Below are 144,179 nucleotides of genomic sequence, written 5' to 3' on the forward strand. Positions count from 1 at the left end.
CCCTGTACGGCCTCCCATTGCTGCTGTCTCCATCGCCACACTCTGCCATGTGCCACTTTCAGGTCTCCTCACACTGCTGGTGTGTTCAATTTTTTGACATAGGGTGCTGGCAGATTACGGGCCTCCCATTGCTGCTGCCAGGCACGTAATCTGCCATGGGCCCCCGTACCGACTCTTCATGCTGTGACGTTGCAACAAGGTGGAATTCAACCCTACATATGTTAGACCGCCTTTACGAACAGCGAAAGGCCATCACCGATTTCCTGATGTTAAAAGCGGATAAAGGTACTCCCTGTGTAACTTCGATGTCAGCCATTGGCAGCTCATGCGTGACACCTGCCGCTTGCTCAGGCCCTTTGAGGAGGCCACGCTATTCGTGAGTCGGCAGGACTATGGGATGAACGACGTCATTCCTCTGTTGCACGTCCTTGAACAAATGCTGTTAACAATGGCTGGTCAGGGTGCGGTAGACGTGGCGCACAGATCTCAACGCCACATGACCCCTGTGGGGGCAGGACAGGAAGAAGAGGAGGAGGTAGAGGAGGACATTGGTGCTCAGGAATTATTGAGTGAAATGGGTGGTTTTTCCACTCAGCGGACAGGAGTGGAGGAGCAGGAGCATCTGGTAGAGGAGGAGGAGGAGGAGACAGAGGACCCAGACGCACCGTGGCAGTATGCTGTGGAGATGGAGGTAGGGAGTCCCTCGCATTCCTTGGCACAAATGGCCCATAGCATGCTCGCTTGCTTGCGTAGCGACAGCCGAATAATAACCATCAGACAGAGGGATGACTTTTGGCTGTCCACCTTGTTGGACCCTCGCTACCGTTCAAAAATGGTGGCCTTTTTCACACCTGCTGAGAGGGAGGCCAAAATAAAGTACTATAAAAACCACCTATGTAGTCAGCTGGTCTCTGCCTTTCTGCGCCAACGTCCATCCTCAGACACTGTGGGCCCTGTGCGCTCGCGTTCCGCTGCCATGGCAGCAGGGGAGGGGTGGGGTGGTAGGAGCAGTGGCAGCTCCACCAGCAGCGGCTGCCTCAGTCTGCAGTCGATGATGAGTAGCTTTCTTCACCAGCGCAGTGAGGAAACTACTAACCAGCCGCAGCAGCAGCAGCATCAGGTGGACCTGGAGCAGGACCTCAAACAACAGGCTTAGGCCTACTTGGACAGCACCCTGCCAACCGAGGTAGACAATCCCCTTGACTACTGGGCAACGAAACTTGACCTTTGACCCCAACTAGCTGAATTTGCCCTTGAAAGGCTGTCATGCCCGGCCAGTAGCGTGGCATCGGAGCGCGTGTTTAGTGCGGCAGGAGGTATTGCAACTCCGCGGAGGACACGACTGTCCACCCAAAGTGTGGAGAGACTCACGTTTGTGAAAATGAATCAGGCGTGGATTAGTCTGGATTTCAAACCACTAGTTCCTGACACAACTGACTAAATCCGCCATGAATCATGCCCCAAACATGTGCCACTTTCAGGTCTCCTCACACACTGCTTGTGTTTTCAATTTTTTGACATAGGGTGCTGGCAGATTACGGGCCTCCCATAGCTGCTGCCAGGCCCCTAATCTGCCATGGGCCCCTATATACCGCCTCCTCATGCTGCTGCCAGGTCCAGAGTGTCTCATGCCATGTGCCACTTTCAGGTCTCCTCACACACTGCTGGTGTGTTCAATTTTTTGTCATAGGGTGCTGGCAGATTACGGGCCTCCTATAGCTGCTGCCAGGCCCCTAATCTGCCATGGGCCTCTATATACCGCCTCCTCATGCTGCTGCCAGGTCCACAGTCTCTCATGGGTCCCTGTACGGCCTCCCATTGCTGCTGTCTCCATCGCCACACTCTGCCATGTGCCACTTTCAGGTCTCCTCACACACTGCTGGTGTGTTCCATTTTTTGTCATAGGGTGCTGGCAGATTACGGGCCTCCCATTGCTGCTGCCAGGCCTGTAATCTGCCATGGGCCCCCGTACCGCCTGGTCACGCTGCTGCTGGGTCCACAGTGTGACATGGGTCCTTGTACCGCCTCCCATTGCTCCCACTGCATGTGCCACTTTCAGGTCTCCTCACACTCCTGCTGGTTTCCATTTTGTCATAGGTTGCTGTATGGCCTCCCATTGCTGCTGCCTCCACCGCCACACTGTGGCTCCAAACACTGGTTTTGGCCCCGTGACTGCCCAAATGAGTGAAGTGTGCGGTGATTCTAAGATCGACGGCACTCATCTGCATGTCATACTGAGTGACAGTATTATTTCTCTTCCCCAGCAGACTCCAAGGGCATTTAAATTAAAGGTACAGTGTTCTGCACTAATATTAAGTCTCTCTGAAGCCTAGAAACACGCTTTTTTAAGTTAAATTCACAGCGAATTTATTCGACTCGAATCGAATATTGTCCACGAATTCGCCGAATCAGTCGAATCGAATTTTTCATTTCTTCGCTCATCTCTAGTCCTGAGCTTGCCTCCCTTCAAGGTCCTCTGCCTGTAGGTGAGCCAGATTCCATCTGGTCCAACCCACACGCTCCTGCTCCCCAGCCTCTCACTTCCTCTCCATCTTCCACCAGAACCCCCTGCTGAGCAGACTTGATCACTCTTAAGGGCTGTCCTGGTCCCTTTCCAAGCCTCCTGTTGGGGATTGGCCTGGATCATTTGAGCGTGCAGACTAGTCACTCCTTACCTCTTCCCACTACTTCTAGAAATTTCCCCAAAATTCTAGTGCAAGGGGAAGTTTCAGAGAGCCAGTCTGCAGAGCCTCTCAGTGCTGACCCAAATTTGACCCCTCTTACTGTTGCACCAGACTACTACTCAGCCTCTGACTAACAATTGAAATTTGAGCTGTGGAGGACCTTTCAGAGATGATATAAAAGGTATTTTAAGTTATACTAATGATGCAATTACAATATTGGGTCATTAAATGCTAATGTTATACAAAGTTATTGTAAATGCCTGGATTTCTGGAGTGTCATGTTTTACAATGGGGAGAGGCTGTAAGCACCTGTGGTAGTGAGTCCTTGTAGATAGTCAGCTTGGGATTCCCCAGGGCGCGGAGTATAAGCCCCAATCTTCTTCTTCACCAGAGCCCCTGATGGTGCGGATGGACTTGCAGCAAGCTGGGACCAGGTCGCGGCTCCCGGGTATGCCCAGCTGAGGATGTGGAGACCACTCACGGAAGCAGAGTACCAAGGGAGGAGACAAACAGAATCCAATAGACTAGCCAAGGTCAGGACGGGCGGAAAACAAGCACAGTCAGAGAATGAAGCCAGGTTCAGTACATGAGTAGTCAAATGCAGGACACAGGCGCTCAGACAACTAAAAAGTTGCTTAGGCAAAGTGGCTTAGACTTAGCATGTCTTATATAGCATGTCTTATATAGGCAGGCAAACAAGGAGGTGGGCCAGGAAGTGATGGAAGGGAAAGAAATAAAACCCAGAGAACAGCAGACAACGCCCATAGGTGAGCACAGACAAACACACATGTGAAAGGGATCAGGAACAGCACTGCAGCAAGGAGGTAAGAATACATAAACAAGAAACTGAAGGCTAACTTGTGACAGAGGCAGTAAATCTCTGTTCTACAGTGAGGTGTTTAGGAATCTGGGTCATGGTCAAGCTGATATAGTGTTTCAAAATAACAGAAATTAATGTCTCCTCTAATTAATGATGTGTTAATTGTGAAAAGTATTAAATAGATGATAAAAAGTGATAAAAGTGTAAAATTTTTATGTTTGGGAGGTCTTACATGGCAGCTGTCAAAGGACTGAAGCTTAAAAGCCACCCTGGCCACCTTATGACCAAGAAGTCAAGTTCATAGAACTTGTGTCCTTGACTTTGACCATCCATAAAAACTGATTACAACTATCATCACCTAGCTTTACTGATAACCTTTGATGCTCTTTTACTTTTTAAGTGATCCAATACAATATCAGAACTATTAGAAACTTGTAACTGCGCAAATGTGGCCATAGCCATATTTAGGGAATGGTGTCACCACTTTCCCCACCCTTTCCTATACATAAAGTAGCTGATAACAGCTTGGGGAGCAATCGGTCGTGTCGGTCGTGTGCTGTGGGTCATTGTGGGTTTTTTTGCTGGTGAATGGCAGCAGGCATCTTAAGTAATGATGGATTTACAAGTAAGGACATTTCTTGGGATTTTTATTTTTTAAATACATTTACTTGTCAAATGTTTGGGTGTCTTTATTTCTAGATTACTTCTTTTTTGTGAATGAGTAGGGTACTATGTAACCCATACCCATTTAATATGGGGGGCTGATATCTGGTGGCCCTCTTATTATTAATGGGGGCTTCCAGATTTTGATAATCCCCCATCCACAGACCCCCAAGACCACAAGGCAAGGGTTGTGAGGAAGAAACCTTTGCCCTCATTAATATGGGGACCAGATGCTTTGTATGGGAGAACCTGGCAAGGGGAACCTTCCATGTTGAGGTCAAATGACCTGGTATGGTTCAGGAGGGGGATGCACACTTTTGTACTTCTTTTCCTGGCCAAACTGCATGTTTGTAATGGTCTGGCATTGATTTTTTAGGGGGACCTCATGCTTTTTTTTTTCTGCCATAAAAGCCATACAAGACTTGAAGGGTCTGGCATGGATTTTTTAGGGGTAACTCATTTTTATTATTATTGTACAAGATTTATATTCACCAGCCACTTTATTAGGCATACCTGTTCAATTGCTTGGTAAAATAAATTGCTAATCAGCCAATCATATGGCAGCAACTCAATGCATTTAGGCATCTAGACGTGGTGAAGAAAACTTGCTGAAGTTCAAACCAAGCAGCAGAATGGGGAAAAAAGGAGATTTGAGTGACTTTGAACTTGGCACTGTTGTTGGTGCCAGACGGGCTGGTCTGAGTATTTACTGGGATTTGCATGCATGACCTTCTCTAGGGTTTACAGAGAATGGTTTGAAAAACAGAAAATATCCAGGGAGCAGCAGCTGTGTGGAGGAAAATGCCTTGTTGATGTCAGAGGAGAATGGACATCAGCTGCAACATTCGGATAGAAGGGTCAGAAATTGGTGTAAACAACATGAAAGCACGAATCCATCCTGTCTTGTATCAACATTCCAGGATGGTGGTGGCGGTGTAATGGTGTGGGGGATATTTTCTTCTTCCTAGCAAGGTGTACCTAATAAAGTGGACGGAGAGTGTATTTTAAGGCATGTGAGTATTGCCATATAAACCATGAAAATGGCACACATAAAAAGCATACACTATATTGCCAAAAGTATTGGGCCACCTGCCTTTACACGCATATTAACTTTAATGGCATCCCAGTCTTAGTCCATAAGGTTCAATACTGAGTTGTCCCATCTTTTGCAGCTATAACAGCTTCAACTCTTCTGGGAAGGCCGTCCACAAGGTTTAGGAGGGTGTCTATGGGAAGGTTTGACCATTCTTCCAGAAGCGCATTTGTGAGGCCAGGCACTGATGTCGGACGAGAAGGCCTGGTTTACAATCTCCGCTCTAGTTCATCCCAAAGGTGTTCTATTGGGTTTTAGTCAGGACTCTGTGCAGGTCAGTCAAGTTCCTCCACCCCAAACTCACTCCTCCATGTCTTTATGGACCTTGCTTTGTGCACTAGTGCGCAGTCATGTTGGAACAGAAAGGGGACATCCCCAAACTGTTCGCACAAAGTTAGGAGCATGAAATTGTCCAAAATGTCTTGGTGTGCTGAAACCTTAAGAGTTCCCTTTACTGGAACTAGGGGGCCAAGCCCAACCCCTAAAAAACAACCCCACATCATAATCCCCCCTCCACCAATGTACAATGCAGTCAGGCAAGTTCCGTTCTCCTGGCAACCGCCAAACCTAGACACGTCCATCCGATTTCCAGACAGAGAATGGTGATTGGTCCCTCCAGAGAACACATCTCCCCTGCTCTAAAGTCCAGTGGTGGTGTGTTTTACACCACTGCATCCAACGCTTTGCATTGCACTAGGTGATATAAGGCTTGGATGCAGCTGCTCGGCCATGGAAACCCATTCCATGGAGCTCTCTACGCACTGTTGTGCTAATCTGAAGGCCACATGAAGTTTGGAGGTCTTTAGCTATTGACTCTGCAGACAGTTGGCGACTTCTGCGCACTGTGCGCTTCAGCATGCGCTGACCCCGCCCTGTCATGTGACGTGGCCTACCACTTGGTGGCTGAGTTGCTGTTGTTCCCAGTTGCTTCCACTTTGTTATAATCCCACTAACAGTTGAGCGTGGAATATTTAGTAGCCAGGAAATGTCACGGATGGACTTATTGCAGAGGTGACAACCTATCACAGGACCACGCTTGGAGTTAGTGAGCTCCTGAGAGCGCCCCATCCTTTCATAAATATTTGTAGAAGCAGTCTGCATACCTAGGGGCTTGATTTTATACTGAATGCAAATAAAACAGAGGGAATTACATAAATACATTTATTGATAAAAGTAGCAGATGGTGATATACTCACAAACGACAATGGTTAAAAAGCTCATCCTAAAGCACAGAAATGTCCAGTCCGCCTGTTATGGTAATCCTCACAGGAACACTGGACCTCCAATAGGCTGGGGTGAATGTCACAATAGGATAATCCAGTGGCAATAAAGATAAAGTTGGTGAATGCAAGGAAAACTCAAGTGTGCAATGCGATGATATAAAATAAATGCTGCATCAGCGATAATAAAGTGACATATAACAAATATCACAAATATATATATATATCTATAGAGAGAGAGAAAGAAACTTGGCCAGAAAAAATAGAACAAAAAGCATCAAGTGTGCAGTGGATGAATAAATCAATAACCATATAAAAGTGGCATCAAAACATGTCAACAAAGATAAACGTTGCCAAATATCAAATGTGCAGTGAATTAATAAATCAATAACAATATAAAAGTGGCATCAAAAATGTGGCAACAAAGATGAAACGTGGCCAAATAGTGAAACAACATAAATGTGAATTGAGTAAATTATCACAAAGGACAATGCAACCAATGACAAAAAAAAAGAAAAAAGAAAGAAAAGTAAATAAAATAGTTTCTTTTTTCCTTTAAATGATTAGATTATGTAGGAATAACAATAACATTTTCTCAGAATATCTCCCTAATTGTGCCTCTGAAGATTTCATAATGTTAAACCAAGTATAAAAGCTCTCTGGAGGATTCATGTGTTTGTTATATAAACCAACTGTTCTAGCTGTACGTTTTAATACATTATTTTATAGAATTTGTGATAGTGTGAGCCATGGAGCAGAAAACAGCGGTAACATGTTATACTTTTTCTTTCCTCTTAGTATATTTTTATGTTTATAATTTTAGTATATTATTTGCTTTCTCTAATTGTTGTATTTGTGGAACAGTGACTATTTCATTGTTGATTAATATGATTCTGTAGCTTTTGATTTGGACACAGAATTTCATATTTTTGCTTCAAGTTACCTTTTGCAAATTCACTTTCCATAGTTCTCAATGGTGAAAAATGGAGATATCTAGGTAAGTCCATTCTTGATAAATGAGAAAAATAAAAGGGCTAAATTCTACCCTAGATCATGCGTACCTAATCAGGGTTTAAAAAAAGTTATTACAATCAAGTTGGGTATATGAAAATTAGTTAAGATACAATGTCAGCTCAGGTAAATTGGCAGTTTTTATGTTTAGGTCAACACTGCTATGATGGAATATTTTCTATATTGTTCTCTAAGCTCTTGATTTCAATTATTAATTTATTCCTTTTAATATCAGATGTCTTTGTTAGCTGAAACAAAATTACTAAAGGAGTAAAGCACGTTTGCTTCCAAAGTTGAAGTTTTAGTAAACCCCCGGATCCTGCAATCACTATATCCGGTCTCCCCGGACCCTGCATTCACTATATATGTTCTCCCCGGACCCTGCATTCACTATATCCGCTCTCCACGGACCCTGCATTCACTATATCCGCTCTCCCCGGACCCAGCATTCACTATATCCGCTCTCCACGGACCCTGCATTCACTATATCCGCTCTCCACGGACCCTGCATTCACTATATCCGCTCTCCACGGACCCTGCATTCACTATATCCGCTCTCCCCGGACCCTGCATTCACTATATCCGCTCTCCCCGGACCCTGCATTCACTATATCCGCTCTCCCCGGACCCTGCATTCACTATATCCGGTCTCCCCGGACCCTGCATTCACTATATCCGCTCTCCCCGGACCCTGCATTCACTATATCCGGTCTCCCCGGACCCTGCATTCACTATATCCGCTCTCCCCGGACCCTGCATTCACTATATCTGGTCTCCCCGGACCCTGCATTCACTATATCTGGTCTCCCCGGACCCCGCATTCACTATATCAGGTCTCCCCGGACCCTGCATTCACTATATCAGGTCTCCCCGGACCCTGCATTCACTATATCCGCTGTCCCCGGACCCTGTATTCACTATATCCGGTCTCCCCGGACCCTGCATTCACTATATCCGGTCTCCCCGGACCCTGCATTCACTATATCCGCTCTCCCCGGACCCTGCATTCACTATATCCGCTCTCCCCGGACCCTGCATTCACTATATCCGGTCTCCCAGGACCCTGCATTCACTATATTTGGTCTCCTCGGACCCTGCATTCACTATATCCACCCTCCCCGGACCCTGCATTCACTATATTTGGTCTCCCCGGACCCTGCATTCACTATATCCGCTCTCCCCGAACCCTGCATTCACTATATCTGGTCTCCCTGGACCCCGCATTCACTATATTTGGTCTCCCCGGACCCTGCATTCACTATATCCACCCTCCCCGGACCCTACATTCACTATATCCGGTCTCACCGGACCCTGCATTCACTATATCTGGTCTCCCCGGACCCTGCATTCACTATAATTGGTCTCCCCGGACCCTGCATTCACTATATCCGCTCTCCCCGGACCTCGCATTCACTATATCCGCTCTCCCGGACCCTGCATTCACTATATCTGGTCTTCACAGACCCTGCATTCAATATATCCACTCTCCTCGGACCCTGCATTCACTATATCTGGTCTCCCCGGACCCTGCATTCACTATATCTGATCTCCACAGACCCTGCATTCAATATATCCACTCTCCTCGGACCCTGCATTCACTATATCTGGTCTCCCTGGACCCTGCATTCACTATATCCGCTCTCCCCGGACCCTGCATTCACTATATCCGCTCTCCCCGGACCCCGCATTCACTATATCTGGTCTCCCTGGACCCTGCATTCACTATATCCACTCTCCCCGGACCCTGCATTCACTATATCCGCTCTCCCCGGACCCTGCATTCACTATATCAGGTCTCCCCGGACCCTGCATTCACTATATCAGGTCTCCCCGGACCCTGCATTCACTATATCCGCTCTCCCCGGACCCTGCATTCACTATATCCGCTCTCCCGGACCCTGCATTCACTATATCTGGTCTCTACAGACCCTGCATTCACTATATCTGGTTTCCCGGACCCTGCATTCACTATATCCGCTCTCCCCGGACCCCGCATTCACTATATCCGCTCTCCCCGGACCCTGCATTCACTATATCTGGTCTCCCTGGACCCCGCATTCACTATATCCGGTCTTCCCGGACCCTGCATTCACTATATCTGGTATCCCCGGACCCCGCATTCACTTTATCTGGTCTTCCCGGACCCTGCATTCACTATATCCGCTCTCCCCGGACCCCGCATTCACTATATCCGCTCTCCCCAGACCCTGCTTTCACTATATCCGCTCTCCCCGGACCCTGCATTCACTATATCCGGTCTCCCCAGACCCTGCATTCACTATATCCGCTCTCCCAGGACCCTGCATTCACTATATTTGGTCTCCTCGGACCCTGCATTCACTATATCCACCCTCCCTGGACCCTGCATTCACTATATTTGGTCTCCCCGGACCCTGCATTCACTATATCCGCTCTCCCCAGACCCTGCTTTCACTATATCTGGTCTCCCTGGACCCCGCATTCACTATATTTGGTCTCCCCGGACCCTGCATTCACTATATCCACCCTCCCCGGACCCTGCATTCACTATATCCGCTCTCCCCGGATCCTGCAATCACTATATCCGGTCTCCCCGAACCCTGCATTCACTATATCTGGTCTCCCCGGACCCTGCATTCACTATATCTGGTCTCCCCGGACCCTGCATTCACTATATCCGCTCTCCCCGGACCCCGCATTCACTATATCCGCTCTCCCGGACCCTGCATTCACTATATCTGGTCTCCACAGACCCTGCATTCAATATATCCACTCTCCTCGGACCCTGCATTCACTATATCTGGTCTCCCTGGACCCTGCATTCACTATATCCGCTCTCCCCGGACCCCGCATTCACTATATTCGCTCTCCCCGGACCCTGCATTCACTATATCTGGTCTCCCCGGACCCTGCTTTCACTATATCCGCTCTCCCCGGACCCTGCATTCACTATATCCGGTCTTCCCGGACCCTGCATTCAATATATCTGATATCCCCGGACCCCGCATTCACTATATCCGGTCTTCCCGGACCCTGCATTCAATATATCTGATATCCCCGGACCCCGCATTCACTTTATCTGGTCTTCCCGGACCCTGCATTCACTATATCCGCTCTCCCCGGACCCCGCATTCACTATATCTGGTCTCCACGGACCCCGCATTCACTATATCTGGTCTTCCCGGACCCTGCATTCAATATATCTGATATCCCCGGACCCCGCATTCACTTTATCTGGTCTCCCCGGACCCTGTATTCACTATATCCGGTCTCTCCGGACCCCGCATTCACTATATCTGGTCTCCCCGCACCCTGAATTCACTATATCCACTCTCCCTGGACCCTGCATTCACTATATCTGGTCTCCCCGGACCCCACATTCACTATATCTGCTCTCCCCGGACCCTGCATTCACTATATCTGGTCTCCCCGGACCCCGAATTCACTATATCCGCTCTCCCCGGATCCTGCATTCAGTATATCCACTCTCCCCGGATCCTGCATTCAGTATATCCGCTCTCCCTGGACCCTGCATTCACTATATCTGGTCTCCCCGGACCCTGCATTCACTATATCTGGTCTCCCCGGACCCTGCATTCACTATATCTGGTCTCCCACAGTACACAGAACATGGAAATGCAATTATTTTAGTAAATATACTCTGATAAATATTTTTCTCATCAGCAGTAAATAGCAGTTTTGTGACTTCTATCAGTGTCCAGCTGAACACTGGTTACGGCTTGTAGGAGGAGTTTTTCATTCTGCTCTAGGAGGATGCAGGACCCCTGATCTCTTTTTGGACAGTGCTGATTGGCCCTGTTCTAATCACATGCGCTCTCCCAAGAAAAAAAAAACCTCTCTAGCAATACACACCAAACTGAGCATGTGCAGTGTGACTCCTAGAGCTCTGTACTATCAGCAGAAGGATTGGGGACAGTAGAGGAAGGGGAGGATCAGAGAAGATGGGATCAAATGGCCTTTTACACAATGCAGAGGAATAACCCCTTAGGTTCCACAGTGAGTATAACAAGCATGCTTTACTGCATATACAGACTGATCAGTGTCCAGCTGAGCACTGGTTACAGCTTGTAGGAGGAGTTTTCATTCTGCTCTAGGAGGATACAGGACCCCTGATCTCTGTCTGGACAGTGATGATTGGCCCTGTGCTGATCACATGCGCTCTCCCAAGAAAAACTAAACTCTCTAGCAATACTCACCAAACTGAGCATGTGCAGCTTGCCCGAGAGCCTATGTTCTATCAGATGATATTTAGGAGACACTGGGAAAAGGGGAGGATCAGAGAAGTCAGGATCAAACAGCCTTTTTACACAATGCGGAGGATTAACCCCTTAGGTTCCACAGTGAGTATAACAAGCATGCTTTACTGCATCTACAGACCGATTGTACTGTTGTGGGTTTAGGAACACTTTCATTTTACTTATCGTAGTGAATGAGGTGAAGCAACGTGAAGGTGCAGTGAACACCCAATCCTGCGCAAGTAAAATGCATAAAACATCCTTTTTGCTTGAACATGTTTGGATGATCTAAGTGAACACATTATAACCGCATTCACTAAGGTAACAAATGTTCCCTTTGCAGAGTGAAAACTTGCATATGATTGTGTATTCTTTTATACTTGAATTTTCACTTTGTTTTTGTCCTCATTCCCTAAGATAAGTGAAAAGTTAGTATGAAAGCAGACATGCTCTATTCTCTTAACCCCCCTGGCGGTATTCCTGAGTGTAGCTCGGGGTAAAGTTTCAGTACCAAAAGCGGTAACCCCCCCGAGCTACACTCAGGCTTACCATGCGGCGTTGCTCAGGGAGTCCCTGCAGCACTTACCTTGTCCTTCGCTCCTGTGATGCGTCCCCTGCAGCGTCCCCGGCCATCTCCTCTGGCCAATGCCGGCATCCGGCTTCCGTGTTCCGGTCCCTGTGATGTCGGGACGGAACTGGCGGCAAATTTGAAAATTAAAAAAAAATTAAATTTTTTTTAAACGATAATTTCATAGCAAAACATTCCTGTATCAAACCATTTCACATACATTTTGTCCCGAGTGCTTTGTCTGGCGCCCTGCCTGCATTTTTACTGTTCTTTCTGCCTGGAAACTGAGAAACGTCCATGGCGTCCAAAAAGCGTCCCTTTAGGTCAGACGCGGTTTTAGACCGGCTAGAGAACAGCGATAGTAAATCAGAACCACTTGCAGAATTGAGTGATAATGATTCGTGGGGGAAATTCCTCATCAGACACTGAAAACGATTCTGCGACTGAGCTCAGCGATGTGTGAACTTGGCGCTCTATTTCACATTTCAGTGTTTTTGGTTTGATTATATTATTGAATTAAATTTATTATTATTATATTATTATTTTTTAGGATTATTTATTATATTATAATTTATGATTTCGTGTTTCAAATTTTATCCTATCCGGGATGTTTACTAGACTCTTGTTCGGACAGATTTCAGGGAGTTATTCCTAAATTACAGTTCTACAATAAAAAAAATACATATTTCCATGCAAAAAAATGTACCGCTTTTGGTACAAAATTCCTGACATAATCAGACTGCCAGGGAGGTTAATAAATCAAGGTCATAGTTTACTTAACCGCTTTAGCTCCGCCCTATAGCAGAAGTACTGCTACAGGGTGGCAGGGATGCGCAAAATCACATATATATACATAGAGCCATTCGCGGCCGCAACTGTCAATCACCAGATCCTGGCCAGAGTATACTTGCCGGCACCCGGTGATCAACGAGCATCTCCGACAGGGGAGAGACCTGTATGTACACAATACAGATCTCTCCCCTGTCAGCTCCTGCACACTGCTTTGTATGGCTCTTCCGCCTAAAAATCTGTACTTGAGCCACCTCCATCAGATCATCCCCTGCAGCTATCACCTCTTGTATCACACCCACCCCCCACATTGCTCCATGAATTGCTCCATAGAAATTCTGAAGAAGAAGAAAATTATTAACAAGGCTGCTGTATAATATATATATACACTAATTTGCCACTTTATCAGGTACACCTGTTCAATTGCTTGGTAACACACATTGCTAATCAGCCAATCACACGGCAGCAACTCAATGCATTTAGGCATCTAGATGCGGTGAAGATGACTTGCTGAATTTGGTGGTTGGTTGTTGGTGCCGGACAGGTTGGTCTGAGTATTTCAGCAATACTCAGACCAGTATATACTGGTCTGAGTATTGCTGATGTAAGCATTTATGATCAATGTTTCCAACACCTTGTTGAATCTGTGCTATGAAGAATTAATACAATTCTGAAGTCAAAAAAGGGGGTCCAACCCGGAACAAGCAAGGTGAACCTAATAAAGGAGCCAGTGAGTGTATGTATAATGTGATATGGGTGTTGGTTAGCTCAATGTGGGAAGGGTTTTTATGTGAGTTCACATCAGTCTGAACTTTAGGTTTAAGGGCCGGTAGACCATTTATTTTTTTAAAAGGAAAGAAATTCTTCAGCCTCACACTGCAAAACAAGTAGCAGATACAAAAATTCCAAGTCTCCTGGCTGTCCTGTCAGCTGTACCACTGCTCCTTACAATGGTCTTCCAAAGGTTCTACAGACTAACTTAGCCTTTACTCACAGCCCCCTTCCAGGGGCGGACTGACCATTTGGAAACTTGGGCACTGCCCGAGGGCCCGGGGTCCGTAGGGCGCCCCATGAGATGCCCCTGGTACCTTTTTCATGGGCTTTTTTGAGTTTGGACAAGGACACAGGGGCCCCATGATTCCCTATTGCCCGGGGGTCCCATGAGTTGTCAGTCCGCCCCTGCCCCCTTCTGTACTGGCCCACTCCTGGCCTCTGGAAAGGGCCTCCCAGCACCCCAGGCTTTCCCTCTTGAGGCTTACAGATCCCCCCTCCCGGACTCTCTAGTTGCCTCAGCTCTCTTGGTCCTCTGCTGACCCACATAGCTGTACCAACTCTCCTGGTCATGCAGGTAAGGCAACCTCTAACGTGGAGTCTTGTTTCCCAGTAGGACACCACTTCTTGCTGGTGCACACCACTATTCTCACACACTGGCCGTGTTTCTGAACGGCAGAACCTGCAGTAACTCTGATAATGCTGCACATAGGCATCAGGTGTCTCACAAAGTCCGGGCACAGGATTGAGGGTTCCTTCCCACCCAAGATACTTCGGAAACTCCAGGCCCGGGTCCAGGATTATCAAACCTGGAAAAAATGAACCTTTGAGAATCCTGTGTTGTCTCTATGCCAGTTTACTAAATTCATACCATGGTAGGGCCTTGCACTCTCACTCTCACTCTCAATATATATATATATATATATATATATATATATATATATATATATATATATTTTATACTGTATATTGATAGAGAAAAAGAAAGAGACAGGGAAAACAATGTTTTATACCACATACAGGGTAATGCATACCATGTAGAACCTAATAAAATTTTAAAACGTCTTATTCACACTCATATCAAACTACAGAACATGTTAAACCAATTTAAGGTGAGTCAATATTAATTTATCAATATTAAGAAATACAAAAATTGTGCAGTAAACGTACCCTTGATGAGCTCGTGCATTACAGTGTCAATTATTCGCACAATTTATTTTTTTTAATTTTTAATTTTTTTCACATTTTTTTAAATATTTTATTTGAGTCTTAATTATTCAATGCAACTAAAATAATAGTAGGGAGTTCGGTTGACATGCAGCCCATATGAGGCATCCTCTTCTATACATGTATTTTCAAGTCTTTATATGACCCACAGATGCAATGGACCGTTTCATAATTGCTGCCTCAATCTGACAGATGCCCACAGCCACATCCTTTGTTTCCTCACTTTTTTCCAGATTTAAGGTTTGGGCGCACTCACAAAATACATCTTCTAAAGAACAAAATTTGTACAGCACAAATGAACCACTTGAGCTCCGGAAGATGTTACCCCATTCATGACCAGGCCATTTTTTGCAGTTTGGCACTGCGCTACTTTAATTGGCAATTGAGCGGGCATGCAATGTTGTATGCAAATTTAAATAGTTTTTTGTACAAATATATATTTCTTTTGGTGGTATTTTTTCACCACTGTTTTTTTTATATTTTTTGTGATATAAGCAAAAAAAGCCCCCAAATTCTGAAAAAAAACCCCCAATATTTTCTACTTTCTGTTATAAAACATGTTATTTAGTCAATTATTTGCACAAATATATGTCTTATTTATTCACATATGTCTTAATGACTCTCATTTCTTCACACATTTTGGCCAAAATGTATTCTGTCTTTGGCAAAAAAAAATCCCAAAAAGTGTATATTGATTGGTTTACGTGAAAGTTTCAGCATCTACAAACTATAGTATAGATACTGGAATTTTTATTTATTTATTTTTTAATACTAGTAATGGCAGCAATCAGGGGCGGACTGACCATTTGGGAACTCCGGCAGTGCCCGAGGGCCTGGGGTCAGTAGGGGGCCCCATGAGATGCCCCTGGTACCTTTTTCATAGGCTTTTTTGAGTTTGGGCTAGGACACAGGGGCCCCATGATCCCCTATTGCCCGGGGGCCCTATGAGTTGTCAGTCCGCCCCTGGCAGCGATCAGCGACCTCTGGTGAGACTACGATAGTGTGTTGGGCAATCTGGCGCTAACTAATGCTGAGGAGAACTGACTGCCACTGACATGCCCAGTGCCATTAATACAATGATCAGGGGGTAAAAATATATGCTGTCACTGTACTAGTGACACTGGCCTGGAAGGGGTTAACATATAGGGCTATCAAGGGGTTAAATATGTGCCTAACAATGTTTAGTATGTTTACTGTGTGGTGTATTAGTAAGCAAAGTGCCGGTTTTTATTCCCTTCTTTGCAGGGAGAAAAAAAAAGGCAGCTCCATGCTGTGCAAAGAGAGTGCCCTGTGTTGTTTACCAACACAGAGCTCTCTTCTGTCATTCACTGAGCCGATCAGCAGGTCCCAGCCATAAATCATTGGCTGATCGACTTGTGCTGCAACAAATGACAGCCCAGTCTTTTGGGTTAGTGCACGCATGTGCAAGTGGACCCTGGAAGAAAGCTGCAGCGTACAGACACCTGATTGTGCCTTTACAAGCCTGTATTGTGTCAGATCAGCAAGAGTCCACTCAGTATATCTCTCAAAGTCCTACTTCTACTGCCTGAAAATAATTTTAGGAGATTAACTTTAGTGCACATAAACAGAGAAGGACGTTTGAGAAAAAAATTCTACGCAAATACTCATAGAGTGCAATAGTAACCCGATGATTGTAATTGTTGTCTACATTTACCTTTTACTGATCCAATAAACACCAAGAATACTTGTTTCTACTTTCAGTACATCTTTGCTGTAGAGTATAAAAGCAACCAGACCTTCATTACTGAAGTCATCATCTTGGGATTCCAAATCTCTAAAGAAACCGACATTTTTATCTTCATTCTTCTCCTTATGATTTACATTTTGACACTTTTTGGAAACCTTCTGATCATCACACTGGTGGTCTACAGCAAGACCCTCCAAACCCCCATGTACTTCTTCCTTGCCCAACTCTCCTTGTGTGATATCATGTTAGCCACAGACATTGCCCCGAACTTGCTTTATGTTTTACTTTCCAAAGGTGCAACAATGTCCTTCACAAACTGTATTTTCCAATATTATATTTTTGCAATGATGGAAAGTTTGGAGTGTCTTCTTCTGACCGTCATGGCTTACGACCGATATTTGGCCATCTGTAACCCTTTGCATTATTCTTCTATAATGAATGAGGCGTTTTGCATAAAGCTGACCATCATTTCTTGGTTGTTGAGCATTTGTTCCAAGATGATTAGCACAATTACTATAGCCAGTCTTGACTTTTGTGGGCCGAATGTAATCGACCATTTCTTCTGTGATTTCTCACCACTGTTAAAACTTTCCTGCTCAGATACATTCTTTGTTTACTTAGATATACTACTCAATAGCGTACCTTTCATTTTCATACCTTTCTTAGCCGTTATGATATCCTATGGTTATATTATTTTTAACATCTTAAAAATATCATCCAACACTGGAAAACGGAAGGCGTTCTCCACCTGCAGCGCTCACTTGATGGTGGTTTCTATATTTTATATAGCTCTAATTGTTATCTATGACCTTCCAACAAGCGGACAGTCATGGACTATAAACAAATTAGTATCTCTGTCCTTTACAGCGGGGACACCATTGATTAATCCAATTATATACAGCTTGAGAAACAGGGACATAAAAATTGCCTTTGCTAAGTTCATACATTTTTTTTATTAATGTATAGGAAAGATGCACCATTGACTCCACCCTGTGATTTTGATTTCCAATTTTCAAAATAACATGACAAATTTTGGGTCTTTTTCACTAAAGCTTTTGGAAATACGCCAGCACATTGGTAGCATGGCCGACCTCATCGCAGGCTATCCCCTCTTCAGTCTATCATGAATGCTGCTGCCAGACTCATCCACCTTACTAACCGCTCTGTATCTGCCACCCCTCTCTGCCGATCCCTCCACTGGTCTTCACTCAGTGTCCTCCACCCCTCTCTGCCGATCCCTCCACTGGTCTTCACTCAGTGTCCTCCACCCCTCTCTGCCAATCCCTCCACTGGCCTCCATTTAGTGTCCTCCTCCCCCCTCTGCCAATCCCTCCACTGGTCTTCACTCAGTGTCCTCCACCCCTCTCTGCCAATCCCTCCACTGGGCTCCACTCAGTGTCCTCCACCCCTCTCTGCCAATCCCTCCACTGGTCTCCACTCAGTGTCCTCCACCCCTCTCTGCCAATCCCTCCACTGGCCTCCATTTAGTGTCCTCCTCCCCCCTCTGCTAATCCCTCCACTGGCCTCCACTCAGTGTCCTCCATCCCTCTCTGCCAATCCCTCCACTGGTCTCCACTCAGTGTTCTCCACCCCTCTCTGCCAATCCCTCCACTGGTCTCCACTCAGTGTCCTCCACCCCTCTCTGCCAATCCCTCCACTGGCCTCCACTCATTGTCCTCCACCCCTCTCTGACAATCCTTCCACTGGCCTCCACTCAGTGTCCTCCAACCCTCTCTGCCAATCCCTCCACTGGCCTCCACTCAGTGTCCTCCACCTCTCTCTGCCAATCCCTCCACTGGCCTCCACTCAGTGTCCTCCACCCCTCTCTGCCAATCCCTCCACTGGCCTCCACTCAGTGTCCTCCACCCCTCTCTGCCAATCCCTCCACTGGCCTCCATTTAGTGTCCTCCTCCCCCCTCTGCCAATCCCTCCACTGGTCTTCACTCAGTGTCCTCCACCCCTCTCTGCCAATCCCTCCACTGGGCTCCACTCAGTGTCCTCCACCCCTCTCTGCCAATCCCTCCACTGGTCTCCACTCAGTGTCCTCCACCCCTCTCTGCCAATCCCTCCACTGGCCTCCATTTAGTGTCCTCCTCCCCCCTCTGCTAATCCCTCCACTGGCCTCCACTCAGTGTCCTCCATCCCTCTCTGCCAATCCCTCCACTGGTCTCCACTCAGTGTTCTCCACCCCTCTCTGCCAATCCCTCCACTGGTCTCCACTCAGTGTCCTCCACCCCTCTCTGCCAATCCCTCCACTGGCCTCCACTCAGTGTCCTCCACCCCTCTCTGACAATCCTTCCACTGGCCTCCACTCAGTGTCCTCCAACCCTCTCTGCCAATCCCTCCACTGGCCTCCACTCAGTGTCCTCCACCTCTCTCTGCCAATCCCTCCACTGGCCTCCACTCAGTGTCCTCCACCCCTCTCTGCCAATCCCTCCACTGGCCTCCACTCAGTGTCCTCCACCCCTCTCTGCCAATCACTCCACTGGCCTCCACTTAGTGTCCTCCATCCCTCTCTGCCAATCCCTCCACTGGTCTCCACTCATTGTCCTCCACCCCTCTCTGCCGATCCCTCCACTGGTCTTCACTCAGTGTCCTCCACCCCTCTCTGCCGATCCCTCCACTGGTCTTCACTCAGTGTCCTCCACCCCTCTCTGCCAATCCCTCCACTGGCCTCCATTTAGTGTCCTCCTCCCCCCTCTGCCAATCCCTCCACTGGCCTCCACTCAGTGTCCTCCACCCCTCTCTGCCAATCCCTCCACTGGCCTCCACTCAGTGTCCTCCACCCCTCTCTGCCAATCACTCCACTGGCCTCCACTTAGTGTCCTCCATCCCTCTCTGCCAATCCCTCCACTGGTCTCCACTCATTGTCCTCCACCCCTCTCTGCCAATCCCTCCACTGGTCTCCACTCAGTGTCCTCCACTACTCTCTGCCAATCCCTCCACTGGCCTCCACTCTGTGTCCTCCACCCCTCTCTGCCAATCCCTCCACTGGCTTCCAATTGCCCAATGGATAAAATTCAAAACACTAACAATAACGTATAAAGCCATTTATAACTGTTCCCCAAATTACATCACTGATCTTATCTCTAAATATCACCCAAACCGTACTCTCCGCTCCTCACAAGACCTCCTACTCTCTAGCTCCCTTGTCTCCTCCTTCCATGCTCATCTCCAGGACTTCTCCAGAGTTTCCCCCATCCTCTGGAACTCTCTACCCCAATTTATCAGACTATCGCCTACTCTGCTCACTTTTAGGTGATCTCCGAAAACCGATCTCTTCAGGGAAGCCTATCCTGCGCTCAGCTAAAAATGGAATCCTCTACTCTTTCAACCAGTCCATCCCCCACAGTTACTACCTTTTGTATCACTAGCCCCTCCCTCCTAGATTGTAAGCTCCAAGGATCAGGGCCCTCCTATCCCTCTTGTATTGAACTGTATTGTTACTGTATTGTCTCCTGTTATATTGTAAAGCGCTGAGAAAACTGTTGGCACTATATAAATCCTGTATAATAATATATATATGCTGTATAATAATAATATATAAATCCTGTATAATAATACTAATAATAATATAACCAGTCGTATCCTAGCAGTACTTAGTAGGTGCCTAAAATATGCATAGGTATGCCTGTACAGAATAAAGAATTCACGTTGCAAAGAGTGATGGCTAAAATAAGATTCATCCCGAGTTATGTTAATTCATTAAAATATTTATTCAACTCAAACTTTGTGGCAAATTGCATTGAAATCAACAGGGAGGAATTTTAATGGTCAGTTTTGGACTTTTAGAGGACTGTCAGGCAAGCTTCATCCCTCAGATTACATGGGAGACCACTCACAGGCATAGAGACGTTTGCCAAAAGAAAAAAAATATTATTTATTTCAGGTACTTATATAGCGCCATCAATTTAGACAGCGCTTTACATATATATTGTACATTCACATCAGTCCCTAACCCTCAAGGGGCGTACAATCTAAGGTCCCTAACTCACATTCATACATACACATACTAGGGCCAATTTAGACAGGAGTCAATTCACCTACCAGCATGACTTTGGAGTGTGGGAGGAAACCGGAGTACCTGGAGGAAACCCATGCAGGCACAGGGAGAACATGCAAACTCCAGGCAGGGGGTGCCATGGCTGGGATTTGAATCAATGACACCAGTACTGCCAGGTGGAAATTCTAACCATTTAGCCACTGTTTAAAGCGGTATTATACCCCAAACCAAAAATGTCATCATTAGATGTGGTGGCTGCATTTTCTTTCTTTTTTTCATTCTGTTTTCAGCTGGAGATCTGGCCAGTAACACCTCCTGTACTACCCCAGGTTCACACTTAAGCATTTTCTGCAGCATTTTGCATTTGTCAGAAACACAGTACCAGTCTATTTAACATGATTTCCTATGGGATATGTTCACATCTTAGAGTTTTCACGCATTGTATTTTTTGGAAAGGGTCAGGGACTTTTTTGAATGCAAAAAGTTGCATTTTTGGTTCTAAATACTTCAATGGAAATGCTGCAGAAAAGTATGTAGTGCATTTTTGATGCGTTTTGCATTTCAAATCTGCGTAGCAACAAGAAATATTTTTTAAAATGCATAAAAAACACGGCAAAATAGCGTAAAAAAAATGCAGGTGCAAGAACGCAAAGCGCAACTCAAAACACATTGCAGAAACAGCTCAAACGTAACCTGCATAGGTGTGAACCTAGCCTTAGAGTTCCCCCACTCTGGAGGAAGGAGAACAGGGGGCACATTTGGACAGCAGCATTGTCAGTCTGGGAGGAGGGGAGTGTTAGATTTAATAGTAAAATTAGATACACAACACAAGATAGATTTAGATACAAGAAAATGAAGCCAAACTCCAGATAGTACAATATAAACAGTTACAGCACACAGTTTTTTTCTCCTTTAGGGATAAAGGTTTTGCATAAAATTAAAAAAAGATGTACATAAATAAAAGCTGATCATTGTAAGCACCCCTGTCAGTGATAAATGTTTTTTCTTATCCTTGTAACTGCAAGAGAGCTTGTGTTTTTGAAAAACAGACTTATGGGCCAAAACAACAGACTTAGAGAAAAACAATTCCAAGAGAAAGTACAACATTGTGGGTACGGTGTTGGCCAGCACTTCAGAGGAAAAGGACTTTGAGGTACTTATTTCAGATGATTGCAAAATGAGCAAATAGTGTGGCCAGGCAGTGGGGGAAGCAAATAGAATTCTAGGATGCATCATGACAGGGGTCACCAGCAGAAGGAAGGACGTCCTGATTCCTCTATATAGATCTCTAGATATCATTAGAAGGATCACCGGCAGGAGGAAGGAGGTCCTGATTCCTCTATATACTGTAGATCTTTATATCACTAGAGGGGTCAGCGGCAGGAGGAAGGAGGTCCTGATTCCTCTGTGTAGATTTTTATATCACTAGAGGGATCACCAGAAGGAGGAAGGAGGTCCTGATTCCTCTATATAGATCTTTATATCACTAGAGGAGCCACCAGCAGGAGGAAGGAGGTCCTGATTCCTCTATATAGATCTCTAGATATCATTAAAAGGATCACCAGCAGGAGGAAGGAGGTCCTGATTCCTCTATATATATTTTTATATCACTAGAGGGGTCACCGGCAGGAGGAAGGAGGTGCCGATTCCTCTATATAGATTTTTATATCACTAGAGGGGTCACCAGAAGGAGGAAGGAGGTCCTGATTCCTCTATATAGATCTTTATATCAATAGAGGGGTCACCAGAAGGAGGAAGGAGGTCCTGATTCCTCTATATAGATCTTTATATCACTAGAGGGATCACCAGAAGGAGGACGGAGGTGCCGATTCCTCTATATAGATTTTTATATCACTAGAGAGGTCACCAGAAGGAGGAAGGAGGTCCTGATTCCTCTATATAGATCTTTTTATCACTAGAGGAGCCACCAGCAGGAGGAAGGAGGTCCTGATTCCTCTATATAGATTTTTATATCACTAGAGGGGTCACCGGCAGGAGGAAGGAGGTCCAGATTCCTCTATATAGATTTTTATATCACTAGAGAGGTCACCAGAAGGAGGTCCTGATTCCTCTATATAGTAGATCTTTATATCACTAGAGGGATCACCGGCAGGAGGAAGGAGGTCCTGATTCCTCTATATAGATCTATATATAACTAGAGTTGTCACCGGCAGGAGGGAGGAGGTCCTGATTCCTCTATATAGATCTTTATATCACTAGAGGGGTCACCGGCAGGAGGGAGGAGGTCCTGATTCCTCTATATAGATCTTTATATCACTAGAGGGGTCACCAGAAGGAGGAAGGAGGTCCTGAATCTTCTATATAGATCTTTATATCACTAGAGGGGTCACCGGTAGGAGGAAGGAGGTCCTGATTCCTCTATATAGATCTTTATATCACTAGAGGGGTCACCAGCAGGAGGAAGGAGATTATGATTCCTCTATATACTGTAGATCTTTACATTACTAAAGGGGTCACCAGCAGGAGGAAGGAGGTCCTGATTCCTTTATATAGATCTTTATATCACTAGAGGGATAACCAGAAGAAGGAAGGAGGTCCTGATTCCTCTATATAGACCTTTATATCACTAGAGGGGTCACCGACAGGAGGAAGGAGGTCCTGATTCCTCTATATAGATCTTTATATCACTAGAGGGGTCACCGGCAGGAGGAAGGAGGTCCTGATTCCTCTATATAGATCTTTATATCACTAGAGGGGTCACCGACAGGAGGAAGGAGGTCCTGATTCCTCTATATAGATCTTTATATCACTAGAGGGGTCACCGGTAGGAGGAAGGAGGTCCTGATTCCTCTATATAGATATTTATATCACTAGAGGGGTCACCGGTAGGAGGAAGGAGGTCCTGATTCCTCTATATAGATCTTTATATCACTAGAGGGGTCACCAGCAGGAGGAAGGAGGTCCCGATTCCACTATATAGATATTATATTACTAGAGGAGACACCAGCAGGAGGAAGGAGGTCCTAATTCCTCTATATAGATCTTTATATTACTAGAGGGGTCACCGGCAGGTGGAAGTAGGTCCTGATTCCTCTATATAGATCTTTATATCACTAGAGGGGTCACCGGTAGGAGGAAGGAGGTCCTGATTCCTCTATATAGATCTTTATATCACTAGAGGGGTCACCGGCAGGAGGAAGGAGGTCCTGATTCCTCTATATAGATCTTTATATCACTAGAGGGGTCACCGGTAGGAGGAAGGAGGTCCTGATTCCTCTATATAGATCTTTATATCACTAGAGGGGTCACCGGCAGGAGGAAGGAGGTCCTGATTCCTCTATATAGATCTTTATATCACTAGAGGGGTCACCAGCAGGAGGAAGGAGGTCCTGATTCCTCTATATAGATCTTTATGTCACTAGAGGGGTCACCAGCAGGAGGAAGGAGGTCCTGATTCCTCTATATAGATCTTTATGTCACTAGAGGGGTCACCAGCAGGAGGAAGGAGATTATGATTCCTCTATATACTGTAGATCTTTACATTACTAAAGGGGTCACCAGCAGGAGGAAGGAGGTCCTGATTCCTTTATATAGATCTTTATATCACTAGAGGGATAACCAGAAGGAGGAAGGAGGTCCCGATTCCTCTATATAGACCTTTATATCACTAGAGGGGTCACCGACAGGAGGAAGGAGGTCCTGATTCCTCTATATAGATCTTTATATTACTAGAGGGGTCACCGGCAGGTGGAAGGAGGTCCTGATTCCTCTATATAGATCTTTATATCACTAGAGGGGTCACCGGTAGGAGGAAGGAGGTCCTGATTCCTCTATATAGATCTTTATATCACTAGAGGGGTCACCGGCAGGAGGAAGGAGGTCCTGATTCCTCTATATAGATCTTTATATCACTAGAGGGGTCACCGACAGGAGGAAGGAGGTCCTGATTCCTCTATATAGATCTTTATATCACTAGAGGGGTCACCAGTAGGAGGAAGGAGGTCCTGATTCCTCTATATAGATCTTTATATCACTAGAGGGGTCACCGGTAGGAGGAAGGAGGTCCTGATTCCTCTATATAGATCTTTATATCACTAGAGGGTCACCAGCAGGAGGAAGGAGGTCCTGATTCCTCTATATAGATCTTTATATCACTAGAGGGGTCACCGGCAGGAGGAAGGAGGTCCTGATTCCTCTATATAGATATTATATTACTAGAGGAGACACCAGCAGGAGGAAGGAGGTCCTGATTCCTCTATATAGATCTTTATATCACTAGAGGGGTCACCGGCAGGAGGAAGGAGGTCCTGATTCCTCTATATAGATCTTTATATCACTAGAGGGGTCACCAGCAGGAGGAAGGAGGTCCTGATTCCTCTATATAGATCTTTATATCACTAGAGGAGCCACCAGCAGGAGGAAGGAAGTCCTGATTCCTCTATATAGATCTCTAGATATCATTAGAAGGATCACCAGCAGGAGGAAGGAGGTCCTGATTCCTCTATATATATTTTTATATCACTAGAGGGGTCACCGGCAGGAGGAAGGAGGTGCCGATTCCTCTATATAGATTTTTATATCACTAGAGGGGTCACCAGAAGGAGGAAGGAGGTCCTGATTCCTCTATATACTGTAGATCTTTATATCAATAGAGGGGTCACCAGAAGGAGGAAGGAGGTCCTGATTCCTCTATATAGATCTATATATCACTAGTGGGGTCACCAGAAGGAGGAAGGACGTCCTGATTCCTCTATATAGATCTCTAGATATCATTAGAAGGATCACCAGCAGGAGGAAGGAGGTGCCGATTCCTCTATATAGATTTTTATATCACTAGAGGGGTCACCAGAAGGAGGAAGGAGGTCCTGATTCCTCTATATAGATCTTTATATCACTAGAGGGGTCACCAGAAGGAGGAAGGAGGTCCTGATTCCTCTATATAGATCTTTATATCACTAGAGGGATAACCAGAAGGAGGAAGGAGGTCCCGATTCCTCTATATAGACCTTTATATCACTAGAGGGGTCACCGACAGGAGGAAGGAGGTCCTGATTCCTCTATATAGATCTTTATATCACTAGAGGGGTCACCGGTAGGAGGAAGGAGGTCCTGATTCCTCTATATAGATCTTTATATCACTAGAGGGGTCACCGGCAGGAGGAAGGAGGTCCTGATTCCTCTATATAGATCTTTATATCACTAGAGGGGTCACCGACAGGAGGAAGGAGGTCCTGATTCCTCTATATAGATCTTTATATCACTAGAGGGGTCACCGGTAGGAGGAAGGAGGTCCTGATTCCTCTATATAGATCTTTATATCACTAGAGGGGTCACCGGCAGGAGGAAGGAGGTCCTGATTCCTCTATATAGATCTTTATATCACTAGAGGGGTCACCGGCAGGAGGAAGGAGGTCCTGATTCCTCTATATAGATCTTTATATCACTAGAGGGGTCACCGGTAGGAGGAAGGAGGTCCTGATTCCTCTATATAGATCTTTATATCACTAGAGGGGTCACCAGCAGGAGGAAGGAGGTCCTGATTCCTCTATATAGATCTTTATGTCACTAGAGGGGTCACCAGCAGGAGGAAGGAGGTCCTGATTCCTCTATATAGATCTTTATATCACTAGAGGGGTCACCAGCAGGAGGAAGGAGATTATGATTCCTCTATATACTGTAGATCTTTACATTACTAAAGGGGTCACCAGCAGGAGGAAGGAGGTCCTGATTCCTTTATATAGATCTTTATATCACTAGAGGGATAACCAGAAGGAGGAAGGAGGTCCCGATTCCTCTATATAGACCTTTATATCACTAGAGGGGTCACCGACAGGAGGAAGGAGGTCCTGATTCCTCTATATAGATCTTTATATTACTAGAGGGGTCACCGGCTGGTGGAAGGAGGTCCTGATTCCTCTATATAGATCTTTATATCACTAGAGGGGTCACCGGTAGGAGGAAGGAGGTCCTGATTCCTCTATATAGATCTTTATATCACTAGAGGGGTCACCGGCAGGAGGAAGGAGGTCCTGATTCCTCTATATAGATCTTTATATCACTAGAGGGGTCACCGACAGGAGGAAGGAGGTCCTGATTCCTCTATATAGATCTTTATATCACTAGAGGGGTCACCGGTAGGAGGAAGGAGGTCCTGATTCCTCTATATAGATCTTTATATCACTAGAGGGGTCACCGGTAGGAGGAAGGAGGTCCTGATTCCTCTATATAGATCTTTATATCACTAGAGGGGTCACCAGCAGGAGGAAGGAGGTCCTGATTCCTCTATATAGATCTTTATATCACTAGAGGTGTCACCGGCAGGAGGAAGGAGGTCCTGATTCCTCTATATAGATATTATATTACTAGAGGAGACACCAGCAGGAGGAAGGAGGTCCTGATTCCTCTATATAGATCTTTATATCACTAGAGGGGTCACCAGCAGGAGGAAGGAGGTCCTGATTCCTCTGTATAGATCTTTATATCACTAGAGGGGTCACCAGCAGGAGGAAGGAGGTCCTGATTCCTCTATATAGATCTTTATATCACTAGAGGGGTCACCGGCAGGAGGAAGGAGGTCCTGATTCCTCTATATAGATATTATATTACTAGAGGAGACACCAGCAGGAGGAAGGAGGTCCCAATTCCCCTATATAGATCTTTTTTTTCAAAACTGTCTTTTTTTTTTTTGTTTGTTTACAACGCAAAAAGTAAAAACCACAGAGGTGATCAAATACCACCAAAAGAAAGCTATATTTGTGGGAAAAAAGTGACATCCATTTAATTTTTGAGCAGTGTTGCATGACCTCACTGTTGTCAATTTAAATAATGCAATGCCGTATCACAAAAATTGGCCTGGTCAGGAAGGGGGGTAAATCTTACGGAGGGCAAGTGGTTATAGACTTTTGTGGTGGTGTTTTAACACTTGTAAAATGCTTATAAAATGCATCAACACTGTGCATAGGGCATTTGGGGAGCGTTTTTGATGCTTGTAAAACACCCATACTAAAGCTCATTAATGCCTGGCTAATGCCCATACTAACACTATAGGAGAGTTTGTTAAGTGATAGAAATGTAGTCAGGTGTGAAGATGCCTTAATTGAAGAAGCTGATTGGCTACCATGCACGTCTGCACAAGATTTTGCCCTCTCCAGTTTTAGTAATTCAACCCCATTTTGTCTGGATTTGGACTTTCATTGTCACTATCAATCCCAATGTACCCCGTTGTTTTTGAAAAAATGGGGAAAGAATGAAGCCTGTTAAATTTTTATTGTCATTTGTGTACCTTCTATACATTTTTGAAGTGAGAACAGGTAAAAACATCTGACAATGTTTACATTTTTTTTTCTATCCAAGTGACCATAATTTTCCTCATTCCTGTATGTCACAGGTACAGGATGGGAGATAAAATCTAAAAAAAAAACCAACAAAAATCAGAAATTGTAATTGTCCTGCATAAAATAAAGTTTAGCTGCAGTTAGGCTATTGAGATATTGTTTTGAAAAGAGGGTAGAAAGCTATTGAAATGTTTGGTGAATTAACCAATTATTATTTTTACCACCATTTGTTGTAATAAGCGAGCATTCAAATTCGTGTTCTTGAAATGTTGTTTTTGTCATAATAAATAGATGCCTCCAGGATCTCCTCTCATCTCTCCTTTCCCAAGCTCAGGTTATTCAAGAAAGCAATACATGGCCGGCACTTAACTGATACCTGGAGAGACTTCATGTACTTTGCTCTCAGTTCTCATACCTGCACATGTATAGAGCAGATTATTATTTAGAAAGATAACTTTTCTATCTGTGTATCCCCAGCAATATATTATTTTACTTTCTCTGACAGCAGAAAGGGCCGTGAGGTGGAAACTAAATATGTGACCAAACCAAGGCTCCATTTACAAATCACAGATACAGCAAGACTTATACCTCTTTTTTAGTATGGAATAATAGAAAGGCAGGAGCGCCTGATATCCAAAAGAATGCACTTTTGATGGTAGGTTAACCACATGCTGCCCAGCCACTGTAGAAATACGGTGGCAGGTCGGCACGGCTGGGCAAAAGCACGTTTTAAAACATGTGTTTGCAAAACAGGTAGGGGGCACGCGCGAGGCGCGCCTCCGCCCTACCTGTCCCGCCAATCACGGCCGCGGTTGTCAGTCACCAGGTCACAGCTGGTCGTTACCGGCTGTGTCCCGGCGATTAGCAGCAATCACTGACAGAGAGCAGGGCTGCAGTAGCTCTGCTTTCTGTCAGTTCCCTTACAGCTCCTAACACGCTGATCCAGGGAGAAGAGTTTATCTCTCCCGATCAGCGTGTTCCCGTGCAGTACACACCCCGCCCCCTACTAAAACAATCCCCTAACTCAGTTAACCCTCTCAGTAAATAAAAAAGTTAACCCCTTCCTCCCCAGTGCCATTAGTACAGTGTCAGTGTTTTTGTTTTGCACTGATCACTGTATTGGTGTCACTGGGGATGTCACTGACCCCAAGTCAGTTCCTCCCCAGTGTCAGAATGTCCGCCGCAGTCCCGCAGTCCCATATAAGTCACTGATCGGGGCCATTATTAGTATAAAAAAATTAAAAATCCCAGTATCTTTCCCGCCATTTGTAAACGCTATAACTTTCACGTAAACCAATTAATTTACACGTATTGGGTTTTTTTTTTTTAGCAAAGACATGTCGCAGAATACATTTTGGCCTAAATTTATGACGAAATTAGATTTTTTATTTTTTTTTACTGGACATGTTTTATAGCAAAAAGTCCAAAATATTGTTTTTTCTTTCTCAAAATTGTCAGCCTTTTTTTTTTATAGAGCAAAAAATGAAAAATGCACAGGCGATCAAATACCACTGAAAGAAAGCTCAATTTGTGGGGAAAAAAGGACATAAATTTCATTTATGTACCGTATTGCATGACCGCGCAATTGTCCGTTAAACTAGCGCAGCGCTGTATAGCAAAAAAGTGGCGTAAATTGCAGTATTTATACCATAGTTTGTAGACGCTATAACTTCCACACAAAGCTATCAATATACACTTATTGGGATTTTTTTTACCAAAAACATGGAGCAGAATACATTTTGGCCTGAATATTTAACCAACTTTGAGTTTACTATATATTTTTTATAGCTGAAAATAAAAAATATCATTTTTCTTCAAAATTTTTGGTCTTTTTTTGTTTATAATGTGAAAAATAAAAAGTGCACAGGTGATCAAATACCACCGAAAGAAAGCTCTATTTGTGTGAAAAAAAGGACGTACATTTCGTTTGGGTGCAGCATTGCATGACCGCGCAATTATCAGTTGAATTAGTGCAGCGCCGAGTAGCAAAAAAAGGCCTGGTCATTAAGGGGGGTAAATCCTCAGGAGGGAAAGTGGTTAAGCGGCATTTATTGAGAGTAATGACAAGTTATTCCCCATTACTCCTTCTTTTCTACTATTCCAAGTATAGGTGTGGAAATGACCTCAAGGACGTACCAGAAAGGCAGCAGCCCAAACCCTAAGAGGGATAACCGCCAATATCCACCATTGGGTACATCTTCCTGGAGGGACATCTCCCTACCCATCCACTCACCTACGGCCAGTGACTGATCCAGTCAGTCCATCAGTCTTTTTTTACTATGGACACCCAGTAAAGAATTATCCTCACTAAATGTCTGGAAATCACACAAATGTTTCATGACATGAACTTTCATACAGCCAAAAAAAGAAGAAAAAAAATAAAGCACAGACAGATATATTCATGATTGAAACTCGAAAACTAGGAAGGGGTTACAGAAAGGCTATGAGGACCAAAAGCAATTGAGAACATAAGAAATGGATGTAACATCCTCAATGACAAAGGCCAAGCCAAAATTCATCAAGGGCCTGAGAGCATTTTATAGATTAAGGCAGCGTTTTTCAACCACTGTGCCGCGGCACACTAGTGTGCCGTGAGATATTGTCTGGTGTGCCGTGGGAAAAATTGCAATTTCATCATTAACATAGACCTTTTAATCCGGCCCGCGGAGCGTGATACTGTCAGGATGATCTGTCCCCCTCGACGTATCTGCGCATGTGCCGGAGATCGCCGATCGGCTGCTAATGCCTGAAACAGGCACATGCGCAGATACGTCGAGGGGGACAGATCCTCATAGGAGACAGATTTTCATGCTACACCGGAACACGGCGAGAGGAACGCGCGGAGCAAAGGTAAGTGAATTGACACAGGGGGGGCTTGGGGACTTAATATGGGGGATGAATTAATATGGGGGATGAATTACTATGGGGGATGAATTACTATGGGGGATGAATTACTATATGGGGGATGAATTACTATGGGGGATGAATTACTATGGGGGATGAATTACTATAGGGGGGATGAATTACTATGGGGGATGAATTACTATATGGGGGATGAATTACTATGGGGGATGAATTACTATATGGGGGATTAATTACTATAGGGGGGATGAATTACTATGGGGGATGAATTACTATATGGGGGATGAATTACTATATGGGGGATGAATTACTATAGGGGGGATGAATTACTATATGGGGGGTGAATTACTATGGGGGATTAATTACTATATGGGGGATGAATTACTATGGGAGATGAATTACTATGGGGGATGAATTACTATATGGGGGATTAATTACTATGGGGGATGAATTACTATGGGGGGATGAATTACTATATGGGGGATTAATTACTATGGGGGATGAATTACTATGGGGGATGAATTACTATATGGGGGATGAATTACTATGGGGGATGAATTACTATGGGGGATGAATTACTATGGGGGATGAATTACTATATGGGGGATGAATTACTATGGGGGATGAATTACTATATGGGGAATGAATTACTATGGGGGATGAACTACTATGGGGGATGAATTACTATATGGGGGATTAATTACTATGGGGGATGAATTACTATGGGGGATGAATTACTATATGGGGGATGAATTACTATGGGGGATGAATTACTATATGGGGGATGAATTACTATATGGGGGATGAATTACTATGCTTACTATGGGGGAATATTACTATACTTACTATGGATGACACATACACATCATTCATCTACTCTTGGTCCGGCCCCCGGGTCCAATTATAAAATACTTTATTATTTCATAATAAAGTAATTATAAAATAATTTCTTTGTGTTTGATTCCTATTCAAGAGAATTACTTTATATATAGTCAATATAGGCACAGAGGTAAATTTTTTTAACATTTTCTAATGGTGGTGTGCCTCGTGATTTTTTTCATGAAAAAAGTGTGCCTTTGCACAAAAAAGGTTGAAAAACACTGGTTTAAGGGACACACCAAGTAAAATTTTGGCAAGAACTCTGAAAGGTATCAGAGCCGGGAACATTAATTGTCAAGTAACGGTGATGAAGGAGAGATTGTATGTAGTTCTCCAGATATAAAATTAGTTTTTAACCCTTTGAGGACCAAGGGACATATTTGTCCCATGTTTTTAATTGCCTGTATCATCTGATTAAGAACTTAAAATACTTTTTTTTTTTGGCTTGAGTCAAAATATTAGTTCTTATCAACAAATGGATCTAGCTTTTTGCCAATTATTTCATGAAATGGCTTAGTTACAGCAACTGAAGTGTACGAACTTTAAAAACAAAAAATGTATTCTTTTGGCGTTCTGTAATCTTATGGTCCTCAAAGGGTTAAATCATACTACTCTTCTGTGTATAATCTCTCACCCAAATTAAAAGATTTCAACTTTGCATTTACAAAAAAAAAACATTAGCAATACTTAATTGCATCAGGCTTGCTAAAAACATTAAAAGGGACATATACATGCCTTGTAATCTCCTATAATGGTAGAGAAGTGCCGGAATGCAGTCAATAACATGAATCCATCTAGAATCACAGGACCAGATGCCTATACCCTAAAGTACTCTACTATAAAATATGCCTCTGGATCCTTTAATTGTACCTTGGGCAAAACAACCCTTCCAGTGAATACCCTTAAAGTGCAAAGAATTGTGAAACCTAGGGATGAGCATATTGTTTCTGACAGAACTTTGGCTGTTTGGGCATTTATATGAATGCCGAAACATTTACCTGTTCAGCTCTCTGTTCAGAGGGAACCAGGCATCACATACAGAAGTGGTATTTTTACCACTTCTGTGAATAACAGCTTACTTGCAGGGCCGGGGTAGGGGTGGTCAGGAGGGGGCAGTGGTCTTGGGAGCAGCAGAGCAAGATGGGAAGAGAATTAACGTAGCGCAGTACACCCATTCTGCAACATGCATTAGTAGTGGGAGAGTGGAAGAACCTTGCCCTGGGCCCTCGATGGACCTGTCACTGTACCAGGGGCGGACTGACCATTTGGAAACTCGGGCACTGCCCAAGGGCCCGGGGTCAGTAGGGGGCCCCATGAGATGCCCCTGGTATCTTTTTCATAGGCTTTTTTGAGTTTGGGCAAGGACACAGGGGCCCCATGATCCCCTATTGCCCGGGGACCCCATGAGTTGTCAGTCCGCCCCTGCACTGTACTGCTTCCTGCTGTCACTTATTTCAAAGTAAGCAGCAGGTGCTTGCACCCACCACATCCCTAGGAACCACTGCTATGCCCCAGCCATGATAGCAAAGGGGCATGGATGTCAATGACATCACTGCCCAAATATGACCAATCATGCTCGTATTTAGCCAATAATGTCACCAATATTCCCATCTCTTTCCTTATATAGCTGGATAACAGGTCACGGGGCTATCATTCAGCTTTGAGTAGCACTGGGATCAGTCACGTGCTTAGGGTCTTAATTTTGTTTTTTCAATGTGTCATCCGGAGGCGGGTACTTTGATTGACAATTAATTTACAATGATGAATATATTTAGTTGATTTTCATTTTTTTTAAATAAAGATCCTATCAAATGTTTGGATGTCTTAATTTGTAGGTTACATCTTTTTTATTTTAATGAGTAGGGGTACTGTATACTCCATGCGCATTCACATGTGTGGGGGGTATTTAGGTTCACCCTTATTATGAAAAGGGTTTTGAGATTCCAATAAGCTCTCTGCCCGCAGATCCCCACAACCAATGGGCCAGGGTTGTGGAAACCCATCTATTTCCTGGCTGGGAATTACCAGTCATGTTAACAAAGGATCCAAGAAAAGTATTAAAAAATGGCATGAGCCTTCCCTCTATAATTCATGCAAGCCTTTCAGATCCGCTATGAATATTAAAACTTACAGTATGTTGGGACTGAACACTGAGCTCATCCCTATTGATAGGCTGAAGGCAGGGAAAGTTTGATGGGGAGCAGAGATTTTAAAAATACTTAAAGTGAAACATTGAAAATGCAAAATTCATGCTCTTTGCCTCCTATTTTCTGTCATTTTCCAATGCTCTATCAATCAAGGATACTTGTGGCTATTGTCTCTCTGAAATAGTGCATTCTAACTGTGCCTTCTTAATTAACCCCTTCACGCTGACGCCTCTCGGCCCTTTAAGAGTTCCAGAAGCCGGGAGGTGGGGCGGGGTTTAGGGTCATGTGACCGCCGTGATGCGCCGTCACGGAGGTCACATGATCGGGAAAGGTCCTGATCGAAAGAGGGGATCGGGACCTTTCCGTAAGTACCAGGCATGTGTACTGGGAGCGCGCAGGGTGCGCGCTCTCGGCACATATGTCCATTTTTAATAGAACGCAAATGTGCGGCCGTTCGGCGTCTAGGCTCAGACGCCGGGAGACCGCACATTTGCATTCAGCCGGCGTGAAGAGGTTAAAACCTGCCTGGTCTTTCTGTGCAATAGTCAAAGTGCTGGCATACTGTCAGGAATCTGGGTATGACCAGAAATGTGTGGACTGACACAGGGAAACGCAGACTTCAGGTACAATATAATTATTATTAGCCACCCAGATATATAACGTACAGTGAACAAACCAACCTTCCACTAATCTTAGTACGTGCAGGAACACAGGCGTAGTCAGGGCTGGAGAGGTGGAATGGTCAGGCCGGCCGTAGGGTTCTGTAATGACCGTCTGGTGGTACCTCTAGTGGTCCTCAGGACAGGATTCCCCAGGGCGCTGCATCTAAGTCCCAGTCTGCTTATTCACCAGGGCCCCTGATGGTGGGGATGGACTTGGAGCAGACAGGAACCAGGTCGCGGCCCCTGAGTACACCTGCTCATGGTAGAGGGATCCGCCAGAGGTATGTGCAGGTAGAAAGCCTGATGTGAAGAAGCAGAAGGTGTGAGCAGGGACGGCTGGATCCGTGCAGGATGGATGGATGGCAGAGTAGTTAGCGTGGTCAGACGGGCCAGGTCAGCAACGTGCGGGCAGCGAGGTACCGAAGGAGCAGGCAGAGAATGGTCAGGATCACAAGTTGGGTTCAGTAACTCACGGGCAGTGCAGTACAAAGGATCAGGCAGAGAATGGTCAGGATCACAAGCCGGGTTAAATAGGAGACGGTCAGCAGAGGTCAGGATCAGGCAGGGTCGGCAACAAATCAGACAGGCAGAGGAACAGGAACACAGGATACAAGATACAGGGGCTCATGGGAAAACATACACCAAGGCCCTGATCACAGGCGTGGTCATTCCTTAAATACACCTCCTGCAATCAGCCCCAGGTGTTGGCTGACTGCAGGAGTGAGCTTCTGGCTGCTGAGAGCACCCGCTGGTCAGCCCTGGTACTGCAGCCCACACGGCAGGTGAGTCCCACCACCAGTGCTGAGTCCATTCCTGACACATACTGTGCGTGGAGTTGGTGATATTTTTTTTTTTGACACTTTTGGTGAAGTAATGCACTCTATTGTTGAGTATTTGTTTTTTTTGTTTTTTTTATTAAATCTGTCTGGTGTCTCTCCTGCTCAAAATGTGGCCAAGTTACATTTTTTAATTACTGTGAATAGAGTCAGTACAATATTTATCTATCTTTATTATGTAAAAAATATACACTCTAAAGATTATTTTTTTAATATTTAACGTTCATTACTTCTTTGTTTCAACAGTGAAAAATAAACACCCTCTTTTGTTATTATCCTCAACAGTTGCTTGGGGAAGTTATTTTATCACATGAGGTTTCTCAGAAGTTTATTACAGTTCTGCCATACAGTGGGTACCATAGTCTTCCCATTTGAAGAAATATACATTTTACATAAAACTACTGTAAATGGAGATGATGGTTGAGCCAGTGATGTATGCAAGGAATTGTGGAAATACTATGTTGTTTTGAAATCTAGAAAAATAAACTTTAAGTGTATTGTGTTCCTCCAAAGCAGCGGTCTCCAAACTTTCCAAACAAAGGGCCAGTTTACTGTTCTTCAGACTTTAGTTGGGATGGACTGTGCCCATTGGGAGTAGAAATTGTCCAAGCATCTTTAATAATAGGGGAAGGAATAGTGCCCCATTGTTGGTTCCAGGTGGAGAAATAATGCCTCACTGTTGGTGTCAGTGGGAGGAATAGTTCTCCATTGTTGGTGTACTTTTGAGGAATAGTGTCCATCACTGGCGTCAATGGGAAAAATAGTGACCTGTGTTGACCAAATCTATAGACTATAAAATATAATATTTCTCTAATATGATTTGGTACATTAAGAGTTCTTACCCGGAAGTGAAAGGTTCAACACAACAACCAACATTTATTGGTGAATAGTGTGAATGTCTAAACTAACACATACAATCTATCTAGTTACATAAAAGAAACATTATTAAGAAAACTCTAACCTATTACAAAATACAAACAGTTTAATCAGAGTCTAGCATCCAGTCAATGAAACTCCTGAGATATTGATCTGGTCAGGTAAGTAGCAGAGGGGGTTGTTCATCAGTTTAAGCTGCTTTGGTGTTAATGAAATTAACAACAAGTGCAGTAGATGGACAACGATGAGACAACCCCCAAAACAGGGATGGTTTTACAGGCGGAGGCCACTGACATTTTTTCCCTAATCATCTTTTCTGACTGTTTTTCACTAGTTTTGCATTTGGCTAGGGTCAGTGTCACTACTGGTAGTATGAGGCCATGCCTGGACCCTACAGAGGTTATACAGGCAGTCCAACTCCTCCAGGATGGCACATCAATACATGCCATTGCCAGAAGGTTTGCTGTGTCTCCCAGCACAGTCTCAAGAGCATGGAGGAGATTCCAGGAGACAGGCAGTTACTCTAGGAGAGAAAGACAGGACCATAGAAGGTCCTTAACCCATCAGCAGGACCGGTATCTGCTCCTTTGTGCAAGGAGAAACAGGATGAACACTGCCAGAGCCCTACAAAATGACCTCCAGCAGGCCACTGGTGGGAATGCCTCTGACCAAACAATCAGAAACAGACTTCATGAGGGTGGCCCGAGGGTCCGATGTCCTCTAGTGGGCCCTGTGCTCACTGCCCGGCACCATAGAGTTTGATTGGCATTTGCCTTTGAACACCAGAATTGGCAGGTCCGCTACTTGCGCCCTTTGTTTTTCACAGATGAGAGCAGGTTCACCCTGAGCACATGTGACAGACATGAAAGGGTCTGGAGAAGTTGTGGAGAACGTTCTGCTGCCTGTAACATGGTTCAGCATGACCAATTTGGTGGTGGGTCAGTGATGGTCTGAAGAGGCATATCCATGGAGGGACACACAGACCTCTACAGGCTAGACAATGGCACCCTGACTGCCATTAGGTATCAGGATGAAATCCTTGGACCCATTGTCAAACCTTACGCTGGTGCAGTGGGTCCTGGGTTCCTGCGCGGCCTAATGCTCGCCGGACCTAAATCCAATAGAACACCTCTGGGATGTCATGTTTCGGTCCATCCAATGGTGCAAATTTGAACCTCAGACTGTCCCGAAGCTCAGTGATGCCCTGGTCCAGATCTGGGAGGAGATACCCCAGGACACCATCTGGCGTCTCATTAGGAGCATGCCCCGATGTTGTCAGGCATGCATACAAGCACGTGGGGGCCATTCAGACTATTGATTACCATTTTGAGTTGCTGCAATGAATGTTCAGCAAAATGGAATAGCCTACTGCATCATTTTTTCACTTTGATTTTTGGGGTGTCTTTGAATTCAGTCCTCTGTAGGTCGATCATTTCCATTCCCATCAAACGATGGAGCGTCCTTATATTTCTAACACATCACCCCGTCCATGTCAGTTTAGATGTCCAGCAGGAGACTTTTTGCCATTGTGATCTGATGTGTTTTCAAAGTGTACCTGTAATTTTCTTGAGCCGTATATATATATATATATGTGTGTGAGTGTGTATGTGTATCTATCTATCTATCTATCTATCTATCTATCTATCTATCTATCTATCTATCTATTTATCTATCTATCTATCATCTATTATCTATCTATCTATCTATCTATCTATCTATCTATCTATCTATCTAGATATATATATATATATATATATATATATATATATATATATGTCTATAGAGATAGATAGATAGATAGATAGATAGATAGATAGATAATAGATAGATAGATAGATAGATAGATAGATAGATAGATAGATAATAGATGATAGATGATAGATAGATAGATAGATGATAGATAGATAGATAGATAGATAGATAGATAGATAGATAGATAGATAGATAGAGAGATAGATAGAGAGATAGATAGATAATAGATGGATAGATAATAGATGATAGATAGATAGATAGATAGATAGATAGATAGATAGATAGATAGATAGATAATAGATAGATAGATAGATAGATAGATAGATAGATAGATAGATAGATAATAGATAGATAATAGATAGATAATAGATAGATAGATAGATAGATAGATAGATAGATAGATAGATAGATAGATAGATAGATAGACATATATATTTATATATATATACAGTATATATATATATATATATATATATTTTTTTTTTCTCCTTCTTTCTTTCTTTCTTTTCCTCCTTTTAATGGATAAACTAGATGGACGTGGATGGATGGATGGATAGATAGATAGATAGATAGATAGATGATAGATGATAGATAGATAGATAGATAGATAGATAGATAGATAGATAGATAATAGATAGATAGATAGATAGATAGATAGATAATAGATAGATAGATAGATGATAGATAGATAGATAATAGATAGATAGATAGATAGATAGATAGATAGATAGATAGATAGATAGATAGATAGATAATAGATAGATAGATAATAGATAGAGAGATGATAGATAGATAGATAGATAGATAGATAGATAGATAGATAGATAGATAGATAGATAGACATATATATTTATATATATATACAGTATATATATATATTTATTTATTTATGTTTTTCTCCTTCTTTCTTTCTTTCTTTTCCTCCTTTTAATGGATGAACTAGATGGATGTGCTTTTTTTTCAACAAGACTAACTTTGTAACTGTCTTACGTCTCTGTCACTCTGAAATATATGTGATGGGTGGACAGTCTGTAAATCATTTGTTTAGTTTTGGAATAATATGATTCTACAGCACAACAAAAAATAACCGATTGTTTCTGAATATCTCCTTAATTGGGCCTCTGAAGATTTTATGGTAATGATTAAATTATCTGCAGATTTCAGGAGGATTCCTTTGTTCTATAAATAAACTGATTGTTCTAGCAGTACATGGCATTGTAATATAAATATATATAGATATTCTAGAAGATTTATTGTATCAAACAGTCTCAGTCATAGACATACATAGACATACTTATGTGCTGGATAAGAAGGTAAAAATGAGATTTACTTTGTATTTTCTTTTTAGTATCGCATCAACATTGAGGTATGTGTTATTATATTAATGTATTTGCTTTTTTCCTTGTTATTTTGGGGTACACTGGCAATCAAATACACTGAGCTATTAATTCTAGGATTTTGGTGATCTTTTTTTTTGGCAACTAGATAACTTTTCAAAAATCTGCATTTGCTTTCTTTTTTAGATTTTGTCTCCTTATATTTATCCTGAGACTACAGCAAGACACTCCTGTCCATGGGTGGCTATGCTCACTCCTCCATTGTTTCAGCAGAAGGTGCCATGGTTAGCATCCACGCTGGGCTTCAGACATGTGTGTCTTGTTTGGATGTATGACATGAGGTGCAAGAAGATTAGCAGCGGGAAACTAAGAATGTTTTTAAACTTCCAATGCAGCTCACAGAAAGTGACAAAATCAACAAGGTATGGGGCTCTAAATTCAAATGTATAATAATTTCCATGGTTTAACCACTTCCAGTCTGGACACTTTCCCCCCCTTCCAGTCTGGACACTTTCACCCCCTTCCAGTCCGGACACTTTCCCCCCTTCCTGTCCGGACACTTTCACCCCCTTCCAGTCCGGACACTTTCCCCCCCTTCCAGTCCGGACACTTTCACCCCCTTCCAGTCCGGACACTTTCCCCCCCTTCCAGTCCGGACACTTTCACCCCCTTCCAGTCCGGACACTTTCCCCCCTTCCAGTCCGGACACTTTCACCCCCTTCCAGTCCGGACACTTTCCCCCCCTTCCAGTCCGGACACTTTCCCCCCCTTCCAGTCCGGACACTTTCCCCCCCTTCCAGTCCGGACACTTTCCCCCCCCCTTCCAGTCCGGACACTTTCACCCCCTTCCAGTCCGGACACTTTCCCCCCCCTTCCAGTCCGGACACTTTCCCCCCCTTCCAGTCCGGACACTTCCCCCCCCCTTCCAGTCCAGGCCAATTTTCAGCTTTCAGCGCTATCACACTTTGAATGACAATTGCGCGGTCATGCAACACTGTACCCATATGAATTTTTTTAGCATTTTTTTGAGACAGATAAAACTTTCTTTTGGTGGTATTTATTCACCACTGGGATTTTTTTTTTTGCTATATAAATGAAAAAGTAAAAAAATTTTGAAAAAAAAGTATTTTTCTTATAAAATTTTGCAAATAAATAATCTTTCATCATAAATCTTGGCCAAAATGTATTCAGCTATCTTTTTAGTAAAAAAAATAAATAACCCAAATTAGTTTATAACCAAAAATTATAATTTCTCGATTTTTTTTTTACATTTTTTTTTTATATTATTATGGGGTTTTTTTTTTACATACCGTCACCCTAGAAGCACAGTGTCACCATAGTGATTTTTTTTTTCACACTGATTGCTTTTACACCCATAAAGGCTATAAAGCAATCATTTCTCCTTTCTAGCTGCATTTTTGCAGCCATTGAGAACTACTGTGTGAGCTGTGATTGGTCACAGCTTGTCACATGGTACAAGGCTGTTGTGAATAGCCCTGTACCATGTGATCCCTGTGATCATTCACAGATTTCACACGTAGTAAGCAATGATGTCAGAAGTGACATCTTGCTTACTACTCTTCATGTGATCACTGATTGGCCAATCAGTGATCACATGATCGGGACCTCACACAGAGGTCTCGTACAACGATTGGTGTTCCACTGTGTCTGGAGGACACAGCAGGAACCGGATTGTGGCCACCCGACACTGCACTGCACTGCCAACGTCCAGTCGTTTATATACATGGGCTGGACAGGAGGTGATTAAAGTGATTACACTTGAATTATTATTAAACATTATTTTTTTTAACCCCTCACCCTCCAGAGGATTTACCCCCTCCCTGACCCGGCCATTTTTTGCAATACGGCGCAGCGTTATTTTAACTGAGAATTGTGCGGTCATGCAGCACTGTACATTAATTACATTTATGTCCTTTTTTTCCCCACAAATAGAGTTTTCTTTTGATGGTATTTTCTCACCACTTTCCTTTTTTTTTTGCGTTATAAAAAAAAACAAATCAACAATTTTGAAAAAAAAAACAGTATTTTTTACGATTATAAAAATATAACACACAATACAAACATATAGAAAATACAATCAATTTATAAATTTAGGACACAATGTATTCTGCACATGTCTTCGCCAAAAAATATCACAATACATGTAAATGAAAGGTATAGCATCTACAAATGGCAATACATATACTGGAATTTTTTTGTTTTGATAGTAGTAATGGTGGCGATCGGTGACTTATAGCGGGACTGCGGCAGGCATTCTGACGCTGGGGGGGGGGGGGAGTTACTAACCGCCACTGACATCCCCAGTGACACCAATACAGTGATCAGTGCTAATAAAAAGCACTGACACTGTACTAATGTCACTGGGCAGGAAGGGGTTAACATCTGGGGCGATCAAAGGGTTAACTGTGTGCTGTGACTGTTTTACTAGGGAGACATGCTGTGCAGAGAAATACAAAGCAACATGTCCTTGCTGTCAGGAGAGAGACCTCTGTTGTTTACACGTCGGTCGCCAGGTGCCGGCGGGGGATCTCCAGCCGGGACCTGGTGATTGACATCCCTAGCATTACAAATGTAATGCAGGCATGTGGACCCTCCGTGAGCATCAGAAGAACTGCTATACATTTCCCAGACATTTATTTAGCCCTAAGGGCATTGCTTACACGTGTGGGAGCCCTCTGAAGAGTGATCTGACATGGATTGCTTTTCAGAGGGCACTTGACAGACAGTGAGGCCTTTTCACTTAAATGGGAAATTACCACCAGCTGAACAGGGAGGGTCATTTTGCTGTGTGGCATGCAGGGGCGGACTGACCATTGGGAAACTCGGGCACTCGGTCAGTAGGGGGGCCCCATGAGATGCCCCTGGTACCTTTTTCATAGGCTTTTTTGAGTTTGGGCAAGGACACAGGAGCCCCATGATCCTCTATTGCCCGGGGGCCCCATGAGTTGTCAGTCCGCCCCTAGTGGCATGTGTATTCCCCCATATGACTGCCTTTGAGCCTTGGGAAGGGGGGGCATGTGGATGTGTGGGGGGTGTAGAAAAATGCAGCTCAACTACCTGTTTATACTCCCCCCTAACTCTAAGTGTAAACTGTGCCTAAACACATTTTTCTAGCTGAACAATCACTCGCGAGCATTTCATCAGTTTTTCAGGAACTGGAATTATTACCTGAATTTACTGTTTAAAGTGTTACTAATCAGTCTGTAGATGCAGTAAAGCATGCTTGTTATACTCACTGTGGAACCTAAGGGGTTAATCCTCTGCATTGTATAAAAAGGCTGTTTTTTCCTGACTTCTCTGATCCTCCCCTTCTTCCAGTGCCCCCCTCTTATCTCCTGATAAGACATATGTGTGGAGTCACTCTGCACATGCTCAGTTTGGTGTGTATTGTTAGAGAGTTTTTTTTTTTTAATGGGAGAGTGCTTGTAATCAGCACAGGGCCAATCAGCACTGTCCAGACAGAGGATCAGGGATTCTGCATCTTCCTAGAGCAGAAAGAAAGCTTCTCCTCCAAGCATTAACCAGTGCTCTGCTGGACACTGATAGAAGTTACAAGACTGCTATATACTGCTGATGAGAAAAGGTATTTAGCAGTTTATATTTACTAAAATAATTGCATTTCCATGTTGTGTGTACCGGGAGAGACCGGATATAATGAATGCAGGGTCCGGGGAGACCAGATATAGTGAATGCAGGGTCCGGGGAGAGCGGATATAGTGAATGCGGGGTCCGGGGAGAGCGGATATAGTGAATGCAGGGTCCGGGGAGAGCGGATATAGTGAATGCAGGGTCCTGAGAGACCAGATATGGTGAATGCAAGGTCCGGGGAGACCAGATATAGTGAATGCAGGTTCCAGGGAGAGTGAATATAGTGAATGCAGGGTCCGGGGAGAGCGGATATAGTGAATGCAGGGTCCGGGGAGACCGGATATAGTGAATGCAGGGTCAGGGGAGACCAGATATAGTGAATGCAGGGTCCAGGGAGACTAGATATAGTGAATGCAGGGTCCGGGGAGAGCAGATATAGTGAATGCAGGGTCTGGGGAGAGCGGATATAGTGAATGCAGGGTCCGGGGAGAGCAGATATAGTGAATGCAGGGTCCGGGTAGACCAGATATAGTGAATGCAGGGTCTGGGGAGAGCGGATATAGTGAATGCAGGGTCTGGGGAGAGCGGATATAGTGAATGCAGGGTCCAAGGAGACCGGATATAGTGAATGCAGGGTCCGGGGAGAGTGGATATAGTGAATGCAGGGTCCGGGGAGAGCGGATATAGTGAATGCAGGGTCCAGGGAGACCAGATATAGTGAATGCAGGGTTCGGGGAGAGCGGATATAGTGAATGCAGGGTCCGGGGAGACCAGATATAGTGAATGCAGGGTCCGGGGAGAGCGGATATAGTGAATGCAGGGTTCGGGGAGAGTGGATATAGTGAATGCAGGGTCCAGGGAGACCGGATATAGTTAATGCAGGGTCCGAGGAGAGTGGATATAGTGAATGCAGGCTGGGTCCGGGGAGAGCGGATATAGTGAATTCAGGGTCCGGGAAGACTGGATATAGTGAATGCAGGGTCCGAGGAGAGCGGATATAGTGAATGCAGGGTCCAGGGAGAGCGGATATAGTGAATGAAGGGTCCGGGAAGACCGGATATAGTGAATGCAGGGTCCGGGGAGAGCGGATATAGTGAATGCAGGGTCCGGGGAGAGCAGATATAGTGAATGCAGGGTCCGGGGAGAGCAGATATAGTGAATGCAGGGTCCGGGGAGACCAGATATAGTGAATGCAGGGTCCGGGGAGACCAGATATAGTGAATGCAGGGTACGGGGAGACCAGATATAGTGAATGCGGGGTCCGGGGAGAGCGGATATAGTGAATTCAGGGTCCGGGGAGAGCGGATATAGTGAATTCAGGGTCCGGGAAGACTGGATATAGTGAATGCAGGATCCGAGGAGAGCGGATATAGTGAATGCAGGGTCCAGGGAGAGCGGATATAGTGAATGAAGGGTCCGGGAAGACCGGATATAGTGAATGCAGGGTCCGGGGAGAGCGGATATAGTGAATGCAGGGTCCGGGGAGAGCAGATATAGTGAATGCAGGGTCCGGGGAGACCAGATATAGTGAATGCGGGGTCCGGGGAGACCAGATATAGTGAATGCAGGGTCCGGGGAGACCAGATATAGTGAATGCAGGGTCCGGGGAGACCAGATATAGTGAATGCAAGGTCCGGGGTTTAGTAACACTTTAGAGATCAAATAACTACAAAATATACATTTTATTTATTTCAGTATTTTTTGTTAAGGCAATGTATAAAAACAACCAGACCACCATTACTGAAGTCATCCTCTTGGGATTCCAAAGTTCCAGAGAAACGAGCATTGTTCTTTTCATTCTTCTCCTCATAGTTTACATTTTGACACTTTTTGGAAACCTCTTGATCATCACACTGGTCTACTACAATAAAACCCTCCACACTCCGATGTACTTCTTCCTCATCCAGCTCTCCATATCTGATATTCTGCTAACCACAGATATTGCCCCAAACTTGCTTCACACGTTACTTCATGAGGGTGGAACAATGTCTTTTACAGGCTGCATTTTCCAGCAATATGTTTTTGATGTGATGGAAGCTGCAGAGTGTCTTCTTCTGACCGTTATGTCCTATGACCGGTATTTGGCCATCTGTAACCCTTTGCATTATTCCTATCTGATGAGTGAGGTGTTTTGTATCAATCTTACCATCTTCACTTGGTTGTTGAGCATCGGTTCCATGTTGATTAGCACAATTACAATAGCCAGTCTTGATTTCTGTGGGCCCAATATAATTGACCATTTCTTCTGTGACTTTTCTCCGGTGGTAAAACTTTCTTGTTCAGATACATTCTTGGTTGAGTTAGAAATAACATTTTATAGCATACCTTTTATTTTATTGCCATTCTTTGTCATTACAGTATCCTATACGTATATTATTTTTACCATTTTGAAAATCCCGTCCAATACTGGGAAACAGAAGGTTTTCTCCACCTGCAGCTCTCACTTGTTGGTGGTTTGTCTATTTTATGGAACACTGATTGTTATTTATGTCTCTCCAACAAGTGGACAGTCGTTGACTATACACAAATTACTATCACTGGTCTATACAGTGGGGACACCACTGATGAATCCAATCATATACAGTTTAAGGAACAGAGACATAAAGATGGCTTTTGCTAAGTTAAGAAACAATTTTGTTAATTTGAATTTAATGTGATACCGTTTCATTGTACAAGCCTTTTAAACATGGTGGCCTCTTCTTCAGGTACCACCTACTGAGTAATACATACAACATTCTGCTGCTGATGACCATGGGCCACGGATACTTTCTATACAGTAACTTTAATCTCAATTGCCATTAAAGCTGACAGATTTTGAACCTGATTTAACAACTTCCAACCAACGTAGGCCTATGTGAATCCTTGGGAAGTGGTGGTGATATCTGGATGATGGCTGAAGCTACAGGCATCTCAGTGTTTAGCTCCAGTGAAGGTGTTCTGCCCTCACTATACGTGGTGGGGGTATAATTAGACAGACAGATAACCCTTCTCCCTTAACAACTCATTGATGCAGGCGCTAGGTCCTCTTTTTAACTTTTATTGCAGGGAAGTTAGAGTAAAACTACAAATGAAAGAAATAACATTCAATCAGTGTATACAATATACAAAGTATACAGTCCTGACACACTAGTCTAGCTAGAAAGGTTTTTTAAACATTCCGGAGATGTTTCCGATGACAACAGCTGACAACAGAACTGCAGCTGAATAAGTGTGTAGTCCTCTGGAGGAGATGTAAGATGGCTGGTAGGAAATGTCTCTAAGACCTCATGGTGAAGACCATAGGATGATGGGAAAACTACGGTGGCTTTTAAGCAACAAAACGTGTACCTACAGAAAATAATCTATAAAACTGTAATGCAAAAGAGCCACTAGATGGCAATATTACACTTTACCTTACATTCCATAGCATAATAAACTAACAATGGACATAACATAAAAATATGCTGAAGGCATGACAGAAGGACTTTTAAAGTAAACGTGATGGGAGTGTAAGCTGCTGGTTAACTACTTTTACAGGTGGTGGAAGGGGGCCCTCATCATTTCTAGGCTTTCCAATCCTACCAGGGTCACTGCTAGTGTCCCAGTGGCTGACCATAGATATGAATGAGGATCTTATCTTCCACCGATCATCTCTATGGTGTATGAAACTGGAAGAGACAAGGATTTTGTCATTTTCAACTTTGGTCTTTGTTTACTGACCATTACAGGCTAGTAAAATAGCCAATCAAACCAATCTTGGTTTGATCAATCAGCTGCTTTGGAGGGCAGAGGAGAGATCTGGGGTCTATTAGACCTGTCAAGGGATGTTGTTCATCTCTTGTGATAGCAATGACATTGATTAAAAATGTTTTAATTATTTGTGCTGTCTACAGCTCTGGACTGACTAGATCAGTCACTGGTCGTAGATGGGTGGTTTTGTAGGGAGATGTCCCTCCAGTCAGTTGTGCCCAAAGTTGGATACTGGCGGTAAACCCTCTTAGAGTTTGGGCTGCTGCCTTTCTGGTGCGGCCTTGAGGTCCTTTCCACACATATATTTGAAATAACAGAAAAGGAGCACCCAGAGTCCAAAAGAATTCACTTTTGATAGTAGATTAAGAGGCATTTATTGAGAGTAACAGTAAGTACACAAAACAAATAAAATGGTGTTGCTCTAATATCAATAGTACTAAGGACACAATAATTCGAAGAGTGGGGAGACAGAAAAAATAACCCCAAAACAAAGGTGATAAGTATAAAGGCCTGAATCCAGACCTAATTAGGTGCAATATGAACTGAGATAAAGACAACGTGTGTAATAATCAGCAAGTGTACATATATTATAAATAAAAATGTAAAGGCCTGGTCCCTGACCAAACTATGGATCACTATATGGATTGTGATGAAAACAACGTGCACAATACTCAACAAGTGAACATAAATGATGTATTCAACATGGTAGGACTAACACGTCCTAAATAAAAGGGCACAAAAAGCTCTGTGCAAAGAAACCTGTGACAACCAAAAAGCAAAGAAATACAGTATATGTGCAAAACTAATCATACAAGATGCATGAAACTAAAAATGCACCTTATAATCAGGATTGATGCCAGTGAAAAACGCACAGTGGAAATAAACGTGCGTCAATAAGCACAAAAAATAATGAAAGCAACGTGACATATAACAAATAATTAGTGACCATCAAAATAAACATAAGTGATCATCAAATCAGCATAAAGTCCATGGAAATAGACTGCCAACTCCAATTGAACAAAGCAACTGGGTGAAATGAATGATAAATCCATCACAGGCTAAAATGCCTCCTCACCTCCACGCCAAGACCCCAAGGGGCCAAACAGCTTTCAGGCCTCACACTCCCAGGGCCCTTAATAGACATCCAAGATGATAGAATGACACCGATCACAGGAATATGGCCTTCCTCGCCGTATAACCAGAATGATTTCAGTGGTGTTGAAACTGGTAATCCTTTTCACAGGAACATCAGCTGGCTCAGACGCACCCCAGAGGAGAAAGAGAGAGCGCTCCCATAGTGTAGTGATTTTAAAGCAAAAACTTTAATGGAGAAATGCCAAATGAACACTTACATCACATCAGTTGAAATCAGGCCTCAAACACATGTATTGATATGAATAAGTATAAATCAGCGCACATATATATATATAAAATCCTCAGAAATCCCTTAAAGTCATATCAATATCCTTCCCCTGAAGTACTAATAAAACATATATTCATTGACTTAAACCCAAAAATCAAGACCCAAAGAGATTACCCAAAAATAAAAAATATCAAATATATATAAAAGAACAAAAATAAAATAAAGTCCCAATATGCAAAGTGTCCAAATAATGTGTCCAAACAAAGATCAATTTCTTGATAGGAAGACGCTTCCTACTCCACTGAAGAAGATGCAAATCAAACACAGGTGCTCTTCAAATACCTCAAAAAACAAAATCTCAACATAGTATATTACCTTTTAAATCCCAGAACTAAAGTGCCACACGTGTATCATGCAAAAAAAAAAACACACTCCAGTGTCACAGCACTCATGTGAAAAAAAAAAAAAAAATTTAAATATCACTGCAAACTATATATAAAGTGCATAATTACCCTAAAACAAACAAATTCCAGCTTGTAATCAACCACATATGTACAGAGTGTCCTTAGATTGGTATCCTCTTGTTTCTCAGGACCTCACAAACAGACCAGGAATCAGTATGTAAATTACAATCATATATAAAATTTATTGTAGCCACTTACATATAAAAACGATAAGATCAGCAAGACAGCATCAAACTCCTCATGCCCAGTATACGATCCCCTTTCCGTGTGTAGAGGGTCTCCCGATCACCAGGTAATTCCCCCTTGCTACTCCTATCCAGCACTATCACTTTGTAGCTCTGGGGGACACCTGAAGTGCACCGTTACTCTCCAGACTTCCAACACACAGGGATTCCAGAATCCAGAATGGCTGCCGCAGCACTTCCGGGAACGTCACGTGCCCTGCACGCGTTTCGTCTCTTCTGGACTTTGTCAACAAGGATCATGTATTGATATGGGTTTATACTTCTAGGGTGTACCAAAATGGCGGCGACCATCACCACGCTCAGCTAACAGACCCACACGTTACATCACTGTCCCGTGACTTCATAAGGGTACTGATGGATACTGGTGGTAAACCCTCTTAGAGTTTGGACTGCTGCCTTTCTGGTGCGGCCTTGAGGTCCTTTCCATACATACACTTGGAATAAAAGAAAAGGAGCACCCGGTGTCCAAAAGAATTCCCTTTCTGATAGTAGGTTAAGAGGCATTTATTGAGAGTAACAGCAAGTACATCAAACCAACCTGTTTCGGGAGAAAAGACTCAGCCTTCTTCAGGGCTATCAAACAAATACGAAAAATATACAGAGAAACAAATATATGAGAAAGGAAAAAAATGGTATGTATATTAAGAACACACACCTATATCTATCTATCTATCTATCTATCTATCTATCTATCTATCTATCTATCTATCTATCTATTATCTATCTATCTATTATCTATCTATCTATCTATCTATCTATTATCTATCTATCTATCTATCTATCTATCTATCTATCTATTATCTATCTATCTATCTATCTATCTATCTATCTATCTATCTATCTATTATCTATCTATCTATCTATTATCTATCTATCTATCTATCTATCTATCTATCTATCTATCTATTATCTATCTATCTATCTATCTATCTATCTATCTATCTATTATCTATCTATCTATCTATTATCTATCTATCTATCTATCTATCTATCTATCTATCTATTATCTATCTATCTATCTATCTATCTATCTATCTATCTATCTATTATCTATCTATCTATCTATCTATCTATCTATCTATTATCTATCTATCTATTATCTATCTATCTATCTATCTATCTATCTATCTATCTATCTATCTATTATCTATCTATCTATCTATCTATCTATCTATCTATCTATATATCTATTATCTATCTATCTATCTATCTATCTATCTATCTATCTATCTATTATCTATCTATTATCTATCTATCTATCTATCTATCTATCTATCTATCTATCTATCTATCTATCTATCTATTATCTATCTATTATCTATCTATCTATCTATCTATCTATTATCTATCTATCTATCTATCTATCTATCTATCTATCTATCTATCTATTATCTATCTATCTATCTATCTATCTATCTATCTATCTATCTATTATCTATCTATCTATCTATCTATCTATTATCTATCTATCTATTATCTATCTATCTATCTATCTATCTATCTATCTATTATCTATCTATCTATCTATCTATCTATCTATCTATCTATCTATTATCTATCTATCTATCTATCTATCTATCTATCTATCTATCTATCTATCTATCTATCTATTATCTATCTATCTCTATCTATCTATCTATCTATCTATCTATCTATTTATTATCTATCTATCTATCTATCTATCTATCTATCTATCTATCTATCTATCTATCTATTATCTATCTATCTATCTATCTATCTATCTATCTATCTATCTATTATCTATCTATCTATCTATCTATCTATCTATCTATTCAGTTGTATCTGACCCTTGGCGATTGCATGGACCATCACTTGTAAGTGACTTTTTCCATGAATTCTCTTAGCAATTATTTTACAGGGTAGGTTGCCAGGTCTTTCCCCATATATGTTTGAAATTGACACGTGGTGTGTTTTATTTAAAGACACAGTAATATTGGACACAATTTATGAAAATGGAGGATAAGTGCCTTGCATGTGATATTTTGAGAGATCATGCATTACCTTGTACAGTGTCACGTGGCATGCCTCATGTTTGAGTGTAAAAAAAACCTTCTGACACCGAAACATAAATATTTTCCCTACTATAGGCCGTGTGCCCAGGGCAACAAATGGAACCATGAGACTACATGATCAAAGTGCATCTTATATGGGTGAAAAGCACAAGGTGAAGGTAGGAAGGTTTATAATGCTTTTATAGTTTGACTTTTCTGGAATTTATCATGAGTGTGAATAAATGCCAATAAAAAGGGAGCCCTGAAAAGAAGAAAGTTAATTTTCAGTTTAAGTAAAAAGGGGACAATGTGCTTTGTTAGAGAGGCAAGGTTCCTACCACATGTTGAGGGTAAGTGGCTTGGTATGGTTCAGCAGGGGGGGCTTCATGCTTTTTGACACTTCCTTCCTTTGGCACCTAGGCTGCATGCTCAGCACAGAAGGATCTGGCATGCATTTTGAGAGGAACCCCACACTATCATTTGTACAGGGTCCCCAGTTACTACAGAATAAGTATTTATAAAAAAAATTGCTTTTGTTTGTTTGTAGACAAAGAGACTGGGGATTACTCTCAAAATCTTTACCAGACCCTTACTCAAGATAAGCTCACACAAAGATAAAAAATGCTCAGATATGGGTCTGAGATTTTATGAGGCCCCATGACATACTTGACCTCAAAGGTAAGAGTTGGATATGACTATTCAGGGGCCCAAAGCCATTTTGTTTCTTCAGTGCATGTGGCCTGGTTTGGTTTAGGGCTGCACACCCCCCCCCCCCAAACACACACACACACACTTTCCTGGCCATCCAGGAGGCATGCCAGGATAAGGGTCTGATATGGATTTTCAGAGAGACTCCTATCAAAAATAAAAAAAAAAACTCTACACCGAGTTCATGTTGATCATTAACCCCCCCCCCCCCCCGCAATCTCCTATTCTATAGAGAGAATAAATTCAGTTCCTCTAATCTTTCCTCATAGCTGATCTCCTCCATGCCTCTTATCAGTTTGGTTGCCCTTCTCTGTACTTTCTTCAGTTCCCCAATGTTTTTTTGTGAATTGGAGCCCAAAACTGAACTGCATATTCCAGATGAGGTATTACTAATGATTTATACCGGGGGAAATATCTCTCTCTCTCTGGAGTCTATACCTCTTTTAATACAAGAGAGGATTTTGCTCGCTTTAGAACCCGCAGCTTGGCATTGCTGCCATTATTAAGCTTGTGATCTACCAGAACTCCCAGATCCTTCTCCACCATTGATTCCCCCAGTTGTACCCCCTAGTATGTATGATGCATGCATATTCTTGACCCCCAAGTGCAGAACATTACATTTATCAACATTAAACCTCATTTGCCACATAGTTGTCCAATTACACAGAGCATTGAGGTCGGCTTGTAAGTTGGAGACATCCTGTAAGGACGTTATTCCCCGGCACAGCTTGGTGTCATCTGCAAAGACTGAAATGGGAATTTATAATCCCAGACCCTATATTGTTTATAAATATATTAAAAAGTAAGAGTCTCAACACTGAACCTTGGGGTACACCACTGACAACACTGAACCTTGGGGTACACCACTGACAACACTGAACCTTGGGGTACACCACTGACAACACTGAACCTTGGGGTACACCACTGACAACACTGAACCTTGGGGTACACCACTGACAGCACTGAACCTTGGGGTACACCACTGATGACCCCAGACCATTCAGAGTATGAATCATTAACCACTAGTCTCTGAATACCATCATTTTGCCAGTTTTCTATTAGCCATGTGTGGGGGAACTATGTAAAATGCTTTTGTAAAATTCAAGTATACCATGTCCACCGTTACCCCTCTGTCCCCAGCCAGTCCTTTTTCTAAGGTTTTGCTCACTTCCTCATAAAAAGAAATCAGATTTGTTTGACAACTCTGGAGACACCGTCCCATTGCGGAGGGCACGTGGCCTGGTAAGGCCCAGGGAGCTTGTGCTCAGATCGAGGATCTGGTAGGAATTTAGAGGTGACCCTATGCTTTTCCCCCTCATTTTTTGGGGGGTGGGGTTCCCTTTAAAAGTCCTAACAGGCCTAAAGGCTTTTAGGACAAACTCCATGCACTTAAAAAAAAAAAAAAAAATTATATATATATATATATATACTGTGAGGTTTTTCCTATCCTTCCTTCCAGACCTAAAAGGGTCTGGTATAGACAAGGGGGGGGCCCATTGATGTTTTTTTTCTTTTTAATGTTAGTCCTGCTGCAGCAGATCTATACATTGCACAGATGTGCAGCTTTGCAGGTAGTTTTAGTTTAAAGGGACCCCCCCCCCAGGCATGATATTTAAAGGAATGTTTAATTTTTTTTTTACTTTAAGCAGTGAAAAATTACTTCCCCTTTAAAAATGGTACTTTTTGAATTTTGTTTTCACTGATTCATGTCCCTCAGGGCAGTACACAAGTCCCCATACCCTTTTATGGCCAATGATCTGCATATATGCCTTCAAAATGGGCATTTTTGAATTTACAAATTTGAGTCCCATAGACTTGCATTATGTTCGATGTTCGCAGTAGAACTTTCTTTAGGTGCAAATGTCCTACCGCAAACTGAACAGGTGGGGTGTTCAGACCATCACTAATAGGCACCACATTGGAGTTACGCTAGTCCAGCAATACTTTCTCAGTCATTAAAGAGTCTCTAAATATTAGAAACAATGGTTTTGAAATGACAGAGCTTAATGCATCTGTGGGTGTATGCCATCCGGTCCAGGTGCTTTATTCACCTTTATTCTGTCTAAATATTTTTGGACCATATCAATTGTGAGCCAATGTGGATCATCTGGAGCTGTGTCAGTACCTCGCCCATTATGGACAAGAGCCCCCCCCATGCTCCTTTGCATACCTAGAGCTGAAGAAGGGATTTAATAAATCTGCCTTCTCCTTGTCCCCAGTCACCCCCTCTAGATTTTTCTGTAAAGGGCCTACATGCTCGGACCGGACCTTTCTACTCTTAATATATTTGAAAATGTTAGGGGAGGTTGTTCTATGTTCTTTTGAAATCTGTAGTTTTTTTTGAATTTTTGTAGTCCTAACTTCATTTTTACATATTCTGTTATATTCCTTGTAACAATTAACCTCTTGCCGTCCGCCTGCTGTTGATGAATGGCTGGGCGGTGGCACTCCAGGGGCGGGTTGCCTTTTCTAGCTGTGCGCGCTCCCTGGGAGTGTGCAGCACTGCGATCCGGTGCCCGCTGTGTCCTCCGGACACAGTGAAACACTGATCGTCAGACGGGACCTCTGTACGAGGTCCCGATCATGTGATTACTGATTGGCGAATCAGTAATCACATGCAAAGTAGTAAGCAAGATGTCACTTGTGACATCATTGCTTACTACGTGTGAAATCTGTGAATGATCACAGAGGTCACATGGTAGAAGGCTATTCACAACAGCCTTTTACCATGTGACAAGCTGTGACCAATCACAGCTCACACAGTAGTTCTCAATGACTGCAAGAATGCAGACAGAGAGAAAGAGAAATGATTGCTTTATATGGGTATAAAAGCAATCAGTGTAAAAAAAAAAAAAATCTTCATCACCCCCCACAAGTAGTACAGTTAGGGTGTACTGCTAGGGTGACAGTATGTAAAAATAAAAATAAAAAATCATATAAAAAAAATAAAATAAAAATGTAAAAAAAAATGTTTAAAAATTATAATTTTTGGTTATAAACTAATTTTGGATTTTTTTTTTTTACTAAAAAAATAACGGAATACATTTTGGCCAAGATTTATGATTAAATATTATTTATTTGTAAAATTTAAAAAAAAAAAACACTTTTTTTCAAAATTTTTGGACTTTTTCATTTACATAGTAAAAAAAATTAAAATCCCAGCGGTGAATAAATACCACCAAAAGAAAGCTTTATCTGTCTCAAAAAAATTGTAAAAAATTCATATGGGTACAGTATTGCATGACCGCGCAATTGTCATTCAAAGTGTGATAGCGTTGAAAGCTGAAAATTGCACTGGACAGAAAGGGGGTAAAAGTGTCCGGACAGGAAGTGGTTAAATGATGATAACATTCCTTCATTTTTATATTTTTTATAAGTTCTTTTCTTATTATCTATAGCTTTTTAACTTTGGTCATAAGCCACATAGGTTTGATTTTTATCCTTTTATGCTTATTGTCCGTGGGAATATATTTTGCAGTGAGTTGACATACAGTCTTTTTGAAGAATTCCCATTTTTGTTCTGTGTTCTTCAATGCTAATATTCCCTCCCGGTCTAAGTCTTGGAGAGCAGCTCTCAGCCTTGGGAAATTTGCTATGTTAAAGTTGAGTGTTTTTATCTTTCCAGTATTGTTCCAGCTTGTTGTTTCCAGCTAACAACAAATGAAATCATGTTATGGTCACTGCTAGAGATGAGCGAATCGAAGTATCCGAAGTGGAATTCGAGTCGAATATCTGAAAAATTTCGATTCGTGCCGAATCCGAAAAATAGCCTAATTCGGACGCGCGAATCGAAATTTTTCAGAAAATGGCGGCTGACATGTGCGGCGACGGAGCGGGGATGTCTGGGAAGGCGCGCAGACAAGGCGCGCTGACCCATAATGCATGCCTCAACTACATGTGATCGCATCAGCCTATCAGCAGCCAGCCAGCCAGCACTGTGTAATGGTCGAGCTATAAATAGCGGCCATTTTGGAATTCTTCATTTGCCTGCAGTTATTGAACAGAGGCAGACCGCTCTGTACTAGGGACAGGGACAGAGTTAGGGCCACAGAAACGATAATTGGGGACAGAGAAAAGTTACTTAGGGACAGAGAACCATTACTCAGGGACACAGACTTGTTAATGAGGGCCACAGAATCGTTATTTAGGGACAAAGAAACGCTAGTTAGGGCCACAGAATTCATAATCAGGGACAGACAGAATTGTTACTCAGTGCCAGAGAATTGTTACTTAGGGCCACAGAAACTTTAATTAGGGCCACAGAATTTTTACTCAGGGACAGACAGAATTGTTACTCAGGGACAGACAGAATTGTTACTGAGTGCCAGAGAATTGTTACTCAGGGCCACAGAAACTTTACTTAGGGCCACAGAATTTTTACTCAGGGACAGACAGAATTGTTACTGAGTGCCAGAGAATTGTTACTCAGGGACAGACAGAATTGTTACTGAGTGCCAGATAATTGTTACTTAGGGCCACAGAAACTTTACTTAGGGCCACAGAATTGTTACTCGCACAGACACAGAATTGTTACTCGCACAGACACAGAATTGTTACTGAAGGCCACAGAACTGTTACTTAGGGCCACAGAATTGTTACTCGCACAGACACAGAATTGTTACTCGCACAGACACAGAACTGTTACTGAGGGCCACAGAACTGTTACTTAGGGACAAAGAAACGCTAGTTAGGGCCACAGAATTGTTACTCAGGGACAGACAGAATTGTTACTGAGTGCCAGAGAATTGTTACTCAGGGACAGACAGAATTGTTACTGAGTGCCAGAGAATTGTTACTTAGGGCCACAGAAACTTTAATTAGGGCCACAGAATTTTTACTCAGGGACAGACAGAATTGTTACTCAGTGCCAGAGAATTGTTACTCAGGGACAGACAGAATTGTTACTGAGTGCCAGAGAATTGTTACTCAGGGCCACAGAAACTTTAATTAGGGCCACAGAATTTTTACTCAGGGACAGACAGAATTGTTACTGAGTGCCAGAGAATTGTTACTCAGGGACAGACAGAATTGTTACCGAGTGCCAGAGAATTGTTACTCAGGGACAGACAGAATTGTTACTGAGTGCCAGAGAATTGTTACTTAGGGCCACAGAAACTTTCATTAGGGCCACAGAATTTTTACTCAGGGACAGACAGAATTGTTACTGAGTGCCAGAGAATTGTTACTCAGGGACAGAGAGAATTGTTACTGAGTGCCAGAGAATTGTTACTTAGGGCCACAGAAACTTTAATTAGGCCCACAGAATTTTTACTCAGGGACAGACAGAATTGTTACTGAGTGCCAGAGAATTGTTACTCAGGGACAGACAGAATTGTTACCGAGTGCCAGAGAATTGTTACTCAGGGACAGACAGAATTGTTACTGAGTGCCAGAGAATTGTTACTTAGGGCCACAGAAACTTTAATTAGGGCCACAGAATTTTTACTCAGGGACAGACAGAATTGTTACGGAGTGCCAGAGAATTGTTACTCAGGGACAGACAGAATTGTTACAGAGTGCCAGAGAATTGTTACTCAGGGCCACAGAAACTTTACTTAGGGCCAGAGAATTTTTACTCAGGGACAGACAGAATTGTTACTGAGTGCCAGAGAATTGTTACTCAGGGACAGACAGAATTGTTACGGAGTGCCAGAGAATTGTTACTCAGGGACAGACAGAATTGTTACTGAGTGCCAGAGAATTGTTACTTAGGGCCACAGAAACTTTAATTAGGGCCACAGAATTTTTACTCAGGGACAGACAGAATTGTTACTGAGTGCCAGAGAATTGTTACTCAGGGACAGACAGAATTGTTACCGAGTGCCAGAGAATTGTTACTCAGGGCCCCAGAAACTTTACTTAGGGCCAGAGAATTTTTACTCAGGGACAGACAGAATTGTTACTGAGTGCCAGAGAATTGTTACTCAGGGACAGACAGAATTGTTACGGAGTGCCAGATAATTGTTACTCAGGGCCCCAGAAACTTTACTTAGGGCCACAGAATTTTTACTCAGGGACAGACAGAATTGTTACTGAGTGCCAGAGAATTGTTACTCAGGGACAGACAGAATTGTTACTGAGTGCCAGAGAATTGTTACTCAGGGACAGACAGAATTGTTACTGAGTGCCAGATAATTGTTACTCAGGGCCCCAGAAACTTTACTTAGGGCCACAGAATTTTTACTCAGGGACAGACAGAATTGTTACTGAGTGCCAGAGAATTGTTACTCAGGGACAGACAGAATTGTTACCGAGTGCCAGAGAATTGTTACTTAGGGCCACAGAAACTTGAATTAGGGCCACAGAATTTTTACTCAGGGACAGACAGAATTGTTACTGAGTGCCAGAGAATTGTTACTCAGGGACAGACAGAATTGTTACGGAGTGCCAGAGAATTGTTACTCAGGGACAGACAGAATTGTTACTGAGTGCCAGAGAATTGTTACTTAGGGCCACAGAAACTTTAATTAGGGCCACAGAATTTTTACTCAGGGACAGACAGAATTGTTACTGAGTGCCAGAGAATTGTTACTCAGGGACAGACAGAATTGTTACCGAGTGCCAGAGAATTGTTACTCAGGGACAGACAGAATTGTTACTGAGTGCCAGAGAATTGTTACTTAGGGCCACCGAAACTTTCATTAGGGCCACAGAATTTTTACTCAGGGACAGACAGAATTGTTACTGAGTGCCAGAGAATTGTTACTCAGGGACAGAGAGAATTGTTACTGAGTGCCAGAGAATTGTTACTTAGGGCCACAGAAACTTTAATTAGGCCCACAGAATTTTTACTCAGGGACAGACAGAATTGTTACTGAGTGCCAGAGAATTGTTACTCAGGGACAGACAGAATTGTTACCGAGTGCCAGAGAATTGTTACTCAGGGACAGACAGAATTGTTACTGAGTGCCAGAGAATTGTTACTTAGGGCCACAGAAACTTTAATTAGGGCCACAGAATTTTTACTCAGGGACAGACAGAATTGTTACGGAGTGCCAGAGAATTGTTACTCAGGGACAGACAGAATTGTTACGGAGTGCCAGAGAATTGTTACTCAGGGCCACAGAAACTTTACTTAGGGCCAGAGAATTTTTACTCAGGGACAGACAGAATTGATACTGAGTGCCAGAGAATTGTTACTCAGGGACAGACAGAATTGTTACGGAGTGCCAGAGAATTGTTACTCAGGGACAGACAGAATTGTTACTGAGTGCCAGAGAATTGTTACTTAGGGCCACAGAAACTTTAATTAGGGCCACAGAATTTTTACTCAGGGACAGACAGAATTGTTACTGAGTGCCAGAGAATTGTTACTCAGGGACAGACAGAATTGTTACCGAGTGCCAGAGAATTGTTACTCAGGGACAGACAGAATTGTTACTGAGTGCCAGAGAATTGTTACTTAGGGCCACAGAAACTTTAATTAGGGCCACAGAATTTTTACTCAGGGACAGACAGAATTGTTACTGAGTGCCAGAGAATTGTTACTCAGGGACAGACAGAATTGTTACGGAGTGCCAGAGAATTGTTACTCAGGGCCCCAGAAACTTTACTTAGGGCCAGAGAATTTTTACTCAGGGACAGACAGAATTGTTACTGAGTGCCAGAGAATTGTTACTCAGGGACAGACAGAATTGTTACGGAGTGCCAGATAATTGTTACTCAGGGCCCCAGAAACTTTACTTAGGGCCACAGAATTTTTACTCAGGGACAGACAGAATTGTTACTGAGTGCCAGAGAATTGTTACTCAGGGACAGACAGAATTGTTACTGAGTGCCAGAGAATTGTTACTCAGGGACAGACAGAATTGTTACTGAGTGCCAGATAATTGTTACTCAGGGCCCCAGAAACTTTACTTAGGGCCACAGAATTTTTACTCAGGGACAGACAGAATTGTTACTGAGTGCCAGAGAATTGTTACTCAGGGACAGACAGAATTGTTACTGAGTGCCAGAGAATTGTTACTTAGGGCCACAGAAACTTGAATTAGGGCCACAGAATTTTTACTCAGGGACAGACAGAATTGTTACTGAGTGCCAGAGAATTGTTACTCAGGGACAGACAGAATTGTTACGGAGTGCCAGAGAATTGTTACTCAGGGACAGACAGAATTGTTACTGAGTGCCAGAGAATTGTTACTTAGGGCCACAGAAACTTTAATTAGGGCCACAGAATTTTTACTCAGGGACAGACAGAATTGTTACTGAGTGCCAGAGAATTGTTACTCAGGGACAGACAGAATTGTTACCGAGTGCCAGAGAATTGTTACTCAGGGACAGACAGAATTGTTACTGAGTGCCAGAGAATTGTTACTTAGGGCCACAGAAACTTTAATTAGGGCCACAGAATTTTTACTCAGGGACAGACAGAATTGTTACGGAGTGCCAGAGAATTGTTACTCAGGGACAGACAGAATTGTTACGGAGTGCCAGAGAATTGTTACTCAGGGCCACAGAAACTTTACTTAGGGCCAGAGAATTTTTACTCAGGGACAGACAGAATTGTTACTGAGTGCCAGAGAATTGTTACTCAGGGACAGACAGAATTGTTACGGAGTGCCAGATAATTGTTACTCAGGGCCCCAGAAACTTTACTTAGGGCCACAGAATTTTTACTCAGGGACAGACAGAATTGTTACTGAGTGCCAGAGAATTGTTACTCAGGGACAGACAGAATTGTTACTGAGTGCCAGAGAATTGTTACTCAGGGACAGACAGAATTGTTACTGAGTGCCAGAGAATTGTTACTTAGGGCCACAGAAACTTTACTTAGGGCCACAGAATTGTTTCTCGCACAGACACAGAATTGTTACTCGCACAGACACAGAATTGTTACTGAGGGCCACAGAACTGTTACTTGGGGCCACAGAAACGTTAATCAGGGACACAGAATTGTTACTGAGGGCCACAGAACTGTTACTTAGGGCCACAGAATTGTTACTCGCACAGACACAGAATTGTTACTCAGGGACACAGAATTGTTACTCAGGGACACATAATCGTTTAATTAAAGAGTATGTCAGACAACATGCAGAGGAGTGGCAGAGGAGGCAATGTTTTAGGAGCGAGCAGACGTGGCAGCAGAGGAAGGGGTCGAGGCAGCACTATTCGCAGCCAGAGGCCAGTGCTCCCGGTGTCATCCAGCGGTCGTGTCTCCACCGACAACCCTGCCGTCGTCGATTGGTTGGCTCGGTCGTCTTCCTCTTCCCAGGTCACCTCTGACACCTACAGCCAACGGTCGGTGGGTACGTCAGACACAACCGTTAGTTGGCATGGCCCGGGACCAAGCCCACTGAAATCACGTGTCCTCTACCTGCCCCTGTCCTTTGGTGTTCCCTCACCAAGCGAAGTATCGCATGCTGTGGGCTCAGCCCCACTGTACAGTGAGGAAGAGCTAACAGAGGGCGGTCAGGAACGGGGGGAGACATCCGCCTTTTCAGCAGCCAGGCGAAGAAGTAGTGGCGAGGAGAGTGGCTCGGTAGCCGGTCTAGAGACAGGTCTGTCTCCTGACCCAGACGCAGCCGAGGGGGCTAGTAGTGAGGCGGAGACCCTACTTGATGATGAGGAGGTTGATCGCACTTGGCAGCCTCGTCGTCATCAGGCAATTTCTTCCGCATCATCAGGAGAAGAGGGTGGCAGCTTGGCAGCGAGCAAAACAGTCGGTGGGTTGCCCAGGAGACAGCAGCAGGGTCGCAGCAGTGTCAGTGGAGGCAAACGGCCACGGAGTAGAGCACCAGCTCCACTGCAGCCTACCACCACGGCCAGTAGTGGTGCCGGTGTGCACGGAGGAAGCAGCAGTCAGCCAGTGAGGAGTATCGGGGGCAAAGTTTCCTACTCGGCGGTGTGGCAATTTTTCGTCAAGCCGCCCGAGGAAGTAAACGTAGCCGTATGTCGACTATGTGGCCAGAAAGTCAAGCGTGGCCAGGGGGCCCATGTTGGGACTACAGCGTTGCGGCAGCATATGCAGCGTCGCCATTTGGTGGCCTGGGAAAACCGTGATAAAGATACGGTGGTTCTGCCCGCCCCAGCCCCCGCTCCATCACCCGCTCCGTTACTTGCTCCGTCACCCGACGTCAATCGCCCTCCATCAGCCAGTCAAGGCTCCAACACCTCTGCTGAGGGGAGTTGTCGCTCGTTGGCATCTTCCGCTCGTTCAGATGCTCCTTCTCCTGCTACTCCTCTTCACGGATTCCGTCAGCAGTCTTTCTTGGAATCCGTTTCCAAGAGACAACAGTTTGCGAGCACGCACCCGACGGTGCAAAAGCTGAACGTCCTCCTGTCCAAGTTGCTGGTGCTGCAGTCCCTCCCTTTCCAAGTGGTGGACTCAGCACCTTTCAGAGAAATGATGGCTTGTGCCGCGCCGCGGTGGAGAGTGCCAAGCCGTCATTTCTTCGCCAAAAAGGCAGTGCCAGCCCTGCATTCACATGTAGAAGACATGGTGGGCCAGTCTTTGAGCATGTCGGTCTCTGCCAAAGTGCACGGCAGCGCCGACGTGTGGAGCTGTAACTACGGTCAGGGACAGTACATGTCATTTACGGCCCACTGGGTGAACGTGGTGCCGTCACAGCCGCACCAGCAACTTGGACAGGTCACGCCGCTTTTGCCTCCACGTTTGCACGTCCTTGGTCCGGCAAAGATGTCCGCCTCTACCACCTCTTCTTCCGCCGTGTCCTCAGCCGCCACCCCCGTGCCAAGTCCCATTACCCGACCGGCATATCACATGTGCAGGGCGCAACGGTGTCACGCTGTTCTGCACCTGGTATGCCTTGGCGAACGTAGTCACACAGGGGAGGAACTTCTGAGTGTAATGAACAGAGAAATCGACAGATGGCTGTCTCCGCGCAAACTGAAAATCGGAACCATGTTGACCGACAACGGAAAGAACATGGTGTCTGCTCTGCGTCAAGGAAGGTTGTGCCATGCGCCATGCATGGCTCACGTGTTCAATCTGGTTGTCAAGCGGTTCTTAAAATCCACCATCCCACTGCAAGACATCCTTAAAATGTCACGTAAACTGTGCATGCATTTCAGCCATTCCTACACCGCAAAGAACACCCTCATTGAGCTGCAGCGGCAGAACGGAATTCCACAGCATCGCCTGATCTGCGACGTTGCAACAAGGTGGAATTCAACACTACACATGTTAGACCGCCTTTACGAACAGCGAAAGGCCATCACCGATTTCCTGATGTTACAAGCGGATAAAGGTACTCCCCTGTGTAACTTAGATGTCAGCCATTGGCAGCTCATGCGTGACACCTGCCGCTTGCTCAGGCCCTTTGAGGAGGCCACGCTATTCGTGAGTCGGCAGGACTATGGGATGAACGACGTCATTCCTCTGTTGCACGTCCTTGAACAAATGCTGTTAACAATGGCTGGTCAGGGTGCGGTAGACGTGGCGCACAGATCTCAACGCCACATGACCCCTGTGGGGGCAGGACAGGAAGAAGAGGAGGAGGTAGAGGAGGACATTTGTGCTCAGGAATTATTGAGTGAAATGGGTGGTTTTTCCACTCAGCGGACAGGAGTGGAGGAGCAGGAGCATCTGGTAGAGGAGGAGGAGGAGGAGGAGACAGAGGACCCAGACGCACCGTGGCAGTATGCTGTGGAGATGGAGGCAGGGAGTCCCTCGCATTCCTTGGCACAAATGGCCCATAGCATGCTCGGTTGCTTGCGTAGCGACAGCCGAATAATAACCATCAGACAGAGGGATGACTTTTGGCTGTCCACCTTGTTGGACCCTCGCTACCGTTCCAAAATGGTGGCCTTTTTCACACCTGCTGAGAGGGAGGCCAAAATAACGTACTATAAAAACCACCTATGTAGTCAGTTGGTCTCTGCCTTTGTGCGCCAACGTCCATCCTCAGACACTGTGGGCCCTGTGCGCTCGCGTTCCGCTGCCATGGCAGCAGGGGAGGGGTGGGGTGGTAGGAGCAGTGGCAGCTCCACCAGCAGCAGCTGCCTCAGTCTGCAGTCGATGATGAGTAGCTTTCTTCACCAGCGCAGTGAGGAAACTACTAACCAGCCGCAGCAGCAGCAGCAGCATCAGGTGGACCTGGAGCAGGACCTCAAACAACAGGCTTGGGCCTACTTGGACAGCACCCTGCCAACCGAGGTAGACAATCCCCTTGACTACTGGGCAACGAAACTTGACCTTTGGCCCCAACTAGCTGAATTTGCCCTTGAAAGGCTGTCATGCCCAGCCAGTAGCGTGGCATCGGAGCGCGTGTTTAGTGCGGCAGGAGGTATTGTAACTCCGCGGAGGACACGACTGTCCACCCAAAGTGTGGAGAGACTCACGTTTGTGAAAATGAATCAGGCGTGGATTAGTCTGGATTTCAAACCACCAGTTCCTGACACAACTGACTAAATCCGCCATGAATCATGCCTCAAACATGTGCCACTTTGAGGTCTCCTCACACACTGCTGGTGTGTAGAATTTTTTGACATAGGGTGCTGGCAGATTATGGGCCTCCCATTGCTGCTGCCAGGCCCCTAATCTGCCATAGGCCCCTATATACCGCTTCCTCATGCTGCTGCCAGGTCCAGAGTCTCTCATGGGTCCCTGTACGGCCTCCCATTGCTGCTGTCTCCATCGCCACACTCTGCCATGTGCCACTTTCAGGTCTCCTCACACTGCTGGTGTGTTGAATTTTTTGACATAGGGTGCTGGCAGATTAAGGGCCTCCCATAGCTGCTGCCAGGCCCCTAATCTGCCATAGGCCCCTATATACCGCCTCCTCATGCTGCTGCCAGGTCCAGAGTCTCTCATGCCATGTGCCACTTTCAGGTCTCCTCACACACTGCTGGTGTGTAGAATTTTTTGACATAGGGTGCTGGCAGATTAAGGGCCTCCCATAGCTGCTGCCAGGCCCCTAATCTGCCATAGGCCCCTATATACCGCTTCCTCATGCTGCTGCCAGGTCCAGAGTCTGTCATGGGTCCCTGTACGGCCTCCCATTGCTGCTGTCTCCATCGCCACACTCTGCCATGTGCCACTTTCAGGTCTCCTCACACACTGCTGGTGTGTAGAATTTTTTGACATAGGGTGCTGGCAGATTATGGGCCTCCCATTGCTGCTGCCAGGCCCCTAATCTGCCATAGGCCCCTATATACCGCTTCCTCATGCTGCTGCCAGGTCCAGAGTCTCTCATGGGTCCCTGTACGGCCTCCCATTGCTGCTGTCTCCATCGCCACACTCTGCCATGTGCCACTTTCAGGTCTCCTCACACTGCTGGTGTGTTGAATTTTTTGACATAGGGTGCTGGCAGATTAAGGGCCTCCCATAGCTGCTGCCAGGCCCCTAATCTGCCATAGGCCCCTATATACCGCCTCCTCATGCTGCTGCCAGGTCCAGAGTCTGTCATGGGTCCCTGTACGGCCTCCCATTGCTGCTGTCTCCATCGCCACACTCTGCCATGTGCCACTTTCAGGTCTCCTCACACACTGCTGGTGTGTAGAATTTTTTGACATAGGGTGCTGGCAGATTATGGGCCTCCCATTGCTGCTGCCAGGCCCCTAATCTGCCATAGGCCCCTATATACCGCTTCCTCATGCTGCTGCCAGGTCCAGAGTCTCTCATGCCATGTGCCACTTTCAGGTCTCCTCACACACTGCTGGTGTGTAGAATTTTTTGACATAGGGTGCTGGCAGATTATGGGCCTCCCATAGCTGCTGCCAGGCCCCTAATCTGCCATGGGCCCCTATATACCGCCTCCTCATGCTGCTGCCAGGTCCAGAGTCTGTCATGGGTCCCTGTACGGCCTCCCATTGCTGCTGTCTCCATCGCCACACTCTGCCATGTGCCACTTTCAGGTCTCCTCACACTGCTGGTGTGTTGAATTTTTTGACATAGGGTGCTGGCAGATTAAGGGCCTCCCATAGCTGCTGCCAGGCCCCTAATCTGCCATAGGCCCCTATATACCGCCTCCTCATGCTGCTGCCAGGTCCAGAGTCTCTCATGCCATGTGCCACTTTCAGGTCTCCTCACACACTGCTGGTGTGTAGAATTTTTTGACATAGGGTGCTGGCAGATTAAGGGCCTCCCATAGCTGCTGCCAGGCCCCTAATCTGCCATAGGCCCCTATATACCGCTTCCTCATGCTGCTGCCAGGTCCAGAGTCTGTCATGGGTCCCTGTACGGCCTCCCATTGCTGCTGTCTCCATCGCCACACTCTGCCATGTGCCACTTTCAGGTCTCCTCACACTGCTGGTGTGTTGAATTTTTTGACATAGGGTGCTGGCAGATTATGGGCCTCCTATAGCTGCTGCCAGGCCCCTAATCTGCCATGGGCCCCTATATACCGCCTCCTCATGCTGCTGCCAGGTCCAGAGTCTGTCATGGGTCCCTGTACGGCCTCCCATTGCTGCTGTCTCCATCGCCACACTCTGCCATGTGCCACTTTCAGGTCTCCTCACACACTGCTGGTGTGTAGAATTTTTTGACATAGGGTGCTGGCAGATTAAGGGCCTCCCATAGCTGCTGCCAGGCCCCTAATCTGCCATAGGCCCCTATATACCGCCTCCTCATGTTGCTGCCAGGTCCAGAGTCTGTCATGGGTCCCTGTACGGCCTCCCATTGCTGCTGTCTCCATCGCCACACTCTGCCATGTGCCACTTTCAGGTCTCCTCACACACTGCTGGTGTGTAGAATTTTTTGACATAGGGTGCTGGCAGATTAAGGGCCTCCCATAGCTGCTGCCAGGCCCCTAATCTGCCATAGGCCCCTATATACCGCCTCCTCATGCTGCTGCCAGGTCCAGAGTCTGTCATGGGTCCCTGTACGGCCTCCCATTGCTGCTGTCTCCATCGCCACACTCTGCCATGTGCCACTTTCAGGTCTCCTCACACACTGCTGGTGTGTTGAATTTTTTGACATAGGGTGCTGGCAGATTATGGGCCTCCTATAGCTGCTGCCAGGCCCCTAATCTGCCATAGGCCCCTATATACCGCTTCCTCATGCTGCTGCCAGGTCCAGAGTCTCTCATGCCATGTGCCACTTTCAGGTCTCCTCACACTGCTGGTGTGTAGAATTTGTTTGACATAGGGTGCTGGCAGATTATGGGCCTCCTATAGCTGCTGCCAGGCCCCTAATCTGCCATAGGCCCCTATATACCGCCTCCTCATGCTGCTGCCAGGTCCAGAGTCTGTCATGGGTCCCTGTACGGCCTCCCATTGCTGCTGTCTCCATCGCCACACTCTGCCATGTGCCACTTTCAGGTCTCCTCACACACTGCTGGTGTGTAGAATTTTTTGACATAGGGTGCTGGCAGATTACGGGCCTCCCATAGCTGCTGCCAGGCCCCTAATCTGCCATGGGCCCCTATACCGACTCCTCATGCTGTGACGTTGCAACAAGGTGGAATTCAACCCTACATATGTTAGACCGCCTTTACGAACAGCAAAAGGCCATCACAGATTTCCTGATGTTAAAAGCGGATAAAGGTATTCCCTGTGTAACTTAGATGTCAGCCATTGGCAGCTCATGCGTGACACCTGCGCTTGCTCAGGCCCTTTGAGGAGGCCACGCTATTCGTGAGTCGGCAGGACTATGGGATGAACGACGTCATTCCTCTGTTGCACGTCCTGGAACAAATGCTGTTAACAATGGCTGGTCAGGGTGCGGTAGACGTGGCGCACAGATCTCAACGCCACATGACCCCTGTGGGGGCAGGACAGGAAGAAGAGGAGGAGGTAGAGGAGGACATTGGTGCTCAGGAATTATTGAGTGAAATGGGTGGTTTTTCCACTCAGCGGACAGGAGTGGAGGAGCAGGAGCATCTGGTAGAGGAGGAGGAGGAGGAGGAGACAGAGGACCCAGACGCACCGTGGCAGTATGCTGTGGAGATGGAGGCAGGGAGTCCCTCGCATTCCTTGGCACAAATGGCCCATAGCATGCTCGGTTGCTTGCGTAGCGACAGCCGAATAATAACCATCAGACAGAGGGATGACTTTTGGCTGTCCACCTTGTTGGACCCTCGCTACCGTTCCAAAATGGTGGCCTTTTTCACACCTGCTGAGAGGGAGGCCAAAATAACGTACTATAAAAACCACCTATGTAGTCAGCTGGTCTCTGCCTGTCTGCGCCAACGTCCATCCTCAGACACTGTGGGCCCTGTGCGCTCGCGTTCCGCTGCGATGGCAGCAGGGGAGGGGTGGGGTGGTAGGAGCAGTGGCAGCTCCACCAGCAGCGGCTGCCTCAGTCTGCAGTCGATGATGAGTAGCTTTCTTCACCAGCGCAGTGAGGAAACTACTAACCAGCCGCAGCAGCAGCAGCAGCAGCAGCATCAGGTGGACCTGGAGCAGGACCTCAAACAACAGGCTTAGGCCTACTTGGACAGCACCCTGCCAACCGAGGTAGACAATTCCCTTGACTACTGGGCAACGAAACTTGACCTTTGGCCCCAACTAGCTGAATTTGCCCTTGAAAGGCTGTCATGCCCGGCCAGTAGCGTGGCATCGGAGCGCGTGTTTAGTGCGGCAGGAGGTATTGCAACTCCGCGGAGGACACGACTGTCCACCCAAAGTGTGGAGAGACTGACGTTTGTGAAAATGAATCAGGCGTGGATTAGTCTGGATTTCAAACCACCAGTTCCTGACACAACTGACTAAATCCGCCATGAATCATGCCCCAAACATGTGCCACTTTCAGGTCTCCTCACACTGCTGGTGTGTTCCATTTTTTGTCATAGGGTGCTGGCAGATTACGGGCCTCCCATAGCTGCTGCCAGGCCCCTAATCTGCCATGGGCCCCTATACCGCCTCCTCATGCTGCTGCCAAGTCCAGAGTCTCTCATGGGTCCCTGTACGGCCTCCCATTGCTGCTGTCTCCATCGCCACACTCTGCCATGTGCCACTTTCAGGTCTCCTCACACTGCTGGTGTATTCCATTTTTTGTCATAGGGTGCTGGCAGATTACGGGCTTCCCATAGCTGCTGCCAGGCCCCTAATCTGCCATGGGCCCCTATACCGCCTCCTCATGCTGCTGCCAGGTCCAGAGTGTGTCATGGGTCCCTGTACGGCCTCCCATTGCTGCTGTCTCCATCGCCACACTCTGCCATGTGCCACTTTCAGGTCTCCTCACACTGCTGGTGGGTTCCATTTTTTGTCATAGGGTGCTGGCAGATTACGGGCCTCCCATAGCTGCTGCCAGGCCCCTAATCTGCCATGGGCCCCCGTACCGACTCCTCATGCTGCTGCCAGGCCCGTAATCTGTCATGGGCCCCTGTTGTCGCTTGTTGGCATGTTCCGCTCGTTCAGATGCTCCTTCTCCTGCTACTCCTCTTCACGGATTCCGTCAGCAGTCTTTCTTGGAATCCGTTTCCAAGAGACAACAGTTTGCGAGCACGCACCAGACGGTGCAGAAACTGAACGTCCTCCTGTCCAAGTTGCTGCTGCCAGGCTTGTAATCTGTCATGCGCCCCTGTACCGCCTCCTCATGCTGCTGCCAGGTCCAGAGTGTGTCATGGGCCCCCGTACCGACTCCAAATGCTGCTGCCAGGCCCGTAATCTGTCATGGGCCCCTGTACCGCCTCCCCATGCTGCTGCCAGGTCCAGATTGTGTCATGGGTCCCTGTACGGCCTCCCATTGCTGCTGCCAGGCCTGTAATCTGCCATGGGCCCCCCTACCGACTCCTCATGCTGCTGCCAGGCCCGTAATCTGCCATGGGCCCCTGTACCGCCTCCTCATGCTGCTGCCAGGTCCAGAGTGTGTCATGGGTCCCTGTACGGCCTCCCATTGCTGCTGTCTCTATCGCCACACTCTGCCATGTGCCACTTTCAGGTCTCCTCACACTGCTGGTGGTTTCCATTTTTGTCATAGGGTGCTGCATGGCCTCCCATTGCTGCTGCCTCCACCGCCACACTGTGGCTCCACACTCTGGTTTTGGCCCCGTGACTGGCCAAATGAGTGAAGTGTGCGGTGATTCTAAGATCGACGGCACTCATCTGCATGTCATACTGCCTGACAGTATTATTTCTCTTCCCCAGCAGACTCCAAGGGCATTTAAATTAAAGGTACAGTGTTCAGCACTAATATTAAGTCTCTCTGAAGCCTAGAAACACCCTTTTTTAAGTTAAATTCACAGCGAATATATTCGACTCGAATCAAATTTTTTCTACGAATTCGCCGAATCAGTCGAATCGAATTTTTGAATACTTCGCTCATCTCTAGTCACTGCTACCCAGATGTTCTTTTATACGGACATTCGTAATAAGCTCTGCATGGTCTGAGATGACCAGGCCCAGCAAAGCATCATTCTTGATGTGATAGAGGAGTGCAGCACTCTAAATTCAACCAATATAATGCAAATTATAAAATTACGTAAAGTGCCAAGTGCATGTGAATCCAAAAATGATATAAGATAAATACGATAGTATGCATAAAATGCACTTATGTGCGATCAAATAAATAAATGAATAAAAGGATAAATATCAATAAACAATAAATAAATATATAAATAAAAAATGTCCAATATGAGTTGCGAATTGTCCTTAAGTGCGGAATAAATCCTGTGTTTATAACAAGGAATTCTGTAATTCTTCCAATAAAGGTATATCTCATGTGACCAATAATTCTGTGAATTGTGGAAAGTGGTAAAAATGCACACTCACCAGATGCACATTTAAAATATGCAGTGTATAATGTATGATGAAATCTGCCAGAGGTACCCTTTAAGGTGGAATGGATGTACAGCCTGATAAGGATATCTCTCCTCTGGATACTGGGGCTGCTTTACAGCTTGATGTCACATGGGATTCTGCGGATTTAATTGCGATCCCCGGTGACACCACTCTCTCTTCTCAGGGCTGGGCAGGAACAGGCACAGCTGCCGGACTACATTAGCGCCAGTCAGTGCCACCTATCAGTGCCATGTATCAGTGCTGCCTTTCAGTGCCCATCAGTGATGCATGTCAATGCCCATCAGTGCTGCCAATCAGTGCCACCTATCAGTGCCAGTCAGTGCTGCCTATCAGTGCGCATCAGTGCCACCTATCAGTGCCATTCAGTGCTGCCTATCAGTGCGCATCGGTGCCACCTATCAGTGCCAGTCAGTGCCACCTATCAGTGTGCATCATTGCCGCCTATCAGTGCCACCTAACACTGCCAGTCAGTGCCGCCTATCAGTGCCATGTATCAGCGCTGCCTTTCAATGCCCATCAGTAATGCCTGTCAATGCCCATCAGTGCCACCTACCAGTGCCTCCTCATCAGTGCCCATCAGTGCCACCTATTTCATATGAGTAAAGTGTTGCATGACCGCGCAATTGTCATTCAAAGTGTGAGAGTGCTGAAAGTTGAAAATTGGCCTGGGCAGGAAGGGGGTATAGGGGGCCTGTAGGCTAGGGGTTACATGGTGTTGCCTCAGAAGGGGGGTAGTCTTATACAACGAGTATAGCCCAAAACCTATGTTTTAACTGGAAAATTAGGGGGTCGTCTTATACACCCAGTTGCCTTATACGCCGGAAAAAATGGTACATCCATAGACAGTTCCACCTATAATGCTTCAGCCTCACCACACTCTCCATCATCTAGGTCCTCTTTCACACTCGCTCTGAGATCACTTCTCACATAGAGACAGACCCCACCACTTTGACTTTCTGCCTAAACAGGGGTAGTAGCCAGAACAGAGGGGTGGGTTTGACGTAAAACTGAAGATGAATAAGGTGTAGGGTCAGAGGTCAAATGTAGAAGAGAATCACTGATGTCTTGTGTGTCGGGCCGGGTCCCCAGAGTCTAGTGAACTTCCCTATACACCCTCTTGCCTCCTAAGTTAGCTCATAAAATGGGAGGTTCTGAATAATTACATTTGAACGCATTCTCACTTTACAGCTTTCCTTTTTGTATGTTTGTTTGTATTCCATAAATCACTTTTTTTTTTTCAATAATTTGATTATGTACAAATAATAAATAGCTCTTAACAGATCTCCCTATAGAGCTTCCTAATTGGCCCTCTAAAGATTTGATGATACTAAAAAAATTACAACATCTTCCTGGAGGATTCATTTGTTTGTTATATAAACCAGTCATTCTAGAAGTGCGTAAAATATACTATTTTATAAAAATTTTGACAGTGTCAGCCATGGAGAAGAAAACCAGGGTAAAATGTTATCTGTTTTCTTTACTAATAGTATATTTTTATTGTATGTTTATTATAGTATTATTCCTTGCTTTCTGTAATTATTGTTTTCATGTCATATTGGATATTTCTTTGGTAATTATATTATCCTGAGCTATTAATTTTGGGAATCAAATCTCATATTTTTACTTTAAGTTAGCTTTCAGAAAGCCCCATTCCTCAGTTCTCAAGGATGAGAATTGGAGACATCTAGGGTGAATTTCAGTAAGTCTACTTCTAATAATTAGAAAGAAAGGAATCATTTATCCTAGACCATGCTGAGATTGAGTACTTAGTCAGCTTCAAGATATAATTTATCAAAATCAAACTGGATATATGAAGTGGGAAACTTAAAAAAGGTACAGTTTAGTCTTAAGTAAATTGCCACAGATTTTTAATGTTTCATTCAACACACACATATATATATATATATATATATATATATATATATATATATATATACACATTACATTGCATGCATTATTTATATATATATATATACAAGGCCCCAATTCCAAAAAAGCTGTAATGCTGTGTAAAATCTACACAAACGCAGAATGCAATGATTTTCAAATCCCATAAAGTTGATCCAGGGAATATCTGATTGCCTCTCGGGAGATCAGGAAGGAACTTTTTACCCTGCAGGAGCAAATTGGATCGTGCTTTGTTGGGGTTTTTGCCTTCCTCTGGATCATCTGTGGGTGTAGAATTATAACTTTTTTTTTATGGTTGAACTAGATGGACTTTTGTTTTTTTTTCAGCCAGACTAACTATGTGACTATATACAGTCAGGTCCATAAATATTGGGACATCGACACAATTCTAACATTTTTGTCTCTATACACCACCACAATGGATTTGAAATGAAACGAACAAGATGTGCTTTAACTGCAGACTGTCAGCTTTAATTTGAGGGTATTTACATCCAAATCAGGTGAACGGTGTAGGAATTACAACAGTTTGCATATGTGCCTCCCACTTGTTAAGGGACCAAAAGTAATGGGACAATTGGCTTCTCAGCTGTTCCATGGCCAGGTGTGTGTTATTCCCTCATTATCCCAATTACAATGAGCATATAAAAGGTCCAGAGTTCATTTCAAGTGTGCTATTTGCATTTGGAATCTGTTGCTGTCAACTCTCAAGATGAGATCCAAAGAGCTGTCACTATCAGTGAAGCAAGCCATCATTAGGCTGAAAAAACAAAACAAACCCATCAGAGAGATAGCAAAAACATTAGGCGTGGCCAAAACAACTGTTTGGAACATTCTTGAAAAGAAGGAACGCACCGGTGAGCTCAGCAACACCAAAAGACCCGGAAGACCACGGAAAACAACTGTGGTGGTTGACCGAAGAATTCTTTCCCTGGTGAAGAAAACACCCTTCACAACAGTTGGCCAGATCAAGAACACTCTCCAGGAGGTAGGTGTATGTGTGTCAAAGTCACCAATCAAGAGAAGACTTCACCAGAGTGAATACACAGGGTTCACCACAAGATGTAAACCATTGGTGAGCCTCAAAAACAGGAAGGCCAGATTAGAGTTTGCCAAACGACATGTAAAAAAGCCTTCACAGTTCTGGAACAACATCCTATGGACAGATGAGACCAACATCAACTTGTACCAGAGTGATGGGAAGAGAAGAGTATGGAGAAGGAAAGGAACTGCTCATGATCCTAAGCATACCACCTCATCAGTGAAGCATGGTGGTGGTAGTGTCATGGCGTGGGCATGTATGGCTGCCAATGGAACTGCTTCTCTTGTATTTATTGATGATGTGACTGCTGACAGAAGCAGCCGGATGAATTGTGAAGTGTTTCGGGAATATTATCTGCTCATATTCAGCCAAATGCTTCAGAACTCATTGGACGCTTCACAGTGCAGATGGACAATGACCCAAAGCAGACTGCAAAAGCAACCAAAGAGTTTTTTAAGGGAAAGAAGTGGAATGTTATGCAATGGCCAAGTAAATCACCTGACCTGAATCCGATTGAGCATGCATTTCACTTGCTGAAGACAAAACTGAAGGGCAAATGCCCCAAGAACAAGCAGAAACTGAAGACAGTTGCAGTAGAGGCCTGGCAGAGCATCACCAGGGATGAAACCCAGCGTCTGGTGATGTCTATGCGTTCCAGACTTCAGGCTGTAATTGACTGCAAAGGATTTGCAACCAAGTATTAAAAAGTGAAAGTTTGATTTATGATTAATATTCTGTCCCATTACTTTTGGTCCTTTAACAAGTGGGAGGCACATAAGCAAACTGTTGTAATTCCTACACCGTTCACCTTATTTGGATGTAAATACCCTCAAATTAAAGCTGACATTCTGCAGTTAAAGCACATCTTGTTTGTTTCATTTCAAATCCATTGTGGTGGTGTATAGAGCCAAAAATGTTAGAATTGTGTAGATGTCCCAATATTTATGGACCTGACTGTATATATGGGGAGAGAGAGAGAGAGAGGGATACTATGTTTTCTATTTATTTATCTGTTTGTTTGTTTGTTTGTTTATTTATTCTCTTTACATGGTATTTTATTTTGTACATGGTGATACTAAAGAAGTTAACAGTGTTACTGTTTATATACACTATATTACCAAAAGTATTGGGCCACCTGCCTTCACACGCAATGGCCTCCCAGTCTTAGTCCGTAGGGTTCAATATTGAGTTGGCCCCGCCCTTTGCAGCTATAAAAGCTTCAACTCTTCTGGGAAGGCCGTCCACAAGGTTTAGGAGGGTGTCTATGGGAAGGTTTGACCATTGTACCAGAAGCACATTTGTGAGGTCAGGCACTGATATCAGATGAGAAGGCCTGGCTCGCAGTCTCCACTCTAATTCATCCCAAAAGTGTTCTATCAGGTTGAGGTCAGGATCCTCCACCCCAAACTCGTCCATGTCTTTATGGACCTTGCTTTGTGCACTGGTGCGCAGTCATGTTAGAACAGGAAGGGGCCATCTCCAAACTCCTCCCTCAAAGTTGGGAGCATGAAATTGTCCAAAATGTCTTGGTATGCTGACGCCTTAAGAGTTCCCTTTGCTGGAACTAGGGGGCCAAGCCCAACCCCAGAAAAAAAACCCCACACCATAATCCCCCCTCCACCAAACTTTACACTTGGCACAATGCAGTCAGGCAAGTACTGTTCTCCTGGCAACTGCCAAACCCAGACACGTCCATCGGATTACCAGACAGAGAAGCATGATTCGTCACTTCAGAGAACACATCTTTAGCTATTGAACCTGCAGACAGTTGGCGACTTCTGCGCACTGTATGCTCTTTCATTTTACGTGGCCTACCACTTCATGGCTGAGTTGCTGTTGTTCCCAGTTGCTTCCACTTTGTTATAATCCCACTAACAGTTGAGCGTGGAATATTTAGTAGCCAGGAAATGTCACGGATGGACTTATTGCCCAGGTGACCACCTATCACGTGACCACCTATCACGTGACCACGCTTGGAGTCACTGAGCTCCTGAGAGCGACCCATTCTTTCACAAATGTTTGTAGAAGCAGTCTGCACCTGAATCCAATGATTTGGAAGACTGGTCCAATACTTTTGTCAATATAGTGTGTATATATCAGGCACTGCCCGAGGGCCCAGGGTCAGTAGGGGGCCCCATGAAATGCCCCTGGTACCTTTTTTATAGGCATTTTTGAGTGTGGGCAAGGACACGGGGCCCCATGATCTCTTATTGCCCGGGGGCCCATGAGTTGTCAGTCTGCACCTGGTGTATATGAATATACAGTATATGAGGGAAAAGAGAGAGCACAACAAGTTATACCACATGAAGAGAAATGCATACCATGTGAAACCTAATAATATATAAAAAAAGTTGTCTTATTTACACTCATACTAGACTACACATTAACCCCATTCAGTGTGAGTCAGTATTCATTATTATTTTTTATTATTATTATACAGTATTTATAAAGCGCCAATGGTTCGCTCAGCGCTGTAGATTACAAAGGGGGACAGAACATGTGACAGAACAATACCAATACAATGCAAAACATGAGGGGATTGAGGGCCCTGCTCTTTCAAGCTTACAATCTAGGAGGGAGGGAATGGTGGTACAGGAGGAGATAGCTGTGGGGGATGGAGTGGTAGGAGGAGTGGAGGAGGTCGGCAAGTTAGCAGGGGGTGGGGTAGGCTTCCCTGAAGAGGTGGGTTTTCAGGGTGCGCCTAAATGAGAGGAGAGTAGGTGATAATCTGATGGGTTGGGGCAGGGAGTTCCAGAGGATGGGTGACACCCTGGAGAAGTCCTGGAGGCGGGCATGGGAGGAGGAGACCAGGGAACTAGAGAGAAGGAGGTCTTGTGAGGAGCGGAGTGTGCGTGCCGGGCAGTACTTGGATATTAGGTCGGTGATGTAGTTCGGAGCAGAAATACAAAACTTATGCATTGAAAATATCAAATAGGACAAATGCATAAGATCAAGTTATTTACAGCAGTTACTTGAGGTTTTTGTGCATTACAATGTTTTATAGACAATTAATGACACTAATAAAATGTAACATACTGTATGTCTCAAGTACCCAATGCAGATAACAGTTGGCAGCTCAGTTTGCACAGCTCATGTGGCACATCCTTGTATATACAGATATTTTCAGATCTTTATACGACTCACAAGGTGCTGGACCCTTCCATGATTGCTGCCTGAAACTGACAAATGCTCACAGCCATACGCTTTGCTTCCATACTTTTTCCAAAGAAGATTTAAAGTTTGGGTATACTCACAGTCATATTAACCCCACAAGAGTCTGCCCAGTGAATCTCTTAAATTCATACTCCTATTGTATAAACGTATTTCACATAAATAAAGAAGTCTCTTGGAAAAAAAAGTTTGCTAGAATGCATTAAGTAACCTGGTGCATGTAATTGTCTACAATTGGCTTTTAATGATCCAATAAACACCTAGATAACATTTTTTTACTTTCAGTATTTTATTACTGTAGAGTATACAAATAACCAGACCTTCATTACTGAAGTCATCATCTTGGGATTTCATAGCTCCAAAGAAATCAGCATTTTTATTTTCATTCTTCTCTTCATGGTTTACCTTTTGACTCTTGTTGGAAACCTTCTGATCATCACACTGGTGGTCTACAGCAAGACCCTTCAAACCCCCATGTACTTCTTCCTTGCTCAACTCTCCTTATGTGATATTATGATAACCACAGATATTGCCCCAAATGTGCTTCATGTTTTACTTAATAAAGGTGCAACAATGTCCTTCACAAACTGTATTTTCCAGCAATATATTTTTGTAGTGATGGAATGTACTGAATGTCTTCTTCTGACAGTGATGTCTTATGACCGATATTTGGCCATCTGTAACCCTTTGCATTATACTACTATAATGAATGAGTTGTTTTGCACAAAACTTACCATCTTTTCCTGGTTGTTTAGCATTTTTTCCATGATGGTCGCTACAATTATGATAACAGGTCTTGATTTTTGTGGGCCAAATATAATTGACCATTTCTTCTGTGATGTGTCACCAGTGTTAAAGCTTTCCTGTTCAGATATATTCTGGGTTCAGTTAGATATAATATTGAATAGCGCACCTTTTATTTTCTTACCTTTCCTAACCATTATGATATCATACATTTATATTATTTTTGCCATATTACAAATCCCATCCAACACTGGAAGGCAGAAGACTTTCTCCACCTGCAGCTCTCATTTGACGGTGGTTTGTATATTCTATGTAACACTGATTGTTATTTATGACCTTCCAACAAGTGGACAATCATTGACTATAAGCAAATTCATATCACTGTTCTATACAGCGGGGACACCACTGATGAATCCCATTATTTACAGCTTGAGAAATAGAGACATAAAGATTGCTTTTGCTACGTTAATAAATGGTATTATTCATGTGTAGGAAAGATGGCCATTGACTCTACTCTTTAATATTTTTTTTATACTTTGATTACTTTTTATTTCCAAGAATAAATGCACTTCCATAAAGATATTGCAAGGATGACTGTCTTTTATTGTGCAGCAGCACATTAGTAAAGACATCAAAGCAGTATGTGAAGACAGGTTGTGCACATTTGAAAGCTAACACAAACAGAAATGTTAAAAAATGTTAACAAATTGAAAAACCATCAAATATTTCATATTTCAACAAAATATCATTCTATTCTGTATCCTAAAGTGAGTCACCAAAGTTGAACACATCTAAAATACACAATCTACCGTATTTTTCGCCATATAAGACGCTCCGGAATATAAGACACACCCAATTTTAAAGGAGGAAAATCTAGAAAAAAAAGATTCTGAACCCAATACTGTAGTAAAATATTTTATATCAACTGTATAAAGTTAACAGCAGTTTAAGAACAATTTTATGCCAACCATGTAACAAATCCAGAAATGAAAGAACTCAGATGGCCATTGACTCTACTCTTTAATATTTTTTTTATACACACCTGTGAAGGAACAGCAAGGAGCTGGAGGCACTTGTTATCACAGAGGGAGATTTTCCAAAGCAAGCCAGAACTGTCATCTTTTCAGTGGATTAGTGAAATATCAAAATAGTGTGCGTAGGCTGATGTCACCATTGGTCCTTATCCTGAAGGATCCTTTCCTGGTTCCCATCTGAATGTATGATCCCCCTGATGGCTGGAAATTGTACTGCTGGACACAGTTAACCTGAGATGTGGAAACCTGCTCTGGATAGATGACAGCTGGTGAAGCACCCCCACCTGATGATCACATCCGCATGCTGAGTTCCCACCCCCAGAGTACCAAGGAGTAGGTCTTATATACTCCAACGCACATTTATGTGTGCTATCTGGTTAGTGCATAGTATGCTCATTGTTTCCAGCCACAGCAGTCACGAAAGTTAATCATTGCTCACTGTGTCACCACAGTCACATTACTCCGCATGAACTATATTCAATAAGTTTTGTTACTGTGAGATACCATTTGTACACTGTTAATACCAGGGGCGGACTGACAACTCATGGGGCCCCCGGGCAATAGGGGATCATGGGGCCCCTGTGTCCTTGCCCACACTCAAACCACACCCAAAAAAGCCTATGAAAGGTACGAGGGACATCTCATGGGGCCCCCTACTGACCCCGGGCCCTCGGGCAGTCCCCGAGTTCTCCAATGGTCAGTCCGCCCCTGGTTAATACCATATAGCGCCGCATTTGTACTTTTATTTTTGGCATTTCTTGGAGGATCTGAGGTTGTTTCCGCTTCTATGCTGGCTGCTCCCGTCTGTGTTTTTTCCTGGTGTCACCCAGCGCTCATATTTTTATTGTTTATATAATTCTCAAATTCATATCACTGTTCTATACAGCGGGGACACCACTGTTGCATCCCATTATATACAGCTTGAGAAATAGAGACATAAAGATTGCTTTTGCTACGTTAATAAATGGTATTATTCATGTGTAGGAAAGATGGCCATTGACTCTACTCTTTAATATTTTTTTTATACTTTGATTACTTTTTATTTCCAAGAATAAATGCACTTCCATAGAGATATTGCAAGGATGACTGTCTTTTATTGTTCATCAGCACATTAGTAAAGACATCAAAGCAGTATGTGGAGACAGGTTGTGCACATTTGAAAGCTAACACAAAGAGAAATGTTAAAAAATTTAAAAACCATCAAATATTTCATATTTCAACAAAATATCATTCTATTCTGTATCCTAAAGTGAGTCACCAAAGTTTAACACATCTAAAATACACAATCTACTTTTATCACTAGCAAGCTTAAGTTACTAACGGAACCCTGTACACTCACCCCTCTCGAGGTCTCCCGTGGGGCTACGGGACGGTGAGAGGTCGTCTATCTAATATATATGCTTACCTTGTTGATCCAAATATTAGGCTCTCTTATATGGTGCATTGGGAAAGGGATTTAAGTTAGTCACTTGGTGGAATACGGCTAATGCTTTATCTAAAATCTTGATTAACACTACACTCATTGAATCTAACTACAAAATGCTTCTTCGGTGATATTTGGTCCCTACACGACTTGCTAAAACGTACCCTTCCGTGTCACCCATCTATTTTCAACATTGTGGACAGGAGGGTACTATGCTCCACATATGGTGGAAATGCCCTGTGGTAACTAGCTTTTGTATCCGTTTACTGTATACTGATCTGCATACAGTAATATTGGAGGACACATTGCATTATGGAGCCGGTGAGCATTACGGCATCAGCGGTGTATACTGATCTTCATACGGTAATATTGGAGGACACATTGCATTACGGAGCCGGTGATCATTACGGCATCAGCGGTGTATACTGATCTTCATACGGTAATATTGGAGGACACATTGCATTATGGAGCCGGTGAGCATTACGGCATCAGCGGTGTATACTAATCTTCATACGGTAATATTGGAGGACACACTGCATTACGGAGCCGGTGAGCATTACGGCATCAGCGGTGTATACTAATCTTCATACGGTAATATTGGAGGACACATTGCATTACGGAGCCGGTGAGCATTACGGCATCAGCGGTGTATACTAATCTTCATACGGTAATATTGGAGGACACATTGCATTATGGAGCCGGTGAGCATTACGGCATCAGCGGTGTATACTAATCTTCATACGGTAATATTGGAGGACACACTGCATTACGGAGCCGGTGAGCATTACGACATCAGCGGTGTATACTAATCTTCATACGGTAATATTGGAGGACACATTGCATTATGGAGCCGGTGAGCATTACGGCATCAGCGGTGTATACTAATCTTCATACGGTAATATTGGAGGACACACTGCATTACGGAGCCAGTGAGCATTACGACATCAGCGGTGTATACTAATCTTCATACGGTAATATTGGAGGACACATTGCATTATGGAGCCGGTGAGCATTATGGAATCAGCGGTGTATACTGATCTTCATACGGTAATATTGGAGGACACACTGCATTATGGAGCCGGTGAGCATTATGGAATCAGCGGTGTATACTGATCTTCATACGGTAATATTGGAGGACACACTGCTTTACGGAGCCGGTGAGCATTACGACATCAGCGGTGTATACTGATCTTCATACGGTAATATTGGAGGACACACTGCATTACGGAGCCGGTGAGCATTATGGAATCAGCGGTGTATACTAATCTTCATACGGTAATATTGGAGGACACATTGCATTATGGAGCCGGTGAGCATTACGACATCAGCGGTGTATACTAATCTTCATACGGTAATATTGGAGGACACACTGCATTACGGAGCCGGTGAGCATTACGACATCAGCGGTGTATACTGATCTTCATACGGTAATATTGGAGGACACACTGCATTACGGAGCCGGTGAGCATTACGACATCAGCGGTGTATACTGATCTTCATACGGTAATATTGGAGGACACACTGCATTACGGAGCCGGTGAGCATTATGGAATCAGCAGTGTATACTAATCTTCATACGGTAATATCGAATGACACATTGATTAAGCCCTATCACTGCTGACTCCTCATGGCATAGATTCCTAGATTGCAGAGCAATTTATATCAGAGAATTACTTTACTTGGTGCGGTTGGGCACCATATACATGTGAGTGTGCATTTTGTATAATAATTAGATATTAAAATGTTTTAAAGTTTACACACTATGTGGAGTCTTTTGTTTATGAGGTGATGTGATGGTGGGAGTTGTATTCCCAAACAAGGTGTGAACCATAGGAATCCATCAAGCTGATCATCAAGTTGATTTAGGCCAAACATAATATTATGTGAGGGACACTGCTGGAGGTGAGCAGACATCTGATGGTGGGATTTTGCACTTTTATGTTTTGAAGCTCTTGGTGGTTGCTGAAGGATGGAAGTACTCTAATGAAGATGATCAGACTTTTATATATTTCATTTTCAATATATGTTGTGTTTTCACGTAATATTGTAGCGCTGCACTAGTCACTGTGTTAATTAGTTTTGCCTTACATGGGATACGGGTAATGTGCAAAAGCAGCTACTTTCAGATTATTAATTAAAGTAGAGCGCCACCCAAAAGGGGAAGTTTCACTTTAAGCTCTTGTCCCTTGCTCCCCATTAAGGATTAGCATCTTTGGGGAACGGGTACCTGAATTTGTCAGGTACCCGCTCCCACTTCCGCTGCGATCGCTCAGGCAGACGTTGTCCTCCCCCTATCTCCCCGTGGTCCTCTGGGACATGACAAAAGACTACGGGACCATTCACTAAGTGCAGTGCTTCTTGCACATGCGCAGTGGGCTCCCGGCTTTGAAGCCGCAAGCTGTCAGAGCCGGGTGCCCACACTGAAGTTACCGGTTCCAGGGAGAGAAGACAGCTGGTGAAGACCCTGCTGGACCAAGGGACAGGTAATTGTCTGTATTTTAAAAATCAGCAGCTATAATTTTTGTAGCTGCTGACTTTTATTTTATTTTTTTTTCAGCTGGAACTCCGCTTTCATTTATTATATACAGTTGCAAGAAAAAGTATGTGAACCCCTTGGGATTACGTGGAGTTTTGCATGAATTGGGCATAAAATGTGCTCTGAACGTCATCTAAGTCACAACAATAGAAGAACACAGTCTGCTGAACATAATACTACACACACATTAGATGTTGCCATGGTTTAATTGCACATAACATGTAAACATTCACAGTGCAGGGAGGAAAAAGTATGTGAACCTTTGGACTTAATAACTGGTTGACCCTCCTTTGGCAGCAATAACCTCAACCAAACGTTTCCTGTAGTTGCAGATCAGACCTGCACAACAATCTGGAGTCATTTTGGACCACTCCTCTTCACAAAACTGTTTCAGTGTAGCAATATTCTTGGGATGTCTGGTGTGAATGGCTCTCTTAAGGTCATGCCACAGCATTTCAATCAGGTTGAGGTCAGGACTCTGACTGGGCCACTCCAGAAGGCGTATTCTGTGCTGTTGCAGCCATTGTTTTGTTGAATTACTTGTATGCTTTGGGTCATTGTCCTGTTGCATCACCCATCCTCTGCGGAGCTTCAGTTGGCGGACAGCTGGTCGTACATTTTCCTGCAAAATGTCTTGATAAACTCTGGAATTCATTTTCCCATCAATGACAACAATCCGTCCAGGCCCTGAGGCAGCAAAGCAGCCCCAAACCATGATGCTCCCTCCGCCATGTTTCACAGTGGGGATGAGGTTTTGATGTTGGTGTGCTGTGCCTTTTTTTCTCCACACATAGTGTTGTGTGTTCTTCCCAAACAACTCAATCTTGGTTTCATCTGTCCACAGTATATTTTGCCAGTAGTGCTGTGGAACATCCAGGTGCTCTTTTGCAAACTTCAAACGTGCTGCAATCTTCTTTTTGGACAGCAATGGCTTCCTCCGTGGTGTCCTCCCATGTACTCCATTCTTGTTTAATGTTTTCCTTATTGTAGATGTGTCAACAAAAATGTTAGCATGTGCCAGAGATTTCTGTAGGTCTTTAGCTGACACTCTGGGATTCTTCTTTACCTCATGCAGCATTCTGCGCTGTGCTCTTGCAGTCATTTTTACAGGACGACCACGCCTAGGGAAAGTAGCAACAGTGCTAAACTTTCTCTATTTGTAGACAGTCTGTCTTACCGTGGACACATGAACATCAAGGCTTTTGGAGATACTTTTGTAACCCTTTCCAGCTTCATGCAAGTCAACAATTCTTGATCGTAGGTCTTCTGACTGCTCTTTTCTGCGAGGCATGGTTCACATCAGACAGTGCTTCTTGAAACCAGTAAACCCAAAACAGGTGTGTGTTTTTTAAGGGCAGGACAGCTGTCAGCAACACATCCAATATCATCACACTGATTGGAGTCAAGGTTGGCTCACTCCTGGCTCCAATTAGCTCTGGGAGAAGTCATTAAGCTAGGGCCTCACATACTTTTTCCTCCCTGCACTGTGAATGTTTACATGTTATGTGCAATTAAACCATGGCAACATCTAATGTGTGTGTAGTATTATGTTCAGCAGACTGTGTTCTTCAATTGTTATGACTTAGATGACGTTCAGAGCACATTTTATGCCCAATTCATGCAAAACTCCACGTAATCCCAAAGGGTTCACATACTTTCTCTTGCAACTGTATCATTTCATATTTACACTTAATATTAGGAGGAGGGTTATTGTTATCCATAGAAGTGCACAACATTATATATATTTTAGTAGCCTAGCAATGTGCTGCAGCATGCTGTGATGAAATGCAGACATTTGTAATGTCAGGCAGCGCAGTGCAGCAGCACACCGCCCGACATTGTGGTGAATAAAGTGTATGTTGTGCACACTGCAAATAAAGCCTGTACAAAACAAAATGGAAAAAAAAGGGAGCACTGCAATGCACTGACTCATGCATCACACTGCCCCCTAGCAGCTGGAAATGCAGAGCGGCTGGAGCACTGAATCGTTGCAGCTGCTCTGTTAATTCACGCAGCACAAGTGTGAATTTACCCTTAGAGGAGTCACAAGTATCCTTGACACCTAACCATTCACCCCAATTTTTTTTAAGATTTCAGAGATTAACTTTTTCTGACAATAGAAAGTGCCTGGATTTGGAAACTAAATGAGTCACTAATCCAAATCCCCGCACAGACACAACAAGACGTGGACCTCTATTTTTCTGTGAACACTGATAGATGTCGGAGAAACACACACATGCTTTATGAGAAGAGTTCTAATAAAACCAGCCACATATACAGTACATATATATATACTCATGATGGAGAGTCTAAAATTAGAAAGGGTTCTTGAAAAGGCTATGGGGACCAAAAAACAACTTGGGACCCCAATATGTGAACTTAACTTCCTCCTAGATAAGGTAAAGGCATGGCTAGTAATGCAGGCCATAGACGGGTCGAAAATCGGCCGATTTTTCGGCCGAAAATAAAATAGGCCGATTTTCGGATCGTTAGTGGGCGATTTGGTCGGCCGTTTTTCGATATTTTGGCCGTTTTTGTTTTTCGGTAAAGTTGGAAAAAAATCGGCCGATTTTGCCGATCGGCCGATTTTCGCGGCAATTAGTGGGCAAATCGGCCGATTTTTTACCGATAAAAAATCTGCGCATGAGCAGTGACCTGCAAGAGGAAGACAAAAAGAAGAAAAAGAAGAAGAGGATGAAGAAGAGGATGAAGAAGAAGAAGAGGAAGAAGAGGATGAAGAAGAAGAAGAGGATGAGGATGAAGAAGAAGAAGAAGAGGATGAGGATGAAGAAGAGGATGAAGAGGAAGAAGAGGATGAAGAAGAAGAAGAAGAGGATGAGGATGAGGATGAAGAAGAAGAAGAAGAGGATGAGGATGAAGAAGAGGATGAAGAAGAAGAAGATGAGGATGAAGAAGAAGAGGAAGAAGAGGATGAGGATGATGATGAAGAAGAAGAAGAGGATGAGGATGAGGAAGAAGAAGAGGATGAGGATGAAGAAGAGGATGAGGATGAAGAAGAAGAAGAAGAGGATGAGGATGAAGAAGAAGAAGAAGAAGAGGAGGAGGAGGATGATGAAGAAGAAGAGGATGAGGATGAAGAAGAAGATGAGGATGAAGAAGAAGAAGAGGATGAAGAAGAAGAAGAGGATGAGGATGAAGAAGAAGAAGAAGAAGAAGAAGAGGATGAAGAAGAAGAAGAAAAAGAGGATGAGGATGAAGAAGAAGAAGAAGAAGAGGATGAGGATGAGGAAGAAGAAGAAGAGGATGAGGAAGAAGAAGAAGAAGAGGATGAGGATGAGGAAGAAGAAGAAGAAGAAGGAGGAGGAGGATGATGATGAAGAAGAAGAGGATGAGTATGAAGAAGAAGAAGAAGAGGATGAGTATGAAGAAGAAGAGGATGGGGATGAAGAAGAAGAGGATGGGGATGAAGAAGAAGAGGATGAGGATGAAGAAGAAGAAGAAGAAGAAGAGGATGAGGATGAAGAAGAAGAATAATAATAAGAAGAAGTAGGATGAAAATAAGAAGAATTCCAGTCCAGCAAAAAGTGTCCCTGCAGAGAGCTCCGCTATTTCTGACAGTTCTCTGACAGTTCCTTGACATTTACAGCGGTTGAAACATTGTATCTATTTGTTTCTGAATAAAAACATCTGTATCCTAAATGGAAACAAATAGATACATTGTTGCAACTTCTATAAATGTGAAGGAACTATCAGAGAACTGTCAAAGAAATAGCAGAGCTCTCTGCAGGGACACTTTTTGCCGGCTCTAGAAGGTAGAAAATCGGCCGATTTTTTTTACCATTGATGGTAACGTCGGCCACTTGAACAACCGATTTTTCGTTTTTTAAAAGAAAAATCTGCAGTTTTTCTCCCCATCTATGGCCTGCATAAGATGTTAAAAGGCATTTTATGATTTTAGTAGTCAGCCAGTAGAATGCTGGCAAGACTCTTGAGAAATATCCAAATCAGGAACAACATCTCTCAAGCAAGAGGACAAAGCTGAGGTTTATACGTCTTCAATTCATACACCTATATTATGTATAATGTGACATCCAGTTGATAAGACTCCAACTTTGCATTTAGAAGAAAAAAACTTTGGCAATACTTATAGGCATCCAGCTTGCCCAAAACGCTCCAATGGGGATACACTTGCCTTGGAGTCTTCTATAAAGGTAGAGGTGTATCAGCATAGTTAAAAATATGAAACCAGTGAAGGCCCTCAGACTAGATGACTATACCCCAAAGTACTACAAAATCTTCTCCAAAGTCCTTACATTCCATCCTAGGAAATACAACCTTCCTAATGCACACAGTTAAAGTACATGTAATAGGAATACCTAGAAAGGAGGAAGACCAACAGGTTTATCCCAGGGCAGGGGCGGACTGACCATTTGGAAACTCGGGCGCTGCTCGAGGGCCCGGGGTCAGCAGGGGGCCCCATGAGATGCCCCTGGTACCTTTTTTCATAGGCTTTTTTGAGTTTGGGCAAGGACACAGGAGCCCCATGATCCCCTGTTTCCAGGGGGCCCCATGAGTTGTCAGTGTGCCCCTGCCCCAGGGCTACCATACAATTTAAGTTTTGAATATGAACTATGGCCCTATATTTTCAATTTATCTACTCAATCAGTCCTGACCAGCAAGCATAAATTACAGTAAGAGAAGCTCTAAACAACACCCAAAGAGTTTCCAACACTGTCAACTATACCCCGGTAGCAGAGACACCCTTTATTCAATCACCTTGAAACGTGTAGATGTTGATTTTCAAAGAACAAGATTGGAGAAATGTAGTTGTTCAAGCATCCTGTTCTAGTTACATAATCTCATACTTGGTGTCAGGAATCTGCATAGGCTTTAATTCCTTGATTTACGTGGCTAAAGGTGGAAATAGCTTTGAAAGCACCAGGGTAGAGATATTACAATGGCATTAAATGATGAAGAGAGAAAGTGCTGAAGGCCCGCACCCCAGTTCAGGGATGGTTTTTCCTATATTTTCATGCCTCTTGTCAACCGGTTGTCCTCTCTGTCTCAGATGTACTGAACTTTGCCCTTACTTTTGATCACTACCTGTTGATAACAAACTAATTCCTCCCATTCAAAAATATTTTCTTAGAGAAGACCCAAATATGCCATTTACTATCCTACCTTTTTTCCATGTTCATTACAGGTGAAGAGCAACATGATTTCCCTTTCTTACAGAGATGACAAGAAAACCTTCAGGTGAAATGTTTGCAAATTGTCAATATGATTGCATGAAAAGTAACAAGTCTCCACAGCTTGTAACTACCAAGTGCATATAAGCCGGGGTGGACTGACCATTTGGAAACTCGGGCACTGCCCAAGGGCCCAGGGTCAGTAGGGGGCCCCATGAGATGCCCCTGGTACCTTTTTCATAGGCTCTTTTGAGTTTGGGCAAGGACACAGGGGCCCCATGATCCCCTATTGCCCAGGGGCCCCATGAGTTGTCAGTCCGCCCCTGCATATAACTTACTTTCTTCATGACACAGAACACCTAAAAAGCATATCAGATCCACTTGCCAGTCCTTCAATTATGTTGGCGGTGCCAGGAAGCTGAAGGTACACCGCTCTCCATTTTCTGGGGATGCTCCAAGCTCCAGGACTTCTGGAACATAGGGAAAACTGTCACAAAATCCCTACTGCAAATAACTCAGCATTATCCCTCCAATACACTACTTTCCATAAACATTGCAAAAACTCTTTCTTAATACACCTTCTTAATGCAGCAAAGGCCTCTGCATCTGCTGAAAACACAGAATTAATATTAATTAATATTTCTAGCTATGCTCTCTTTTGGAGAGACAGGGTGAAAAGTCAAGGTGCTATTATGACTTTGTGAGAAAGACTAACATTGTGTCCTTCTCTTTCTTTTTCCTTTTTTTTTATTTATTCTCTCTTTTTTTTTTTTTTTTTTTTATTACTTGTTTAATGTAAGTTTTTTCTTCTTGCTTGATTTTTCTGATTGCGCATATATACTCACTGGCCACTTTATTAGGTACACCTGTTCAGTTGCTTGGCAGCACAAATTGCTAATCAGCCAATCACATGGCAGCAACTCAATTCATTTAGGCATTTAGACGTGGTGAAGAAGACTTGTTGAAGTTCAAACTGAGCATTACAATGGGGAAGAAAGGGGATTTAAGTGACTTTGAAGATTGGTGCCAGACGGGCTGTTCTGAGTATTTCAGAATCTGCTGATCTACTGGTGTTTTTACGCATAGCCATCTCTAGGGTTTACAGAGAATAATTTGAAAAAGAGAAAATATCTAGTGAGCCACAGTTGTGTGGACAAAAATGCCTTGTTGATACCAGAGGTCAGAGGAGAACGGGCAGACTGGTTCCAGATGATAGAAAGGCAACAGTGACTCAAAAAGTAGGTTGGATCAGGATTTGGCATAAAAAACATGAAAGCATGGATCCTTCCAAAAATCATTCAGGTGCAGTATTGCATGACTACTCAATTGTCAGTTAAAGTAACGCAGCGCCGTATTGCAAAAAAATGGCCTGATCAGGAAGGTGCGGGGTATCCTCAGGAGGGCAAGGGGTTAAAGAACAACTTCACCTTTGGGAATATGTTACATGTTCCTTCCGTTTTTAGGGTAGTTGTTAATATGACAATTTTGTAAAAAAAAAATTCTTCATTTTCCAAAGAATTGTGGGAAAAAATGTCAACTTCAAAAAACTCACCATGCCTCTTACTAAGTACCTTGGGATGCCTACTTTCCAAAAAGGGGTCATTAACCACTTGCCGCCCTGCCACTGTATAAATACGACGGCACGGGCAGGCAAAACCATGTTTTAAAACGTGTGTTTTGTAAACAGGTAGGGGGCGCACGCGGCGCGCCGCCGCCCTACCTGCCCCGCCGATTACAGCCGCGGATGTCAGTCGCCGGGTCACAGCCGGTCCTTACCGGCTATCTCCCGGCGATCTGCGGCAATCAGTGACAGAGAGCACAGCTGCAGTAGCTGTGCTTTCTGTCACTTCCCTGACAGCTCCAGGACAAGCTGAACGGGACAGAAGAGTTTCACTCTCCCGATCAGCCGTGTCCCCTGCAGCACACACCCCCGCCCCTTAGTAAAACACTCCCCTCACACAGTTAACCCTTTCCCTGAAAAATAAACTTAACCCCTTCCTCCCCAGTGCCATTAGTACAGTGTCAGTGTTTTTTTTTTTTGCACTGATCACTGTATTGGTGTCACTGGGGATGTCAGTGATCCCAAGTCAGTACCCCCCAATGTCAGAATGTCAGTCGCAGTCCCGCCATAATTCGCTGATCGCTGCCATAAGTCGCTGATCGCCGCCATAAGTCGCTGATCGCCGCCATTATTAGTATAAAAAAACCTGAAAATCCCAGTATCTTTCCCGCCATTTGTAAACGCTATAACTTTCACGTAAACCAATTAATTTACACGTATTGGGTTTTTTTTTTAGCAAAGACATGTCGCAGAATGCATTTTGGCAGAAATTTATGACTAAATTTGATTTTTACATTTTTTTTTTACTGGACATGTTTTATAGCAAAAAGTCCAAAATATTGTTTTTTTTCCTCAAAATTGTCAGCCTTTTTTTTATAGCGCAAAAAATAAAAACCGCACAGGCAATCAAATACCACCAAAAGAAAGCTCAATTTGTGGGGAAAAAAAGGATGTAAATTTCATTTATGTACCATATTGCATGACCGCGCAATTGTCCGTTACACTAGCACAGCGCTCTATAGCAAAAAAATGGCGTAAATTGCAGTATTTATACCATAGTTTGTAGACGCTATAACTTCCACACAAAGCAATCAATATACACTCATTGGGATTTTTTTTACCAAAAACATGGAGCAGAATACATTTTGGCCTAAATTTATAATTAACTTTGAGTTTACTATATATTTTTTATAGCTAAAAGTAAAAAATATTGTTTTTCTTCAAAATGTTTGGCCTTTTTTTGTTTATAGCGTGAAAAATAAAAAGCGCACAGGTGATCAAATACCACCGAAAGAAAACTCTATTTGTGTGAAAAAAAGGACATAAATTTCATTTGGGTGCAGCATTGCATGACCGCGCAATTATCAGTTGAATTAGTGCAGCGTCAAGTAGCAAAAAGAGGCGTGGTCATTAAGGGGGGTAAATCCTCTGGAGGGTGAGTGGTTAAAGGGGCTTGTTAGTGTCTCAAGAAATAAGATGGGCCGTCACTACATCAGGTGTATACCTTTCAATGAAAAGCCCAATTTTGTATTAGCTATGGGATGAAGAGGCAAATAAGCAGTCTATGCCAGGACAACATTGTACATACCGTAGGAACCAGAGCGTAAGTAAAAGTCCAACACCAACATGTCATGAAGTAAAATTACAAATCTTTATTCTTGATCCATCAAGACAGAAAAAGAGTCCATCCAATAAAAAGATTGACACGTTGCAGCCCCACAAACTCTGGGCCTCATACCGTGCCATAGCTGGACTCTTATGCAGGTCATATATCGGTCAAAAATCGTCCAATTTTCGCACCGTTAGTGGGTTAATTGGTCGGCAGTTTTTCGGGGTTTTGGCACATTTTTTTTATCGGTAAAGTTGGAAAATTCAAGAACGATTTTGATGATCGGCCGATTTTCCCGGCAATGATGGGCAAATCGGCCAATCGTTTTACCGATAAAAAAATCTGCGCATGAGCCGTGACCTGCAAGAAGAAGAAAAAGAAGAAGAAGAAAAATTATAAGAAAAAGAAGAAAAGAAGAAGAAGAAAAATAATAATAATAATAATAAGAAAATAATAAAAAGAAGAAAAGAAAAAGAATAAGAAAAATAATAATAAGAAGAAGAAAAAGAAGAAGAATTCCAGTCCGCTATTATATTTTATATGAAAAGTCTTGTGTTTGCAACAATGTATCTATTTGTATCCGAATAAAAACTTCTGTATCCGAAATGGATATAAATGGATACATTGTTGCAACCGCAAGACTTTTCATGTAAAAGTAAATAGCTAATACAAAATTTTACTTCTTTGTAAGGGACAGAAGTAAAAATGCCAACTGTAGACGGGACGAAAATCGTCCGATTTTTTTACCGTTGGTGGTAACGTCGGCCTATTGAACGAGCGATTTTTCATTTTGTTTTTTTTAAAAAGGCCAGTTTTCGACCCGTCTATGTCCTGCATTACTTATGCTATAGTTTGTAAACAATACTATATAACCTTCACACAGACCAAATAATATACACTGATTTGGGTTATGTTTACCAAAGCAATGCAGCAGTGTAAATTTTGGACAAAATTTATTAAGAAACATTTCTCATTTGCAAATTTTATAACAGAAACAAAGAAAATCCTTTTTTTAAAAAAAATGTTTGGTCTTTTTTCATGTATAGTGCAAAAAATAAAAAAAAAACAGTGCTGATTAAATACCACCAAAAGAAAGCTCTATTTATGAGGACAAAACAAGGACAAAAATGTCATATGGGTATAGTGTTGCATGACAGTAATTGTCATTCAAACTGTGAGAGCAGGACTGCTGTCAGAAACCACGGGGCCACATACAGCTAACCTGACACCATACAGCCAGCCTGACAGCCCCCCCCCCCACCAAAAAAAAGAAAGAAAACACAGCTTATAATGCTTCAATTATGAATGAACACAGTAAATGATTGATACCAATCACTTATTGTGTTCATTCATTAAAGGTAGGGATTAGTAAATGTAAGATATTTACCGAAACCCTTTCCCCACTTTCCATCCTGAAGGATCCAATTGTGCGCTAGCAGCTGTCAATGTGAAGGAGAGGAGGGAAGCCAGCAGCACTGCAGGGGGGGGGGGGGCTGGGCAGCAGGGGAAAACATATAGTGCATAGGGAGGGTGATGGATGCAGCAGGAGGTCAATTACTTGACCAATCCCCTGTATGGCTCTCTCTGCAGCAGCGGAAAGCCAGCAGGAGGGAGCTTTCAGCTGCTGCAGAGAGATCCATACAGGGGATAGGTTCCAGTAATACCCCCTGCTGTACCAATCACCCTACCAGCTCATATTTGATTCACCCAGCTGCCTGGGCCCCCCTGCTGGCCTGGACCCCATACAGGAGGACTGGTGGTACCCCTTTATCTATGACCCTGTGTGAGAGCACTGCAAGCTGAAAATTGGTCTGAGCAGGAAGGGGGTGCCCGGTAGGCAACAAAGTAAAGCTCTTGTCACAAACAAAGAATCCGATAAAAAAAAACACATACACAACGTAGTCAGAGAGTTACATATTATATAATGTACTTATAAATGTGCACAAGCACTACAACATTCATTACTGAAACTTTTTTCTATGATTTTGGAGCACCTAATGAGTTTGACCGTGACCCAGACTCTCAAATACACTGCAGAAAACGGAGATTAGATGCCTTCCCCCCATTGTACTGCCCAACAATATGCTTAACAACATCTAGGAAACAACACTAATATTGTATAACAATAGCATTTCATCACTTGATATTTGGGAGATCTTTTAAAAAATTGGGAATTATCCATTTTTTGCAGATCTATTCATTACTCTTTACCATGGGGACACCATATACTGTGTATACATACCTCTACATATCACTAGCATATACTAACTACTGTCAGGATATGACTGGTTGTCTGCAGACTATCAATGTGCTGGCATATGCAAAAAAAGATTTAAGTAATACCGGGGATGGGTTCCAGTAATACCCCCTGACATACCGATCACCCTACCAGCTCATATTCAATTCACCAGCTGCCTGAGCCCCCCTGCTGGCCTGGACCCCATACAGGAGGACTGGTGGTACCCCTTTATCCATGGCTCTGTGTGAGAGCACTGCAAGCTGAAATCGGTCTGAGAAACAAGGGGGTGCCCAATAGGCAAGTGTTAAACAAAGTAACGCTCTTGTCACAAGCAAAGAATCCAGTTATAAAAAAAAGCGTACACAACGTAGTCAGAGAGTTACATATTATATAATGTACTTATAAATGTGCACAACCACTACAACATTAATTGAGTTTTACCGTGACCCAGACTCTCAGATACTTCACTGCAGAAAACGGAGATTAGATGTCTTCCCCCCATTGTACTGCCCAACAATAGCATCTAGGAAATAACACTAATATTGTATAACAATAGCATTTCATCACTTGATATTTGGGAGATTTTTTAAAAAATTGGGAATTATCCATTTTTTGACGATCTACTCATCACTCTTTACCACAGGGACATCATATACTCTGCATGCATACCTCTACGTATCACAAGCATATACTAACTACTGTCAGGATATGACTGGTTGTCTGTACAGGTGAAACTCGAAAAATTAGAATATGGTGCAAAAGTTCATTTATTTCAGTGCAGCAACTTAAAAGGTGACACTAATATATGAGACTCATTACATGCAAAGCAAGATAGTTCAAGCCGTGATTTGTCATCATTGTGATGATTATGGCTTACAGCTCATGAAAACCCCAAATCCACAATCTCAGAAAATGAGAATATTCCATGCAATCAATAAAACAAGGATTGTACATAGAACAATATCGGACCTCTGAAAAGTAGAAGCTGCATATGTACTCAGTACTTGGTTTGGGCCCCTTTTGCAGCAATTACTGCCTCAATGCGGCGTGGCATAGAAGCTATCAGCCTGTGGCACTGCTGAGGTATTATGGAAGACCAGGATGCTTCAATAGCGGCCTTCAGCTCTTCTGCATTGTTCAGTCTCATGTCTCTCATCTTTCTCTTGGCAATGCCCCATAGATTCTCTATGGGGTTCAAGTCAGGCGAGTTTGCTGGCCAATCAAGCACAGTAATCCCACGGTCATTGAACCAGGTTTTGGTGCTTTGGCAGTGTGGGCGGTGCCAAGTCCTGCTGGAAAATGAAGTCAGCATCCCCATAAAGCTCGTCTGCGGAAGGAAGCATGAAGTGCTCCAAAATCTCCTGGTAGACAGCTGCATTGACCCTGGACTTAATGAAGTACAGTGGACCAACACCAGCAGATGACATGGCTCCCCAAATCAACACAGACTGTGGAAACTTCACACTGGACTTCAAGCATCTTGCAGTGTGTGCCTCTCCATTCTTCCTCCATACTCGGGGTCCTTGGGCTTCTCCATTCTTCCTCCATACTCGGGGTCCTTGGGCCTCTCCATTCTTCCTCCATACTCTGGGTCCTTGGGCCTCTCCATTCTTCCTCCATACTCGGGGTCCTTGAGCCTCTCCATTCTTCCTCCATACTCGGGGTCCTTGGGCCTCTCCATTCTTCCTCCATACTCGGGGTCCTTGGGCCTCTCCATTCTTCCTCCATACTCGGGGTCCTTGGGCCTCTCCATTCTTCCTCCATACTCTGGGTCCTTGGTTTCCAAATGAGATGCAAAAGTTGCTCCCATCAGAAAAGAGGACTTTAGACCACTGAGCAACAGACCAGGTCTGTTTTTCTTTAGCCCATGTAAGACGCTTCTGACGTTGTTTGTTGTTCAGGAGCGGCTTGACAAGAGGAATACGACATTTGAAGCCCATGTCCAGGATCCGTCTGTGTGTGGTGGTCCCGACAATCCTCTCCAGGCTGCGGTCATCCCTGCTGCTTGTGCACCTTTTTCTTCTACACTTTTCTCTTCCACATAACTTTCTATTAATGTGCTTTGATACAGCACTTTGGAAACATCCAACTTCTTTTGCAATTACCTTTTGAGGCTTTCCCTCCTTATGGAGGGTGTCAATGATGGTTTTCTGCACAACTGTCAGGTCAGCAGTCTTTCCCATGATTGTGATTCCTACTGAACCAGACTGAGAGACCATTTAAAGGTTCAGGAACCCTTTGCAGGTGTTATGGCTTAATGAGCTGATTAGAGATTGGGACACTTTGAGCCGAGAATATTGCACCTTTTCACAATATTCTAATTTTCTGAGATTGTGGATTTGGGGTTTTCATGAGCTGTAAGCCATAATCATCACAATGACGACAAATCACGGCTTGAACTATCTTGCTTTGCATGTAATGAGTCTCATATATTAGTTTCACCTTTTAAGTTGCATTACTGAAATAAATGAACTTTTGCACCATATTCTAATTTTTCGAGTTTCACCTGTATACTATCAATGTGCTGGCATATGCAAAAAAAGATTTAAATAATCCAGCCCAAAGTCCGTCAGCTGTTTTGAAGATCAATATAAGCAATCAAGGTATAAACTATGAATCCATGGTCATTTCTCCTGTAAAGTAAGTCATCAGCAGAGAGTTCCAGCGTGTTAGCCATCATGTATTGCCCGAAGAAGAGGCCACCATCCTCTAAAAGCTTGCTCCATGATATTTAGTTAACCAATAAATGATATTTCCTTAAATTCAAACTTCGGTTAAAAACTTACAAAACTGTTTCTTAACTTGGCAAAAGCCATCTTTATGTCTCTGTTCCTCAAGCTGTATATGATTGGATTCATCAGTGGTGTCCCCACTGTATAGATCAGTGATACTGCTTTGCTTATAGTCAATGACTGTCCACTTGTTGGAAGGTCATAAATAACAATCAGTGTTACATAAAATATACAAACCACAATTAAGTGAGAGCTGCAGGTGGAGAACGCCTTCTGTTTTCCAGTCTTGGATGGGATTTTCAAGATGGTAAAAATAATATAAGTGTATGATATGATGATAATTAGGAATGGTAAGAAGAGAAGAGGTACACTATTCAATATCATGTCCAACCGAACCCAGAATGTATCTGAACAGGAAAGCTTTAGCAACGGTGATACATCGCAGAAGAAATGGTCAATTATATTTGGTCCACAAAAATCAAGACCAGCTATTGTAATTGCAGCAATCATCATGGAACAAATGCTAAACAACCAGGAAATGATAGTCAAAATTATGCAAAACAACTCATTCATTATAGAAGTGTAATGCAAAGGCTTACAGATGGCCAAGTACCGGTCATAAGACATCACTGTCAGAAGAAGACACTCTGTAGATTCAATCACATCAAACATATATTGTTGGAAAATGCAGCCTGTAAAAGACATTGTTCCACCCTCATGAAGTAACGTATACAGCAAGTATGGGGCAATATCTGTGGTTAGCAGAATATCAGATAACGAGAGCTGGATGAGGAAGAAGTACATCGGAGTGTGGAGGGTTTTATTGTAGTAGACCAGTGTGATGATCAAGAGGTTTCCAAAAAGTGTCAAAAGATAAACTATGAGGAGAAGAATGAAAAGAACAATGCTGATTTCTTTGGAGTTTTGGAATCCCAAGAGGATGACTTCAGTAATGGTGGTCTGGTTGTTTTTATACATTGCCTTAAAAACAAAAAAAAATGCTGAAATAAATAAAAAATGTTTCTTGGTAATTATTTGAGCATTAACCGCCTTATCGTCACCCTACAGCAGAAATACTGCTACAGGGAGCAGGGGGTCTGCAAAATCACATACAGTCATGGCCGAAATTGTTGGCACCCTTGATATTTCTCCAGGAAATCATGTATTTCTCACGAAACGTATTGCATTAACACATGTTTTGCTATACACATGTTTATTCCCTTTGTGTGTATTGGGACAAAACAAAAAAAGGGAGGAAAGAAAGCAAATTCGACATAATGTCACACAAACCTCCAAAAATGGGCTGGACAAAAGTATTGGCACCCTTTCACAACTGCGGATAAATAAGAATGTTACAAGCATGTGATGCTCCTGTAAACTCACCTGGGGCAAGTAACAGGTGTGGGCAATATAGAAATCACACCTGAAAGCAGATAAAAAGGAGAGACGTTCACTTAACCTTTGCATTGTGTGTCTGTCTGTGCCACACTAAGCATGGACAACAGAAAGAGGAGACGAGAACTGTCTGAGGACCTGAGAACCAAAATTGTGGCAAAATATCAACAATCTCAAGGTTACAAGTCCATCTCCAGAGAACTAGATTTGCCTTTGTCCACAGTGCGCAACATTATCAAGAAGTTTGCAACCCATGGCACTGTAGCTAATCTCCCTGGTCGTGGACGGATGAGGAAAATTGATGAAAGATTGCAACGCAGAATAGTCCGGATGGTGGATAAGCAGCCCCAAACATGTTCCAAAGACATTCAAGCTGTCCTGCAGGCTCAGGGAGCATCAGTGTCAGCGCGAACTATCCGTCGACATTTAAATGAAATGAAACGCTATGGCAGGAGACCCAGGAGGACCCCACTGCTGACACAGAGACATAAAAAAGCAAGACTACAGTTTGCCAAAATGTACTTGAGTAAGCCAAAAGCCTTCTGGGAAAACGTCTTGTGGACAGATGAGACCAAGATAGAGCTTTTCGGTAAAGCACATCATTCTACTGTTTACCGAAAACGGAATGAGGCCTACAAAGAACAAAACACAGTACCTACGGTAAAATATGGTGGAGGTTCAATGATGTTTTGGGGTTGTTTTGCTGCCTCTGGCACTGGGTGCCTTGACTGTGTGCAAGGCATCATGAAATCTGAGGATTACCAAAGGATTTTGGGTCGCACTGTAGGGCCCAGTGTCAGAAAGCTGGGTTTGCGTCCAAGATCCTGGGTCTTCCAGCAGGACAATGACCCCAAACATACGTCAAAAAGCACTCAGAAATGGATGGCAAAGAAGCGCTGGAGAGTTCTGAAGTGGCCAGCAATGAGCCCAGATCTAAATCCCATTGAACACCTGTGGAGAGATCTTACAATTGCTGTTGGGAAAAGGTGTCCTTCCAATAAGAGAGACCTGGAGCTGTTTGCAAAGGAAGAGTGGTCCAAAATTCCGGGTGAGAGGTGTCAGAAGCTTATTGATGGTTATAGGAAGCGACTGATTTCAGTTATGTTTTCCAAAGGGTGTGCAACCAAATATTAAGTTAAGGGTGCCAATACTTTTGTCCAGCCCATTTTTGGGGTTTTGTGTGACATTATGTCATATTTGCTTTTCTGCCTCTGTTTTATATTTGTTCCAATACATACAAAGGGAATAAACATGTGTATAGCAAAACATGTGTTAATGCAATACCTTTTTTGTGTGAAATACTTGATTTTCAGGAAAAATATCAAGGGTGCCAACAATTTCGGCCATGACTGTATATATGCACGCGTTCTCTCCCATCAGTTCCAGCACACTGCTTTGTACAGTGGAAAGCACATACACAGCCCCATAGTAAAAGCACACAGTTAACCCTTTGATCGCCCCAGATGTTAACCCCTACCCAGGGGTGGACTGACAACTCATGGGGCCCCCGGGCAATAGGGGATCATGGGGCCCCGGTGTCCTTGCCCAAACTCAAAAAAGCCTATGAAAAAGGTACCATGGGCATCTCATGGGGCCCCCTACTGACCCCGGGCCCTCGGGCACTGCCCGAGTTTCCAAATGGTCAGTCCGCCCCTGTCCCTTCCTGCCCAGTGCCATTAGTACAGTGTCAGTGCTTTTTGCTAGCACTGATCACTGTATTGGTGTCACTGGGGATGTTAGTGACACCAAGTTAGTTCCCCTCAGTGTCAGAATGCCTGCCGCAGTCCCGCTGATTGCTGCCATGAAAAAAAAACTCCAGTATATATACCGCCATTTGTAAAACGCTATAACTTTCACGTAAATCAATTAATGTACACGTATTAGGATTTTTTGTAGCAAAGACTACATTTGGCAAAAATTTATGATGAAATGTGATTTTTTAAATTTTTTTACTGGATATGTTTAATAGCAAAAATTCAAAAATATTGTTTTGTTCTCAAAAATTGATGGTCTTTTTTTGTTTATAGAGCAAAAAATAAAAAATGCAGAGGTGATCAAATACCACCAAAAGAAAGCTCTATTTGTGGGAAAAAAAGGACATAAATTTCATTTTTGTGCAGTGTTGCATGACCGCATAATTGTTAGTTAAAGTAACGCAGTGCCGTATTGCAAAAAATGGCCAGGAAAGGGGGGTAAATCCACAGGAGGAAAAGTGGTTAAAAACTAGACTGATTTTTTTAAAAAAAGAAATTTCTACATTAGCCTTTTAATTATTTCACATACACAACCTGATTTGGGGGTTTATATATAAACCCTGAAAGCGTAACTTTTTTTTTTTTTAATTACCAGAAGTGGACATACCTAAAATCACCTGAGAATGTTCCAATGCTTACTCTTAACCACTTGCCCAAGATTTACCCCCTTCCTTCAGGCCATTTTTTGCGATGTTGTGCTGTGTTACGTTAACTGCCAATTGCGTGGCCATGCAACGCTGTACATAAATTCAATTTATGTCAATTTTTTTCCTACAAATAGAGATTTATTTTGGGTGGTATTTGATCGCACTATATATTATTTTTGCACTATAAACAAAAAAAGAATAACAGTTAAAAAAAACTATATTTTTTACTTTTTGTTATAAAATATATCCAATATGAAATTTAAAAAAATAAAAAATAAATAAAATAAAATTCTTCATAAATTTAGGCCAAAATCTATTCTGTTACATGTTTTTGGAAACAAAAATCCCAATAAGTGTATATTAATTGATTTACGCAACAGTTATGGCGTTTACAAATGGCGGTATATATACTGCAATTTTTATGGTTTTATTTTTTTTATACTAGTAGTGGCAGGCAATCAGTGACCTACAGTGGGACTGCTGGTCTCAAAGTAGTTAAAGTATAATTAAACCCAAGAAACAAAATATATACTATTGCAACTTAACCCCCCTGGCAGTATTCCCGAGTGTAGCTCGGGGTAAAGTTTCAGTACCAAAAGCGGTAACCCCGAGCTACACTCGGGCTTACCATGCGGCGTTGCCCAGGGAGTCCCTGCAGCACTTACCTTGTCCTTCGCTCCCGCGATGTGTCCCCTGCAGCATCCCCGGCCATCTCCTCCGGCCAATGCCGGCATCCGGCTTCTGTGTTCCGGTCCCTGTGACGTCGGGACCTACGGGCACTGCCAGTGGCGGGAAATTTGAAAATTTTAAAAAAATGTCATTTTTTTCCAAACAATTTTTACATAGTAAAACATTCCTGTATCAAACCATTTCACATACATTTTGTCCCGAGTGCTTTGTCCTGTGCCCTGCATTTTGTCTGTTCTTTCTGCCTGGAAACTGAGAAACGTCTATGGCGTCCAAAAAGCGTCCCTTTAGGTCAAAAGCGGTTTTAGACCGGCTAGAGAACAGCGATAGTAAATCAGAACCACTTGCAGAATTGAGTGATAATGATTCGTGGGGGAAATTCCTCATCAGACACTGAAAACGATTCTGCGACTGAGCTCAGCGATGTGCGAACTTGGCGCTATATTTCACATTTCAGTGTTTTTGGTTTGGTTATATTATTGAATTAATCTCCTTGGCGGTATTCCCGAGTGTAGCTCGGGGTAACATTTCAGTACCAAAAGCGGTAACCCCGAGCTACACTCGGGCTTACCCTGCGGCGCTGCTCCGGCATGTGTTCTTCACTTACCTTACCCTGCGCTCCCACGATGTGTCCCCTGCAGCGTCCCCGGCCATCTCCTCCGGCCGATGCCGGCATCCGGCTTCTGTGTCCTGTCCCTGTGACGTCGGGACGTACGAGCGCCGCCGGCGGCGGGAAATTTTAAAATTTTAAAAAATGTCATTTTTTTTTTTTTTCATTTTACACAGTAAAACATTGCTGTTTCAACCTATTTCACATACATATTGTCCCTAGTGCTTTGTCCTGCGCCCTGCCTGCATTTTGTCTGTTCTTTCTGCCTGGAAACTGAGAAATGTCCATGGCGTCCAAAAAGTGTCCCTTTAGGTCAAAAGCGGTTTAGATTAGCTAGAGAACAGCGATAGTAAATCAGAACCACTTACAGAATTGAGTGATAATGATTCGTGGGGGAAATTCGTCATCAGAAACTAAAAACGATTTTGCGACTGAGCTCAGCAATGTGTGAACTTGGCGCTCTGTTTCACATTTCAGTGTTTTTGGTTTGATTATATTATTGAATTAAATTTTTTATTATTTTTATATTATTTTTATGATTATTTATTAAATTATAATTTATGATTTTGTGTTTCAAATTTTATCATACCCGGGATGTTTACTAGACTCTTGTTCGGACAGATTTCAGTGAGTTTTTCCTAAAAATTACAGCCTACAATAAAAAAAATACATATTTCCATGCAAAAAAATGGTACCGCTTTCAGCACCAAAAATCTGAAATAATCATACCGCCAGGGAGGTTAAATGTATTATTATTATATTATTATTTTTTATGATTATTTATTAAATTATAATTTATGATTTTGTGTTTCAAGTTTTATCATACCCGGGATGTTTACTAGACTCTTGTTCGGACAGATTTCAGTGAGTTATTCCTAAAAATTACAGCCTACAATAAAAAAACTACATATTTCCATGCAAAAAAATGTACCGCTTTCAGCACCAAAAATCTGAAATAATCATACCTCCGAGGAGGTTAATAGTTACTCTATGTATTGGCTGAATTACATCTTCTAAGGCTAAGATCATTTTTTCGCTAAGTATTTCCATGGTTACTTAGTTCCATAGTTAGTCTGGCTGAAAAAAGACTAAAGTCCATCCAGTTTAACCATTAAAAAAAAGTTATAATCCTACACCCACAGTTGATCCAGAGGAGGCAAAAAACTCAATAAAGTAAGAACCAATTTGCCCCTACAGGGAAAAATAATTCCTTCCTGATCCCCTGAGAGGCAATCAGATATTCCCTGGATCAACTTTCCCTATAAATGTTATATCCAGTTATATTCTGTGTATCCAAGAAGGAATCCAGGACTTTCCTACAGCAATCCACTGAGCTGGCCACAACCAACTCTTGAGGGAGTCTATTCCACATTTTCACAGCTCTCACTGTGAAGAAACCTTTCCGTGTTCGGAGATTAAATTCCTTTACCCCGTGGCTCTGTCCTGGGACCAATTCTGTTTAGATTATTCATAAATGGTATAGAGGTTGGGATAAATAGCGCAAGTGTTGCTGATGATACATAGCTAGGTAGAGCAATAACTTCACAGCAGGACATAGAAACTTTACAAGAATACCTCAATAAAATAAAGGGGTGGGCAACTACATGGAAAATGAGGTTCCAGCACAATGATCGCGGTGTCACTAAGAGCACCAGGTCCCGTTCTAACGATCGGGACCCGGGACTCCCAACTCCAGGTCACATGAGCGCTGTGATAGCCTCTGATTAGCTATCACAGTGATCAGTCACTTGACAGCCCGGCCCCCTTGTTCCTTTCTCTCTCTATGAATGGAGAAGAGAGATACATTGTATCATTATATACATTCTATTATACATTGTATCATTATATACATTCTATTATACATTGTATCATTATATACATTCTATTATACATTGTATCTCTCTAACTCCTGGCATAGAGAGAAAAAAAAAGTTTGCTAAAAAAAAAGAAAAAAGATACTTAACCTCTTCACGCTGGTGCCTCCTGGCCCTTTGAGGGTTCCAGAAGCCATTAGGTGGGGTTTAGGGTCATGTGGTCACATGATCGGGAAAGGTCCCGATTGAAAGAGGAGATTGGGACCTTTTTGTGAGTACCGCACAGGGCTCGCGCTCTCGGCACATGTGTCCTTTTTTAATAGAACGCAAATGTGCGGCCACTCAGCGTCTAGGCCCAGACACCGGGAGGCTGCACATTTGTGTGTGGCCAGCGTGAAGAGGATAAATAAATATCAAAAAATAAAAGAAAAAAATAAAGAAAAAATACCTAGATCAAGGTTTGATCTAGGTCAGTGCCAGGGTTAGTGTTTGGGTCAAGGTCAGGGTCAAAGGTCAAGATCAAAAGCTCGGATTCAAAGGTCAGGATTTAAAACAAATGGTGTCAGTGTGTTTTAGGTAAAAAAAGACAAAAACAAAATGCGCACTATTGTTTCTGGGCTGTACTACGGGTACAAATAACAAATAACATACACATATATGGTATCACTGCGATCGCCAAGAGCTGGAGAATTTATTTTGGGTTGTTCTTTGGTGGTAGGTTATAGTAGTAGCAAGAAACACACAGCTAAATAAAAAAAAATTTTTTTTTACTATTTTGGGCCAGTTTTCCTTTGATAATACAAAAAAAATCAAGAGATATCCATTACCCTTTTTTTTTTTATTTAAATATTTATAATTTTTTTCACAGTAATAACAAAAAAAAGAACACTTTCATCTCATTCATAATAAATATACAATTTTTCTTATTACTTTATTTTTCGCCTTCTTAAAACATTACCCCCTTCCCCCCCCCCCCAGAACCCCCTCCCACTCTGCATTTTTCACTACTTTTTTTCCAAAGCAAGCATTTCCTACCCATCTATCAATTCTATGTCATTCTACATTTCACTTTCTCGCATTTGTTACAAAGTTTTCCCATTTTTCCCATTTCGCGGAAAATACCGCCATCTTGTCTTCCTGCATATAGTATAGCTTCTCCATCTTACTAATCCAGTTTACTCTTTCTATCCAATCCTCCTCCTTTGGTACTTCTATTTTCTTCCAATATTTGGGGATCAGACTCTTTGCTGCGTTCATATAATACCCTAAACCTAATTTCTTATATTTGCTAACTGATAGCTTTGAGCTGTGCAATAAACACATCCCTGGATCTAACCCGATGTTCAGTTCAGTAATGGTCTCTATTAGATGTACTATTGTTTTCCAGAATATTTGAATTTTTGGACATTCCCACCAAATATGATACACTGTCCCCACTTCCCCACACTCTCGCCAACACCATTGTGATTTTTCCCCACTTATCTTACATTCTACACTCGGTGTAATGTGCCATCTTGTCAAACCTGGATGTGCAAAGTAGTTGTGATGATATGGACGGTTTTACTAACACGTTGCAAAATTGTGCTTAGGCATTTAGATTTGTTGTACCCTCAGGTGTGAAAGGGTTAAGTATGACATTCCGTTCTGGTGACCAGCCCTCAGGAAGGATGTTCCTCAGAAAGGATGGGGAGAGTCTAGAGATGGGTGACAAAGTTAATAAGGGGACTGGAGGACCTCCGTTATAAGGAATGACTACAAACACTAGACGTATTCTCCCTGGAGAAGAGAATCTTTAGATAATAGCGATATACAAATATCTTCATGGTGATTCCAGCATAGGGTGCAAACTATTCTGTTTCATGGAGCTTAAAAATATACGCAAATCACTCACTGAAATTGGAGTAGAAGTGGTTCAGCCTTAAACTGTGTAGGGGGTTCTTTACTGTTAGAGCGGTAAGGATGTTGAACTCCCTTCCACAATTGGTGGTGTCAGTGAGAAGTGTTGATATAAAAAAAAATATTAGAAGGGCATCTTAGCAAATGCAATATACAGGGATATGGGAAATGATATTGACATAAACACACAAACACACTCACATACACACACCTACACAGGTCGAACTAGATGGACTGCTGTTTTTATTCAGCCTTACCATCTACAGTATGTAACGTGCTAAAATGATCTAGAAGCCGAAATATGATCATCACAAATTCCACTTCTAGAATCAAGAGCTTAGCAGAAAATTGATTAACTAAATTGTTAATTTAGCCAACGTGCCCCAAAAATAACAGTGGAATAAAGCAAGTAATTTAACCTCCCTGGCGGTATGATTATTTCCAATTTTTTGTGCTGAAAGCGGTACCATTTTTTTGTATGGAAATATGTAGTTTTTTTTATTGTAGGCCTGTAATTTTTAGGAATAACTCACTGAAATCTGTCTGAACAAGAGTCTAGTAAACATCCCGGGTAGGATAAAATTTGAAACACAAAATCATAAATTATAATTTAATAAATAATCATAAAAAAAAAATATAATAATAAATTTAATTCAATAATATAATCAAACCAAAAACACTGAAATGTGAAATAGAGCGCCAAGTTCGCACATCGCTGAGCTCAGTCGCAGAATCGTTTTCAGTGTCTGATGAGGAATTTCCCCCATGAATCATTATCACTCCATTCTGCAAGTGGTTCTGATTTACTATCGCTGTTCTCTAGGCGGTCTAAAACCGCTTTTGACCTAAAGGGACGCTTTTTGGACGCCATGGACGTTTCTCAGTTTCCAGGTAGAAAGAACAGTAAAAATGCAGGCAGGGCGCAGGACAAAGCACTCGGGACAAAATGTATGTGAAATGATTGATACAGGAATGTTTTACTATGTAATAATCATTTTAAAAAAAATAAATTTTTAAAAAATTTCAAATTTGTTCCGGTGCCCGTACGTCCCGACGTCACAGGGACCGGAACACAGAAGCCGGATGCCGGCATCGGCCGGAGGAGATGGCCAGGGACACTGCAGGGGACACATCGTGGGAGTGAAGGACAAGGTAAGTGCTGCAGGGACTCCCTGAGCAACGCCGCATGGTAAGCCCGAGTGTAGCTCGGGGGGGTTACCGTTTGTGGTACTCAAATTTTACCCCGAGCTACACTCGGGAATACCGCTAAGGAGGTTAATACAAAAAAACACAGATCTTATATTTTTATATGGACATTCAAAAAAACAAAATGTCGGCAACAAGGTGAAATAAAAAAATGTCTTCTCTATTGTATACAAGAAGTAAAATATTCCATAGAGCAACCAACGCTAATGCGTTTCAGTCAAGAAAAGACATTATTCATAGCCTATAGCTAAAGAAGACATTTTTTATTTCACTTTTCATTTTTTTTTTGGATGTCCATACATGAGCAGATGGAGACTGGCGGTCTGGCGTGGTGATTTTGAAGAATTTCTAACCAGGTAGCAGCGCCTTACTTTTGTCTTGTCTAATAATTTATTTGTATACTACATACTGAAAGAAGAAAAAAGTAAACTTCATTTTTTACCTTCTTGTCCAACACAAAATTAGGGTCCATGGCTGGGAATGCTTCATGAAACAAATTTTCCACAATATTTTTTGTTGTATTATAATGCCATGTATTGCTAGGATGATCAGTTTATATAATGAACAAAGGCATCCTCCTGAAATCTTCTGACAATTCTATCATTACAATAAAATCTTCAGAGGCCCAATTAGGGAGATGTTCAGAAGCAGCTGGGTATTTCTTGTTGTAGAATCATATTATTTCGAAACTAAAAAAGTAAATTACTGTCCGCCCATAACATGTATACTAGAGTCACAAAGATGTTCACAAAGGCTCCATACACACTGCGTGTTTTGATAACGCTGGTAACATTAGCTGTGTAAAGTCATGTTACAAATGTGAGTTTTTCAGCTATTTTTTAGCATTTTTGCATTAGCGTTTAGTGACGTTTTTTCCGCGTTTAGCTGTGTTTTTCCGCATTTTTCCACGTGTGTGGTTTTTAGCAGTTTATTTTACAAAAAAATTATTTTTGGGTGTCAAAAAACATCCAAATATGCCGGTTCATTATTTATTTATTTATTTATTTATCGAGTTTATATAGCGCCAAAGGGTTTGCTCAGCGCTGTACAATAGAGGGGGGGGGACAATACATGAAACAGAACAGTAACATCAAACAGCACACGAGGGGTTAGAGGGCCCTACTCTTTCGAGCTTACAATCTAGGAGGGAGGGGGTAGAGGCACAGGAGGAAACGGCTGTGGGGGATGGAGTGGTAGGAGGAGGGAAGGGCAGCGGCTGTTAGGTGAGGGTGGGGTAGGCTTCCCTGAAGAGATGGGTTTTCAGGGAGCACCTGAAGGTGAGGAGGGAAGGTGACAGTCTGATGGATTGGGGTAGTGAGTTCCAGAGGATGGGGGAGGACCTGGAGAAGTCTTGCAGTTGTGCGTGGGAGGAGGAGACCAGGGAGCAAGATAGAAGGAGGTCCTGTGAAGAGCGAAGGGTACGGGTAGGGTGGTACCTGGGAATCAGGTCGGTGAGGTAGTTAGGGGCAGTGTCGTGAATGGCTTTGTAGGTCAGGGTGAGCAATTTGAATTTAATGCGTTGGGCAATGGGGAGCCAGTGGAGGGAGAGGCAGAGGGGGGTGGCAGAGGTGGAGTGGCTGGTGAGGTGGATGAGTCTGGCCGCTGAGTTCAGGATGGTCTGAAGCGGGGAGAGTCTGAAGCGTGGAGGTTCATGGCGGTTTACCATGTTTTATTGTGTTTTGCTGTGTTTTTTCAGTGTTAGAGCATTTTTTACAGCTAACGAAACTCCTCTAGAAACCTACTAGTCCTGTTTTTTTTTTCCAGCCAAAAAACATTGATTACAGTCTTATGGACACATAGGATAACATGCTGGGAGGTTTACTGGCTGTAGAAAAAAACTTCAAAAGCCAAAAACAGCCGCTGTAAAACGTCCCGCGTACATGAGGACTTACACTGTGTTCCAAATTATTATGCAAATGATATTTTTCTCATTTACCTAAATAATTGATGTAAATAACAGTCGGCATAATTCTCAGGTTACAACTATAAGAGTACAATTCACATTTTATTGAACAAACCTCCTAATGATAACAGGATTTTGTTCCAAATTATTACGCACAGGAAGTTTCAAAACACTTTATAGGTTGTAAAGAACTGAAAATTGTCATTTGTTGTGTTTGCAGCATATTTACTGAAATCAAAAGCTATTTCAATCAAACTTTTAACAATATTTAAACTTTGTAAACATTTGAAGCGGTCACGTTACATTGTAACATAGGAGCCCTTATCTGATAGCAGATCACAAGTCTTGCATCCATTGAATTTGGGAGTTTTTGGACAGTTTCTGTTTGAATTTGTTTGCAAGATGTCAGAATAGCCTCCCAGAGCTGCTGTTTGGATGTAAACTGCCTCCCACCCTCATAGATCTTTTGCTTGAGGATGCTCCAAAGATTCTCAATAGGATTGAGGTCAGGGGAGGATGGAGGCCACACCATGACTTTCTCTCCTTTTTATCCCCATAGCAGCCATTGATGCAGAGGTATTCTTTGCAGCATGAGATGGTGCATTGTCATGCATGAAGATGATTTTATTATGGAAAGCATAGTTCTTCCTTCTGTACCAGGGAAGAAAGTGGTCAGTCATAAACTCCACATACTTTGCAGAGGTCATTTTTACACCTTCGGGGCCCCTAAAGGGGCTGACCAGCTCTGTTCCCATGATTCTGGCCCAAAACATGACTCCACCACTGCCTTGCTGATGTCGCAGCATTGTTGGAACAGGGTGGCCGTCCACCAACCATCCACTACTCCATCCATCTGGACCATCCAGGGTTGCACGGCACTCATCAGTGAACAGGACTGTTTGAAAATTAGTCTTCATGTATTTTTCTGCCCAATGCAGCCGTTTCTGCTTGTGAGCATTGGTTAGTGGTGGCCGAATAGAAGGTTTATGCACAGTTGCAAGACTCTGGAGGACTCTACACCTTGATGTCCGTGGGACTCCAGAGCCACCAGCAGCTTCAAATATCTGTTTGCTGCTATGTAATGGGATTTTAGCAGCTGCTTTCTTGATCCGATGCATGGATCTGGCAGAAATCTTCTTCAATGTACCTTTATTTGCACCAACCCGTCTGTGCTCTGAATCAGCCACAAATCTCTTCATAGTGCGATGATCACGCTTAAGTTTTTGTGAAATATCGAATGTTTTCATACCTCGTCCAAGGCATCAAACTATTTCACTCTTTTCGGCAGCAGAGAGATCCTTTTTCTTCCCCATATTGCTTGAAAATGGTGCTCTGCTTAATAATGTGGATCGCCCTCCTTTAGTAGTTTTTCCTGAAATTGGGCTCACCGGCCAATCTAATTATCACAGGTGTCTGAGATTGTTTTCAGTTATCAAAAGAGCCCTGACACACAATGCCATCCATGAGTTACACTGAAAAACAAAATATTTCATCTTTGTGACACTTAAATAGAATTTGCATAATAATTTGGAACACGGTGTATACCTGGAAACTGCAGTGCCAAAATTTTTCTACCAAATGTACATTTTTTTTCAACCATTTTCATTGTTACTTATCCTGATATTTTTAAGATGTTTTCAAATTATATTCTTTTATGGTCCCCTAAAGCAACCAGATAAATCCACAGTCTTTGCGGTTATTACTTATTAACTTTAATACCCAGGTATATTCTGTACATTTCTGAACACACCCGGGGTTTTGTTTCAAATAATCTACAGAGTTGGCTAGAAATAGCTTGTGTGGAAGTCTAATTGCACATTTTTATAGCTCTTACCAGGGGCGGACTGACCATTTGGAAACTCGGGCACTGCTCGAGGGCCCGAGGTCAGTAGGGGGCCCCATGAGATGCCCCTGCTACCTTTTTCATAGGCTTTTTTGAGTTTGGGCAAGGACACAGGGGCCCCATGATCACCTATTGCCCAGGGGCCCCATGAGTTGTCAATCCGCCCCTGGCTCTTACTGTTAGGAAGCCGCTCTATACATTATGTGGAGGTCCTACTACAGGACCTTAATATATGAAAATGTGACAAGTGGTATGGTGAATCCATTTTAACGTCAAACATCCAATCATGTACAGAGGAACATAAGAATAAACAGGAATCAAGCACAGGACCCCGATGGAAAACATCAGACTAGTCATGTAGTGGTGGACACGACTAATGCAACAATTATAAAGAGAAGGAAAAGAATAACAGGAGGCAAAAAAATAACATGCCAGGCAAACTTGTCTGCAAAGACAAAGTCAACCACATCCAGGGGCGGACTGACAACTCATGGGGCCCCTGGGCAATAGGGGATCATGGGGCCCCTGTGTCCTTGCACATACTCAAAAAAGCCTATGAAAAAGGTACCAGGGGCATCTCTTGGGGCCCCCTACTGACCCTGGGCCCTCGGGCAGTGCCCGAGTTTCCAAATGTTCAGTCTGCCCCTGACCACATCCACTATGGTGCTTCTCTTGTCTTTTCTTCTCTTCTCTTCTCTTCTCCCTCTACAAGTAAGAAAATACAAAAAAAGGAAAAAAGGATCCTAAAAGCCTCACACTTATTACCCGCTTGATCAAGACATGAAAGCAAATCTGTCACCAAACTAAACTTTTAAATTGAAGAGTACTCAGATAAAAGAAAGTACATAAATACCTCTCCTGCCACAGATGCCACCAAACACTTCTCCATTCAAGAGATCCCATCTCATCTTCAGAAACCAGCACTTTGTGGAGTGTCACGCTCCTGGTTCCCTGCTTTTTTATTAAAGTGGTTGTAAACCCAGTGACAGACCTATCCTCAGGTGATACACAGAGATGAATCAAGTCATTTTGCATAAGTCGTACCTTTCGATCTACAGTCTTGCTTTCTCTACATCAGTTCCAAGTGCTGAATTTATAAGCTTGTCTAAGAGTTCAGAAAAAAGGGGTGGAGAGGTCTGAGAGCTGATTGGAGGGAAGGGACACACCCTCCTTCACAGAGCTCATAGGAACAGAGCTGAGGCTGTCAATCTGCTGGAGCTCCCTCCCCTGTCCCCATTTTCTCTTGGTGTCAGGAGTGACTCATGCTGATAGCAGAGGAACAAAGCAGCAGAGAGAAATGACACTTAGTGCTATTAATTGAGACAAATACACACTATAGAAGAATATGCTTTGCTCATAATTCATGTCTGAGGTTTACAACCAAATCAATGATCCTCCTTGCTGTCCCTGAAAGCATGTGTATTTACTTTCTTCTTTCTATGGAACCCTTTTATCGGCAAGAGCTTTAACTCATGGGCCATTCATCAAAGTCATCACAAACTCTAGAAAATGTACATTTTTGTGAATTTTGAAAATCTATTCTCTCCATTCTCAAGGTTAGGCAAAGGGATTGCAAAAAAAGGTCCTGAGGGACGTGTGCCAAAGTAGAAAGAAGTGCAAGAGATATGGATTAGCTGGCATTTTTGCAACTTCAAGGGTGATCTGGGAAAAACACCAAATTTTCAAATGACATGCGTGGGAGATTCCGTTACGTCATACAGTGTATGTTATTACAGAACACTAGGATTCTCGTGGACGGGACATTATTTGTTCGTTAATTCTTGGCTTACATACATGTCCAAGAAGGGGAGATTTTGGAAGCTCACTTAAAGTCCACCACTCCCAAGACAACAAGTTATTTCTTTTTGAAATATTGAATGGAACACAAACTGGTCTGCTCTCTATAGTGAGGGGATGCACCAGAGCAGCTGCTATGTGATAACCTCCGATGAGCATATCTACTCTTACTGGATACTTGAACAGGGTCTTTAGTGACATCTAGTAGTGGACAGCACTATTAACCCCTTGACGCCGGCGCCTCCCAGCCCTTTAAGAGTTTCAGAAGCTGGGAGGTGGGGCGGGGTTCAGGGTCATGTGACCGCCGTGACGGCGGTCACATGATCGGGAAAGGTCCCAATCAAAAGAGGAGATCGGGACCTTTTCATGATTTACGGACATGTGTGCTTGGAGCTAGCAGGGTGCGCGCTCTTGCCACATACGACCTTTTTTAACCACTTGCCACCCTGCCACTGTAGAAATACGGCGGCAGGGCGGCACGGGCAGGCAAAACCACGGTTTAAAATGTGTGTTTAGTAAACACACCGCCGCCCTGCCTGTCTCGCTGATCACAGCCACGGATGTCAGTGATCGGCGGCAATAGCTGACAGAGAGCACAGCTGCAGTAGCTGTGCTATCTGTCAGTTCCCTGACAGCTCGAGAACACGCTGACCTGGACAGAAGAGTTTCCCTCTCCCGATCAGCGGTGTTCCCTGCAGTACACACCCCGCCCCCTAGTAAAACGCTCCCCTCACACAGATAACCCTTCCGTGAAAAATAAAGTTAACCCCTTCCTCCCCAGTGCCATTAGTACAGTGTCAGCGTTTTTCTTTTTGCACTGATCACTGTATTAGTGTTTTTGGGGATGTCAGTGACCCCAAGTCAGTACCCCCCAATATCAGAATGTCCGCCGCAGTCCCGCAGTCCCGCCATAAGTCACTGATCGCCGCCATAAGTCGCTGATCGGCGCCATTATTAGTATAAAAAAAACCTAAAAATCCCAGTATCTTTCCCGCCATTTGTAAACGCTATAACTTTCACGTAAACCAATTAATTTACACGTATTGGGGTTTTTTTTTTTTTAGCAAAGACATGTCGCAGAATGCATCTTGGCAGAAATTTATGACTGGACATGTTTTATAGCAAAAAGTCCAAAATCATGTTTTTTTTCCTCAAAATTGTCAGCCTTTTTTTTTATTGCGCAAAAAATAAAAACCGCACAGGCGATCAAATACGAAAGAAAGGTCAATTTGTGAGGAAAAAAAGGATGTAAATTTCATTTATGTACCGTATTGCATGACCGCGCAATTGTCCATTAAACTAGCAAAGCGCTGTATAGCATAAAAATGACGTAAATTGCAGTATCTATACCATAGTTTGTAGACGCTATAACTTCCACACAAAGCAATCAATATACACTTAGTGGGATTTTTTTTACCAAAAACATGAAGCAGAATACATTTTGGCCTAAATTTATAACCAACTTTGAGTTTACTATATATTTTTTATAGCTGAAAGTAAAAAATATTGTTTTTCTTCCAAATTTTTGGCCTTTTTTTGTTTATAGTGTGAAAAATAAAAAGCGCACAGGTGATCAAATACCACCGAAAGAAAGCTCTATTTGTGTGAAAAAAAAGGACATAAATTTTGTTTGGGTGCAGCATTGCATGACCGCGCAATTGTCAGTTGAATTAGTGAAGCGCCGAGTAGCAAAAAGAGGCCTGGTCATTAAGGGGGGTAAATCCTCTGGAGCTCAAGTGGTTAATAGAATGCAAATGTGCGGCCGCTTGGCATCTAGGACCAGATGCCGGGAGGCCGCACATTTGCGTTTGGCTGGCGTGAAGAGGTTAACTTTCTAAATTTTTGGAGGAACAACACATGGATATTCTCGCTGATGTACTCATTTGCTCCCCCTGCAGCCCCTTGAAGTAATCCTTATAGGTTCATGTTCTAAGTAAATTTAGTTGATTTACTAAAGGCAAATAGACTGCACTTTGCATGTGCAGTTGCACTCTGCAAGGGAATTTTCTCCAGAGCTTATTAAATGAGGTGAAGCTTTACTTTGCAAAGAAGGCCCAATCGAATGCAAGGAAAATGTAAAAGAAACAACATAAGTTTTGCTTGACCATGTATGGATGAGTCAGAAAAGCATTTCCTCATTTACTAGGGTCTGGAGCAAATGCCCTTGCAAAGTGCTCAGTCTATTTGCCTTTAGTAAACAAACCTTCTTATAAAAACATTCTGTACTGCTTGAGGAAGCAGAATTTATCTGTGAAATATTCATTTATATAAGAACATCTGCCATCCACTCCACTGGAGAAATCCTTTATACAAAGTGTACCTTTCTATCAAGATGTAACTGTCATGGTTTTTAATGAGTGGACAGTTGCCCCGTCCTTAACAACCAATGGGTCATCAGCTTTCAGCGGGGTTATATATATTACCCCTAATTATCATGCGTCTGCTATCACTTTTTTGGATTTACCAATTCACAAAGATTGTAATGATTGTTTGGCAACTACTTTGTATCGCAAAACCACAGCTGGGAACAGGGGCGGACTGACCATTAGGAAACTCGGGCAGTGCAAGTCTTGCAGTCGTGCATGGGAGGAGGAGACCAGGGAGCAGGATAGAAGGAGGTTTCAGCTGGAAAAGGTAACTACTGACACCTAGAATACGGCAATTATCCTGCAATTTGTGTAAATGTCCACATCAGGGGTGGACTGACCATTTGGAAATACGGGCACTGCCCGAGGGCCCGGGGTCAGTAAGGGGCCCCATGAGATGCCCCTGGTACCTTTTTCATAGGCTTTTTTGAGTTTGGGCAAAGACACAGGGGCCCCATGATTCCCTATTGCCCGGGGGCCCCATGAGTTGTCAGTCTGCCCCGGCTGGGAATACAATCTTGCATGCAGCCAGTGCCCATCCCCTGGCTTTAGTGTAAAGCATCCTGTATACACAATATGTCCGCATTAGACGCAATTACACCCACGATAGAGACTTTAAAATCCAGGTCAACCAATTACTTGAACGTCTCCTGTTGAGAGGATACTCATTGTTATGCAAGGCTTACAATAGAGCCTTGGGACAATCTAGGACTTCTCTTTTGTGTAGACCTAATAGACATGACAGTACCTAACAGTGAAATTCATTATGAAATTTTCATCTCAACATCAGGCCTTACTTGGATTCCTACAAAATCAATGGCATTTCTTATTGAAGGATTTGGTTGTGAGAAAATAAGTTAACAACTATCCTCAAACTGTTTATAGGAAAGCTACGTCCTTACCTGACAGGCTTATTAATAGCCACTATGTGCCTAATTCAACCCTCAGCAAAGCCCACACTGCAGGAATGTTCAAATGTAATCATTGTAAACAGCTCATCCACTCCCTCATCATATCACGACTCGACTACTGCAACTCCCTCCTCACTGGCCTGCCTCGCCGCTGGCTATCCCCGCTTCAGTCCATCCTGAATACGGCTGCCAGACTCATTCACCTTTCCAACCGCTCCGTTTCTGCCACCCCCCTCTGCCAATCCCTCCACTGGCTTCTGATTGCGCAACGGATCAAATTCAAAATCCTAACACTGACGTACAAAGCTGTCCACCATACTGCCCCGAACTACATCACTGACCTAATATCCAAGTACCGCCCAGCACGCACACTCCGCTCCTCACAAGACCTCCTTCTCTCTAGTTCCCTGGTCTCCTCCTCCCATGTCACCCATCCTCTGGAACTCCCTGCCCCAACCCATCAGATTATCACCTACTCTCCTCTTCTTTAGGCGCACCCTGAAAACCCATCTCTTCAGGGAAGCCTACCCCACCCCCCGCTAACTTGCCGACCTCCTCCACTCTTCCTACCACTCCATCCCCCACAGCTTTCTCCTCCTGTGCCACCATCCCCTCCCTCCTAGATTGTAAGCTCCAAAGAGCAGGGCCCTCGATCCCCTCATGTTTTGCATTGTATTGGTATTGTTCTGTCACATGTTCTGTCCCCCTTTGTAATGTACAGCGCTGAGCGAACTATCGGCGCTTTATAAATACTGTATAATAATATAATAATAATAATTGTAATCTATGTTCTTTTATTAAAGTCTGCCAAGTATTTACCCTAACCAATGGAAACGTTTTTCATCATAAAAACCATGCAGACTGCAATACTGAGGGTGTGATATATCTTATGACCTGCAAGTGTGGGGCCTTTTATGTGGGTAAAACCATCAGGAAGTTGCGGTCTAGAATCAATGACCATATTTACTATTCCACTAACAGCAAAATTATCACTCCAGTTAGTAGATATCTAGATCTATACCATAGATTTGACACTACAATGGTCTCATTTTTGGTATTAGAAGTTATTCCAAAAGATCCTAGGGGTGGTAATTGGGATAAGCGCATATTGCAAAAAGAAGTATTCTGGAATGAACGGTTAAATGCTATATCTCCGCCAGGTATTTATGAAACCTTGTCTTACAAACTATTTCTGTAAGTTAGGCTCTCAAATGTGATAACAACTATCCAAGTATTGTTATTGATATACAAAATGCAGCGCTGTTAATAAATCATGAATAATATTAATAAAACACAGTCCAATAAAAGGTGCTCCTTGATTCCCAGTGCAAATGATAGGAATGCGCACTAACCAGAAAGCGTATAAGTAATACGCATGTGAATATATATCCTGAAGATTCCCCTCTCCTTTCTGGTCTATTCATGGAAATAGCTGGGAAAGATGGAGATCATGCGCCCTCATGTGGTGAAAGAGTGGTCCAGCAGGTCAAAGAAGAATCAATCGAGATAAGCCTCCCCCTCTCAGGAGCTGACACAGGGATCGCTTGGGGCTGTGGAAGTTGAAGCAGCTCCTGGCTTCGTGTCCCAGTCACACGACGATCCAGTCCAGGAGGCACTGCTGGAGGAGGGGTAGAGAGGTCCGCAGGTCCGGTGTCTTCTTTTCCGGGAAAATCTTCAGGATATATATTCACATGCGTATTACTTGTACGCTTTCTGGTTAGTGTGCATTCCTATCATTTGCACTGGGAATCAAGGAGCACCTTTTATTGGACTGTGTTTTATTAATATTATTCATGATTTATTAACAGCGCTGCATTTTGTATACATATTGATTTTGGGACTTTTTATGCGTTTTCCTAGAATGTTCAGCTGCTAAAATTACTGAGAGCGCTTACTATACTTTGTACCATTGTTATTGATATGATTATGTGTGTTACTATAGGTAGATATCGCATAATTCTACTGAGTTTTATCGTGGCTTGTTGTTACAGTAAGGACTTCACAATACGTTATACAACAAATGTGATAGGATTGTTATCGATATGGATATGTGTGATACTGTATGAATCTACTGGTTGGATTTTGGATTGTTGTCACTGCAAGGATTTTGGAATATCTTATGCAACAATTAACCAGTTTATGATTTGATTATGTTCGCAGGCATGTGTGTGGGGGCCAGGAGGAGGGTTTGGTGCCCCTGCTGTTGGCCCTTCATCGGTGGGCAGCCGGTGGTGCTGCAGCGGGGGGCCCCCTGCATCTGTGTGGGGGTGGGCTTGGTGTCACGGTGCTTCCTGGCCATTGCTGCAGCTGCATTGATGGTCAGTAATAGCTGCTGGTGTCACCGGTCTGTGTGAGCCCGCGCCATTGTTGTGGGTTTTGCGCCAGGACCCCTCAAATTGGGATGGTGTGTGGCGGTCCACAAGACTGTGATGGTGGGGCTATGTGGGGTCTTTCCAGACAGGCCCTGTGGGTGTTTTGACAGTTGGTGGCTCTAGGATCTTATGTGGTTGGTGTGCCTTGTCTCTACGGACAGGTATAGTGAAGCGTTAATGGTTACACATATATATATGGGAATTTTTTGCCCTTTGTTGGGCTGTGTCTATGGGATGAGACTCAGCTGTTTGTTTGTGTTTTTACAGATGGAGTTATGACTGACCCCACTTGACTATTCCAATGCAAACACTGTGCCATTACATCAGGGAACTTTTCCTGTGGTTCGGTTTTAATATATGTTGGCAGGATTGGATATACACCTTTTTTCTCCCTGCATATTGAACACCTATTAATTGCTGGTTTGCAATATTTTAGTGGTGGGGGACTGATGGGGTTAATCCCTCCTATAGACTAAGTGACATTTAAGTATTCTCTCTCTTTTTTGTGTCCCCTTTCAGGGATGTTTTTGTATATTATACTAGCTCATTGCTAGTTTCTCCCGTATGTACTCCATTTGGACCAGAATTGGTGACAATATTGTATCCTCACATCATACTAGTCTTTTGCTAATTTTTACCAGAATTGGTGATGATAGTGTATCCCTATCAGTAGGGAGGTTAGTCCAATTCTTACATCCACACATTCCTATTCACCACTTAGGAGGCCCCCATCATGTTTCTTAACAGTTGCATACTTTTTGTACGTCAGGAAGCCTTGTGGGGTTGCCGCCTGACCTCTTGGTTTGTTGGGATCCCCTCACTGATTGGCCCTGTATGGGAAGGCTGGAGGTCCTCTTTCACAGCCCTTGCACAGATGCCTCTAGTTTAACCTCCCTAGCGGTCTGATTATGTCAATATTTCTGTGCTCAATGAGGTACATTTTTTTGCATGGAAATATGTCATTTTTTTACTGTAGTGAGAGATAAAAGGTTAATACGAGCGCTATCTGAGAAATGAGGGATAGCTGCTAGGACACCAAAAAGGCAACCAAATCAAACCTTCCAAATAAAATACAAATATAAGGTGTAGCGCTAAGTGAAAGATATATAAATATTATAAAGTAAAAACCATAAATTATACAATAAAAACCATAAATTAAATGGTGGTAAATAAATCTGTATAAAGTGCAATGTCACATGTCAACAATGGTGACTAATAATGGATAAAATGTCCCAAGATGTATTAAGCCCACGTGAGGATCTAATGTGATCCTTGAATAGGTGCGTGGAGGACTTGAGGTGGCAGATGATAAGAGGTGAAATAAATAGATTGCTCTATTTATTTCTATTATAGGCAATCATTTTTATTTTCTTGTGCCATCATGTACAATTGTGATAACTGTGATCAGCCACAGCTATAACATGATACATGTTGGCTGTGATTGGGCTGTACTATGTGTTTACTGTGACCAATCAAAGAGATCACAATAGTACACAATGAATGGCTAAGAATGAAAGCCATTGTGTACAACTGACATGTGATCGCTGTGATTGGTCACAGCAATCACATGGTACCAGGACTGTCCCAGTACAATGATTTGCCCTATAAAAGATCATGCCACTGTGTGGCCCTTAGAGCACGCACAAGACACATAAGTGGCAGGATATTACAGTATATGACATCCACCCAGGAAAATTATGCTCAAGCTGTATTATTATAGTAGGCTTGGCGGGAGGGGTTAAAGGAGTCTCCTAGATTGTAAGCTCCAAAGAGCAGGGCCCTCGATCCCCTCATGTTTTGCATTGTATTGGTATGGTTCTGTCACATGTTCTGTCCCCCTTTGTAATGTACAGCGCTGAGCGAACTATTGGCGCTTTATAAATACTGTATAATAATAATAATAATAAACCCAAAACAAAACATTCATTATATTGCAAGCTACCAGTCCTGAGATGTGATGTTTACATCAGTTATGCTTTTTTGGATTTACTTTCTTTAATTTTCATTTGGTGATCCAGCTAGTAAGTTTGCGGTTTTTCAAAAGAACAAGCTCTCTTGTGGATTGGATCAGTTAGAGGGAGGAGACAAAACTTTTATCACAAGGTGTGAATGGAGCCTTAATGATGGACAGAGGCCAATGAGATGAGACACCCACAGCTTATTTTACCACCTAAAAACTTTGTACAGGTTGCAAGTTCTTTGCATCAGATTTTTCAACTCTACACATACAATGGGGTGTCACTCGGATTATGGCAGATTTATTCCATTTTGCCCACCAATGAAAGAAAAGGAAAATAAATCTAGCAACATTTAGTCTTGATGTAACGTTATGAACCTAAGAGATAAAAGTGAGAGTCATTGTAATATGAACCTTCATCTTACGCATACATCCATGTATTGTAGTACGAGAAAATGATTGCATTGAAGTTAGCATTTTTTTTTTTATTTGTTTGTCATTTCCAACCAATAGTTGACTATCTTTCAGTTCCCTACAAAGCCACCTATTATACTACTTATAAGCATCACTGCATTTTATGTATGGCATTTTCTTGGTATATATGTCAATAAAATTAAATTATAATAAAATTGTAAATACATTAACATGATTAAATCTAATTAAATTATTAAAATTAAGCAATTAAACTGTATCCAATGTCTTTTTTTAATTTTGGTTACAGTAGGGAAGGGTTAAAATATCTATTATTATTATTATTATTATTATAATACAGTATTTATATAGCGCCAATGGGTATGCTCAGCGCTGTAGGGTAGCAAGGGGGACAGAACATGAGACAAGACAGTAACAATACAATACATGAGGGGTTCGAGGGCCCTGCTCTTTCGAGCTTACAATCTAGGAGGGAGGGGAAGGTGGTACAGGAGGAGATGGCTGTGGGGGATGGAGTGGTAGGAGGAGTGGAGGAGGTTAGTTGTTAGGTGAGGTCGGGTGTTAGTAAAGGTTGGGGTAGGTTTCCCTGAAGAGGAGGGTTTTCAGGGTGTGCCTGAAGGTGAGGAGGGTAGGTGACAGTCTGTCTATCAATGTCTTAGTTGTGTCTCATTCTAAAGATTTCCCTTTATTTCCTGTAAACATAACAAGAAACGATAAGAAAGTACCATCAGTACTGGGGGCGGTTATGTACTCCATTCTGTACTCTATACTGGAAACTTCGGGATAAGTTGTTCTTTGAGTCCAACCTGGATGGAGTGGAGGAAGGGGGATTCACCTGATAAACAAGTTAAATCTCTATTCTATCTTAGTGGATCAAGAGATAAATGAAACTTCTGGTGCACTTACAGAAATCTACCTACAACTTTCACAGACACATTGGAAAGATTTACTAACCTTGGTGCACATACAATTTTTTTGTAAAATAACAACAAACATACAGTATATATACTTATCTGCTCTGTGTAGTGGTTTTGCACAGAGCAGCCTGGATCCTCCTCTTCTCGAGTCCCCTGCAGGCTCTCTTGGCTCCTCATTTCTGTCAGGTGTAGCAGAATACATTTCGGCCTAAATTTATGAAGAAATATTATTTATTTACAACATTTTATAACTGAAACAAAGAAAATATTTATTTTGGTATTTTTTCATTTATCTTGCAAAACAATGTGATGATTAAAGTAATTCTAAAGGTTAGTTTTATTTTTTTTTTTTTTTAGGAAAATAACAAACATGTTTATACCAGGGGCGGACTGACAACTCATGGGGCCCCCGGGCAATAGGGGATCATGGGGCCCCTGTGTCCTTGCCCAAACTCAAAAAAGCCTATGAAAAAGGTACCAGGGGCATCTCACGGGGCCCCCTACTGACCCCGGGCCCTCGGGCAGTGCCCGAGTTTCCAAATGGTCAGTCCACCCCTGGTCTATACTTACCTATTGTGTGCAGTAGTTGTGCACAGAGCAGCCTAGATCCTTCTCTTTTCTGGTCCCCCACAGGCTCTCCTGGTTCTTCCTTTCTGTCGGGTGCCCCCCCCCCCCAGCAAGCAGCTTGCTATGGGGGGATCCACTGTTCTGTATGTCGATTCCCACGCGGAGCTGCAGCTTGGACTCGCCCCTCTTTCTCCTCATTGGCCGGCTGGCTGTGATTGACAGCAGCGGGAGCCAATGGAGTCCACTTGCTGTCTCAGCCAATGAGAAGGCAGGGACCTAGGACAGCCAAGGCTATGGTAAGTATTGTGGGGGCTGGGGGCACTACTACACACCGAAGGTTTGCATGCATAAAGGTAAATAAACTTGAGCCTTTACACCCACTTTAAGCTTTGACAATAAAACCTGGAATCTGATTGGTTACCATGCCCAGCTACACCAGAGTAGATGTGTACCAGATTTAGTAAATCTTCCCCATAGGGCAGTATTGCATAGAGAACAACAGATTATTTTCTGGCTGTTCAAAGAGGTGTGTGCATTTCTTGGTGATGAGTTCTCTACTTACATTTCTAATAGTTTGATACCCCCCAAGCCATGCCAGTTCTCCCATTCCATTTGCTTGCTTAGCAGCCCTCTAAGAGCCACACATTTCTATCAAAATTCACCTTTTGTTGACTTTAATGCAATTCACTGCAATGTTTGATTTTTGGGAATCTTTTTGATGAATCAACATAACTCAGGAATTATCCATTTTTTGCATATCTACTCATCACTGTTTACCATAAATACACCATACTGTATACCTCACTCCTATACTGGATAATCCGCCTAACTCAGGAATGATCTAATTTTGGCCACTTAATCCATCGCTCCTTACCATAGGTACACCATATACTGTATAAATATAAATAAACAGCGCAAAATTAGATTCTTAATCACTCATAAAATTATTAAAATACGTGCATAAATTAATAGTGCTTATCCTCACTCATAAATAAAACACCCAAAAGTCCATGTGCTAAAAAATTCTTAAATTATTAATATAAATGTGTAAACTTCTTTTCTTCAAAATTTCTTTAGATGTAAAAAAGGAACTTCCACCTTCCACCCGTACACAAACCAACATCAAATACACTCACCAGAACTTAGTAAGTAAAAAACCTTTAAGGAATTTTAGGGATCCTAAACCCTCCTTGGTGCCACACTAGAGGAAATCTTCACCATCCGAATAGACTCCACCGTTCAACCAGAAGAAAAAACTCACATAGTATAATATTGTCACACAATAGCAACCTTTTAAAACGGAGATTAAGGCCACTCACATGTTAATCACTTGATAAAGGCATATTTATTATATATAGTAGGCTTCAAGTCAGCAAGTATACAGACTCTTTCTTCCAGGAATCTCACATCCACAGTGGAACAAAGCCAGGACTCCTCATAGACCAACACAATTAACCAAGATGGGCACTGGAACGCACCGCTCAGCGTGCGTTCCACTCACCGGAAATGACGTCAGGCGTATGGGGTGTGGACCGGAAATGGTCTTGATAACGCCCGATGGGAGGGCCGAAATGCGTTGACGCATTTCCGGTCCACACCCCGTACGCCTGACGTCATTTCCAGTGAGTGGAACGCACACTGAGCGTTGCGTTCCAGTGGCCATCTTGGTTAATTGTGTTGGTCTATGAGGAGTCCTGGCTTTGTTCCACTGTGGATGTGAGATTCCTGGAAGAAAGAGTCTGTATACTTGCTGACTTGAAGCCTACTATATATAATAAATATGCCTTTATCAAGTGATTAACATGTGAGTGGCCTTAATCTCCGTTTTAAAAGGTTACTATTGTGTGACAATATTATACTATGTGAGTTTTTTCTTCTGGTTGAACGGTGGAGTCTATTCGGATGGTGAAGATTTCCTCTAGTGTGGCACCAAGGAGGGTTTAGGATCCCTAAAATTCCTTAAAGGTTTTTTACTCACCAAGTTCTGGTGAGTGTATTTAATGTTGGTTTGTGCACGGGTGGAAGGTGGAAGTTCCTTTTTTACATCTAAAGAAATTTTGAAGAAAAGAAGTTTACACATTTATATTAATAATTTAAGAATTTTTTAGCACATGGACTTTTGGGTGTTTTATTTATGAGTGAGGATAAGCACTATTAATTTATGCACGTATTTTATTGATTTTATGAGTGATTAAGAATCTAATTTTGCGCTGTTTATTTATATTTATATTGTTTGTGTTTTTCACAATTTGCACAGCAGCAGTTTAGATTGATATTTTGAAGGTTTGGCGCAGGAATAAGTTTTTTTACACCATATACTGTGCATGCAAACCCCTGCATACCTCAGGCACATATGATATACTGTGAGTATAAGACTGGTCGTGTGGATACTATCAATATACTGGCATATGCAAAAAAAAAAGTTTAGTAAATCAGTAGGAAATATATGATCACAAAAAGGCGTGTGATCCTCCTAATAAGCCATGGCATATAGTAGAGGTCCATATACAGTCTATAGAAATCCATAGAGTCCAATATTGCACAAATGGCAGCCATCCCAGACTGAGCCAACTGTCAGGAGTGGACTTGCCAGTAATGGTGGGACTCAGCTGCCTTGTGGGCTGAAGTACCAGGGCTGGCCAGCAGGTGCTCTCAGCAATCAGAGACTCAACCCTGCAGCCAGCCAAACACCTGAAGCTGATTATGCAGGTGTATTTAAGGGATGGCCAGACCTGCAGTCTGGGCCTTGGTGTGTTTTTCCATGGGCCCCTGTACCTTGTAAACCTGTGTTCCTGATTCCTGTGTTCCTGTAGTGCGTTCCTTGTTGCCGACCCTGCCTGTTCTGATCCATGCTGACATTCTCCTGCTCTGACCCCCGGCTCGTCCCTGACCATCCTTCTGCCTGATCCTCTGTACCGTGCTGCCCGTGAGTTACTGAACCCGGCGTGTGACCTGACTACCCTTGTCCGCTGCTTGTACCTTGCCTGTCCCCACCATTACTGACCCGGCTAGTCTGACCACATCGCTCCTGACTGTCATCCATCCATCCCGCTCGGACCTGGACCTGCCAGCACTCTCTACCACAGCCGAACGCACTCAGGGGTCGCGACCTGGTTCCAGTCTGCACCAAGTCCATCCCCACCATCAGGGGCCCTGGTGAATAGCAGGCTGGGACTTAGACCCCGCGCCCTGAGGAAATCCGTGCTGTGGGCTTCGCCTGCCTGACCACTCCACCTCTCCAGCCCTGACTGCACTGTGTACCTATTGGTTTGTTTGTTAGCACTGTGTTACCTATTAGCTTAAGGTTAGCTTGTTTGCACTGTGTTTGTTTATTTGTGCAGCTGATAATAAATATTATTATTATAACATATCTGAAGCCTGCGTTTCCCTGCGTCAGTTCACATACCTCTGGTCATACCCGGAGCCCTGACACCAACTCTATAGAAATGATAGAAAGAAAAAGGGGAAAAGGCATCTTCTAAGTGCAGTATCCAGGTAAAACTTATTAAACCACAGTTAAAAACACTCACAAGGTTAAAAAGTATGAACACCCATCAGACATAATGTGAAGAAAAGCCAGGGTGTACAGCCACAGCCATGATCCACAGCCTGCAGGGTCCACCAGTCCATAGGAATCACCACTGTAGGTGGAAGAGTAGCTTCAGGGAACTGCAGCCAAAACTGGAAGTTCCTAGAACCAGCATGGAATTCACTAGCCGGGCGGATGTGACGTCACGGGTGGGAAGAAGCATGGTACCAAGGCCCAAATTCTTTCAGCCTTTTTTAAGATTGGCAATCAGGATCAATATAAACAATAAAAATATAAAGTATGAATCCTTGGTCATCTCTTCTGTAAATTAAGTCTTCAGCACGTTAGCCATCAGTCATTGCCTGAAGAAGAGGCCACCATGCTCTAAAAGCTTGCACCATGATATATAGTTAGCCAATAAATGATATTACCTTATATTCAAACTTCTGCTAAAAATTTCCAAAGCTCTTTCTTAACTTAGCAAACGCAATCTTTATGTCTCTGTTCCTCAAGCTGTATATGATTGGATTCATCAGTGGTGTCCCCACTGTATAGATCAGTGATACTGCTTTGCTTATAGTCAATGACTGTCCACTTGTTGGAAGGTCATAAATAACAATTAGTGTTAGATAAAATATACAAACCACCGTCAAGTGAGAGCTGCAGGTGGAGAACGCCTTCTGTTTTCCAGTCTTGGATGGAATTTTCAAGATGGTAAAAATAATATAAGTGTATGATATGATGATAATTAGGAATGGGAAGAAGAGAAGAGGTACACTATTCAATATCATGTCCAACTGAACCCAGAATGTATCTGAACAGGAAAGCTTTAACACTGGTGACATGTCGCAGTAGAAATGGTCAATTGTATTTGGTCCACAAAAATCAAGACCAGTTATAGTAATTGCAGCAATCGATGTGGAAAAAATGCTAAACAACCAGGAAATGATGGTCAAAATTACGCAAAGCAACCCATTCATTATAGAAGTGTAATGCAAAGGCTTACAGATGGCCAAGTACCGGTCATAAGACATCACTGTCAGAAGAAGACACTCTGCAGCTTCCATCACATCAAAAACACATTGCTGGAAAATGCAGCCTGTAAAATACATTGTTCCACCCCCATGAAGTAACGTATACAGCAAGTATGGGGCAATATCTGTGGTTAGCAGAATATCAGATATGGAGAGCTGAATGAGGAAGAAGTACATCGGAGTGTGGAGGGTTTTATTGTAGTAGACCAGTGTGATGATCAAGAGGTTTCCAAAAAGTGTCAAAACATAAACCATGAGGAGAAGAATGAAAAGAACAATGCTGAATTCTTTGGAGCCTTGGAATCCTAAGAGGATGACTTCAGTAATGGTGGTCTGGTTGTTTCTATACATTACCTTAAAAACAAAAAAAGCTGAAATAAATAAAAATGTTTCTTGGTACTTATTTGACCATTAACTGCTTTACTGCTGCCCTATAGCAGAAATACTGCTACAGGGAGCAGGGGTGTGCAAAATCATGTATATATGCGTGCATTCTCTCCTCTGTCAACTCCAGAACACTGCGTTGTATGGCTCTGCATAGCAGTGTTCTTACATTGGAAAGCACATACACAGCCTCATAGTAAAACACACACAGCACACAGTTAACCCTTTGATCGCCCCAGATGTTAACCCCTTCCTGCCCAGTACCATTAGTACAGTGGCAGTGCTTTTTATTAGCACTAATCACTGTATTGGTGTCACTGGGGATGTTAGTGACACCAAGTCAGTTCCCCCCCAGTGTCAGAATGAGTTGGTTCTGGCCAGCTCAGTGGATTGCTTTAAAAAGGCCTGGATTCTTTCTTGGATACACAGAATATAACTGGTCACTAACATTTATAGGGAATGTTGATCCAGGGAATATCCAATTGTCTCTCGGGGGGTCAGGAAGGAATTTTTTCCCCTGCAGGAGCAAATTGGATTATGCTTTTTTGCCTTCCTCTGGATCAACTGTGGGTGTAGGATTATAACTTTTTTTTTTTTTTTTTTTTAATGGTTGAACTGGATGGACTTTTGTCTTTTTTCAGCCAGACTAACTATGTAACTATGTAACAGGAGGCCCTCAATAAAATAAAGGGTGGGCAACTACATGGCAAATATGGTTTAGTGTTGAAAAATGTAAAGTAATGCACTTGAAGACCACGAATATGAATGGAAGTTACTCTCTAAGGGGAGAACCTTTGGGGGATTCAAAGATAGAAAAATATTGTGCAGCCTGGCAGCATGATCTAGAAATTTCAATCTCACCTGAGGAATGGAACCACATTTACGATCACATGCATAAAGGTTCCATATGTGTTTCTACACAAGAAAGCAACTACAAAGTTTTTTCCAGATGGTATAGAGTTCCATCTGTGATTCATAAATTTGATCCTAAAGTGCCAGATTTATGCTGGCGATGCTCCCAGGCAAATGGTACTCTTCTCCATATATGGTGGGAATGCCCGCTGTTGCAGCCCTTCTGGAGACAAATTTTGGACATCATTAGACAAGTAACCACTTACACCCTAGACTTTACACCAGCACAATGTCTACTCCATCACTCCTCCCTTCCGGTGAGGATTTACCGTAAGTCCCTTGCATTACACATGTTAAATGCGGCAAAGCAATGTATCCCTGTTCATTGGCGATCAGCCTATATTCCCACCGTACGAGAGTGGATTCTTAGGATCCAGAGGATTGCTGAAATGGAGGAACTGATCTCAGTGGCAAAAGATCACCCCGAGCGATTCAGGAAGACTTGGGCTTGTTGGACCCACTTCCAAACTACTGATACTTACCTTGGCTTGCTGAGGGATTGAACGAGAAAGATTTGGAGACACCGAAGGCCTCTAGAACTTTCACCTCGGCAATAACTCCATTAACGGTCATTCACTGAATTGTATCGCTAATTAAAAAGATGAATTAGATACAGCCAGGCTGTTACGAATAGATGTAACTGGTTTGGTTATGCTTATTTAAATATGAACCTGATCATCCAACCACTTCCCCCCCCCCTCTCTTTTTTTTTTTTTTTTTTTTTCTCCATCTCTCTCTCCCCATTCCCCCCTTCTATTTGTCATGTGCGTCTCCTCCCACCTCATTTTGATATCTCATCTCATATTCTTCCTCCATCCCCACGCTCCTCTCTTTCTTTTCTTTTCTTTCTCTCATTTACACCCTCTTTTCTCATAGTCTAATTAGCTATTATTCTCATTCGGTACGGAACACCCATAGCTATACAGATGTAACAATATTCTACAACAGTAACCCACATTTTTTTTTTGAGATGGAAATATATGTCATAGATGCCTTGAGAGGATACTTTTGACGACCACTTCAGAATCCGCTTATGTATACTTTCCTTACATAGAGCCTAGTGTATACCATAATTATCGAAAGTACATGCTACTGTCAGTATTGCTATGGTTACGTCTATCACTTTTGCCTTACTGTGGAACTCCGTCCTCTGATGTTATACAAATTAATATATTGTCTTGATCCCGTCTGCGTTACGGGAGAACGTACTAGAAACTTTGCACGGACTGCGATCCGTATCTGTCTATCATTTGTTTACCTTTCATACTTCAATAAAACGTTTTTTTGGAAAAAAAAAAAAAAAGAAAAATATATTGTCAGCAGCACAGTTCTAGGAGCATCTGAGATTTGGATTTTCCAGGTCTTCCCGGAAGCAGGATGATGTCATCTTCACTTAGGCACCACGGGTGGAATACGGGAAAGATCTGTATACTATCTAATTATATTAGTCTTCAAGGCATAGTTTTTACAGTGATTATGCAAGGGAAAGGGGGGGACGCAAATTCAAACAGGGGACCTTGTTTTTTTTTTATCTATTCGTTAAATTACTAATTTTCTTTTGTTGCATTCATAACGAAATTTGTTTAGTTTATTTTAGTTTTGTTGATTCGTTTTTGACCAAATTCAATTTTTTGCAATCAATTCAAAGTATTCAAATCAAATTAACCCCTTTGCGCCAGCCGCACACAAATGTGCGGCCTCCCGACATCTGGGCCTAGACGTCAAGCGGCCGCACATTTGCGTTCATGTAACAAAAAACATATGTGCTGAGAGCGCGCGCCCTGCGCGCTCCCAGCACACATGTGTGGTACTCACGGAAAGGTCCCGGTCCGCTCTTTTGATCGGGACCTTTTCCCATCATGTGACCGCTGTGATGACGTGTCACAACAGTCACATGATCCCTAAACCATGCCCACCCGCCTTGCCTCCCGGCGTCTGAAACTCTTAAAGGGCCGGGAGGCGCCAGCGGGAAGGGGTTAAAATTGAATTTGAATTACAAAGTTACATAGTTAATCTGGCTGAAAAAAAAGACAAAAGTCCTTCCAGTTCAACCATTAAAAAGTTATAATCCTACACCCACTGTTGAATCAACAATATCAAATCAATCCGAATTCATTGTGAATAATAAATGCGTAATTTACAAACTAAGGTCTGTAGGCATGGACCACAGGCAGGGGCGGACTGACCATTCAGGCACTCGGCCACTGCCTGAGGGCCCAGGGTCAGTAGGGGGCCCCATGAGATGCCCCTGGTACCTTTCATAGGCTTTTTTGGGTATGATTTGAGTGTGGACGAGGACACAGGGGCCCCATGATCCTCTATTGCCCGGGGGCCCCATGAGTTGTCAGTCCACCCCTGACCATAGGGTTTGTACACGGATAAAAAATTGATTACAGGGGGCAGGGGGGGCATCCAAAGGGTGGTGATAAATTGTGAGCACTCAGACTGGTCTATAGTGGTACTGTGGTACCCCGTGGCTCTGTCGTGTGACCAATTCTGTTTAGGTTACTCATAAATGGTATAGAGGTTGGGATAAATAGCTCAATCTCAGTGTTGCTGATGATACATAGCTAGGTAGAGCAATAACTTCACAGCAGGACATAGAAACTTTACAAGAATACCTCAATAAAATAAAGGGGTGGGCAACTACATGGAAAATGAGGTTTATTATTGAAAAAATGTAAAGTAATGCACTTAAAAGGCCACAAATATGAATGGAAATGAGAACCTTTGGGGGATTCCAGGATGGAAAAAGATCACGGGGTCTTATTACACCACAAGCTGCAGCAATGGACAGCAATGCCAAGCTGCGGCAAGCAAAGCAAGCCAAATATTAGCATGCATTTAAAAAGGGTATTTACTCCAAAGATATAACTATAATTTTTCCATTTTACAAGACTCTGGTTCAGCCACATCCAGGGGCAGACTGACCATTTGGAAACTCAGGCACTGCCCGAGGGCCCAGGGTCAGTAGGGGGCCCCATGAGATGTCCCTGGTACCTTTTTCATAGGCTTTTTTAAGTTTGGGCAAAGACACAGGGGCCCCATGATCCCCTATTGCCCGGGGGCCCCATGAGTTGTCAGTCCGCCCCTGGCCACATCTTAAGTATATCATTCAGTTCTGGTGATCAGTCCTCAGGAAGGATGTGCTGGAACTGGAGAGAGTCTAGAGATGGGTGCCAAAGTTAATAAGGGGGCTATGAGGAATGACTACAAGCACTAAACTTATTCTCTCTGGAGAAGTGAAGCTTGAGAGAATAGCGATATACAAATATCATAGCCTCCCTAGCGGTCTGATTATGTCCATATTTCTGTGCTCAAAGCGGTACTTTTTTTGCATGAAAATATGTTGTTTTTTTATTGTAGGCCTGTAATTCTTAGGAATAACTCACTGAAATCTGTCCAAACAAGAGTCTAGTAAACATCCCGGGTAGGATAAAATTTGAAACACGAAATCATAAATTATAATATAATAAATAATCATAAAAATAATAATATAATAATAATAAATGTAATTCAATAATATAATCAAACCAAAAACACTGAAATGTGAAATATAGCGCCAAGTTCCCACATCACTGAGCTCAGTCGCAGAATCGTTTTCAGTGTCTGATGAGGAATTTCCCCCACGAATCATTATCACTCAATTCTGCAAGTGGTTCTGATTTACTATCGCTGTTCTCTAGCCGGTCTAAAACCGCTTTTGACCTAAAGGGACGCTTTTTGGACGCCTCAGTTTCCAGGCAGAAAGAACAGTAAAAATGCAGGCAGGGCGCCGGACAAAGCACTCGGGACAAAATGTATGTGAAATGGTTTGATACAGGAATGTTATACTATGTGATTTTAGTGTATTTTGTGAATGTCACTTTTTCACATTTTTAAATTTCCCGCCAGTTCCATCCCCCGTACGTCCCGACATCGCAGGGAGCGGAACCCAGAAGACAGATGCCGGCATCGGCCGGAGAACATTACAGGGGACACTGCAGGAGGGACATTGCGGGAGCGCAGGGCAAGGTAAGTGAAGAAGAGATCCTGGAGCAACGCTGCAGTGTATTCCTGAGTGTAGCTCGGGGGGGGTTACCGCTTGTGGTGCTGAAACTTTACCCCGAGCTACACTCGGGAATACCGCCAGGGGGGTTAATGGTGATTCCAGCACAGGGTGAAAACCAGGGGTGGACTTACAACTCATGGTGCCCCCGGGCAATAGGGGATCATGGGGCCCCTGTGTCCTTGCCCAAATTCAAAAAAGCCTATGAAAAAGGTACCAGGGGCATCTCATGGGGCCCCCTACTGACCCCGGGCCCTCGGGCAGTGCCCGAGTTTCCAAATGGTCAGTCCGCCCCTGGTGGAAACTATTCTGTTTCATGGAGCTTAAAAATACATGCAATCACTCACTGAAATTGGAGTAGATGTCGTTCAACCTTAAACTGTGTAGGGGGTTCTTTACTGTTAGAGCGGTAAGGATGTTGAACTCCCTTCCACAATTGGTGGTGTCAGTGAGAAGTGTCAATTAAAAAAAAATATTAGAAGGGCATCTTAGCAAATGCAATATACAGGGATATGGGAAATGATATTGACATAAACACACAAACACACTCACATACACACACCTACACAGGTTGAACTAGATGGACTGCTGTTTTTATTCAGCCTTACCATCTACAGTATGTAACGTGCTAAAATGATCTAGAAGCCGAAATATGATCATCACAAATTCCATTTCTAGAATCAAGAGCTTAGCAGAAAATTGATTAACTGAATAGTTAATTTAGCCAACGTGCCCCAAAAATAACTGGAATAAGCAAGTAAGTCCATACAAAAAAAACACAGATCTTATATTTTTATATGGACATCCTACAAAAAAAACAGAATGTCGGCAACAAAGTGAAATAAAAAATGTCTTCTCTATTGTATAGAAGGAGTAAAATATTCCATAGAGCAACCAACGCTAATGCGTTTCAGTCAAGAAAAGACATTATTCATAGCCTATGGCTAAAGAAGACATTTTTTATTTCGCTTTGTTGCTGACATTTCTTTTTTTTTGGATATCCATACATGAGCAGATGGAGACTGCCGGTCTGGCTTGGTGATGTTGAACTTCAGCTGGATCATTTCTAACCAGGTAGCAGCGCCTTACACTCTAAAAAATAACTCAAGCGACCTGTTACCACCACTTAATTAAATGTGTATTTCCAAGATAAAAATCCTAATTTATTGGTTTAAATAAACTTTTTCATTTAAAAACCTACTTTCATGAGTTGTGTTGAAATGATAATGTTGGGAATGACATCCACTTAATATTGTGTGTCATGTACAGTTACATTTCTGCCTTCATTGTTGTACAATGAAATGTAAGTTAAGGTACCTTCGTAAATTTGACTTGGTAACTTCATTTTGCTCTACATTGAGAGCTGCGTTGCAAGTCCCCACCCCCATTCACTTAGCACAAATCAAGTCTCAGTTGTTTCAAAAACTGTTCCTTGAACTTGATGGACTGAAAGCCAGTGCTAAAGTAATGGGTCTCAAGTACAGTATTCTCTGAAGAACGTATGTGTTCCATAGCACAGTCATACTCAGATGACATTTTTCACTTTTATTTCAGTTCACAAAATGGTTGTCGCAGGGTAATGCGGAAAGAATGTAGCAAATTGTAAGAAAATATCACAAAATATCAACTTTCAATATCCTCCAATAGCTTCACTATATTGCCACAATTTGTTGAACAATATAGCAAAGGTCTTGTAGAGAAACAGTTTCTGCACCAGACAGACAATATTAACCGTTTCAATACCGGGCAATTTTACACCTTCCTGCCCAGGCCATTTTTCAGGTTTCAGCGCTCTCACACTTTGAATGACAATTGCGCGGTCATACAACATTGTACCCAAACTAAAATTTTATCATTTTCTTCACACAACTAGAGCTTTCTTTTGGTGGTATTTAATCACCGCTGGGGTTTTTATTTTTTGCTAAATTAACAAAAAAAGACCAAAAATTTTGAAAAAAAAACACATTTTTCTTTGTTTCTGTTATAAAAGTTTACAAATAAATTATTGTTCTTCATAAATTTAGGCCGAGATGTATTCTGCTACATGTCTTTGGTGAAAATAACCCAAATTAGGATGTATTTTTTAGTTTGTAGGAAAGTTATAGAGTTCACAAACTATGGTATAGATCTGAATATTGATCAATTATGAAGTACTGACAGCCAATCTAATTTCTTGAGGTCCAAGAATGTCAGAACAGTACAGATATCCCCCAAATGTCAGGACATTACAGATATCCCCCAAATGTCAGGACAGTACAGATATCCCCCAAATGTCAGAACAGTACAGATATCCCCCAAATGTCAGGACAGTACAGATATCCCCCAAATGTCAGGACATTACAGATATCCCCCAAATGTCAGAACAGTACAGATATCCCCCAAATGTCAGGACAGTACAGATATCCCCCAAATGTCAGGACAGTACAGATATCCCCCAAATGTCAGGACAGTACAGATATCCCCCAAATGTCAGGACAGTACAGATATCCCCCAAATGTCAGAATAGTACAGATATCCCCCAAATGTCAGGACAGTACAGATATCCCCCAAATGTCAGGACAGTACAGATATCCCCCAAATGTCAGGACAGTACAGATATCCCCCAAATGTCAGGACAGTACAGATATCCCCCAAAAGACCCCTTTTTGCAGAGTAGACAGTCCGACGTACTTCATAAGAGGAATGGCGAGTTTTTTGAAGTTGTATTTTTTTGTCATAATTTTTCGGAAAATGAAAAAATTAAAAAAATTATTTTCACTATTTTTTTTTTTACATACTGTCACCAGTGCAGTACAGCGTCATCATATAACTGGCATGGCGGTGAACAGCGACACTGACTGGTGACAGTATGAAAAAAAAATATATATTTTTTTTTATTATTATTATTTTTTTATTATTATTATATGTAATTTTTTATTACATTTTTTTTAATTTTTTTTTTAAGATTTTTTTTTCATATTTTACTATGACCAAAATAGTACAATGTTACCATAGTAACATTGTACTACTTTGGGGAAGTGATCAGTATTTTTTTTTTTTTTTTACACAATTTGTTCATAGCAAAGAATTACTTTGCTATAAGCAAGCATTTACCTGAATGAAATCGATTCATTCAGCTTTTTTTTTTTTTTTTGTGCTTAGCTGTGATTTGGTCACAGCTAATCACATGACATGTGCATGTGATTAGCTGTGACCATTCACAGCTAGGCACTAGTATACAATGGATGGCATCATGAATGAAGCCATCCATTGTATACAACTGTCATGTGACCTGCTGTGATTGGTCACAGCAGGTCACATGGTACCGGCAACGGGAGCCGGTACTCAGATCTGTCATCGGCCGTGTCCGAGGTGCACGGGCGGTGACAGATCGCACTGCTGCGTCGCTCTGCAACCGCGCAAACCGCGCATGTGCGGGAGCACGCCAAATGGCGTGCACCCGGAATACAGGAGCACATTTGAAGCCACCAAACGGCCATTGGCCGGGCGGCTAATGGTTAAAAAAATCTTAATGCAAAGTGCTTACTCATTCATCAGTACAACTTTAAGGATTTGATTTTGGTGTGCAAAAAATGTCAATTGTTTAACAATTGGATTGTTGGGCTTCGGTTCACACAATGGAGTGCATGTGAATCACAAAGGAACTGCAACACATTCCTGTGCAATTCACACGTGGTTTAGTGGAATGCATTCATTTTGAATGAGCTCAAATCACACCACATCGCACCAAAGACACGCATGCACCAATTTTTGAACCACAGTGCAACCAGATTGCATGGTTTGTTTTGTACCATGCAATCTGGTGCCGGCAAATGCACTGTGTTTGCAACACTGACATCCACTGCAGACTGCAAGGGCAGTGCGATTTGAATGCGGTGTGTGAAATGCACACAGATGGCGGGGTTTCTGCAACACATTCTAGTGTAAGCCTTAACTGATTCATTCATTTTTGAAAGCTGGTATAAAAAAAACAAAGCTAAAAACTAATACAGAAAATCAATTTGGATCAACTTGATTTTTAACTGCTTTTTAACTTTAAAAAACTTGCTGATAATTGTAGCAATTAAGTCCACGTGACTTGAAGGTTTCTGATAAAAACTGGAAAAACTATTTGAATTAACTTAACCACTTCCCGTCCGGCCGTTGTATATAAATGGCCGGACGGTGGCACTGCAGGGTCGGGTGGCCGTCTATAAATGGCCTCCCCGCACCCTGCTTGTGCGCGCTCCCTGGGAGCGCGCAGCACCGCGATCCGGTGCCCGCTGTGTCCTCCGGACACAGTGAAACACCGATCGTCGAACGGGACCTCTGTACGAGGTCCCGATCATGTGATCACTGATTGGCCAATCAGTGATCACATGCAAAGTAGTAAGCAAGATGTCACTTCTGACATCATTGCTTACTACGTGTGAAATCTGTGAATGATCACAGAGGTCACATGGTACAGGGCTATTCACAAAAGCCTTGTACCATGTGACAAGCTGTGACCAATCACAGCTCACTCAGTACTTCTCAATGAGTGCAAGAATGCAGACAGAGAGAAAGAGAAATGATTGCTTTTACATCCTATATGGGTGTAAAAGCAATCAGAGTAAAAAAAAAAAAAAAAATCTTCATCACCGCCCACAAGTAGTACAGTGTCACAAAAGCCTTGTACCATGTGACAAGCTGTGACCAATCACAGCTCACTCAGTACTTCTCAATGAGTGCAAGAATGCACACAGAGAGAAAGAGAAATGATTGCTTTTACATCCTATATGGGCGTAAAAGCAATCAGTGTAAAAAAAAAAAAAAAAAAATCTTCATCACCCCCCACAAGTAGTACAGTGTCTCCATGGTGACACTGTACTGCTAGGGTGACAGTATGTAAAAATAAAAAAAATAAAAAAAATAATAATATAAAAAAATAAAATAAAAATGTAAAAAAAAATGTTTAAAAATTATAATTTTTGCTTATAAACTAATTTGGATTTTTTTTTTTTTACTAAAAAGATAACGGAATAAATTTTGGCTAAAGATTTATGATGAAATATTATTTATTATGATGAAATATTATTTATTTGCAAAATTTTATAAAAAAAAACACTTTTTTTTCAAAATTTTTGGACTTTTCATTTACATAGCAAAAAAAATTAAAATCCCAGCGGTGAATAAATACCACCAAAATAAAGCTTTATCTGTTTAAAAAAAATGGTAAAAAATTCATTTGGGTACAGCGTTGCATGACCGCGCAATTGTCATTCAAAGTGTGATAGCGCTAAAAGCTGAAAATTGCCCTGGTCAGGAAGGGGGTAAAAGTGTCCGGACTGGAAGGGGGGGAAAGTGTCCGGACTGGAAGGGGGGGAAAGTGTCCGGTCTGGAAGGGGGGGAAAGTGTCCGGTCTGGAAGGGGGGGAAAGTGTCCGGTCTGGAAGGGGGGGAAAGTGTCCGGACTGGAAGGGGGGGAAAGTGTCCGGTCTGGAAGGGGGGGAAAGTGTCCGGTCTGGAAGGGGGGGAAAGTGTCCGGTCTGGAAGGGGGTGAAAGTGTCCGGACTGGAAGGGGGTGAAAGTGTCTGGTCTGGAAGGGGGGGAAAGTGTCCGGTCTGGAAGGGGGGGAAAGTGTCCGGACTGGAAGGGGGGGAAAGTGTCCGGTCTGGAAGGGGGTGAAAGTGTCCGATCTGGAAGGGGGGGAAAGTGTCCGGTCTGGAAGGGGGGGAAAGTGTCCGGACTGGAAGGGGGGGAAAGTGTCCGGTCTGGAAGGGGGGGAAAGTGTCCGGTCTGGAAGGGGGGAAAGTGTCCGGTCTGGAAGGGGGAAAAGTGTCCGGTCTGGAAGGGGGTGAAAGTGTCCGGACTGGAAGGGGGGGAAAGTGTCCGGACTGGAAGGGGGGGAAAGTGTCCGGACTGGAAGGGGGGGAAAGTGTCCGGACTGGAAGTGGTTAATATGTTTAAGTACTCAACTTAAAAACATGTGTTTATAATGCCAGTAATTAAGTTGGCGGTAAATAAAAATGCATTCATTTCTATCAGAAAAGCTAATTACCTCAATGCAATGTAGTTTGTGGCTTCAACTTCATTTCACCAGACATTGTCATCACTTAAAAAATTTGATGCAAACTGTTGCGTTCATTTTTTTTGTTGAGCCAAAACATTATTTTTTAGAGTGTACTTTTGTCTTGTCTAATATTTTATTTGTATACTACATACTGAAAGAAAAAAAAAGTAAACTTTGTTTTTTTACCTTCTTAGGGTCCATGGCTGGGAATGCTTCATGAAAAAAATTTTCCACAATATTTTGTTTTCGTATTATAATGCCATGTATTGCTAGGATGATCAGTTTATATAATGAACAAAGGCATCCTCCTGAAATCTTCTGACAATTCTATCATTACAATAAAATCTTCAGAGGCCCAATTAAGGAGATGTTCAGATGCAGCTGGGTATTTCTTGTTGTAGAATCATATTATTTAAAAACTAAAAAAGTAAATTACTGTCCACCCATAACATATATACTAGAGTCACAAAGATGTTCACAAAGGCTCCTTGCACACTGGGGGGGCTTTTTGATAACTCTGGTAACATTAGCTGTGTAAAGTCACGTTAAAAACGCGAGTTTTTCAGCTTTTTTTAGCAATTTTGCATTAGCGTTCAGCGGCGTTTTTCCACGTTTACCTGTGTTTTTCTTCATTTTTCCATTTTTTTAGCAGTTTTAGTGACACTGTACTGCTAGGGTGACAGTATTTAAAAAAAACAAACAAAAAAAACCCCATAATATTAATATATAAAAATAAAAAAGTAAAACAAAAATTGAAAAATTATAATTTTTGGTTATAATTAGAGATGAGCGAAGTATTCAAAAATTCGATTCGGCTGATTCGGCGAATTCGAGGAATAAATTTGATTCGAGGCAAATATATTTGCTGCGAATTTAACTTTAAAAAGGGTGTTTCTAGGCTTCAGAGAGCCTTTATATTAGTGCAGAACACTGTACCTTTAATTTAAATGCCCTTGGAGTCTGCTGGGAAAGAGAAATATTACTGTCAGTCAGTATGACATGCAGGTGAGTGCCGTCGATCTTAGAATCACCGCACACTTCACTCATTTGGGCAGTCACGGGGCCAAAACCAGAGTGTGGAGCCACAGTGTGGCGGTGGAGGCAGCAGCAATGGGAGGCCATACAGCACCCTATGACAAAAATGGAACCCACCAGCAGTGTGAGGAGACCTGAAAGTGGCACATGGCAGAGTGTGGCGATGGAGACAGCAGCAATGGGAGGCCGTACAGGGACCCATGAGAGACTCTGGACCTGGCAGCAGCATGAGGAGGCGGTACAGGGGCCCATGGCAAATTACGGGCCTGGCAGCATCAATGGGAGGCCCGTAATCTGCCAGCACCCTATGACAAAATGGAACACACCAGCAGTGTGAGGAGACCTGAAAGTGGCACATGTTTGGGGCATGATTCATGGCGGATTTAGTCAGTTGTGTCAGGAACTGGTGGTTTGAAATCCAGACTAATCCACGCCTGATTCATTTTCACAAACGTCAGTCTCTCCACACTTTGGGTGGACAGTCGTGTCCTCTGCGGAGTTACAATACCTCCTGCCGCACTAAACACGCGCTCCGATGCCACGCTACTGGCCGGGCATGACAGCCTTTCAAGGGCAAATTCAGCTAGTTGGGGCCAAAGGTCAAGTTTCGTTGCCCAGTAGTCAAGGGGATTGTCTACCTCGGTTGGCAGGGTGCTGTCCAAGTAGGCCCAAGCCTGTTGTTTGAGGTCCTGCTCCAGGTCCACCTGATGCTGCTGCTGCTGCGGCTGGTTAGTAGTTTCCTCACTGCGCTGGTGAAGAAAGCTACTCATCATCGACTGCAGACTGAGGCAGCCGCTGCTGGTGGAGCTGCCACTGCTCCTACCACCCCACCCCTCCCCTGCTGCCATGGCAGCGGAACGCGAGCGCACAGGGCCCACAGTGTCTGAGGATGGACGTTGGCGCAGAAAGGCAGAGACCAACTGACTACATAGGTGGTTTTTATAGTACGTTATTTTGGCCTCCCTCTCAGCAGGTGTGAAAAAGGCCACCATTTTTGAACGGTAGCGAGGGTCCAACAAGGTGGACAGCCAAAAGTCATCCCTCTGTCTGATGGTTATTATTCGGCTGTCGCTACGCAAGCAAGCGAGCATGCTATGGGCCATTTGTGCCAAGGAATGCGAGGGAATTCCCTGCCTCCATCTCCACAGCATACTGCCACGGTGCGTCTGGGTCCTCTGTCTCCTCCTCCTCCTCCTCTACCAGATGCTCCTGCTCCTCCACTCCTTTCCGCTGAGTGGAAAAACCACCCATTTCACTCAATAATTCCTGAGCACCAATGTCCTCCTCTACCTCCTCCTCTTCTTCCTGTCCTGCCCCCACAGGGGTCATGTGGCGTTGAGATCTGTGCGCCACGTCTACCGCACCCTGACCAGCCATTGTTAACAGCATTTGTTCCAGGACGTGCAACAGAGGAATGACGTCGTTCATCCCATAGTCCTGCCGACTCACGAATAGCGTGGCCTCCTCAAAGGGCCTGAGCAAGCGGCAGGTGTCACGCATGAACTGCCAATGGCTGACATCGAAGTTACACAGGGGAGTACCTTTATCCGCTTGTAACATCAGGAAATCGGTGATGGCCTTTCGCTGTTCGTAAAGGCGGTCTAACATGTGTAGGGTTGAATTCCACCTTGTTGCAACGTCGCAGATCAGGCGATGCTGTGGAATTCCGTTCTGCCGCTGCAGCTCAAGGAGGGTGTGCTTTGCGGTGTAGGAATGGCTGAAATGCATGCAAAGTTTACGTGACATTTTAAGGATGTCTTGCAGTGGGATGGTGGATTTTAGGAACCGCTTGACAACCAGATTGAACACGTGAGCCATGCATGGCGCATGGCACAACCTTCCTTGACGCAGAGCAGACACCATGTTCTTTCCGTTGTCGGTCAACATGGTTCCGATTTTCAGTTTGCGCGGAGACAGCCATCTGTCGATTTCTCTGTTCATTACACTCAGAAGTTCCTCCCCTGTGTGACTACGTTCGCCAAGGCATACCAGGTGCAGCAAAGCGTGACACCGTTGCGCCCTGCACATATGATATGCCGGTCGAGTAATGGGACTTGGCACGGGGGTGGCGGATGAGGACACGGCGGAAGAAGAAGTGGTAGAGGCGGACATCTTTGCCGGACCAAGGACGTGCAAACGTGGAGGCAAAAGCGGCGTGACCTGTCCAAGTTGCTGGTGCGGCTGTGCCAGCACCACGTTCACCCAGTGGGCCGTAAATGACATGTACTGTCCCTGACCGTAGTTACAGCTCCACACGTCGGCGCTGCCGTGCACTTTGGCAGAGACCGACATGCTCAAAGACTGGCCCACCATCTCTTCTACATGTGAATGCAGGGCTGGCACTGCCTTTTTGGCGAAGAAATGCCGGCTTGGCACTCTCCACCGCGGCGCGGCACAAGCCATCATTTCTCGGAAAGGTGCTGAGTCCACCACTTGGAAAGGGAGGGACTGCAGCACCAGCAACTTGGACAGGAGGACGTTCAGCTTTTGCACCGTCGGGTGCGTGCTCACAAACTGTTGTCTCTTGGAAACGGATTCCAAGAAAGACTGCTGACGGAATCCGTGAAGAGGAGTAGCAGGAGAAGGAGCATCTGAACGAGCGGAAGATGCCAACGAGCGACAACTCCCCTCAGCAGAGGTGTTGGAGCCTTGACTGGCTGATAGAGGGCGATTGACGTCGGGTGACGGAGCAAGTAACGGAGCGGGTGATGGAGCGGGGGCTGGGGCAGGCAGAACCGCCGTATCTTTATCACGGTTTTCCCAGGCCACCAAATGGCGACGCTGCATATGCTGACGCAACACTGTAGTCCCAACATGGGCCCCCTGGCCACGCTTGACTTTCTGGCCACATAGTCGACATACGGCTACGTTTACTTCCTCGGGCGGCTTGACGAAAAATTGCCACACCGCCGAGTAGGAAACTTTGCCCCCGCTACTCCTCACTGGCTGACTGCTACTTCCTCCGTGCACACCGGCACCACTACTGGCCGTGGTGGTAGGCTGCAGTGGAGCTGGTGCTCTACTCCGTGGCCGTTTGCCTCCACTGACACTGCTGCGACCCTGCTGCCTCCTGGGCAACCCACCGACTGTTTTGCTCGCTGCCAAGCTGGCACCCTCTTCTCCTGATGATGCGGAAGCAATAGCCTGATGGCGACGAGGCTGCCAAGTGCGATCAGCCTCATCATCATCAATTAGGGTCTCCGCCTCACTACTAGCCCCCTCGGCTGTGTGTTGGTCAGGAGACAGACCTGTCTCTAGACCGGCTACAGATCCACTCTCCTCGCCAGTACTTCTTTGCCTGGCTGCTGAAGAGGCGGATGTCTCCCCCCGTTCCTGACCGCCCTCTGTTAGCTCTTCCTCACTGTACAGTGGGGCTGAGCCCACAGCATGCGATACTTCGCTTGGTGAGGGAACACCAAAGGACAGGGGCAGGTAGAGGACACGTGATTTCAGTGGGCTTGCTCCCGGGCCATGCCAACTAACGGTTGTGTCTGACGTACCCACCGACCGTTGGCTGTAGGTGTCAGAGGTGACCTGGGAAGAGGAAGACGACCGAGCCAACCAATCGATGACGGCAGGGTTGTCGGTGGAGACACGACCGCTGGATGACACCGGGAGCACTGGCCTCTGGCTGCGACTAGTGCTGCCTCGACCCCTTCCTCTGCTGCCATGTCTGCTCGCTCCTAAAACATTGCCTCCTCTGCCACTCCTCTGCATGTTGTCTGACATACTCTTTAATTCAACGATTCTGTGTCCCTGAGTAACAATTCTGTGTCCCTCAGTAACAATTCTATTTCTGTCCCTGAGTAACAATTCTGTGTCCCTCAGTAACAATTCTGTGTCTGTCCCTTAGTAACAATTCTGTGTCCCTGAGTAACAATTCTGTGTCCCTGAGTAACAATTCTGTGTCCCTCAGTAACAATTCTGTGTCTGTCCCTGAGTAACAATTCTGTGTCCCTGAGTAACAATTATGTGTCCCTGAGTAACAATTCTGTGTCCCTGAGTAACAATTCTGTGTCCCTCAGTAACAATTCTGTGTCCCTCAGTAACAATTCTGTGTCCCTCAGTAACAATTCTGTGTCTGTCCCTGAGTAACAATTCTGTGTCCCTCAGTAACAATTCTGTGTCCCTCAGTAACAATTCTGTGTCCCTCAGTAACAATTCTGTGTCTGTCCCTGAGTAACAATTCTGTGTCCCTCAGTAACAATTCTGTGTCTGTCCCTGAGTAACAATTTTGTGTCCCTGAGTAACAATTCTGTGTCCCTCAGTAACAATTCTGTGTCCCTCAGTAACAATTCTGTGTCCCTCAGTAAAAATTCTGTGTCTGTCCCTGAGTAACAATTCTGTGTCCCTGATTAACAATTCTGTGTCCCTGAGTAACAATTCTGTGTCCCTCAGTAACAATTCTGTGTCCCTCAGTAACAATTCTGTGTCTGTCCCTGAGTAACAATTCTGTGTCCCTGATTAACAATTCTGTGTCCCTGAGTAACAATTCTGTGTCCCTCAGTAACAATTCTGTGTCCCTCAGTAACAATTCTGTGTCTGTCCCTGAGTAACAATTCTGTGTCCCTGAGTAACAATTCTGTGTCCCTGAGTAACAATTCTGTGTCCCTCAGTAACAATTCTGTGTCCCTCAGTAAAAATTCTGTGTCTGTCCCTGACTAATAATTCTGTGTCCCTGAGTAACAATTCTGTGTCCCTGAGTAACAATTCTGTGTCCCTCAGTAACAATTCTGTGTCCCTCAGTAACAATTCTGTGTCTGTCCCTGAGTAACAATTCTGTGTCCCTCAGTAACAATTCTGTGTCTGTCCCTGAGTAACAATTCTGTGTCCCTGAGTAACAATTCTGTGTCCCTGAGTAACAATTCTGTGTCCCTCAGTAACAATTCTGTGTCCCTCAGTAACAATTCTGTGTCTGTCCCTGAGTAACAATTCTGTGTCCCTGAGTAACAATTCTGTGTCCCTGAGTAACAATTCTGTGTCCCTCAGTAACATTTCTGTGTCCCTCAGTAACAATTCTGTGTCCCTCAGTAACAATTCTGTGTCTGTCCCTGAGTAACAATTCTGTGTCCCTCAGTAACAATTCTGTGTCTTTCCCTGAGTAACAATTCTGTGTCTGTCCCTGAGTAACAATTCTGTGTCTGTCCCTGAGTAACAATTCTGTGTCCCTCAGTAACAATTCTGTGTCCCTCAGTAACAATTCTGTGTCTGTCCCTGAGTAACAATTCTGTGTCCCTCAGTAACAATTCTGTGTCTGTCCCTGAGTAACAATTCTGTGTCCCTGAGTAACAATTCTGTGTCCCTCAGTAACAATTCTGTGTCTGTCCCTGAGTAACAATTCTGTGTCCCTGAGTAACAATTCTGTGTCCCTCAGTAACAATTCTGTGTCCCTCAGTAACAATTCTGTGTCCCTCAGTAACAATTCTGTGTCTGTCCCTCAGTAACAATTCTGTGTACCTGAGTAACAATTCTGTGTCCCTGAGTAACAATTCTGTGTCCCTCAGTATCAATTCTGTGTCTCTCAGTAACAATTCTGTGTCCCTCAGTAACAATTCTGTGTCCCTCAGTAACAATTCTGTGTCTGTCCCTGAGTAACAATTCTGTGTCCCTCAGTAACAATTCTGTGTCTGTCCCTGAGTAACAATTCTGTGTCCCTCAGTAACAATTCTGTGTCTGTCCCTGAGTAACAGTTCTGTGTCCCTGAGTAACAATTCTGTGTCCCTCAGTAACAATTCTGTGTCCCTCAGTTACAATTCTGTGTCTGTCCCTGAGTAACAATTCTGTGTCCCTCAGTAACAATTCTGTGTCCCTCAGTAACAATTCTGTGTCTGTCCCTGAGTAACAATTCTGTGTCCCTGAGTAACAATTCTGTGTCCCTGAGTAACAATTCTGTGTCCCTCAGTAACAATTCTGTGTCCCTCAGTAACAATTCTGTGTCTGTACCTGAGTAACAATTCTGTGTCCCTGAGTAACAATTCTGTGTCCCTGAGTAACAATTCTGTGTCCCTCAGTAACAATTCTGTGTCTGTCCCTGAGTAACAATTCTGTGTCCCTGAGTAACAATTATGTGTCCCTGAGTAACAATTCTGTGTCCCTGAGTAACAATTCTGTGTCCCTCAGTAACATTTCTGTTTCCTTCAGTAACAATTCTGTGTCCCTCAGTAACAATTCTGTGTCTGTCCCTGAGTAACAATTCTGTGTCCCTCAGTAACAATTCTGTGTCCCTCAGTAACAATTCTGTGTCTTTCCCTCAGTAACAATTCTGTGTCCCTCAGTAACAATTCTGTGTCTGTCCCTCAGTAACAATTCTGTGTCCCTCAGTAACAATTCTGTGTCCCTCAGTAACAATTCTGTGTCTGTCCCTCAGTAACAATTCTGTGTCCCTGAGTAACAATTCTGTGTCCCTGAGTAACAATTCTGTGTCCCTCAGTAACAATTCTGTGTCCCTCAGTAAGAATTCTGTGTCTGTCCCTCAGTAACAATTCTGTGTCTTTCCCTGAGTAACAATTCTGTGTCCCTGAGTAACAATTCTGTGTCCCTGAGTAACAATTCTGTGTCCCTCAGTAACAATTCTGTGTCCCTCAGTAACAATTCTGTGTCCCTCAGTAACAATTCTGTGTCTGTCCCTGAGTAACAATTCTGTGTCCCTCAGTAACAATCTGTGTCTGTCCCTGAGTAACAATTCTGTGTCCCTGAGTAACAATTCTGTGTCCCTCAGTAACAATTCTGTGTCTGTCCCTGAGTAACAATTCTGTGTCTGCCCTGAGTAACAATTCT

At 43.4% G+C, this 144,179-nt stretch overlaps 5 protein-coding genes across 5 annotated transcripts; 3 read left to right on the plus strand and 2 right to left on the minus strand.

Moving 5' to 3' along the window:
• The first annotated feature begins 16,899 nt into the window (after positions 1 to 16,899).
• Positions 16,900 to 17,767, plus strand: LOC149452636 (olfactory receptor 10A7-like). The gene has a single exon (XM_089689230.1). It carries the CDS (start codon positions 16,915 to 16,917, stop codon positions 17,746 to 17,748), a length of 834 nt encoding a protein of 277 aa, XP_089545356.1. The 5' UTR covers positions 16,900 to 16,914; the 3' UTR covers positions 17,749 to 17,767.
• A 26,992-nt stretch (positions 17,768 to 44,759) lies between these two features.
• On the plus strand, positions 44,760 to 45,704 carry LOC149452637 (olfactory receptor 10A7-like). Its single transcript, XM_089689308.1, has one exon. It carries the CDS (start codon positions 44,760 to 44,762, stop codon positions 45,702 to 45,704), a length of 945 nt encoding a protein of 314 aa, XP_089545434.1.
• A 5,281-nt stretch (positions 45,705 to 50,985) lies between these two features.
• On the plus strand, positions 50,986 to 77,564 carry LOC149452638 (olfactory receptor 10A7-like). Its single transcript, XM_089689309.1, has 2 exons — positions 50,986 to 51,039; positions 76,614 to 77,564. Exons 1-2 carry the CDS (start codon positions 50,986 to 50,988, stop codon positions 77,562 to 77,564), a joined length of 1,005 nt encoding a protein of 334 aa, XP_089545435.1.
• A 17,834-nt stretch (positions 77,565 to 95,398) lies between these two features.
• Positions 95,399 to 96,334, minus strand: LOC149452639 (olfactory receptor 10A7-like). The gene has a single exon (XM_089689310.1). It carries the CDS (start codon positions 96,332 to 96,334, stop codon positions 95,399 to 95,401), a length of 936 nt encoding a protein of 311 aa, XP_089545436.1.
• A 28,074-nt stretch (positions 96,335 to 124,408) lies between these two features.
• On the minus strand, positions 124,409 to 125,344 carry LOC149452640 (olfactory receptor 10A7-like). The gene has a single exon (XM_089689311.1). The coding sequence runs from the start codon at positions 125,342 to 125,344 to the stop codon at positions 124,409 to 124,411; it is 936 nt and encodes a 311-aa protein (XP_089545437.1).
• Between the last annotated feature and the right edge of the window lie 18,835 nt (positions 125,345 to 144,179).

The sequence above is a fragment of the Staurois parvus genome, unplaced genomic scaffold, assembly GCF_062004578.1.
Source record: "Staurois parvus isolate SC_StPar_1 unplaced genomic scaffold, SC_StPar_1.0 ptg000470l, whole genome shotgun sequence".
Taxonomy (NCBI): Eukaryota; Metazoa; Chordata; class Amphibia; order Anura; family Ranidae; genus Staurois; species Staurois parvus.

Coding starts and splice junctions, on each gene's coding strand:
- LOC149452638 (XM_089689309.1), top strand. CDS start 50,986: ATGAGACTACATGATCAAAGTGCATCTTATATGGGTGAAAAGCACAAG. Junction 51,040..76,613: donor GTGAAAAGCACAAGGTGAAG/GTAGGAAGGTTT, acceptor TTTTACTTTCAG/TATTTTATTACTGTAGAGTA.
- LOC149452637 (XM_089689308.1), top strand. CDS start 44,760: ATGTATAAAAACAACCAGACCACCATTACTGAAGTCATCCTCTTGGGA.
- LOC149452639 (XM_089689310.1), bottom strand. CDS start 96,334: ATGTATAAAAACAACCAGACCACCATTACTGAAGTCATCCTCTTGGGA.
- LOC149452640 (XM_089689311.1), bottom strand. CDS start 125,344: ATGTATAGAAACAACCAGACCACCATTACTGAAGTCATCCTCTTAGGA.
- LOC149452636 (XM_089689230.1), top strand. CDS start 16,915: ATGATTTACATTTTGACACTTTTTGGAAACCTTCTGATCATCACACTG.